The 144,179-nt window shown below is 39.4% G+C and overlaps 2 protein-coding genes across 5 annotated transcripts; one reads left to right on the top strand and one right to left on the bottom strand.

Moving 5' to 3' along the window:
• Positions 1-12,788: 12,788 nt before the first annotated feature.
• POU3F2 (POU class 3 homeobox 2) lies at positions 12,789-14,628 on the top strand. The gene has a single exon (XM_066361321.1). It carries the CDS (start codon positions 12,965-12,967, stop codon positions 14,297-14,299), a length of 1,335 nt encoding a protein of 444 aa, XP_066217418.1. The 5' UTR covers positions 12,789-12,964; the 3' UTR covers positions 14,300-14,628.
• A 38,404-nt stretch (positions 14,629-53,032) lies between these two features.
• Positions 53,033-131,810, bottom strand: FBXL4 (F-box and leucine rich repeat protein 4). Of its 4 annotated transcripts, none has more exons than XM_066358842.1 (9): positions 131,672-131,810; positions 112,682-112,789; positions 111,469-112,069; positions 101,420-101,768; positions 88,770-89,014; positions 80,193-80,406; positions 62,029-62,100; positions 58,344-58,656; positions 53,033-53,243 (listed from the first exon to the last, which is right to left on the bottom strand). In XM_066358842.1, the coding sequence occupies exons 3-9, from the start codon at positions 111,978-111,980 to the stop codon at positions 53,080-53,082; spliced, it is 1,869 nt and encodes a 622-aa protein (XP_066214939.1). In that variant the 5' UTR covers positions 111,981-112,069; positions 112,682-112,789; positions 131,672-131,810; the 3' UTR covers positions 53,033-53,079. The 4 variants fall into 4 exon arrangements, with proteins under 4 accessions (XP_066214939.1, XP_066214938.1, XP_066214941.1 ...); XM_066358841.1 differs by having other exon boundaries at positions 111,469-112,052; XM_066358844.1 differs by having other exon boundaries at positions 101,420-101,765; positions 111,469-112,052.
• Positions 131,811-144,179: the final 12,369 nt, after the last annotated feature.

Here is a 144,179-nt window from a genome sequence, read left to right as displayed (position 1 = left end):
CTTCCCTAAAATATCTTCCCCATCTGCCAACCACAGTATTAAACTTCAATTCAAGATTCATTGTTTTGCAGAGCACAGAAGTTGCCGGTTCAGTCCCCAGTCAGGGCACACACAAGAACAGCTGGATGTTCCTGTCTCTCTGTCTCTCTCTCCCTACTTCACTCTAAATAAAAAAAATAAAAATAAAAGATCCATTGTTTGGGGTCTATGATATGGACCTCCTAAGCTGTTTTGGGAAAACATGTAAATGCCTCCTAGTATTTATCACCTTCTAACACCTTGGTATTGATTGCCTTATCAGACTGATGATGACAATGAAGACAACAAAGAGGATGCCTAGAGTGAAGAGTCTAAGTGGGTTAAAATGTCACAAAGGGCAGACTGGGAACCTGTGTGGCCAGGATGATGATAGGAAAAAGTGGTCAGAAGGATGGCAGGTGATAGGACACCTGAGATAAAAACCTATCTAATTCACAATTTCTTTTGGTAACAACACTCCAACACCATTTAATTACATCTTAGAAGGGGCATCCTGTGAGAGGATGTATGGGAATCTCATTCCTTTCTGTAACAAGGCAAGTTTCATGTTGAAAGCATGGCTGTAGAAGAGCATCTGCCCTAGGTTTGCAGGGAGAGGACGGTTGTTTAAATAGAAGGTGGTCAAGCCTGACCAGAGAGTGGCGCAGTGGATAGAGCGTCGGACTGGGATGCGGAGGACCCAGGTTCAAGACGCGGACTCATCTGGTTTGAACAACAACAACCAAGTTCACCAGCTTGGACCCAAGGTCGCTGGCTCGAGCAAGGGGTTACTCGGTCTGCTGAAGGCTCATGGTCAAGGTACATATGAGAAAGCAATCAATGAACAACTAAGGTGTCGCAACGAAAAACTGATGATTGATGCTTCTCATCTCTCTCCGTTCCTGTCTATCCCTGTCAATCCCTCTCTCTGACTCTGTCCCTGTAATAAATACATAAATAAATAAATATAATAGAAGGTGGTCACCAGGAAGAATCTCAAACTCTAAGAAATTTCTTGAAATATTTCAAGCTTCTGATCATCTAATAGTTAAACAAAGATATCCCTAGGACCTTTGTCCATCTTTTAATGACATGAAAGTGCCAGTGTCTAAGTGACTTTTTTTTTTTTAGTTAATGCAGTAACAGAGATAGCTTTCAATGTCTTTTGGGACAAGACCATGACCAAATTTTGTACTCTTTTTACAAAGTTTTCTACCTCACCAGGCCTCATGAAACAAACTATAACCATGTATAACAATACATTTTTTTTTCAAAACCTTTAGTAAGTAGATGGAGGAAGAGAGAGAAAAAAGAAAGAGGATGGAAGGAAAGGGGGATTGAAAGGAGGGAAGAGAGAAGGCAGAAAGAAACTCAATTAAACTCATTAGCAGTGTTTATCTGTGGAAAGGGAATGGGATTAAGATGAAGGTTGTAAAAAAGAAAAAAAAATATTCTGTGTATTTGATCGTTGCTTGACTTTTGTTTGCAGTGATCGTGTATTCATGAACCCTTTTTGTAATTTAGAATTTAGTAAAAAATTGTACTTAATTGATTCTACAACTAAAGTGACATTTGTTCTCACTATTGGGATTAAACTTGAGGGAGACTGTGGCCTAGATAGATGCTGACCAGCACATCGATTAAAAGCATACTCTACAAATGTTGCTGCTGGCTGAATTAAGCTTTAAAAATATTGTTCAAATGACATAAAGCCAAGCTGAATAAAAATGCAAAATACTTCAATTCTCTTTACATCCACTTTTTTTCTTTTTTTCATAAAGAATGAACTGCTGTTCTTCAGAGTGTTGTAAAGATACAGGTTGGTGATGCTGCTTCCCTGCATGAGTTTCAGTTGGTAATAAATGGTTTTCTTAGAGGTTTGAGTTAAAGCTCTTATGTAAATAGAGAGAGGCTTACATAATGCTCTTTAAACTAGAACTTTGAAGACAATCTGCAGTAGGCATATGAAATCTGTCTGTGCTGCCAGTGGCATCTGAAAACTAACAAGAAACCTTCCAAGACGTGGTTTAAGAAAACAGGAAGAATACCCACGGTGCAAGCTTTTGATCATTTAAGCAAACCTCAAGCACGGCCAAACGTAAGGGGTGTGTCTTAGGCTTATAGTAATGCTACTAAAACCCAAGCAGCGCTGGAGTATCATTCAAAGTAAATTTCTCTGTAAAATTCTCTAGGGGCTGGAGCCAGGCCTTCGGCAGTTTCCCTCGCCGTAAGGTTAGTGCATCATCTCATGGAAGAAGCTAAACTAGTATTGATTTTTCAATTTCTGAAAGGAGTAACCATTTCGAGCTGAGGCACGCTGGGGGCGTGTGGGTGGGGTGTCTGTGTGAACACAAGTCAAACCGACAGCGTGGCGGGGAGCTGAGCTGGGGTGAGCTCGCGGGGGCTTCTCTGACCTAAGAGCGGGGCTGCAAACTTCTAGCCACAGCAGCTGGGACGCTGTAATTCTGCAGACCTGCCGGAAGGACGTCTCTTTGCCGAGAGAGAGCGCGTTCTGTATTTTTCTGGGAGGCGGGACCGACAGTCCCCTACCTGAGTTCATTGCACCTCACCTGTCCCCCGCGTTCTCGCGCCCACCCCTGTGAGCCCGCCCGCAGGGAGGGAGGGAGGGAGCGAGCTCCGGGTTGAAAAAGTCGCCAAACTTCCCAGAAGCCCGGGCTCCAGCCAACCGCGTGCAGGCGCCGCTCCGGGCCTGGGGCTCCGGCCCCGCCTCCGGCCCCGCGGTCCGCCCGCCGCGGGCTCCGCGCGGGGCGCAGGGACCCCGGCCCGCCCCGGACCGGGGGAGGCGGACCTTCAGGGCGGCGCTGAGAGCGCATCGCCCACGGGCTCGGAGTCCTCCCGGCGCCGGCCCAGGCCGAGCTGGCGGCGGGCAGAGCGCTGGGAGCGGCCGGCGGGACCGGCTGCGGGGCTCGGGGCCCCCGGCTGCGCCTCCCCAGCCCCGACCCTGTCCTGTCCGCCGCCGGGTCCCCGCTTCTCCTCCGCGCCGGGAAGGGGACCCCGCAGGCACAGCCCCGCCTCTGCCCGCTCCTGCTCACTTTCCACACCCCCTCCCCGCCACCAGCACGCGGTTTACGGCGGCGCAGACCCGCGCTCGCGGCCGCCTGTCCTGTCCCCCAGGAGCCTGGAAGTGGCTGAATAGAAACACTGACACGTGAAAACTCTATTCTGAGTGACTTCGAATCCGCAGCCTTGAGGTTTTAATCTTGCTGGGCTCGTACTCCCGGGGGCTCGGGCAGCTGTCCGAAAGGTCCCTGACATCCGTTATTGTCCCCGGGGAAGGTGAGGCGGAGGAAGAGGCAGGAGGAAGCGTGAGAGGTCTGGGGCCGCACAGAATGTACCAGAGAAAACTCCCAATCCCGATCCCGGGAACTGGAGTCCTCGTGCATTGCTACCAAACCGAATGTGCATGGCAGCTTTCTTTGGAAACCTGGGACCCCCTAGTTGTGTCTTAGGAACAGAGAGAACGGAGGCGCCACTGCCGACCATCTGTCCTGGGAGTTGGGGCGGGGGGGGGGGGGGTGCGGGTAACTGGGGGGGGGGGCGGTTACTGTTCGACCTAATCCTGCCCTTTCCCTGCCCCCTTTCATCAGCAACAGGTTTTCAGATATGAGACCCGGACACAGAACCACTCTCACCCTGTGGCCACACCCACCAGTGTTCAACCCAGACAGGGTCAGACAGAGGCCGGATTGGCTTCGCTGGCGTGGGAGCCTGTGGCTAGAATGGTGTGAGATTTCTAAACGTCAGGGCACTGCTGGGGATATGACAGACAAACCTCTTCACGAGGAAAATCGGTGCTCTTCTCTTAGCCTTTGGTTGTTTCTTCCTTAAGAAAACCTGTTTTCCTTTTCAAATGTAACACTGAGGATCACTTACATCCTTGCACTTCTGGTTTAGATGTTTCTACTCTAAAGGGATCTGTAGTGCTTTCAGGCTGGACTTTCCTCTCTCCCGCGTCCTTGCAGGGTTCTTCTCTCCTAGTTTTCTTGGCCTGACACATGACTGGTGGCCCAACCTTTTGGGGACAACTGCCATAGGTCCCTCTGATGCTCCAGGTTTACTTCGGGGCCGCCCACCAAGCAACCTGCTCTCCTACTATTACAGTCAGTAGGGAGGTGGAAAACAAGCTGAATTCTGTATAATCTGAGCTCCAACCTGAGGGCTCTTTCTGCTGAAGAGGCAACGGAAGAAGAAAAAGAAAGCAGTGGATATTGTGGCTAGACATTCAAACTGTGACCTCAGAAGAGGAAAACCCTCAACTACTTACTGCCTCTCCCCATCGTGCATTGTATTCCTGAAACCTGGGAATGAAAGTGGAAATTGTTTGATGTATGAGGAGATGTTATCTAATTAGGGCGTAAGAAATTTAATCTTTCCAGAACGCAGGTCATATAATTAATGTTAATTTAACGCTCAAATTCTCAGTCATTAATTTTTATTCTCTTAAATGCAGTTTGGCAGGGGCCCCTGATCCATGGCAATGGATTTTACTGGATGTGAGAGCACACTTGGTCTAAGGAATGACTCACCCTAGACCTTCCCATCCCAATAACAAGATCACATCGTGTATGCATTATTAAGCCCTGTAATTGAACGGTCCATAGTTTGCATATCAGACTATTAAAATAATGTGTTTCGCTTTTCTCTGGACACGTATTGTTCAAGCCTTTGCGAATATGTGGCGATTCTGATAATTATCCCCAAATTACTGCTAATGTTCTCTTCATTAACATGATTTCTTTCAAGCATTTTTTAAAATGTGAATATTATTATGAAATAAGGAAGTTCTTACTAAGTTATGTGAACTTTTTAAAGGGACTTGACACTGAGGAGGAAAAGATATATTTGAGTGGAGGAGGAAGAGAAATGTTTTTCAATATGCCTTTCAAATGGCTTTCTCAAGTCAAATATGTAAAAGTTTTCTCTCTAGTTTTTCTGACAACTTCTAGGCTTAAGGCAGAAAGAGAGAGAGGAAATAGGGAAGGGGAGAGAAAAAATTTTAAAGTCAAAAGGGTAAGAGAGAATTAATTTTTTAAAGTCTCTACTATACAGTCCTTTTTGGTGTAACTTGTCCCCACAAATAAAATTCTAACTTTTACTTGACCCAGAATAAACTAATATTCCCCCCCTTTAAAAATACCAACTCAAAATGTTCTAAAGCTAATAGCTCACAATTAACTAAATATTGCTCCCCCCTCCCACAATTATTCTGATCTGTACTGTTGGAGAAATTATAAGTCTTAAAGAGCCCTTATTGTAACGTTCCCTTCACACACTGTTTTCAAAGTTGAATAGCAAGACATTAAGAAAAAATACTACTGCAAAATAAGAGTCTCTTTTAAATGTGAGAAATTTGCATCTACTCTTCTTTCTAGCAAAATTTCCTTTGAGAGATGTTTAAACTCGTAACAAACAGGTCGTTCTGCCGCTGGTGTTCTCTCTTCTTCCCTATACAGAGTTCGCATCGCGGGCAGGTCGCTGTCCTCCCACTGCGCTCCCAACGCCAAAACGCTGCCATCAACCCTGGCCAAGAAGGAGTGTCACCCACCGGAAAAGTTTCACGAGTTTGAGGCTGTGTGAGATTTTCCTCTAAATAAAATATAAAATACGAAAAGTATGGGTCTGGGAGCAGGTGGAGAGAGGCAGCAAGAGAGAGAGGAGAGAGAACTGTGGAGGGTGCCCTTGGCCGCTCCAGCAGTAACCTGCCTGCCGGTCCCGTGTGGCTGGACCCCCCCACCCCTCCCTGGTGCCGGATTCTCGGGCCCCTTCCTGCAGCCAGCAGTCCGCTCGCCCAGGAGGGGTGCCAGGCCCCGGCAGGCACTTTTATTTTGGCTGAGAGGAGGGAACGCGGCTCCCAGGCCCAAGGGAGGCGAACTGAGCCCTTCTGTTTGGATTTCCCTCCTTGCTATAGCAACCAGCAGCATCAGGACAAAAATGCGCCCTCCCTGGACAATGGCCCGGCCTCCCGCTTCTCGCCCTCGCCTTCCTCCCCCGGAACGCGGCCAGGACGTGCCCAGAGGCTCCGCGGCTCCGCGGCCGGGAACGGCCCCACCCCCACCCGCTGCGGTCCCTCGCGAGGTCAGGCCGGGGCGCGGGGACGGCGCGTCCGCTGCTCCCTGCCCGGCTGATCCCCCGCGCAGGCCGAGGCCGGGACACAGACCCTCCTGTCGGAGCTCGGGGACTCCTACATTTTTTTTTTTTTTTTAATTCAGGTTGTATGAGTGGTTGGATGGCCCTGAGTGGCACAAATTCCAGATTTTATTCAGGGTTAAAAAAATTATTAGTGTAATGCACAAAGCAGACTACTCCCTCTCCGCACCGCTTCCCACCACACACACACACACACACACACACACACACACACACACACACATAAATATAAGCATCCTAAATCACGGTCTTACGCATGATCTCTGACTTTCTTTCACTCTCCCAAGGTTAATTAAGTTCCCTTCCACGAACTGAGCTCCGCGCCTATTCATTATTCTCTCCCTCTGACCTAGGGCGTTAATATGATCAGACTGTGACTCGGCCGTGTCTTGTTTTCCTATTTTGCGTTTAATTCTGGACCCAGCCGCCCTACATTACCATCGAAAACTCGCAGGCAAGGCCAGAGGAGTGAGCCGGATTCCTTGGTTCATCCTGCCTAAGGCTTTCTCTTCCTGCATCCTCTTTCGGACCACGTCAGCCTCTACATTCCCTGATCCAAATTCTGGAAACGTGTCTTTCAAAACTAGTCACCTAACTTCATTAAGTCCAGAGGTGCCTAGAATGACAGTTCTGAAACTTACACACCTAGTAGAAGGTCCCGGCCCACAGCTATTACCGCTGTGGTTAATCGCCCCCAAGAAAAATGTTGCCCCGGTGCACCACGCCTCCCCCGCTGGCTGCTGTCCCGGGGACGAAACAACACAATTGTGAAGTGCACTCGGACACTTTAGAAGAGATTTACATTCGTGCTCTGTGCAGCCGGAATAAGAAATCCGAAGTTCAACCTCGACTTAATAAATGCAGCCTTGTTTCCTCCAGCGATGGAAACCCAGCCCTAGCCCTTGGACAGCGCACCAATGAAATAGTTGAGGATGCCCTTCGCCCGCGTCTGCGCTCAGGTGCTCGCCCTGGCTCTAGCCCCTAGCCTACTGCTTCTTAGAGATTGTTCCCCCAGATAAGACAGGGAAGGGGCTGCGGCAAGAGCTTCATCTCAGTCCACATCCAAATGCTTTAGAGCTAAGGTGGTTTCTGTTGAAATCACTTGAATGTATAAAAGAGTTGTCATTTCCTCCTGGAGAATAGTCATCCACCTGCTTTAAGGGGGTGGGGAGAGTTGAGGTGGGGAGGGACACCTTCAGGTTACATTGTTAGGAAGTCATTTAACTGTTATTCCTTTGAAAACGAATTTTCAGGAAAGGAACTAGGAGCCACTAATTGCCTCGTGTTGCATTCCTGATATGTCAATATAAACAAGTTGCATTAACTCCAAGTAGAATTTATCTTGCACACTGATGTTATGTGTCCTTCATGCTTTCTCCCCCTGTAAGGCCTAACTCATAGTCACCACTTAAAATTTAACAGGCTTCCTTTGATAAATTACTCAAAGTAATAATCCCTGATACAGCTAGACTACCTGGCTGATATGGTTTTAGAAGCCTTCATGCCTTGCCAGCCTATAAAATATTCACTTTTGGACTACGAAGGGTGAGAGGGGGGGGGATCACTTTTAATGATGAGATTCAGGACTGAAATAAGAAGGGAAAGAGATTAATATCCATGAATCTAAATAATTTCATTTCAAATGCTCAGCTTAGAACATTACATCTCATTGGTTTACACAGTAGTGAAAGTAAAATAGAATCATCTGTAAGGCATGGACAAACAGAATTTGCCAAGTATATGAAGAATGAGAGTTTCAACTTTCAGAAAACTTTTCCTTCTTTAAGACCACTTATAACATGGAAACAGATGCACATTTAGAAACTTGTAAAATGTATGGATAGATAGTAACATATAAACCTATATGAGATGTTTTTAAAATTCAGGAGACAATGTGCTACTACATAGTTAAAGATGTTAATTTCTGTCCTTTTTAAAGGTAAATGTTGATTGTATTTCTCACAAGAACTAGCAACTTGGAAAAGCATTCTCCATGCTTCTTAAAAATGCATCCCAAGTCTGCATTTCTTGAACCATTAAGAAGTTTTTTGTTTTTTGTTTTTTGTTTTTTTATTGAAACAGCCAGCTGCCTCTGTGTGGGTTGGCTGTTTAAAGCTGCAGCTCTGAAGTAGGAGCCTCAGTTTTGACATTCTGTAGGCCCTTAGCAAAGAAGTTCCATTCAAATATGGGGGAGCTGTCCACCAAATCAGATAGCTTCTGGGGGCTAGCAGGGGAGAAGAAAGCACAGAAATGAATGACTAAGACAAGTCAGAAGACAGAGGAGGATGAAAAGGAGGAGGGATTCAAATAATCCTCCAAAGTGGATACATTGAAAACACACACACACACACACACACACACACACACACACACACGGAGGCAATTTTACCGGTTTAAACCAGTTGCCACCTCCTAAGGAAATCTCCTTTGTCTCTTTATTGCTATTATCATATGAATACATAGATGATAAATAAATTAAGATCTATCAGATGAATACCATCTTTCTACTATTTTAATAATCATGTTCTTTCAGTCTAATGTATGGAGTTTTCTCTTTCTGTCAAGTCCTGCTATATAGAAATAAATAAATGACATTTTACATACAGTGTGTGTTTGCTAGAGGAACGAGTTAATAAATTACAGTTTAAGTTGGAATGCATGGATTGGTCCCATTGCTGTTACTCAGGTGAAGACTTGGGGGGACATTGGGTGAAGGTGCTAAGGGCTACTGAGACAGGCTCGCCTAACTCTTTTTGAGGACTGTGACAGTGTGGGAATAAATATGGGTCTTTTTAGTTAAACTCAGATTAGCTGAGTTGTTTCCTGTCCCTACGAGCACCAGGGCAGGAGGGAGTGCTCACCACTTCTTCGAGTCAGTCCAGGTCAAGATACTGAGTAGAGAGAGCCTTTCCTCCAAACCTAAGGGAAGAAAATGGACTGGCAGGTGCCCCGAGCCTGTTCTTGAGGAAGGGGCCTAGGGGACCCCGCAGTCCGCCCCGAGGGAGCAAGGCCCGCACGACCCGTCTGCTCACCCATTGTCCTATAGAGTGATCTTGGGGAGCTATGCTGGAGTGAGGGAGACATCGAGACACCTTGTCAGTTCAAAGCATTTTCGGGTTGTTTGAAATCCTCTCCACGTCAACGGAAGCAGCCTCTGTGTTTGAACAGCTGCTTTGAACAGTGAAAGGGAATGAACTGAATCAAAACCTGGAGGTGTCTCTCTGAGACACCTTCAACGTGCCTTTATGCGCTCGGAGAGAAGCAGGCAGACGTGCGGAATCTGCCCAGGCGGGGTCACGCATAGAGAGGCGCAGGCGACGGTGGGGGGCTGGAGGGGAACGGAGAAGCCCCATCTGGAGCTAAAATCTCCGATAGCCCAGGTTTCCGGAGCCCCAGGGAGACTCCGCGCCAAGAGGCTGACAGAGAGCCGAGGTTACTCCTAACCCGGCGTTCGCGCCAACCGGGCCTCCCGCAACTGGCGGGGAGGCAGGGGTGGTTCGGGGGCGGAGGGGGGAGGTGTTATCCAGATTATCCCGAGCCTCCGTGCGCGCCTAGCCTTGCCCTCCCGGTGATTGGCTCGACTCCGGGGCCGCGGGGGTGGGATGAGAAGGCTGAGGCCCAGGGGTAGAGCGTTGCTTTGTGTACTCCCGAGGATTTATTGGGTGTGTTAATCCCGTAGAACTACCAGAGTTTACCCGGTTGGGAACGTTTGTCTCCATCTCCTGCAAGTAAAATGAGGCAGGGGTGAGGGGTGGAGACCCGAGACAACAGGATGGGCTGGATCTCGGAGCGGTAATCGCCAGTGAAGTCCCCTTGCAAACAGGAAGTTTTGATGTACACGTGCAACCTATCCTTGCCCACCCCCACTTACAGATACCAGCGCCCCGTGTCCGGAGTTGAAGGCGGGGACAGGGGGGGGGGGTAAAAAGAGTGAAGGACGGGGAAGATTTTTTAACTGACTCCAAGCCCCGCTACCTCGGTTTCCTCGGAGATATGTCTGGAAATCTTTTTCTTTGCTCGACTGTATCACCCCACGGCTGCAAAGGCACTAGTCCCTAGAGAAATGTGAAATCAAATCCAGAGAAAAGCAGACACCTGCCCCGGAAGGGGGAAGGGAGGGGAGCTGCTGAATATCCGGGCAGGACCCTTCCCTGCGGCTGGATTCTTCCATTTGTGAGAGCTCGGAGTCTAACAGCTGAGGTGGGGAGGGAGGGGGAAAGGCGAGCGGGCAGGGGGATGAGAGGGGTGCGGTGGACAAGGACACGGCGCGGCTGGCAAGCGGCCTGTGCGCTCCCAAACCCCAGAGGAGTCGCGCGCCTTGCGTTTAGGACTCGAAGCCGCTGCCAGGACGAGGCGGTCCTGCCTGCCACCTAGTCTCTGCGCTCCTAGTTGAGGAGGCGCGGGGGCTAGCCGCCGAGTCTGCGCGCTCCGAGGCTCGGACTTCTTCCTTTTTTTCGAGCTGGGCAAAGTTACGGAATTCTTAGCAGCCCCCAGGCGCACGGCCAGCGTGGCTCCGCGCTTGCGCTGGGATCATGCACAACTCTGTGTGTGTCCTCGCCTAGCCGCGCGGGTGCGCGCGTGGGGGATGCAGGTCCGGGCCGCTAACAGCCTATGGGTTCGGCCCTCCCCTAACCATTTCGCTCTCTCCCACACACACACGCTCATAAACACAGGGCACGTGGAAATTCTCAGCCAGAGCGCCTTGCCCGGCAGGTGCTCAGTGTGGTGATTTATAAACAGCTCAGCCACTCCCCAAAGAGCTCCGCTCCTCGTTAGTCATGATGAATTCTCTGGCCCGCTCTACTTTGGTGTCTAGATTGAGATGCTCAGAAGCTCCAAAATGCTCCCCTAGAGCGTTGATTTGGCTCTCTTCACAAACCCACGACTGCCAGCAGCGCCAGCGTTGTAGTTACAACGCTCAGGGCCAAAGGGTAAAAGGGGCAATTCGATCAATTTCCTTGGGGTCTTTTTGCCCTTCTGGGCAGCAACCTGTGATGCGCTTCTAAGTACGGCGCCGCCATAAACTTGGCGCTGGGTGGGAGTCCTGATACTTCAGCCTGGGTCCGCGCCCAGGCCTCTCCTAGCAGACTCGCAGGCTCCGAACTGCTTCAGGCACCTGCCCGGGGGCGGCTAGGAAATGACAGCGTCCCGCTGGCGCTGGGTGGAGCTGCGCTAGTGCACCGTCCCGCAGTCTCGCTGTGGAGTTCTTGGTTGAAGACTAAGGAGAGAGCTTCTAACCAGAAAGCGCTTGAGAACTGAGTTAGACCAACCCCACCCACTGGCGACCGGAGAAGTTACTGATTAGGCAAGTTCCCCTAGCACCAGCCCATCTTCCATCACACACTCTTCCTCCCATCGAAGCTGCTAACAGAAAAGTTGTATCGAAGAGCGCCAGGATCGCAGGGGAGCGCTCGCGCAGCCTCTGCGTCTCGGCTTCTCCAGGCAGCGGTACGTGCCTCCACCGCACCCGAAGCTGAGAACCCCTTGCTAGCGCTCCCGTAGCCTTGCACAAGGCAAAGGTCTGCGTGCACTCTCCCACTTTTCTAAACTAGAAACTGTGCGCGCGCCCCAGTGTGGGAATCTGACAAAGACTTGCGAGTTTTGTTTTGCTTTCAATCCGGCCCACTGTGCTGTCAAAGCAGGCAACTCCGCGCCTTAACAGGAATCTCTCACAAGCTGATGCGCGGGCTGAGCCTGCCTCTCGTGGGGTCCTCTCTCGGAAGGGCTGGGAGACAATTGGGCCTGGAACCTAAAAGGAAGAAAGCCTGCGCTAGCGTTGGGGTAAAGGGAAAGAGGAAGACCTTTACTGAGAGCAAAAGTGTCCGCGAACCCTGGAGCAAAAAACACATGTGCATTGAAATTCTAAACATGGGGAGAAACAGACTTCAACAGGGGGACGCTCCATGGGAGCGTCCAACGGCAGCTTGCTCTGGGTTTAAGAGACGCTGGTGTATGTGTGTCCCAAGGTGAATAAAAATCGTACGCTTCCCGGCTCGGTGCAACTCAGCCCTTTCTCTTCCTCCCTCCTTCTTTACCAATCACCCCCCCCCCCAAACACACACCGCCCCTGCCCTATACGAAAAAGGTGGACCGACGCCCCCCCCCCACACACACACACACAGACACAGACACCCACCCAAGTCTTCCAAGTGGCTGTGATCAATAGTGCGCGGGGGCCGACCCCCGCCCCTAGCCCCCACCTCTTCGCGGCTTGTAGGCTGAGGAGACAGATGGGGGCGGGCCCATCGGAGAGGGGCGGTGGAGGCTGGGGGTGGGGGAGAAGAGGAGGTGAGATCTAAGAGAATCTGAATCGCGTGGCGAGGGGGCACTAGAGGAAGGCTAGGAGGACTGGGCTGGGGGGGAAGAGGCGGGGCAGCTCTGTGCCAATCAGTGGCGCCGGCCTGGGAGGTTGCTAGTGGTATCCACGTAAATCAAAGGGCGCGGAGCCAATGGGAGGGGGCGGAGGGGGCGGGGCCCAGGCGCGTGCCGCTGCAAGCCGGCTCTGCCAAGAGAGCGGGAGAGAGCTGGAGAGAACAGGGAGAGTGAGCGAAGCAAGGAGGGAGAGGAGGAGAAAGAGAGCGAGGGCGGGCTAGAGGCGGCGGTAGCAGCAGTAATAGCAGGAGCAGTAACAGAAGGCGTCGGAGCGGGCGTCGGAGCTGCCCGCTGGGGGACAGAAAGGGGAGAGAGCGAGCGAGCCAGGAGAGGAGCCCGAGGCGAAAAAGTAACTGTCAAATGCGCGGCTCCCTTAACCGGAGCTCTCAGTCCGGCTCCGAGAGTCATGGCGACCGCAGCGTCTAACCACTACAGCCTGCTCACCTCCAGCGCCTCCATCGTGCACGCCGAGCCGCCTGGCGGCATGCAGCAGGGCGCGGGGGGCTACCGCGAAGCGCAGAGCCTGGTGCAGAGCGACTACGGCGCGCTGCAGAGCAACGGGCACCCGCTCAGCCACGCTCACCAGTGGATCACCGCGCTGTCCCACGGCGGCGGCGGCGGGGGCGGCGGAGGGGGAGGCGGCGGCGGGGGTGGCGGCGGGGGCGGCGGCGACGGCTCCCCGTGGTCCACCAGCCCCTTGGGCCAGCCGGACATCAAGCCCTCGGTGGTGGTACAGCAAGGCGGCCGCGGCGACGAGCTGCACGGGCCAGGCGCCCTACAGCAGCAGCACCAGCAGCAGCAACAACAGCAGCAACAGCAGCAGCAGCAGCAACAACAGCAGCAGCAGCAACAGCAGCGGCCACCGCATCTGGTGCACCACGCCGCCAACCACCACCCGGGGCCCGGGGCATGGCGGAGCGCGGCGGCTGCAGCGCACCTCCCGCCCTCCATGGGGGCGTCCAACGGCAGTTTGCTCTACTCACAGCCCAGCTTCACCGTGAACGGCATGCTGGGCGCCGGCGGGCAGCCGGCGGGGCTGCACCACCACGGCCTGCGGGACGCGCACGAGGAGCCGCACCACGCCGACCACCACCCTCACCCACACTCGCACCCGCACCAGCAGCCGCCGCCGCCGCCGCCCCCGCAGGGTCCTCCGGGCCACCCAGGCGCGCACCACGACCCGCACTCGGACGAGGACACGCCGACCTCGGATGACCTGGAGCAGTTCGCCAAACAATTCAAGCAGCGGCGGATCAAACTGGGATTTACCCAAGCGGACGTGGGGCTGGCGCTGGGCACCCTGTACGGCAACGTGTTCTCGCAGACCACCATCTGCAGGTTTGAGGCCCTGCAGCTGAGCTTCAAGAACATGTGCAAGCTGAAGCCTTTGTTGAACAAGTGGTTGGAGGAAGCGGACTCATCCTCGGGCAGCCCCACCAGCATAGACAAGATCGCAGCGCAGGGGCGCAAGAGGAAAAAGCGGACCTCCATCGAGGTGAGCGTCAAGGGGGCTCTGGAGAGCCATTTCCTCAAATGCCCCAAGCCCTCGGCCCAAGAGATCACTTCCCTCGCGGACAGCTTACAGCTGGAGAAGGAGGTGGTGAGAGTTTGGTTTTGTAACAGGAGACAGAAAGAGAAAAGGATGACCCCTCCCGGAGGGACTCTGCCGGGCGCCGAGGATGTGTACGGGGGTAGTAGGGACACGCCACCACACCACGGCGTGCAGACGCCCGTCCAGTGAACTCGAGCGGGGGGAGGGGCAGAGCGTGGGGCTCCCCCTCCCCTTCCGTCCACCGCCCTTTCCCCGGCCCCCTTGTTCCCTCTATAACTTCTGATTGTTCTTTTATTTTTAATTATTATTTCCCCGCTCCTGAAAAAGAAAAAAAAATAAGGAAAGCAACTAAGGCACTGGACTATCCTTTAAACGGTAGCAGGTGTAATGATGTGTTTGACCTTTACAGGCTAGTACCCAGGCAATGGAGTGGAGTGTCTGTCTCATAGAGTGGGGAGAGAGTGAAAGAGAGAGAAAAAGAGAGAGTGAGGAAGAGAGCGAGAAAGAGAGAAAGAGAACTAAAATAAATACTTTGCAAAACTAAATAAATTACCAAAAAAAAAAGATCCACCAAGCCGTGATAAACACAAAACACAGCTTCCTGATGCTTGGAGTTGGCACATGCTGCTGTGTTTATTTAGTGTGGATCCCCATCAGGAGAGAGGAAAAAATACACACGTTCTTTGATGTAGGCAAAATCTAACCACATAAATTTGCACTGCAAGAAAATTGAAGTTTACATGAACAAATCCATGAACATATTTTTCTTTCTCCCACCTTTAATTTTGAAATTGTTGCGGCTTCTGTTTTGTTTTGTTTTGTTTAGAACAGAGATGAGAAGCCAGCTCTTGGCCACTCTCCATTTCTAATGCTCCTGTGTAGCCACTTGTTCTTCTTACTGTTTGTGAACTTTGGTTACCTTCAAACCCCCTCTTCTCCCTTACATTGATGTAACTTTTATTTGTTCCTTTTACCAAAGCAAAAAAAAAAAAAACGATTGGCTCCATTCAAAATAAATAATTCTCTGCTTTCAGGAAATGTGCCTGGTCTACCCTCTTTATCCAAGGTGAGAATCCAGTTTGGAATACAAAAATGAGAGTCAAGCATTGGTTTTTGTTGCCAGCCACAAAGTAAACTTCATTTTCAGGCAGTGTTTCTGGGGAGCTTGCATAGGGGAGAAAAAGAGAAATCGATAGTGAATGACTGATTGCTTCATTTTATCAAGCGGGCCCATTGTGAAGAGCTCAGAGGATATGAGGAGGTTAATTATATTTTCAGAGTTGTCCAACAGAAAGAAAGTGGCACTTTGAAAAGAACTAGGGAAATATGTATCAGACACCTCCTGTATTGTTCTCTGTCTTTAGTTTTAATAACTTTATTTAGGAGGAATTATTTGTGCTAACAGCAGAAGTTAAACTTTGTTCCTCTAATAGCTTTTTTTAAAAAAGAAAAAACATAGAGAAAATAATCTGGGAACTTAATGGTGTATGCCTAGACTGTATTTCTTAGCACACAAATACCCACATTCATACAGAGACTATTTCCACTCTAGACTGGTTTTGTTGTCACTAGCTGATTTGTTTATCAAATTATATTTGAGGTCCCACACCTTCTTCTCCTGTAATTTATTACAGAAAATACCAGCTTGACTCGGACAGCTTTCTCCCCCTTTCACTAAGGAAGCCAAACGAAGTGGGGGGGAATGCTATTTTCAATCCTTCTTTTTCTCCCTTTGTTGATGGTTTTACGTGCTTTTTTGACCTTATCTTGACGGAAAATGGTTAACTCACAAAACAAAAGAATCTACTGGGAAGTGTAGGTGAAAAAACCTGTAACTGTGTTGAAAATGAATGCCATTAAACTGTGATCAGTTAAAATATTTTTAAATAATCAGCACAAAAGGGCGCTAAAAGGGAAAACACTTTTTATTCATCTTAAAAGATCGGGGCTTTTTTTTCTGGTTAGAAATTAGGTAAATTTTTATTTAAAAAAATTAAATCTTTATACTATAAAATTATGGTTTAGCATCAGATTAGCATTGCACTCAGTAGTTAAGGTTTTAGGATATATACTTTATATTGTCTTTTCAAACACCGGTGATTGTTTCATTTTCAATGTTTTTGCAAGATAAATGATGACTTATAATGGGCATATTTATTTGCCTGTATTTCATTTCCCCCAATGAATGTCACAAGGAGGTGGGCATGGAGCTGCTTGGGGTGCATCACACTGCTTGGTCCTGAAGTGTGGGGACTGGCCTTTAGTGAAGCAATCCAGAGCAGGGCAAATAGTCAAGGGTAAAGGGAGGAAATGAATTTTCAGATTCTTATTACCAAGTGGGTAAGGTTAGAAGCTGGAGTTCAGAGGATGTGTCTATAGCTCCTCTAACTCTCAGAGGTTTACTGAGATGAAAGTTACCACTGAACCTTACCACTATGTATATATGTTTAATATCTGTCTTTTGAAATGCAGAAATAGTTTAAATGTTTCTTTGTCTATTTTTCTTCTTTTTTTTTTTTAATGCTACCCAGGGAAATATTTTCATATCATTTTTAAGTGGCCTGCCTCAATGTATATTTATTTCTTTTAAAGCAAAAAGGTTCTGGAAACTGTTTTTTCTGTAGCTTTAAATGAGTAGGTGAGCAAAATCTATATGGGATGTAATTTTTTTGTTCGGTCTCTTTAAAAATACTTTGTTTTGGTACAGTTGGTTGTGCTTGTGGGGAAAAATAAAAACGCAGAGATCCTTATATATTTATGTTAAAGTAATATTTTATTATCTACATAAAACAGAAATGCACAATACCTTCATAGTTTGTTCTAATTATTGAAATATCTTTATTTTATTTTTAAAATAGTGCCAAGTTTTAAGGGGGAAACCTCTAGACCTTAAACTGACTGAGTTGAGTTGTATGTAAAACACTTTCCTTCCTTTACACTTCATAAAGTTTTGGAATAAATTTTATGCATATACTGCCAGGTTTTACGTTGATAACTTTCAGAGGCTTTATTATTATTATTATTATTATTATTATTAAGTGAGACTATTGTCCTGATTCACTTTTCTTTGCAAAAACAATTCTCAACCCCAAACCGTTCAGCTACTGTGCCTGTAGCATTAAATCGAAATGGTCATTGGGTTTGAGCGTCAATTTGTTTGCCATTTCAAGGCCTGACAAAGAGATGTTTGTCCTCTTTAAATATAAGCAGATATTCCTGCATCTTCTTTCCAGGTTAGCTTTAGCCTACCCACTTTCGCCATTTTTGGAAAATATCAATGGAACTAGGTGGACTTTATTCTTAACCAACATGTCCTCACATAATTTGGGATTTACATAAAAGCAAGACTTAGTTAAGGAAAGTATTCTTTTTAGTAATTTACAAATACCTTTCAACAAAGAATAACTCTGACAATATGCAATATATGTGTTTACCAAGTGTTAGTGGTGGGGTACTATATATTATTCCAGTTAGGTTTACAGAAAAAGATGGATTTTTTTTTTGCAATGGTTTATACAATATTTTCTATTTCTCATCAGGCAAACAGCCTCCAACACAAGAAAGACTGTGGTGCTAATAACAGATTGTTTCAGATGGCTATAGATGAACATTACACTTACCAAAATCAGTTTTAATGTTAATGGAAAATCCAAAAAGTGTTGGGTTAGTTTACAAGTTTGCTGATTTACTTAAAGTCCCCCTTGGAACATTAGTTTTAGTATAAATGACCATTTTGAAAGGTAGTTTCTTGGCTTATTACATCTGATCATCTTTTCTAACTCCTAGTCAATATTACAGAGGTTCCAAACAGATTCAGCCAAATGAACTTATCAATAGTCTGAATGTGAAGTGACAGAAAGAAGAAGTGTTTTGTGACCACAGACATGCTGATGGGTAAAATGTTTAAGCTGGGTATAGATTTGAGTTCTGGGTCAATATCTTCCTCCATTGTAGGAAAAAAACCAAGCAGCATCTGCCCTCTGCAGGGCATTTTAGTGGACCTTGAGAAGGCGTTTTTGTTCTTAGCCACAGGGGCTACTGACTGGAAACCATCACGTGCTAAACGGACACGCCATGGTTTTGACCCACGCTTGCCGTTCAGGTTCTAAAGCTACTCAGACAGTTTCAGTGCCATTTGGTGGAATGTATTCCATGCTAAGGTGAAAAACTCCATCACTGCCATTGGGAGAAATTTGTGGGGCAGTCACCCCTAAAACGTTGGCTAGACACAATGGCAAACCCTTTCTTTTTCCTCAAGACAATAATGCAAAAGAGGGCCATCCTAAAAGAGCTCCTGTGCTTCTTCAAAATCCATCACTTTTAAATTTTATGGTGTAAGATAAGGGGAAAGGGCTCATGCGGGAGCGTTTTGTGAAGGTCAGATGGAGGGAATGGCCACAAATGATATTATGCATGGCACTTCTAAACAGTCTCCGTTCCCACAAACTTACATCCTTTATATTCAGATGCAGCAACAAAAGCACCCCTCTCCCTGCCCTCTTGCTCCCACCAGTGGCATCCACGCACTGGTGGGCAAATATTTCTGCTGAAATGGCTTTAATAAAAGCATTCATCTTTTTACTTATTTTCTAAAAAGTGGCTAATAAAGAGATGCATCAGCAACAATGGGGGGGAAAGGCACGTGACCGCCTTGGCACCTGCACGTAGGTCTATATGGAGCATTCACGTCCTATGGAAGCAGTTCGAGAGTGCTGGGCTGCTGGGTGAGAGAAACGATCTTTTTATCACTGGTCTCTGATTTGTCTTTGTTGATTTTTCAATCAGTGTATAGAACTCTGTTCTAGATTCGATTGAATTCCTAGACAAGTTAAAGAATGAAGCAGAGAATGGAGCTTGCACCGAAGGAGACAGAAGGATGAGGAGTGAGGGTCAAAAGTAAAAGTTTTTTGGGGGAGTCTGCTTGTATATTTTGGCGAGGCAAAAGTGACAGTGTTCATTTAAAAAGAAAAAAAAAGAAAGATGCATCTTTAAGTACTAGGCATGAATCTTGACAATAAGATAAATGAGATGTACAGCTAAATTTTATTCAGACGTTTCCCCCTATTCAGGAAAGTTTACTTTTTCAATGATACATAATCTGTTAACAGGGGACAGTTGGTAGCGGGAGAAAAGCAGGGCTCCTGGTATCTGTTCCCACCGCATGATTCAGGATGGTAAATAATTCAAAAGTGACACGGGCTTGCCACTCAGCTAGCAAAACATGGAATAAACTTGCCCACCTTTGCAGAACTTGGGTCAGAGTTATTTCAATGCCCTCTTATCTAGATGTGGGTACAAGAGTACCAGAAAGTGGCTTTTTAAAATTTTCCTTAAGACTTTGCTTAGTTATGGAGATGAAGGAACAATCAGAATATTTTCACATTGTTCTTGTATTTGGTGGGAAGCTAGGAAATTTGCTTCTTTTTTTTTTTAAGAAAAAAAGTTAATTAACTCTATCATGTAGTACTTTCCCTTTACCTTAATAACAACTCTGCTTGGCTTAGCTGTTAGAGGTTTTAGAAACAATATTATACCCCACCAAACAACCCTGGCCTCTCTTATTGTTCCTAGAATTCTGGTTGTTGATAACATTAAGATGTATTTCTTTTTAAAAAAAAAAAAATGTCTAAAATGTTATTTAATACACCAGTAAAAGTGCGCCTATATCTTAAAGTTTATTCCTTCCACGTTTCTGAGTTTTTATAGCTCTTTGTCTGGGATTTGAGGGTGGGGGGACTTCCATGTGCGGCTCCTGCGCGGAGATTCTGCTGTCTGGAGTGGTCTGTGGCTGGCGGCAGGGGCCTCTGCTCTCAGGATGGGGAGCTGTCATCTCTAAAAAAGAAGGAAGTGAATGTTTCACAAAGATTCACCTGTCACTGATTTTAGAAAGACAGGGAGGCACTAGGACCCCATCTGAGCAATATGGAGTGGATTTTGACTGTTATAAATTGTGTACGACTAAGTCGCTGTGCAAAAAGATGGTCATAGAAACCCCGATGTGGAGTAAATTTGAATCTGAATCCTTTTTGATTTGGTGCATATAATATTTCTCCCACCAGGGTTTCCTCTGGGTTTGTTGTTTAAAAAGAAAATAAAATGCCACACATAAAAGAATCTGGTGAGTTTGGCAGGAGAGTAGGAAAAAGAAAAACTTTGTTGCGGGTTTGTAACACAAATTAGCCATTGTAAATCACTGGGCTTTAAGGTTAAGGCAAATCCTTGTAGAAAGTGTTGGGAGTTCTTTCCTTCCGGTTAAGAAATATCATTCTGTCAGAGGAGTTCTTATATTTTATAGTATATGATTCTGAAAAGAATGACTTGGCATTGATAACTTTTTGTTTGTTTGCTTCCCGAACAAAATATTTCTTCCAAGTTTTTAGAGTCCCTGGCCCAGGCGCGTGCGTGTGCTACGGGCCTCACCAGCTCGCCTCTAGGGTGCAAAAAAGGCCCCTCAGCCCAAGCCCCCAAGCGCCCCCACCCCAAGGCCCAGGCCGCCCCACTGGCCGCTTTAGGCAGAGGCGAGACGTGAGAGGAGCCAAGCTTCCACGCACTCCAGCCCGGAAGGCCGGGACGCTGAACAGCCCCTGAGTGTTTGCCAAAGACCCGTACGCTTGAACTCTTTAGAGGGAAGTGACAGTCCCGACGTCTTGGGCCATTCCGTCCTTTTCCCTCTCCAGAAAGACACTGGAGGTGGGAAGAGGGCGTGAGTGGTCGGTGCGTTCGTCCACTAGCCCACGCAGAGCTGAGGGTAGAGGTGGTGATTTGGAGAAGGGTAGAGACCGTGGGTATGGCTGCCGCCCCTGGGGAAGTGGGTTCTAGTTGCCGTGAGTTGACGGGGCCTTGCTGGGGGCGCGCGTAGCAGGGGCAGAGATTCGACGGGGGCGCAGAGGTGACTGAGGGGCGAGGGTCCAGGGGTGGCTGGATCTCTCAGCTTTCTGCTTGCATGGCTTTTCCGCTTGATGCTGCACATTGGGCCCAGGACATTGCTTTCTGCATGAGGCAACCGTGGGAGAAGGTGCCCCAGGAGGAGAGAGTAGAGGAGGCAACCGCAGTAAAACTGGGTAGGAAAAGGCTCAGCTGCCTGTGATTTGGCCTTTTTCTGTTGGTTGTTTGTCTGTTTGGGGGAGAGTAGGGGAGGGAGGTTGGGGAGGGTCAAGGAACGGAGCAGGGAGCCAGAGCTGGCAAGATAAGTTCTGAAGCGTGTTCCCCTTAGCGTACACCCAAGCAACTTCTGGCCGCCCTGACTGCAACTCCCTGTCTCCAGAAGAGAGGAACCCATAATCCAAGCGCTGGAGCCTGGAGGAGAACGAACCTTGAAACCCTCTGCAACCGACCACCCCCTGCTGGACCTAAAGTCGCTTTTATGTCTACACTGAAGGAAAGTCATTTCCCCAGCGAAGGGAACCTGGGCACCCCTCTGTACACCCCATCGTCCCGAGTCCGAGCTGAGGGCAGCGAGCAGGGCGGGGCCGGGCCCCGCCGCCGCCGGAGGCCCAGGGTTCTCCAGAGCCTGGGCACTCGCGCGCGGAGAGGCGTCCCCTCCCCCTTATCTAAGGCCCCTGGGAGGAGTCGCCCGGTGGGAGGAAATCAATTCTTAAAACCTTCGCTGGGAGTTCTAAGGAGGCCTTTTGCCTCCAGAGGAGGTGAGTCCTGGTGGGGGCCAGGGGCTTTGGGGGTCTGCGGTGTGCGGTGGGCCGCCGGGGCAGGGAGCTGGCTGAGGGGAGTGGGCAGGCGGCCAGGGGCAGAAGCAGGGGCCCTGCTGGGGCGCAGGTCCGGCTGGCGCGGGGCCCGGCCGCTGCCGGGGCGCCCGGCCTCCTGCTCGCTCCCGCCGCGCCGCCCGTGGCCACTCACCCGCCCGGCGGCCAGCCCGGGCGGGACGCACGCAAACAAGGATGCTTCTATTTACTCTCCTCTGCCTGTGGATTTCTAAGACATTCAGCAGGCACAATCATTAAACTAATTTGTATTTGATTGTTTGGGCGGACGGAGGGTAGTTTTATTGCGCTAAGCATTCAAGCAGGCACGCATCGCTGATTACCAGTATACATTAAATAAAGTTGTTTGTACACATTGTCTTACCACATATAGGCAGAGGCTTATTATTCTAATTACTCTAATTAGTGCATTGAAATGTTTTCTACTTGATTTGAGGAGACAGTGATTAGTTCTATTACTTCTTTTAACTCGTATTTTATGGAAAACTGTTGGTGCATGTTCAAATTACTTTATTTGCCCCCGGAATATAACGCTGACCCAAACGCAGTGAACTGCACGGCCCTGGTGGGGTCCCAACTTTGATGTGGGACCGGCTTGGAAGAGGCGCCCGTCCTCACCCCTCCCCCTCTGGCGGCGGCGTCTCCCCGCTCGCGGCCGCCGCTCCGCCCTCGCCCCAGCCCGGGAGGCGCGCCCCGCGCCAGCCGAGTCCGAGCGCACGCGGACCCAGAGCTGCTGGGACGGTGCGTCGCTGGCCTGCCGCCCCGCCAGCTCCCTGGGCGCGATTACTTTTAAAAGACGCCCTTAAGCATATTTTCTGTGAATCTGTTTCTTGAGCTTTAATGTTACTATTAATTGATAAGATCAGCTCATCAAACATACTATTTCGATAGGGAATTGTAATTAAAACCTTAATCCTGTTTGAGACTTTTTTTTCCTTTAAATTCCTTTTTCTTATGGAAGGGGTGCAAAGTTCACTATAAAAAGTATTATAACAGGGAGATTAATTCGTTATCTAAATAACAATCTTTGCTATTGATCCAACGTACTTTCCGCCACCTTTTGTGTTGGTCGGGGAGGTCCTTAAAAAGGAGAATATGACAAAGCGGAAGATTTGGACTGTGCCCCGCAGACTCCGACCGACTAGGCCAAGCGAGGGGTCCGCGGCCTCCTCCCTGAACCACAACCCGAGGAAGCGCCAAACTTGGGTCCTGGCCTGACGGCGAGGTCACCGGAGAGCGCGTCGCCAAGGCAGCAGGCCTGGGAGCCGGGCCTCCTCGGCGCTTCGCCTCTCCTGGCAAAAGGAGATCCGCTCAGTTTCTAGGTAAATATTCCATCGGTTCTGCTTTTACTATTAATATTTAAACTCGGATTATCCCGTCTCAAAACGCGCGCTCCTAACCTTTGCCGGTGGCTGGGATGTAATAAACCCTGGCGGGGCCCAGGCGTTCAGCCTCCCCGGCTGCAGCCGAAGCCTCCCGCCTCCCGCCTCCCGCCTCCCGCCCCGCCGGCCCCCGCCCCCCACCGCTCGCCGCCCGCTGCCAAAGCGGCGCGGGAATGAAATCAGCGCCTCCCGGCAGCAGAGGGCTGAGCATCCGGGGCGCTGGCAAGCAGGGAGAGGCGCCCTTTATCCCGGCTGAGGAGTCCTCTGGGGCTGCGGTTGGAACTGGGCAACTCTGCGGCGCCAGGAGGAGAAGGAGCTCGCTTCCCTAAGGCAGCGGGCCCCAAGCGGGGTGGGGGTGGGGAGGCGCGCGGGGTAGCTGGTGTGCTTGTGAGGAGCAGATCCTCTTCACGTCTCTCTCCTTTTCACATGCTCCCTTTAAAAGAAGTCATGGTGCCAGTTTGAGAAGTCCAAGAATTTCTGAAGCTAAGAGGAGCGTTTGTGTTCCTTGGTCAGCTCAGTGGTCCGAGGTTTCCTTTTCTAAGAGCTTTCCCCCACTCACACCTTCCTTTCCTTCTAACGAACTCTTCTTCCTCCACGCACAGGCTTGTTATGTAACAAAGTCTCCCAGGCGACTTTAAGTGGAGAATAAAGAACACCCCAGCCCCACCCCTCCTTTCCCGTCTCTGTTTCCTCCCCCTTCTCTTCCCTCAGTGCATCTGTTCCCCAGGACTTCTGTCCTGGCACCCAAGACGGCCGTGGGCCTAAGCCAAGTAGAACTTTGGCGCCCCACAGTGGCGTCGACTCGGAATTACTCTTGATTTTTCAGTCAATTCAGTTCAAATGTTTTGTTTCAGTTACAATTTCCAGCCCCCTCCTCTTCCTTTCTCCTCAGTGGACATTTCCCCCCTCAATTCCTCTGACCTAGACAAACATTTGTGAAACTGAGTCCACGCATATGACTCATACAAAGGTTTCTAAACCTCCAGGTCTAGGTGATTCTTGAGTTGGGATTTGAAAAACTTCTCCATACATTCTAAACCAGAAAAGCGTCCAAAGAAAGCTAAGAGGAAAGAACAGTGCCCCCAATCCTCGGTTCCAAAAGTCTCTCAGAAAAGCCTCAGCTTTTCAGGGGGCATGAAGATCAGAATAGCCGGTTAGAAACAAAGCTTCATAAAAGGTAGAATGCTTCATCAGGAAAAAGGGGAGCCCAGTGAATGGTTTATTAATTCAGCCCCGGTCCCACCTGGGACTTCTTCCTATAGAGTAAGTTTGTTCGCTTTTAGGGTTCAAAACTGAGTTTTCAGCTAGAGACCTATTCATGGAAGAACTTTCCAGACTAAGAAAAACATCCCACTCCCCCAAACATCTGCCAAAAGTATCAATTCAGCAAGTGGGGCTGAACTTGGCTTCCTTCAGAGGCTAATTTGTCCTTTCCCGACACCCTACACATTTCACAGTGAATGATCTCTTCCTCCACTTCTATCCCACCCAACGTAAGGTAATGAGGAGGGAGAAGAGAACTACCGCCTTGCCCCGCAGTAGTAATGGAACTGGAAATGGGCCTGCAATTGGAAAACCTCCATTTGTGTACCAGCTGTGTGAGCACCCTGGGGGGAGTCAGCTGACACTTTCAAATCTCAGTTTCTTCACGTGCAGATGTGCAGAATACTACTTCTTTCTTCCTAAGTAAAGCTCAAATGCGGTAATGTACAGGGAAGCACATAAAGGCCAAGTCCAATGTGAAGCGCTGTTGTGGCCAACGTCAGTGAGGCTTCTGCTGTGACTGGCCGGCAAGAAATATTTTTAACTTAAAAATAATGATGCAGCCTTATGTCTATCAGCGTAGGGAAAGAGAAATGCACGTACAGCCATCTCGATTGCATTATCCAGGAAAAGCACCACGGGTTCTGATTAGTAGCTTTAAATCGGGGCTGCCACTGCATGGGATAGTTTGCATTTAGGACGTTCAGGCCCCTGCTTGTAGCAGAAATTATCATTAGGGCCTCCTGGCGCCCACATCCTAATTGCAGCAATGGTAGCACCGCCATGATGCGAGGGTTAGCCCAGTACCCCTGGGAACCAGTCCATTCCTTCAACATCTTACAACCTTTTGACGTTTATAGCGTTCTTTTCTGGGTGTCATTTATAGCAGCCTGCATTAGCCAGAAGGGAATAATGGGATCATACACTTAAAACCATTCACACACTCATAAAGCAACAGTAACAGCAACAGCATTGACCACCATGAGTCTACCCAGGCCTCTCACCTGTAGAGAACTCCAGGGGTCCAAAGCTATATCCAGTCTCTGGGCTTAGAAATACAGTTTGGCTCCAACAGGTGCTCAGCGACACCCCGAGTCGCCCGAAGGGGAGCTGTGGCAGAAACCGGCCCCCCACTCTGGGGTACCCTCCGCCACTCAGGGAATCCTATTCCACTCAGAACGTCCTTCCAACACCCTGTGGTCCCTTTCACTGGCCTGGGGGTTCCCCCTGACACTCCAGAGAAGGAGCAGGGGCTCTGACTGGTCCCTTCCTTTGCTTGCGTCCCGAGGCCCCCTTGGGGCGCCTAGCCTGGTGCGAATAGGGGGAGAGATCCTCGGCTTGACTCCACGGTGCCGACGCTGAAGCCCCTGTGCAGATGGGGCGCAGGCGATGGGGCGGCTTCCCGAGTTCCTGCGCGGGCGCCGTGGAGGCCCGGGGGGCCCGAAGCGTCCGAAATGCAGACGGAGAAAGGGACAGCCCCGGGCCGCTCCAGGGTTGACCTTCCTCTTCTCCGGGCTGGCAACACGGGGCGGCCGGGCTGTGTTAGTTTAAGTTATACAAACACTTTGTCTCCCCAGCAGTTCTCCTAGGGAGGCGAGAGGCGGTCGGGGGCTGGAGCCGCCCACAAAGCGGAGTCCCGGGGCCCCAGCAGCGCCGCCCTCCAGGATCCGCGCGGACTACGAGGTGGCCGGCCCAGAACTTCAGCGGCCTACGCTCTGACTGCTCGGCGGCCCCAGCCTCTCTCCACCTGGATGGCTTCCTTCCGACAGCCCGGTGACCCCGGGGCTTCCCTGGCCCGACAGCCTGGTGACCCCGGGGCTTCCCTGGTCCGACAGCCCGGTGACCCCGGGGCTTCCCTGGCCCCGCAGCCGCCTGGGAGTAGGAGAAAGGGCAGCGCGCCGGGAGCGCGGGCAAGGCAGTGGGGACGACACCACGACGGCCTCCGGACTTGACTCTCTGGCAAGAGCCAAGCCCTTCCCTCTAGATTCACCTTCACCGGCGTATAGGAAAAGACAGACAAGCCACTGGCCGGAGGACAGCAGGACTTCTGCCAAATGCCTGGAGCCCCCGAACCAAGATGTGTGGGCACTGCTCCCCACAACAAAGTGACGATAATGCAGGTGTATGAACCCACACGCATTTCCAAAAGAACAGACCCAAATTTAATCCATTAGGATTCTTGGTTGGGATAATAAAAGTTGGAGGGAAAGGTAATTTGGCAATTTTTTTTAAAGGGGGGGGTGCGTTTTGGCAGAAAGAAGTGGAGTGGGCACCGAGGTAGGAGGCGTCTGCATAGTCTGAGGCAGGAAAAGGCAGAGGATGAGCAGGTTCGGTCCACTGGGCTGGAGAATACAGCCGGCACTCGGCATAAGAAGGCTGCTGAGGGAGCCTACGTACAGACTTAATTGGCAGAGGGTCTTGAAGAAGTTTTAATTAGATTCAAAAGGCAATTAGGAGTCATCGTAAAGGAGTGATCCGATGAAACCGGTGCGTCAGGAAAGGAGTTGGTGCAGTGTGTCCCGTAGGTTGGAGAAGAGGAAAAGCTGGGAGGGTAGGCAGGGGGCCGGGGGAATAGTCCTGACTCCGAGTGGTCAGAGAAGTCTGGAAAAGAGGCAGAGGATGGTGGTGGAATGGCTGTGCGGGTTAAACAGGAGATGTAAAGAATGGTGAGACCATCATTACATCCGGACAGGAATAGAGGTGAGGAAAGAACTGTAGAAAGTGTATTCAGTTCCGGATGTGCTAGTTTCACTCCTCTCTCTTTCACTCATTCAGAATATCATAAAGCCATCAGGACACCAGATTTTCAGCAATACTTATCTATATATTGAACCCAGCTGTAAGGCTGACCTTAGTAAAAATCTACTTAATTTCAATTCAGAAAATTGTTATTAACAACGTGCCATGTGCTAGGCTCTTTCCTCAGTGGTGTTTCTGTAACAGAGATAGAAAACAGAAAGGAACACATAGAAAATGAACACAAACCAGAGGCCACACTTTTTTCATGTTAAATTGGCAGCAACCCTTTCAGAAGGACCTGTAACTTCCCTAAAGGGGGCCTGCTTGAGCCATATCACTTCTCTTTTCATGGGTCTTCTACCACATATTTTAATCCAAATATTTGCTTCTAGGGCCGTTAAAGGAAGGAGTCTATTTTAAAGGAATGTAGACATACATTAAGCTTTCCTTATTTGACGTGTCAACTAAAACTATGAGGGAGTGGATTTTGTTATATGAATATTATTTTCCAATTAAAGTGCAATCCCCCATTTAATATTTCCTAGCCTTTAAGAGATTGGAGTGATATACTGGGCTACTTTGAGTTAGGAAAAAAGAAAAGCAATGTGAACAGAGGCGAATAGAATACAAGTATGTCAGTATTCTCTTGAATATAGTGTAAAGTAACTGAGACTGGCTTAAAAGACAGCACATGTACCAACTTCCATATAATTTCTTTTTTTGTAAAAAACACCTTGCGTAGGTTTTATTTTCCACTTCCCACTTAAAATGAAGCTAACCAGGGGACCTTGCTTTTTTTTTCCCTTTTCTTTTTAAAGCTTCCTACATAGTATCCAGAAAAGAACTTTTCACCTGAAAATACTTGTTAAAAATTAATAATTTGGGGATCCTGGGGAAAAATGAGAAACTATTTTCTGCAATATTTGTCAGAATGAGGTATTAGCCCTAATTAGTTAAGGGAATTAAGTTTTCTGGAGTTCTTTTGCAAGCATTTTTTTCCACATGTAGACATACTAACACCAGCCCACCCCACCCCCTGCCACATTTTACAGAATGTCCCACATAAAACTCCTTCCAGGTGCATCTAAATGGATGGGAGAGGCTGCTGGCTCTGAATCAGAAGATACATGTGAATGGTGGCGGAGCTGCTGGATGCTACCTAGCCCTGTGCTTGTCATTATCATGACTAATTTGGAAAGAAGAGAAAAAAGGATTATGAAATGGTCCTGCATGGGGGCTGAATTATTAGAATTATCTGTATAGTGAGGAAACATTTTAACAATCAATAAAATGTTATTTCTGAAAGAGTCTCAGGTATCATAGATTATAATGGCATCTTAATCAGGTAATGAATATGAAGTATAAAATTCTCTTTATAATTTTGCAGTGTTTCACCTAAAGGAAAATATAACAAGCACCTGCATTCCTACAATACCGTTTAAGAACTAAAGCATTACCACAGTTAGTCAAGCCTTCACTATGGCTCCTTGACGGCTTCTTCCTTCCCTGCCAGAAGTAGCCACCGTCCTGAAGCTAGTATTTTTCACCCAGGAATCTCTTTATAATTTTATATGTATTTTTATTCTTAAGAGTTTTTCATGTTTTAAAATCAAGCTAACCAGGGGACTTTTCATATATAAATTCTATGAAACTGTTGTATAAACCCAGGTCATAGAAAAAATGTTAACTATCTCAGCTGTAAAAGGCACTCTTCTTGGATACATTGCTACGCTTTCCAGAGTTATATAAGCAAATAACCTAAGTTGCAAGGCCTGCATGGCTCTTCCAAACCAGTTAGGTTTTCGAACACTAAAGCTGCACTGAGGAGAGTAAAAGATAGAATGGATAGTCTTTACAGTATTTATTTTTGCTTTTTTCAATAAAAGCAAAGCCTATACAGTTATCAGCTTATTTCTGTATATAAGCCAAGGAAAATAGCCTAGCATGTGTGTGTACTTACCGATAACTGTGAATCCCAACTTTGGAAATATTACCTTCCAATAAAAAGCATTACTTTTTCATTTTGAGTAATTTTTAAAGTATTAAATAGTTTAGGAAAGATTCTACTGTATGTATCAGGAGGATTTGGAAATAAAAGTCATACTAGTTTTATTTTCCAATTATAAATAAAAACAACAGTAACACAGATTGTTTCCAAAAATGGTCACAACAGGCCTACTTTCTGCAGTGAGATTTTGCCACTCCACTCATTGAGTAGTAGTTATTCCTCCTTCCCTCATCAATTCTATACAGGGTGGGCAAAATTAGGTTAATAATAATAAATAAAATAATATAAATAAATAATACAAGAATAAACTGTTTTGGGCACTCACAACAATAAATCTACTTTTGCCCTCCCCTATAAGCTAGGTTGGTCCTCACTTTGATGAAGAAAATGCAGTCATAGAAATGAGTACATGGCGTTCAAGGCTAAGCTTTAAGAGACCTTGAAACTACTATTTTTGCACTCACAGAATCGCTGACGGTAAAGGACAGATGTGCCTCAATCAACAACCTAACTGAACCTCAGCCCAGGCAACCAGCTAGCTGAATGTATCCAGGAGAACTTGGGCCAGAACAGCATTGCCCAAACAATCTGCGGAATCATGGAAAATAAAAAATCATTATTATTTTAGGCCATACATTTCTTTTGTTTTTTTAGTAAGAGGAGGGAAGATAGACAGACTCCTACATGCACCCTGACCAGGATCCACCCAGCAACCCTGTCTGGGGCTGATGCTTGAATCAACCGAGCTATCCTCAGTGCCTGAGGCAAATGCTGGGACCATCCCAAGCTATTCTCAGTGCCCAGGACCATGCTCAAACAAATCGAGCCTCTGTCTGCAAGAGGGGAAGAGGGAAAGAAGGGGAGGAGGAGGGGAGAGAAGCAGATGGTTGCTTCTTTTGTGTTCCCTGAGTGGGAATTGAACCTGGGAAGTCCATACACTGGGCCCGATGATCTATCCACTGAGCCAACTGGCTAGGGTCTAAGCCATATATTTAAAAGTGGTTACAATGTAATAAATAACTGAAAATAAAAGAATAACAGGAAATGGGTCTGTGCTATAGGTCTGGCATATGTGCACTGTCAGGTGAAGTCATAACAAAATGTTCAAAAAAGCAAGTCTTACTAGTTCTGCACCACAGTAAAATTTAGTGCCATTCTTACCTGACTCACCATCTTCCACGGTATGTCAAGTGCCAATGAAGTACTTTACACTAAATGAAAAATTCAAACAACCAATCCAAATGGCACTGTAGTTGTTTCTAAGTGTGTGGGAAACCCTGAGCTACTGTGATATCAGTATCATGTATAATTGCCACAGTTTATAACCCAAGTATACAAATACATACCACTTTCCAGCACAACAGAAGCATACAAGTATTATGTGTAAGCTGACTCAATTACAGTTCTTAGGTTGAGGAGAATTCAAAGCTGGAAAGGGTAAAACAAAAGAAAATGTTTTAGCCGTGTTTAGTACAGTGAGAAGCTGTGGTCTGGCAGGAAGAAGAGGGAGGGCACTTTCAGGGGACACTGGAAAAGACAAAGGGATTCTGCCTTTCGGAGGAAATGTGTGAGAGAATGAGTTGCTTGTGAGAATATATTTTACAAAACAGCTGTATATGACTAGCAGGACTCTTTCATCTACAAGTAACTGAAACTAAATCCAATAGGCTTAACAAACAACAACAACAAAATAAAAAAGGAATTCACTGAGTCATGCAACATAAAACTTCTGAAGTGACCTGACCCAGGGGGACAAATGGCATCCTCAGGACTGAGCTCCCTTGCTCTCCTGGGGGGTGAACTTGCTCTGGTGACCAGAACAGCTGGCTTGACATTAGGTTTGTATTCTGCCCGGTAAGGTGCCCCAGTGTGAAGAGTTCCACCTGAGGCCCAGAATTAGTCTTACTTTCCATCTTTTTTAACACTCAGGCTGTGTGTGTGTGAGCATTGCTATGCTGTGATTAATCAGTCCTGAGTTCACATGCCAACTTCTAAAACCAAGGAATCAGCTTCATCCAAACCATACGTCCTGAGAGTCTGAGAGGGGTTTTTACCCAAAGAAAGTCAAGGCTGGATAGACATAAAGTAATAAAAAAATTTTAAATAGGAAAATAAGCCATCTACTATAAGTAATGTACTTTTAATGTAGTAATGCTTATATCTTACACATCTCTAGTCTAAGAACTAAAGTAAGGGTACTTGAAGATCTCCTATTCTTTTATATCTTGACTTAGCAACTAAGAGAAATTATATCAATATTTAAGTGAGTTACAAAAGTGAAGATTGTTACAGTAGTTTCTACCTCTAGTTCCCTTATTTCTAACTATAGGGAAAATAGACTTTTATAGGAAACTACTCTTAAAAGATTAAAAGATTTCTCTAAAAAATATATTTATTTGAAGTTCCACAACATTCTTAATGAAGCAAATATTATCTGCATAATTACATTAAGTGGCTTCTGGAACACATGACCAATAATGATGCTAATAGAGTTAGTCCAGATGCAAACTATAAAAACATCCATTACCTTTTGTCCTTAAAAGAACTTCAAAAATTGCCTTTTTTCTTATGGGAAGCTCACTAATGCTATACTCTGATTTCTTGTACGTTGTTTTGTAAACTGTTCTATAGAGCCTCCACACTTGATCTTAGCCAAAAGGCCAAGGAGTGATACTACAGAGCCTTGATATTTCACAGAAGTTTCTGAAATGATTCTGAAAGTGTATCTCATAATTTTGTACTTTTTTTCTATGGCTTAATTTCATATGAAATTGATTTCATGAATATAGTAGCCAACATATTAAAATATAATTTATATTTGTCTTCCTAGCTTATGCCAATCCTACAGATATTAGGCAGCATTATACATAACAAAAACATTTTGTATTATTTTATAAGAAATAAATTAAGTTACCATATTGGTAATACATAAAGTTGAAAATTGGTTCATTGTGTATCAGGGTTATGTTAACTAATAGAATTTATAGAAATTGTTTACAGTGATAAGGTATTTAATTAAAATTTTCTGGGTCTCAAGTTCATAATAAAGCAAAAGTCCTATAAAAGTGATTTTAATTAAAAAAACAAAGCAGATGTTCATAAGGTAAGCAACAAAATATTGATAGAAAAGTCGATACACTTAAAACTCAATGAATGACTAGATCTCTTTGATAAAGTAAATGTAATGAAAACTTCTGCTAGCTTTGATAAAATGTTTTGAAGCCAGTTAATAAAATATCTTTATTTCCTTTCATTTTAATTTGTAGGTCACAAACATTTTTGGTCTTGTTGAGAAATATATTAGGGTTTTCCAGAGAAATAGAACCAATAGGATGTGTATGCATGTATGTATATGTATTTATACAATATTATAAAGAATTGGCTCACGGCATTATGGGGGTTGGCAATCCAAAATATGCCAGATAGACAGACAGGATGGAGACCCAGAAGAACCAATGTTCCAGTTACAGACCAAAAGGCAGTCTTCAATAGGACCACAATGAGCCACTTTTACAGAGAAAGTCCAAAGACTGTCTGCTAGAAAATTCTCTCTTGCTGGAGGGAGGCCAAGCATTTTTTTCTATTCAGGTCTTCAACTAATTGGATAAGTCATATCTATATTAGAGAGGGCATTATCTTTTCCTTCAAGTTCACCAATTTGAATGTTAATCTCAGCCAAACACGGCACACACCCACAATAATGTTTGACCAAAATATCTGGGCACTCTGTGGTGCCAAGCTAACTCATAAAGTTATCTATCTCAAGTGCACCCCTTGTCAACTTGGCATCTGTACATATCTCCTAAACCCATACATTATTAACCCCCAAATAATCTCTATTATTAATCTCCAAATAATAAGAACAAGGGGTCATATTCCACCTACCGTGATATACCTATTCTGTATATAAGCAAAAATGCACTAACCCTTTCCCCAGAAGAGGATGTAAAAAGTTCTTAGATGGTGTTTATTCTTCTTGATGCCCCATGACTTAAAATACTGTGATGTAAAGTTAGCAATATTTAAATAATGTGTATGGCAACACATCTGATTTATAAAAGGATATGAAAGAGGGAAGAAAAGATATTTGCCATCCAAACACACATTCATAGCAAAATAAGGTGTAAATACTCATGACAATCACAGTCCTGGTTTCTGTAACTGGTCACATGATCATAGCTGGTATTCACGACTACCTGCTTCTATTACAGAGTCCAAATTCCCTTTGCCTTTAGCAAACAGCTTTGCTAGTCCCAGTTCTTGACCTGCTGAGGTAACCCAAATCTTCATTCCTGACAGTCTACTGGCAAAAAGGGCATTTCTAGGTACCAGAACATATTGTAAGTAAATAGCAGGTAAGTCTAGTAGTCCAGGGAGGAGAAAATGTTCAAATAAGTACACTGTTCTAATGCGATTTAATCTTATTTTACTAAAAATGTTGCAAACATTGCAACAGCTATTTTACCTTTAGTTTTTAAAGCGCTTTGGACATATTGTCTAAATAACCTCAGCTTTGTTCCAGGCAGGCCTATTTTTATGGCATAAAAGCCTTACCAGTATATATGTTGGTGTTACAGTACACGTATCAGACGATGTTGAAGAATAAATTATCCTTTAGCTTGGTTTGTTTTTTTAATCAAGATTTCTAGTTTTCAGAAGAAATCTTGAAAGCTATTACTTATGCTTGTCCCTAACCCATATATGTATCATGTGAAGGTAAGTACTCCACTTTATGGGAATGTAAATCTGGTTCCTTTCACCGACACTGAGTTTATAGCTGGAGTTTCATATTTCAATTAAGTAATTAAAACTTGTTGAAATAAAACAGCAACTTAAAGTTGCCATAATTCAGAACAAAGTATCACACATAATTTAAAAATAGACTAGAAAAAGATGAGTTTGCAAAAGAGATGATAAATCTGAAGGTAATAAATCAAAATGACTTTCAAAATAGATGAGAAATTAAGAGAAAATAAAACTTCCTTTAAAAACATTACTTGTTGGAGATTCCAAGATGGTGATGGAGTAGGTGTAAGTTCCGACTGCCACCTCCCAGCACCACACTGGAGTTATAACTAAATTTAAGAACAATCATTCTGAAAAACCAACTTTGGATTAAATGAAGAGGAGTCTATAACCAAGGATCACACAAGAAGTCACACTGAGACTGGTAGGAAGGGCGGAGATGTGGAAAGGGCTGCCCCGCTTCCAGGAGCGAGCAAACAGTGGCGGAGAATCCGGAGGGACTCTCACTGTGGGGAGGGTCACCCTGAGAGGGGAGGGTCCTAAGCCCCAGGCTGAGCACCCTAGCTTAGAGCCTCAGAGCCTAGAAGAGGTGCTCACACAGCATTTGGCAGTGAGAAGAAGCAAGGTTTCTGTCTGTGAGAAAGAGACAGGAGGTCTCAGAGATGAAGGCTCTGTCTTAAAGGGCTGACGCAGAAAATCTTACTCACAGACACTTATCTGGGGCTCCAGCAGGGGGAGGGCTGGGAGGACTGGAGCTGTGTGAGGAGAGTGTGAAGCTGATGGCCCAGTGAGAGACACTGTGGGGGACAGCTGCTAGAACCCCTGTGCTGAGTCACTCTCCAATACTGCAGTCACCATCTTTCTTGGGTGGATCAGTCCCCTTCCTATGGCATCAGCCTGGGGTGAAATCAACATCCAACCTTTGAGAATCTCTCCTGCTTCAACCAATGGAGACTGGGACATTCTGACAAGCCAGGAAGCAGGGGGTGTGTCAGTGACTTAGTGTCTGGCTTTGAGGCCACAGTTTTCCCCTGTACTCTTTTGAGAATATGACTGGTGCTTCCACCGCATGGGAGACTCAGTAGACACCATCCCGTCTGCAGGCAGACCCTATCTCTGGGTTTCAGAGGCCACACCTACCGGATTTCTAGGGCTACACCCTACAGTCTGTGAAAAAGTCAGGACAGACTGCTACCTGGGACCATGGGGTGGGAGCCACACCCACCACCCTTCTTAATCGTTGAATTGCTCTAGGCTCTAGATTCTACCAGAGGTTTGCTCGGTGGCCAAGCCCAATAAGCAGCCAGCAGACAGAGGCGGCAAGAGGCAGATCTCAGGGAACCTTGATCTTTTGTTTACTTGCTTCCAGGCCTAGGCTGGGTAAAAGCAAGCCTAGGCATGTAGCTTGGTCCTTCTATGTACACCTAAGACTCGCAGAGGCAGCCACAAATTCTGGTTTGCTTATAGCTCCAAAAAGGTTGCTGAGGACCAGTCACAGCAGTGTCCTGCACTGGTCTGCATCAGGTTCCCTCCTAAGAGGCCCCAAACCTTAACATCCAGTGGCCATCTACAGACTACATCAGAGCAGAACCAACCAGCTTTTCTAGCAGCACATCCAAAGGGAGAGTGTGTCAAGCACCAAATCCAGCTGAGGGAAACTTTGCTTTCTGTGGTCAACACCTGCACAGCAGCTTGTATGCATTAAATGAGGTAGAGCTTCATGGTCAGCTGGTCCAAGCCCTGGCTAACCTGCCTCACTGGGCTAAGTTCCACAGGGTGAAGGTTGAGAGGCTTAGAGCACAGACATTCAGAGTGTGAGTTTCTTGGAGCCTATTGTTGGGACTGGTTGAGGGACTGATCCACCTCTGGGGAAGGGGGGCACAATCAGCCTCAGAGGAAAATTTTCTCTATTTTTCTACCTGATGATACCAGGGGCTCCCCAGCTGAAAGAACTTCTGCAGAGGGGACTGTCAAGACCACCTAGTCTAAAACTACTGCTCACCCTGCTCGGGAAAAACAGAATTGAAATATCTAGCAGTGGCTGAGGGATTAGGCTCTGGATTAGGGGCCACTTTCCCTGTACTGAGCTCCTGACCAAGAGACCCTGAAGTAGGGGGTCCCATTAACATAGACTTCAGCTGCCCTAGCCCAATAAGCTTGCAACCTGTAGAGGAGTTGGTGGGGTGAGGCTAGTCTGAGCACACACTACAGTCTTTCTACAGAAGGCTCTTTGGGAAGATCAGAGAGCTGCAAATGAAGCTGGAACAGATGAAAAGTGGAGGCAAATCTTAAGGAACTTGGGCCCTTTTATGGAGCTGTTGTCAGCTCAAGGCAGGAGAAAGCTGATTCTTATACACAAACTGGCTCCTCTCACACATACCCAGGCACAGAAAATGCAGATACAAACAGCAAACAGAGTGGTAGCTCCAAACAGATAGCATATGGTGGGTTACAAACAATGTCTGACATCAACCCATACCTGAACCCAGCCCAAGAGGAACCAGAATCAACACAATTAGTAGTGGGAGCAGACCACACCAATGCTAGACTCAGTTGGCTACACAAGTGGCACTCCCAAAGGAGGATTCCAGCAGGCACTAGATCCTACTGAGAATAACTACACCTCATAGGACAGACACTGCACAGTGTGTAATACACATGATCAAGGTTGATCCTTAGAGCCAGCCAGCCTGAAGGGATAATTCCACCTACAAAAGGGTCAACAGCATTTAAAACTCACATACAACAGGAGGGTAAATGCAATTCTCAAGAAACATTCCCAGAGCAAGGAGCTCAGGTGGTTTGGAGGTTAGTACCAATGAGCCCATCTTCCTCATAAAGATACCATGAAAAATTTGGGATTAAGAGCAGAGCTACCTAATACACAAACAAAATGTGCAGACAAAGAAATATGACCCAAATGAATCAACAAGAAACCCCCCCAAAATGAATTAAATAAAATGGAAGCAACCAAACTATCAGATGCAGAGTTTAAAATAATGGTTATTAGGATGCTCAATGATTTTAGAGTAAGAATGAATAATCAGGGCGAGAACATAGTAAGCATTAAAAAGGACATTGAAATCATAAAAAAAAAAAAACCCCAACAATCAGATGTCAAATACAATATCTGATATAAAGATTGCACTAAAAGGAATCAACAGCAATCTAGATGAAGTGAAGTATTAAATCAGCAATTTAGAGGACAAGATAAATATAAGCACAGAAGCAGAGAAGCAAAAAGAAAAACAGCTCAAAAAGGCTTAGGAAACTCTAAGAGACCTCTGTGACAACACGAACAGAAATAACATCCACATCATAGGGGTTCCTGAAGAAGAAGAAAATGAACAAGGGATGAAGAACCTGTTTGAATAAATCATAGCTGAAAACTTTCCTGAATTGATGAAGAAAAAAGTCACACAAGTTCAAGAAGCACAGAGAGTCCCATTAAAGAAGAACCCAGAGGCCCACACCAAGACACATCATAACTAAAATGTCAATTTAAGAGACAAAGAAAGAATGCTAAAGGCTGCAAGAGAAAGGAAATTAATTACCTATAAAACAGCCCCCAAAAGGCTGACATCTGACACCTCAAGAGAAACACTTCAGACCAGAAAGGATTGGCAAGAAATATTCAAAGTGATGCAAAACAGACAATATTCCAAAACTGAATTTGGAAGAATCAGAAAACCTGAGCAGACCAACTACAACAAATGAAATTGAAACAGTTATCAAAAAACTCACAGCAGACAAAAGTCCTGGGCCAGATGTTTTCACAGGTGAATTTCATCAAACATTTAAAGAACTAACACTTACACTGCTCAAGCTATTCCAAAATATTCAAGAGGAGGGAACACTTCAAATGTCAATTTATGAGGCAAGTATTATCCTAATTCCAAAGCAAAACCAGGTAAATACACTGCAAAGAAAGAAAACTATATGCCAATATCCCTGATGAACATAGATGCTAAAATTCTCAACAAAGCATTAGCAAACTAGATCCAGCAATATGTTAAGATTATACATCATCATTAACTGGGATTTAATCCAGGAGGCAAGGCTAGTACAATATTTGTAAATCAATAAATGTGATTCATCACGTAAAAAAATGAAGGTTAAAAATCACACGATCATATCATTAGATGCAGAAAATGCATTCAATAAATTCCAGCACCCCTTTATGATCAAAACTTGCAGCCAAGTGGAAATACAGAACATACCTCAACATAATAAAGGCCATGTATTACTAACCAACAGCTAACATCATACTGAATGGGCAAAAATTAAAAGCAGTCCCCTTAAGATCAGGAACAAGGCAGGGTGCCCCCTTTCATCACTCTTATTCTACATAGTTCTGGAAGTCTTAGCAATCAGACAAGAAGAAGAAATAAAAGGCATCTAAACTGGAAAAGAAGTAAAACTGTCATTAGTTACTGACAACATGATATGATACATAAAAAACCCTAAAGTCTCAGCCAAAACAATGCTGGACCTGATAAATGAATTTGGCAGTGTGGCAGGATAGAAAATTAATTTTCAGAAATCAGTGACACTTTTATACAAGAATAATAGTCAGAAAGAAAAATTAAGAAAACTATTCCCTTCACTGTTGCAAAAATATTTATATATACAAAGTACCTAGAAATAAATTTAGCCAAGGAGGTAAAAGACTTGTACTCGGATAATTATAACACATTGAAAAGGGAAAATGAGGAAGATACAAACACGTGGAAGCATATACCATGTTCATGGACAGAAAGAATTAACATCATTAAAATGCCCATACTACCAAAAGAAGTCTATAGAGTCAATGAAAATTCTATTAAAATACCAATGGCATACTTCACAGATCTAGACAAATATTCCAAAAATATATATGAAAACAAAAAAGAATCTGAATAGCCTCAGCAATCTTGAGAATAAAGAACAAAGCGGGAGGTATCACACTTCCCAATATCAAGCTCTTCTATAAGGTCACGGTAATTAAAACAGCTTGGTATTGGCATAAGAAGAGGTATGAAGAACAATGGAACAGAGCAGAGAATACAGAAATAAACTCATGCCTTTATGGTAAATTAATATTTGACAGAGGAGGCAAGAGTATATACAATGAGTAAAGCCAGTTTCTTTGATAAATGGTGTTGGAAAAATTGGACAGGAACATGCACAAAAATGAAACTAGGCCACCAATTTATACCATTCACAAAAAAACTCAAAATGGATAAAAGACTTAAATGTAAATCACAAAACCACAAAATCTTGGAAGAAAACACAGGCAGTAGACTCTTAGACATTTCTCATAGCATTTTTGCAGACAAGTGAAATAAAGGACAAATTAAGCAAATAGGATCATATCAAACTAAAACTTTTACACAGCAAAAGACACCATTAACAAAATAAAAATAGAACCCTCTCAGTGAGAGAATATATATTGAATATATTTACTGATACATCTGATAAAGGTTAATAACCAAAATTTATCAAGAACTGATAAAACTGAACATCAGAAAGGTAAACAATCCAATTTTTAAAAATGGGCAAAGGACTTGAATAGATACTTCTCTAAAGAGGACATACAGAAGGCCAACAGTCATATGAGAAAAGGCTCAACGTCACTAATCATTAGAGAAATGCAGATTAAAACCACAATGAGATAGGACCCCATACTTGCCAGAATGGCTTTCATTAACAAACCAACAAAAATAAAAGTGCTGGCGAGGGTATGGAGAAGAGGGAACCCTCCTGCATTGCTGGTGGGAATGCAGTCTTGTGCAGTCACTGTGGAAAACAGTAAGGTGTTTCTTCAAAATATTAAAAATAAAACTGACTTATGACCCAGCTATCCCACTTCTTGGAATATATCCTAAAAATCCCAAAGCACTATTTCAAAAGAAGATATGCACCCCCATGTTCATTATAGTACTGTTTTCAATAACCAAGTCCTGGAAACAGCCCAAGTGTACGTCAGTGGACCAGTGGATAAAAAAACTGTGGTACATTTACACAGTGGAATACTACACAGTCATGAAAAAGAAGGAAATCTTACCTTTTGCAATGGCATGGATGGACCTGGAGATCATTATGCTAAGTGAAACAAGCCAGGCAGAGGTGAAATCTAATGAACACAGTAAACTAAGGGAAAAATTAGAAACAGAGGCAGGGTCACAGGAAACAGATGGACAGTTGTCAGAGGGAAGGGGGAAGAAAGATGGGATCAGAGAAGGAGAAGGGATTAGCCAAATAATATACATATAACGCACAGATACAGACAACAGGGTAGCAATTCCCAGAGGGAAAGGGGTGATGGCAGTAGGAGGGGGGGGCAGAAGAGGTGAAATTGGAATGGAGAGAGACTTTTCATGGGGTATGGGGGGCGCAATGCAGGGGGAAGAGGGTGTTACATGGAGCGGGACACTTAAAACCATGTTAACACATAAATTTAAAATAATAATTAAAAAAAATAGAAAGCCTCTGGCTAACCTTTTCCCCACTGTTCCTCTCCTTCCCTTTTACCTTATTTTGCTGTTTGTAGAAAGCATGATTATTCTGGGGATATACAACTCTGTAACTAATTGGTCTTTAAAAATAACCTATCAAGGAAAAAGAATAAAATAAATAAAAAAAAATTACTTATTTTGTGGATTATCTCCAAAAAATATTCAACAAGTGTTTACTGATTACCTACAATGTGCCGGGTATTATTCTAAGCTCTGGAGACATAGCAGTGAACAAAACAAAGTCCTTCTGCTTATAGAACTAAAAATTATAAAGGTGTAGATATAAATCAATACATAATATACCAGCTAGGCATAAGTGCTATAAACAAAAATAGAGTACAAAGGCTAGTAAGGGCGTCTCTGCATAGGCAATATTTTTTTTCTTCCTTTCCAAGTGAGAGGAGGAAAGATAGAGAGACAGACTCCTGTATGCACCCCAAGTGGGATTCATCTGGCAACCCCTGTTTTGGGCCAGTGCTCTGCGCATCTGGGGCCATGCTGCAAGTGAGCTATTTTTAGCACTTGAGGCCGAAGCTCCACAGAGCCATCCTCAGTGCCCTGGCCAAAGTGCTTGAACCAATCGAGCCATGGCTGCAGGAGAAGGGGGCGGTAGGGAGGGGTGGAGAAGCAAACGGTAGCATGTGCCCTGACCAGAATAGAACCTAGCATATCCACATGCAGGACTGATGCTCTCCCACCTAGCCAACTGGCCAGGTCCTGCACAGGCAATATTGCAGCAGAGACGTGAAGAAGTGAGAGCGGGTATGGTGAAGATGTGAGAACATCTCAGCAAGGAGCAAAGTGCAGAGAGATAGGAGCAGAGGTGAGAGGTGTAGGGGGGAGTTAGGGAGGTAAGATCTTACAGGTAGCCAGGATAAGGGCTTTCGTTTTATTTTGGAGAGTTTCAAGCAGAAAAAAATGACATAAGAGTATGTTTTAGAAGGCGTACTAAGCAAAATTAGGCAACTGGACCTTAATTTTTATAATATATGATGTATAATTTGGGCTAACAGTTAGTATTCAGCTGTTTTGTATGGCTATCATGGAGGTATGGAGTAATATTTTGCTTTCCTAAATAAGAATACCTCTTCTTAAGGGTAAAGAATCTTGACATAGTAAAAATAAATAAATAAATAAAAAATTTAAAAAAAAAGGTATACTAAGGCTGTGGAGCTTAGGCGGTAAAGAAACAAGCAAAGAAGTAGGAAGACAGCATAATAATACAACAGTAGTTCTAATTTTGTAGTATTTCATTCTGAGATAAACCCACCCAGTATGCATTTGGAGAATGTTAATCTAATCAAAGTGCTTTCACTTTAAAGGAATATTAAGATATTTTAGTTTCTACATTTCTAAAATATATATATGAATGCAATCCCATCACTTTATACAGGTCCAATATACTAAATGGGGTAACAAAAAAAGTTAAGTTCATGAAGACAAAATACAAACTCCAAATAAAGAATGTATAATTGAGAAACATGGTATTAACAACTAATGAAATGATCATACTAAGAACAGAGTATCCCAATATGTGGTGTTTTATTATTATTATTATTATTGTTGTTATTATTATTACCAAAATAATGTATAGGGTTTGTATTGCTTAAACTAGTTTAGACACCTGGGGCGCTTGTTAAAAATGTAGTTTCTCGGTTCTATCCAGTCTCAAAATCTCCAGGGGTTTTGTTGACTGAAAATTTACAGTTAAAACAATCTTCCAGATGATTCTAACATATAATGATGTTTAAAACAGCAAATCTCGCCTGACCAGGCAGTGGCGCAGTGGATAGAGCGTCGGACTGGGATGCAGAGGACCCAGGTTCGAGACCCTGAGGTCACCAGCTTGAGCGCGGGCTCATCTGGTTTGAGCAAAAGCCCACCAGCTTGAACCCAAGGTCGCTGGCTCGAGCAAGGGGTTACTTGGTCTGCTGAAGGCCCGTAGTCAAGGCATATATGAGAAAGCAATCAATGAACAACTAAAGTGTTGCAACACACAATGAAAAACTAATGATTGATGCTTCTCATCTCTCTTCGTTCTTGTCTGTCTATCCCTGTCTATCCCTCTCTGACTCACTCTCTGTCTCTGTAAAAAATAAATAAATAAATAAAATTAAAAAACAGCAAATCTCAGAGTAATTGAAAAGTATTAGTTTGAATATCAAGATTAAAAACAAGAACTGTAATCTATTACTTTATCTCAAATCCATTTTTTAATAGGGTGGAGATGAATAAGGGAGAATTAAAATTCCATTGCTCTGTCATAATTCTAAGAAAAACAGTGAGTTAAAGTATAATAAAAACTGCAGAAGAATATCTTTTGTTACTTAGATGGCAATAAAAAGGCGTTAGAATTAACGCTTGTAGAATTAAGGCTTGTAGTAAGACTGACCTTAGCTGGAGACACAACTTTCTTATTTTACAAATGAGTAAATTGAGACTCAGAAAAACTAAGTAACATCCAAAAAGAATCCTAGTCCTGACTGTGGGCTCCACATGATTTCTGTCTCCCCTCTATTGTTTCCATTACTACACCATCAATTATCTAAAAACATTTCTATTAGTTTATCATATTTTTTATTTCCCACAGATAATAGTGATATTTGAGAAAAATCTCTTTATTTTCCAATAAGCAAAATATAAAGAGTGACAATCTTTCGAAAAATTCTGAACCAAACAATTAAGTAGGTTTATATTCTAAAACCTGTTATGTATTAAACATTAACCAAGGCTAATATTTTTCTTTTGAAAAAATTAAGGTATCTCCTTTCCTATTATTTTGACAGACTTTGACTCTCCAAGGTGAGCTCAAATATTTGTGATCCCTGCAGTATTATTGTTCAGAATTATTTTTTCCAACACCTTTGGCTATGACTTACAATGGCTCCCTGTATGAAGAGTAGCATTGTCGCTCAATCATGGCTTGGCCACATGACTTGCTTAATGTGAACAGACTAGATGAACTGTATATCCACTTAAACACTTTCAGATTCATTACACATTGCTACCAATTCTATCTACTTGTGCCACTATAAAAGCATAACCTGGGCAGGGCTTTCTCTTTCAACCTGGGCCCTAGACAGAGCAGACCTGAACCTGAGCCACAGTCTGGAGGACAGTCACAGCAACCCACCTACAGTGGCCAACATGCCACATAGGGGGAGACATGCTACTGAAACCCACTAAAATGTGGGAGTTTATTCATTGTAGCCTGAAAAAAGCTAATACATATATGTTCTCAAATCTGGACCAAAAATTTGGTACCTGAGTTAAAAAGATCAAAAGTAAAAACTTTGAGGTACCTAAGCCAAAAATCTTTGTTATAAAGTTGTGTTAAGTATCTTATCAATGTGCCATATAATATCACCGGTGATGGAATGTTTTTATGCAGTTTCTAGAGTTTGGTATATGGCAGGTATGTATTTGAGTTATGGTCATTTGTGCTTGGAAAACGGGTATAATGAATCTACATGACAATTTTATAATGTAAAGTTGCACCAACAGGCAGAAAGGAAATGTCACAATTTGTCTGGGGATGTAATTTCAAAGACCATGGAAATATACGGGAATTGTGTTTTCAAATTACAATCCCACAAAGATATAATGCTCTATCAATTTATATGACCAATATCAGATTTACATCAGCAAATAATTTGCTTATCATTAGTTTTTTCAAAGTTTTCCTTCTTACTATTCTTCAATTTCCTATTAATAACTAGAGATATTTGTTTAGGAAAATTTATTTTAATTTTATTCTTTTAATCCATTCAGTGGTGAGAAAGAATTTCTCATAGAATTTGACTATAGACAACACGAACTCTGGGGGAAATTTAGCTCTAGATTATTATGCCTATTTTTCAGAAATTATGAGGTTAATGTTTAATAATTTTATCTGATAGTGGTGAGCTAGAGTCAGTTCATATCAACTCAGAAGAGCAAAGTATGTCCATCTCATGCCAACTCAATATTGTAGCTTGAAATCATTCGTGGTGGGAGAATTTACATGACAAAAATTGGAAGGCTCTACAAAGGGCTTTTTCCTTCACCAGAGTTGGTGGTTAAACATTTCTCCATGTACCACTAGGCTTCTTTAAAATTTGGTACTTTAATTTTCAAAGCATTAAAAAATAGCATAATTTGATTTATGAGGGAGGGTTGAAGTTTACAGACATAAAACTATGGCTAGTGGTTTCTTACAGAGGCTTAGAAGAACTGAAGGCACTGAGGAATGAAGCCTGAAGATACTCCAGGAACACCTCTCTGCTCAGACACTAGGCCCCGGCAAAACTGATGCATCTACAGTAGGAAATGAGACCCTTGACTTAGGCAAGAGTGAACATAGATGGGGAAGCAAGATATTTTGAAATACAGAAGCAGAGCAGTCATCATGATTGAATAGTGTTTCTTTTCTGGGTAGTTATAATGATCAGACACATTGCTGACAAACTGACGGATAACATATGATAGTCCACTCATTTTAAGGTCTGTCAATTTTTCTCATATAAGGACTTATGAATAGTTTCCATTTTAATGGGTAGACTTATTTTTAGGACTTTTAAACAAAGTAAACAGGGCTCCAACACTATTAGTTCTTTATTTGGGGTATCTTATTTTTTTCTCTAAATAACTATGTTAACACAATGCAATTTTAATAAATTATTTTAAAAATATGGAAATTATTTTAAAATAATACTGTCCACTTTTTAAAAATTTTATTTAGAAAATTAATTTTAACAGGGTGAAATTGATCGATAAGAGTATATAGGTTTCAAGTGAACATTTATATAGCATTTGAACTGTTCTTATGTTCTATACCCATCACCTAAAGTCAAATCACTGTCACCTTATATTTGTCCCTCTTTACACCCTTCCCCCCATTCCTTCTGCCCTCCCCATTCACTCAAGTCACCTTCCCCCTCCTCCACATTCCCTCCCCCCCCCCGTAACCACTTCACTTTTATCTATGTCCATGAGTCTTAGTTTTATATCTCACCTATGTGTGAAATCATACAGTTCTTAGCTTTCTCTGATTTACTTATTTCATTCAATATAATGTTCTTAAGGTCCATCCATGTTGTCATAAATGTCAATATGTCATCATTTCTTATGGCTGAGTATCTATCAGCAAAAACATCTCAGGTAAGAATAATGGTATGCCAGTATTTGTCCATATTAACAATTCTCTAGCCTTTGTTGTAATCTTAGCAATTTATAAATATTCTATAGAATATATTGCAGAGATGTAATTTCCCCCTAGAAAAAGTGTAACCAAATAAATTAAACATACATTTACTTGAGAGACTGAAAAAAATATATGCATATGTATATATTTGACTACACATTTAATAGGGTTCACATAAAAGTATCCACTTATGAAGAAATGATCCTCATAATAAATTACCACCTTCCTGCATTCAAACTTAAGAAAAACAAAAGCTAGTAGTAAGCTGTTGTTACCTATTTTTTAAATATTTATTTTATTGATTTTAGCGATAGGAAAGAAGAGAATAAGAGAGAGACAGTAACATAGATCTGTTCCTATATGTGCCCTGATTGGGGATCAAACTGGCAACCTCTGTGCTTCAGAACAATGCTCCAACCAACTGAGCTATCTGGCCAGGGCACTATACCTATTTTTTTTAAAATTACATATTGAACAAATTTAAAACAGTCACTGATCAGATGTTAATTTAAATGTTCTACTTTTTAAGATTAATACACAATTAATTTATTAGAACAATTTATGAACTGGCACAACATATAAATATTAAATAAAGCAACTTAAGAATGGAATCCTACATACAAATATTAAAAATCATCAGATAGTAGAGCAGTTACATAGGCATTCCCAATGACTAGAATATGGTTCATATTTCACAGAAAAGTATACATAAATTCTAAAAATATAATATATGAATAAAAATTGAGCTAGAAATTATGGGCCAAAATGAAAAGTTGTCATGCTAAGAAATGTTTTTTTAAGTCACATCACCAAATATTTGTCAACTTCCTAATAGTCTTCTTAAATAACAAATTAGAAATCTTTATTTGAAACAAATCACAATGTTTTTTTAAAAAGCAGTTTAAAAGTTACTGTAGTGAATACTTTCATAATATATCATATAATATTCCTTAGCATCATTTTCCAAACTGCACTCTGAGGAGCTAGTTTTAAAAAAACCTTGACAAGCATTCCACCAAAACCTAGGAAACACTACAGACCTTAACCCATCCTACCTTCATGGTGTCCATTAGATGTTAATGTTTCTGAAGTTCAGTGGGAAAGAAACCTGCCTAATTTTGTTGAGTACATTGTATCTCATGCTTATTTCACCATGGAATTTTTTGACACAACAATTTTTGAAAATTGGACTTGGGTGATTTTTTAAAGTTCTTATTTACTGAATTTTAGAGAGAGAAGAAGAAAGAGACACCGAGAGAGAACAACCTTGATTTGTTGTTCCACTTATTCATGCTGTCATTGGTGATTCTTGCATGTGCCCTGACCAGGGATCAAACCCACAACCTTGGCACATTGGGATGACATTCTAACCAACTGAGCTACCCAGTTAGGACTGCTCTGTGGTTATTGATATGCATTCTGTACCTCCTCCTCCCAATCTGTGCCTAGCATGCAAATGTCAATACATATTTGTTGTCAATATATATACTGTGGACTAAATGGATGGATGAATGCATCGTATCTGTTGTCATTTCTTCCATTCTAGCTCACCAAAAGTGGTTTGGCCATGACTAAGAATATGGGACAACTTAGGAGCTAATTAGTAGGGAATTGGCTTCTACAAAAAGCAAGTGAGTATCACAGTACATGGTATCTTACAAGTAAAAATGGGAAAACTCTGTATCAAACTTTGTTTTGTTTTATGTAAAAACCAAACTTGAAGTAAATAAATCCCATTTGGTGGAACTATAGAGAAAGTAGAAATAAGCAAATAACAGTATGAAGTTAATTTACAGTGTAGTTGCAGACTTATGTGATTTGAGAGTTTACAGTGCACCTGAGCTGGTGTCATTTCATAGCAGGGGATGGGCTGATAGGCTGTTAGTTAGTGTTCAGCACAGAGATTATGGCTCATCTTCCAGGCATATCCTCGTCTGACTTCATAGAGGCTGCGACACAAACCTATTTACCCAAAGCTTCCCTTACACACAGCAGTGTCCTGACATGATCCATTGTGAAAGTGAGCTAATGAGATACTCAAGCTTATCTTATTATTCTAAAGTATAGAATAATACAAGCAATAAAAACCACTAAATATTGAACAGCATTTTTATACAAATAAAATGTAAAACATCTCAGCTGTCTGTACAGATTCTCATTTGTAACAGAAAAAACTATCCACTCAATTTACCTGATCATGTGACTACTTTGCTTTAAAATTTTTCTTTAAGTATTTTATAGCTAAGACTGTACTAATTTACTTTGCTAAATACATAGATAATAATCTTCATTCTTCTTAAAATGTCAATTTTAACATAATTGCATTTTTCCTTTCAAACCATTAACAGTATTTACATGTACTGAAATTTAAGCCAAAAATTCATTTACAGGCAAAAACGGTATTATTTCTGCTGTGCCAAAAGAAAAATGTTGGCCTCTGTTCATTTTTATAAAAAACATATAATAAATCATTACCTCTGAATAAAGTAATTTATCTTTTACTTTTGTCTTGTAGCTATTGCTGCCAATCATCATCTCATTTGTTTATTGACATTAATGTACTGCTAGGGAACCAGTCTCCAAGTGTAAAATCATAGCTGCCAAAATAGTGTTTTGGCGATAGCTAATATTCTGTTAAGGGTCATTTGACAAAATTTTCGTAGTGACTAAAAAGAATAGCTCTTCTGAAGTACCAATATTAAATGTGTTAATGGGGGAAAACTCGATGCAACACTAATAAAGTTGTGATAAACAGCTTTGAAAATAAGAATTACTGTCATTAATAGCATCTTTTTAAATATGTTAAAGTATGAAAAGCCAAACAGCCATTATTAATACGTATAGTAACCAAATGCAATTTTATTGAGTTTTTGGTCTTTAGTTAATTCTTGGGAAGCACCAAAAAATAAAAATACTTCTTCAAAGAAATCAGGTTTTCTTTGCTACAGACCGGCTCAAGGCTAATCACTCCAAAGGAAAGAATATTAACTGTCCACATGTTTTCTGCTACATATTGTGCATTTTTAGGGTCTGATTTCAAGTAATTTAATTCAGAGGACCCTGTAAAGTATGTTCACAGAGTCAGAGACATATCTTTATCTATACTAGCCACTGGGAAGTAATTTATATTATCAAAATGCTAAGTTAAATAATTATTAAAAAATTTAAGTCAGTTGACAATGTTAATAACAATAGGTCATTTGGCTTCAAATTATAATGGATAGTCTGTACATTCTCTCTTGTTAAGGAAACCCTGGCACAATGTTAGTAGCAATGTAAATTGGTACAACCATTACAAAAAAACATTATGGAGGCTCCCCAAAAAATTAAAACTAAAAATACCATATGATCCAGCAATTCTACTTCTGGGTATACATAAATAAATAAAAAATCAGGATCTCAAAAAGATATCTGCACTCCCACAATCATTTTAGTATTATCTTCAATAGCCAAGACATGTAAACAACATAATGACTGTTAACAGATGACTAAGAAATGGCGTCGTGTGTCTGTGTGTATAAGGGTGTGTGGAGCATTATATATACCATTATACTGAATTGTTATTATTCAGCGTTAAAAAGAAGGAAATACTGACATTTGCCACAATATGAAAGAACCTAAAGAACATTGCGCTAAGCAAAATAAACCAGCCACAGAAATCCAAAGTGTGACCTCATTTATAAGCAAAGTATAATGGTGGTTAGCAGGAACTGGGGGAGGGGGCGATAGGGAGATGTTGGTCAAAAGGTACAAAGTTTCAATTATGCAAGATAAGTAAATTGTGGAATTCTAATGTGTAACAATGTGGCTATATTTAACAATACTTTATTGTATACTTAAAATTTGCTAAGAGGGTAGATCCTAAATGTCACTACCAAAAAAAAAGTGACAACTATCTGAAGATACATTTTAATTAGCTTGAAGGCGGTGGTTATTTCATAATGTAAATGTATATCAAATCATCAAATTGTTTACCTTAATATATCATTATATATTTTTTTGTTTTGTTTTGTTTTGTTAGTGAGAGGGAGAGAGAAAGAGAAGGACAGACAGACAGGAAGGAAGAGAGATGAGAAGCATCAACTCATAGTTGTGGCACCTTAGTTGTTCACTGGTTGCTTTCTCAGATGTGTGTTGACTGGGGGGCTCTAGACCAGCCAATGACCCCTTGCTCAAGCCAGCAACCTTGGGCTCAAGCTAGCAACCATGGTGTCATGTATATGATGCTACGCTCAAGCCAGAGACCCTGCACTCAAGCTGATGAGCCTGTGCCCAAGCCAGCGACCCCAGGGTTTCGAACCTGGGTCCTCAGCATCCCAGGCCGACACTCTTTCCACTGCACCACTGCCTGGTCAGACTATACAATTCCTACAATAAATGTATACAATATATATGATTGTCAAATATACCCCAATAAAAAAGAAAAAACTCAAAACTCTCTTTTATGGTAACAAGTTTGCTTTTCTCTAAGCCAATAAAATACTCTATGGTAAAATGATAAAGATAAAGGCTGAGAATAGGTTTAAATGTGGTTTATAAAATTAGAATGGGCAAACCTGCGTTTACTTATTGATTGAAAATATCCTAGAACAGGAGTTACAAATTCGGTCTACAACTCAAAATCCAGACTGCCCCTTAAGTTTTTTTGTTTTTTTTACATTTTCTAATGGCTATAAAAAAGTCAAATCAAAGGAAGAATATTTTATGACATATGAAAGAATATTTTATGACATATGGAAGAATATTTTGATATATGAAAATGATATGAAATTCCACTTTTAGCGTCCATAGGTAAATAGACTTTTACTGGAACATGTACTGTCTATGTTTGCTCCCACACTACGATGGCAGGGTTGAGTAATTGCAACAGAGATCTATGTGGTGTTCTCATTGTTTTGCATTGGTGCTTAGCACATTACAAATGACAGTGATGCAGTTATAACTACCAGCATTTTTAATGCCACATAGATTATCATACCATAATACTTTTGAGTTTTTTATCACCAGTGCATATCCATACTGTCAGAATGAGAGAGAGAACATCAAATGTCATGTATTTAAGTCACAGTGAAGTATGAATTATTTCGTTATTGAATGAGATGGCAAAGCATTGTGTTTAATATTCAGTGACACTGTAGCTGTTCTCAAAGAATACTATATATACTGTAAATACCAAACTAAGTACTCTTTTTAGACATTTATTTGAGAGAAGGAAAGAGAGAGAAGGAAAGAGAGAAAGAGAAACATCAATTAGTTGTTCCACTTATTTCTGAATTCATTAGTTTATTCTTGTATGTAACCTGAACCAAAGTTGAACCTGCAACCTTGGGCATACTGGGATGACACTCTAACAAACTGAGCTAACTGGCCAGGCCCAAACTAAGTACCCTTTACAATATTCTTAATTTGTAGAATGCAGTGACCAGAGAAATTAGAAAATTTAAAATAAGGTATCTCATTGCAGCAAAATTTCTTTACAAAAATAAATGAAAATAAAGCTGTAAAGCAAGTTTCTGGGTGGTTCATTTGTTAACCAAGCAAAGGAAGTCTTTTTATTAATGGATGAGTTAATGAAATTGTTTTTGATTTATCTGCTGAAGAGATGTGTTCAAAGTAAACTTGTTTAAGATCATTAGCCTTTTGATAAGAACAGTTGCTTGAAAGAATTGAGAACATTGGGAACATGAATAGTCAAACAAACAAACAAACACACAAACAATCCAAGGAAAAGAATGCTGAGTGGTTTTCCATGGCTCTTGAAGGGTCAACAGATGTTACTGATACTGCCTAGGGATTGTTGTTTATTTGATAAGTCAATGCCAAGGTCAAAGCATCTGAAGAATTAGTTTCTATAAATAGCACATGTGGACCAATTACAAGAGAGAATATTTTCTAAGACATTAAGAAAACATGATTTCAGTACAACCCAAAGTAGAATATGCTAAGATGTGTTTGAACTGCTGATGGTAAAAATCTGTAGAGCAAAAAGAAGGCTTAGTTGGTCAAATTTACAATGCTTGTAAAAATGTGAAATGTTAAAACCTATGGTTATTTACTGTGTTATCATCAGCAGGTACTTTGTGAGATATATTTGACTCAATCTTGTGAACCAGTAGTGTCAGTTAGCAGTTTGCTGGCTTAGCAGGAGTAGTTCTATTGTTTTTGAGCTCAGAGCTGATATTGAAATTTTTCTGAATGAGAGGAAATACCCTCTACCACTATAGGGGGTCCTTGGGTAATGACAGTCTCACAATAGTCTCAACATATGACATTTTGAGTTTACAATGCTCACTCATAAAAACTCAAACTGAGACATGACTGTTTTAGCTTATGCAGTTAGTCTCGTACTTATGGACTATGTGGGCAAACTAGTTTGGTTGCATACGGCGAAAGAATGTTCTTTTTCTGTGGCTTAGTTGTGTTCTATGTTCTAGATTATGATTTTACAATTGTGTTAGGATAGGTAAGTGACTTAGGCAAGGGTATGTTATGACTTACACCAAAATTCGGGTTCTGTAAACCGAGGAACCTCCCCCCCTTTGTATTATAAAACACTGAAGGGCTTTGGGATTCAGTTTTTGTTGCAGACTTGATAATGCTTTGTAATGAATTCAACCAAAAATTGAAACAGTGCAAAATAAGTAGTAGGTATTCCCACGGTATATGAGAATCACTGAAATTTGAAAAAGCCTCCAGACCCAAGGACTGACCCAAGGACAGTTCTAGAGCAGTGATTTTTAAAGGGTGGCTCTTGGAGCAGCAGCAGCAGCAGCACTGACTGACTATTTATTAGCAATGCAAATTCTACTGAATCAGAAACTCCGGAGGAGGAAAAAAGAGTGTTTATATATGAAACATGCTTATGTAATTTTGATGACAACTAACATTGTTTGAATTATGGAGTAATATCAAGCTGCTTTATATATACATCTTGTGCTATCAAAAGGTAAGAAATAAGCAAGATCTCCATTTTCATATACATCTGCAAGAGATTTTCTGAGCTCTGAGATCAAACTACAGGTCCAACAGCTATTTTTTGGACCCCTAAGCAAGTATAAACAAAACTTCCATTTTCCAAAATTTATTCAGTTGTGCAATCAAGGAAACTCCACTTAATTTTCCATTGGAAGTGATTAATCAGCAATGTAATAACATGCTAAAAGGATATTATCAAGAGAAGAAGGACTCTAATAGGATTCTATCAATGCCTTCCAAGTGATAAATATGCTCAATGAAACTCATATTCTTCTCATGGATTAACATGTATTTGGCAATACCTATTTGTATTTCATACATTCATGGATCTTTAAAATCTACAAGTGTTTCAGTGGGTTAAGGTATTTCCACCATTATAAAAACTATGCACAAAAAAGCAAAACCAACTCTAAAATAAAACCCTACAAAAGCACATTAATTTTATTATAGAATATATTTAAGTCACTGAGTAAAGCTCTTTTTTATGAACACTTTTGGAAAGCTCACATTGAATTCCAGCACAGCTCTATTATCAATCTGAGAACAGAAAGATACATCAAGTAGGGCAAGGTCTTTACAGGATTCCAGGAGTTTTCTTAAGGATGCTGGACTTACCATTCTTGTTCCTGTTTAAGAAAAAAAACCAAAAGCACATCAAACACTTTAAATATTATTTATATATATATGTATATATAATGTTCTGATGAACAGCCCCTTTATTTTTTATTGTTTTAAATATATGTACTTAAAATAAACTGCCATTTAAAAATTAAAAACATTTGTTAAAAGACTTCATATTAAAACAGCCCTGTAAACAAATAAAAACTGACTTTTCCCAGACAGTTTGGCATTTTCTGTCAATACTCTCTCCACTCTCTTCATTCCTACCTCCTGCCCTTTCCAATCAGCTCCTCCAGACTTTACTAGTTCTGTCATCCCAGCTCAAAACTATTTAAATCTCCTTTTCCTTCATCCACGGGTCAAATGAGGCAGCAACGCTTACCGTGATTCAACCTCTAATTCTACGCAATGGAATTAATGAGCAGCTACCCAGTAGAAACCTCTGTTTCAAGCACTGGAGGTGCAAGGAACTCAGTGACCAGAGTGGAAAGCAGATAACTACCACACAGCTTGCGAGGCTGTACAGCCAGTGGTGGGTATAAAATGGCAGTACTGGAAGACAGGCAGTGGATGATGAGTACTATTTCATCCATGTTAAATCTGAAGTGATTATGGGGTATTCAGATGGAAGCCAAATTATTATTCAGCTCTGATGTCATCTACTGTAACAGAACTTTCTTTAGCTACAGCTTTACTGGGGGAAACCACAACTGGATTCCATGTATATCTGCTGGGATGGGGATTAGTTTCTGCAACGTTAACTCACGCCTTTTCTCTGAGAACTCCTTTCTACTCCCTACCTAACACGGGCTCTGGAAGCTGTAAGCACCCTGCCACCAACGCTGTGTTTGGCCCTCACCAAACCAATCCGGATTCTCCTGAAGATCCATAATTAGAATTTAGTAAAGCCTCAGTGTCCATAGGTCCCCTGAACTGAAGACACAGAAAACTGGGTTGGGTTTGTTATGTCTGGCCACGTGTATCTGGAGAAGCAGAGGTGACAAGCACGACAAAAGAGCAAGGCAAACCAAAGAGAGCAGCAGATGTAAAAGTCTTTCTGAGCAAATAAACTGCAGAGGGTGGGAAGGGGGCAGGATAGAGACAGGAAGAAAAACAGAAAATAGCTTCCTGCCTTGTGATGGTTTCCCAGTCCCTCCTGAGGTCTGACCATATAGCTAGCGCCTACCGATAGGACTGAGGGAGATACCTGTATCTTCACAATAACCTTCTTTTTCTTACGGTTAAGTAATCTTGAGGGGATTTCTGTTACAGGAGACCAGAGAACCACAACTAAGACACTTGGCTATGTGCTGCCTTTTACCTAGGATTGCAGTTACTTTCTATTTTCTATTTTCCAGTCTTGGTCATTACAACCTGAGTTTCCTAATAAATCAGGAGTCCCTAGAGAATGCCAGGAAAGGAAGTCGAGATTGAAGACTTAACGAGGCTAGGTCCCCCGTCTTAGGCTTCCAGAGCATTCTGTGCTTTGCTTTGTTATTCACTGTGACACAATTATGTTTTCAGTCAGTCTGCTCTTTCAGGGCAGGGGCCATATCCATCCTGTTCACTGACATATTTCCTCGGTTTAAAACAATGCCTGCCATGGTATTTGATCAATAAGGGTGGAATAAATGAAGAAATAAAGTGATGGTGGTTAATTTCCCAATGCCATGACCTTGGTTTGGACTCTTATTAGATGGATTATTGCAGCTAATCTCTCTGATTTTGATCTCTTCTTTCTCCAGTTCACCTACTAGTTTCCAGATTAATATTCCTAAAACACAGCTCTAAATATATCACTCTCAGCCCTAATTAAAAACCTGAAAATAGTTCCCCCTTCTGTGCAGATTCTTCACCTGGTATTCAAAACTCTCCATCAAATTAGATGAACTAACCTCTGAAGATATTCTGTATTTTTTAACTCCTATGCTTTTGCTTCATTCTATTTATTCTTCCTAAAATGCCCTTTGATCCCTGTTTCCTATTCACTTTTCAAGGACAGCTTTCAAATACATATTAACCTTTTAAATTATACTCTCTTTTCTTTGAGCCCCATCAAAATGGACTTGCTTCTAGTTTGTATTATGTTTATATTCTGGGGTGCACAAAAGTAGGTTACAGTTATAATACAGATAAATAATATAATAAGAAATAATAACACAAGAATAAACTGTGCTTCATGTACTCACAACTATAAATCCACTTTGGCCCACCAGTACATACTTGTTTTACTACTCCTTGCTAGGTTGTAAACCTGAAGGCAGGTACCGTGTCTTACTCAGCTTTGTACTGATCAATGTTTTCAGTAGGAAAAAGGTATACCACTTAACCTTCATACGTGCTAATCACAAAATGACAAGTAAAGTAATTGGCTATCTGCTTGGTTTAACTAAGAATCCTTAAAAAAATAAAAAAATTAAGGATGAAAAGAAACCAAAACAATAAAAATGATGAAAATGCAGCCCAGTGTTCAGGAGCACAGACTGATTCAAATCCAGATTCCCTTTTGGCCATGAGACCCTGGGCAAGTCACTTAATCTACTTCAACCTCTTTATTTATTTTTTATTTTTTGTATTTTTCTGAAGCTGGAAACGGGGAGAGACAGTCAGACAGACTCCCGCAAGCGCCCGACCGGGATCCACCCGGCACGCCCACCAGGGGCGATGCGCTGCCCACCAGGGGCTGATGCTCTGCCCCTCCGGGGCGTCGCTCTGTTGTGTCCAGAGCCACTCTAGCGCCTGGGGCAGAGGCCAAGGAGCCATCCCCAGCGCCCGGGCCATCTTTGCTCCAATGGAGTCTCGGCTGCGGGAGGGGAAGAGAGAGACAGAGAGGAAAGAGAGGGGGAGGGGTGGAGAAGCAGATGGGCGCTTCTCCTGTGTGCCCTGGCCGGCAATCGAACCCGGGACTTCTGCACGCCAGGCCGATGCTCTACCACTGAGCCAACCGGCCAGGTATTTCAACCTCTTTAATCATGTGTAGCTAACACTAATGACTACCTTGTAAGGTGGCTGTGAGGATTAAGTCAGTTAAAATATGCTCAGAACAGTATAATGCATACAGTAAATTGCTGCTTACATTATTAATTACCACTGATATTTTTTTACTGTGTTTTTTATATTTGAAATACAATTTTCCAATATATTTGTGCGATGGCTGTCCTCCATTTGTAATTAGTTTTGGCATAATAGATAATGACACTTCCTTGCTCTTATGATCATGAAAGTTACAAATGTTTTCAAAATGTCACTGTGCTTCTTACCTAATTCTCTTTTCTGTCTCTATCAAGCAATTTATACACTTAAACGCCAAAGTTAGGCCAGCTGACAACCACGCCCACTGCCCATCACAGCTGTGCTGTGGGGTCAGGGGGACCCGACGTCTCTGGTGCTGCAGCACCTCCTCCAGACCGGATCCTCTTCCTTTCCAGCGCAGGAGGATTTTCTCTTTTCCTTTGTTTTGGATGGAGAGCAGTAAAATAGATTCTAACCAATGACAGCACTATCCTCTGAAGTGAAGCCTGATGCAATGAATAATGCACTTTAAAAGGTCCTGGTCATCCTTCATTTTCCCTGTGAATTTATTACTTTTTCTTGAGTTTTCCAAAATATTTCTCTTATAAATACATCTTTAGGCTAATTCATGGGGGAACTGGGGTAGGAAGAAAAAGAAACAAGCAAGGTAGGTAGGTGTGGTGTTACCAAAAAATGGTACTGACTGTGAGGCCAAAACCCAGGAATCTGAACTCCTGCAATGCCACATATAAAAAGGCAATGACGTCCAACTCCCTGAGCTAGGAAAATTAAGGAAAATATAACCTAGATGAGTATGTAGCCCAACGCGTGCATTTCATAGGCAAGAATTTCTCCTTAAATTTTTCGGTAAGAATTAATTTCTGCCTAGAAGTAGCCTGAATAAGTAACAGGCAATGATATAAGAAACCTCTACAAATGCGTCATAAACCTGGACTGTGAAGAGATTTTAACTAAAACCACAAACACAGGTGTTAAAAATCTTCAGGTTTTCTTTTTGTTGAATGTTTAGTAAACACAAAAAATATAATTACAACTTCCTGGTTTAATCTCTTAGCACTAAAGGATTACCACAGAACACAGTGCAAGGGCTATGTAGCTTCACAAAGTAACAACTGTGTAGGCAGTTTGAACTGTGGCATTGCTAGGACTTCTGGCTAATGTAAGAAGTAACGAAAACTCACAGAGTCCCAGGCTGAGAAACTGCAATAAGGACACAAAAATTCCAGAACTGAAAACGATTTTCATGATCTCTGCCTTGGGGTATTCCTAAAAACTAGAATTATTAGGGATGGAGATTTTATAATATATTTTTTTGTATTTTTCTGAAGCTGGAAACGGGGAAAGACAGTCAGACAGACTCCCGCATACGCCCGACCGGGATCCACCTGGCACGTCCACCAGAGGCGATGCTCTGCCCACCAGGGGGCGATGCTCTGCCCCTCCGGGGCGTCGCTCTGCTGCCACCGGAGCCACTCCAGCGCCTGGGGCAGAGGCCAAGGAGCCATCCCCAGCGCCCGGGCCATCTTTGCTCCAATGGAGTCTTGGCTGTGGGAGGGGAAGAGAGAGACAGAGGGGAAGGAGGGGGGGGGGGTGGAGAAGCAAATGGGCGCTTCTCCTATGTGCCCTGGCCGGGAATCGAACCCGGGTCCCCCACACGCCAGGCCGACGCTCTACCGCTGAGCCAACCGGCCAGGGCCTATAATATTTCTTAATCAAGCTTTTACTATATACATATATATCTTAAATTCTTTATACAAATAGATTAATTTCTTAAATGTCCTTAATAAAAATGGAGAACACAGCTCATATAAATTCTCACTCTTTTTACTAGACTAAGAATTAATGCTTATTTAGAGCTTTCTGATGGGTTCAACCATAAAATACTGTTATTATCCTCACTCTTTACTCAACTACAGATATACAATTAACCTACTTTGTCCTTCCTATCAAAGCAAACAGTCTTATCAGGAAAAATTTTTATTGTACCCAAGAACATTTTTTTTTCTTGTAAAAAATCTGAAATTAGCTTTTATGTTAAGGCTTTAAAACAAAGTGATATTTTATATCCTTACCTAATATGTCCAGTTGCCGTAATCTGGTACAATTACAGGCCAGTTCTTCGATGTCTGTGTCACACACAGACCTATTGGCCGTGAGAAAGAGTTTTTGCAAGTTTGGGAGCTGGCGTGCCAGTCTGGCGAAGCAGCCGGTGCTACTCTGCAGAGTGGGGCACCAGCCGAGGTCGAGCTCCTCCAGGAGCGGACACCCTGAAGCCAGTTCTGCTATCCCATTCTCAGTGATGTTCTTACACCTCCACAGATCCAGGGTGCGCAGCTTTTTACACTTGGCTCCTACCATGCTAGCTATCACATCATAGTCTTCAATCTGGAAATCAAATAATTCCAAATTTTTAGGTATTACACTCAGAAATATAAACTGTTTCAAGCGAGTTAAAACATTCTTAATCATGTCCTACTGTTTGCTTCCACGTAAACATACCCACATTCTCATTAATTCAGATCTGCCCACTCATCCCACAGACTTGCCGTTTCATAAAACAGCAAGTGTAATCACTTACTTAAAAATCTATTTAACAGAACTCTAGAGAGAGGATGTTAATGAATGAAATCGTCATTAATGAATGAAATCCAAAAGTAGTCCAAAGTCTGAAATCTCTCACACAGAATCTGAGGAGTCCATGTCGGCTCGGTATGCCTGCCACCTTGACCTTGCTGTTGCTACTTGCTGGCAAAGCCTCGCTTCTTCTGTTTTAAATAAAATTAACCAACTTTGGTAGAAACACAAGATCTCCCTGAAAAAGGCGTACACTTCACTAGGGTCTAAAATAGTATATGAATATGCCGATAGTACTAAGGAGGATATTAGTTCTGTGTTAAACGTGGCATTTGGGGATTGAATATACAATACAAAAATAATTTTCGATTACAAGTTAATTATTGTCAGTTATAGCAGGTATCCAATGATTTTACTTCAAGATCACAGAATAAGCCTTTATCAAGATTAAACATTTAAGTTAATAGGCTTTATATGCTTTAATAACATTTCTTTAAACAGGTTCTTAAATTTTAAGACGTTCATTTGATTTTGTTATAACCAAGGACCAAAATTATCACCAGAAGTCAAAAAGAAATAAAATAGCCAACAAATCCAATTTTTTTTCTTTTGTTTATTTGTTTAACCATATTCTCAACTACTATGTACCAGCATCACTTCAGATGCTAGGAACAACAGTGAACCAGCAAAGATTTTGTTTGCATTTTTGGAAAAGACATAAGACAAAAAAATGAGTAAATCCAGAGAGTGGTAAGGGCTGTGAAAATAATAAAACAGGATGATGTGAGAACAGTAGGAATGTCAGAAGCTGAGGGAGGAAGTGGCTGTGTTGGGATCTCCAGGATGAGCTCAGTGCCCTCAAAGAACAGAAATTAAGATCAGCACAGGTCTGGGTACTGAGGGAGCGGGCTGGCTGTGAGCATGGAGTTTCACTCAGGCTAGGCCACTAGGCCATGAAAGAGTTTTTATTTTAAGTGGCAGGGAAATCACTGGAGGGTTAGAAACAAATATGATTTATATGAGAACAAATAAAACCCCCTCCTAATTCGATCTGAAAGATGGCCTACAGTGGGTGAGAATGGGATGGCGGCCCAGTGAAGAAGCCTACTAGCTTAGAGGAGAGATGACAGGGGGTTGGATTAAGGAAGTAGCAGTGGAACTGGAGAAATGGACAGACTCGGGGCTGTATTTTGAGTCAATAACAAAGGCTTATGGACTAGATAACAGTGGTGATGGTTTCTACTGTTTTGGTCTTTAGCAACTGAGTAGATTGACATGATGCAGAAGCCACGAGCAATAGACTAGGAGGATATGACTCTTCACTCAGTGAGTGTGCCTGCGTAACACAAAACTGCAGCTCTGACAATTAGTGCAGCAATTTGCTTCTTTGGGAGGAAACAATCAAAAAATTTCTCAAAACTTATAATTCTGATTGCAATTATTTTGGTAGTCAAAAATACAATAGCTAATTGACCTTTCAGTCAGTTGACAGAAAAGAAACTGAGAGAACACAGTATAAGAGTATCAACTAAGAGCTGTCTATGCTGCTGTCCTGGCAACCTCTGGACCTTCTGTAAAGTAAAAATGGTATTTCTATGACAAGTATGAAATGTTTCAATCATGATAGTAGTAGTAATATCAGCGATACTAGCACTACTTCTGAACTTTAAGGTCAAGTCCTTAGTATTTTATTTCCTGACAACAAATATCAATGGTCACAATATTTAACTAGTAACTACATAGTTTAATTTTAAAATAGCTTATTTTTATAAAGCAGTATTTACCATGGTATATTACATATGAATAAATGTAATACAGAAAAATAGGTAAAGTTGGAAAACACTGGTTTAAGCAAAGGAAAAACACTTATTACCAGAGAAACTGCCAGTCGCATGGACCCATTCAGAGAGCCTGTAGCCTGTAGAGGGATCCAGCAGAAGCTCATGACATAACTCACTAAGGTAAGAATTGGGTCAGAAGTAAAGAAAACCTAATGCTGAATTAGTGGGATCTCAACATGTTTTCAGAGACCAGGATGGGCCTGAGCCTACAGTTGGAGATTAATTAGGCCTAACCTCCAGAATTTAACACTAGAGGGATGTGGAGACAAATAGGTCACTATAATTGGTCTCTTCAGCCTACCCTGCCAAACCTTGGGGCACCTCTGAAGTCATTATTGAGGTCTAAAAGGTGTTTAGATGGGATCTATTTTAGGTCTGTGACTGTACCTGTTGATTCCAAGTCTAGGACACCAGGAGAAAATGTCGAGAATCTTGCAACCATCCTGCTTATTCTGGTCTTCCTAATAAATGAATCAAAACTGGAATGGTTGGGGACCTCCTAAATCTGCCTTGAGGAGGAATGGATTGCTCACAATTATATTGGGAGATGCATTACCTGTGAGTGTGCACACATGCCTGTGAGTGTGCATACATACCTGTGAGTGTACATACATGCCTGTGAGTGTGCATACATGCAAGCGCGTGCATACACTTGAACACGCAAACACAAAGAGAGCTAAGTCCCTTGAGTGTCAGAATTACTTATAAGTCATACAATTTAGATGAAAAAGATTTAACTCATCCCATGAGCCCCTTCAATGGCATATAAATCATAATTTAAAGTTGGAAATGACTTTATAGAATATCTAGTCAAACAGTCTTGGCTTTTGGATTTAATGAACCAGTAAAATTGAAAAAAAATAAAAGGAGTTCCAACATAGACTACCCATCTTTTTATCTCACCCACTAAGGCCAATGAAACAAAAGCAAACAAACCTATCGACTACCATCAACATTTCCAGAAATAATCTCAGAACTTAAAAACTAAATTTAGCTTTGTGAAAACCTTACTGAACAACTGGCATTTGGGTGCGATTGATAACTTACTTTATAAAGAAACACAGAAAGGTAAATAACTGGTCTGAGATAACGTCTGACCTGAAGCAGAACCACACTCTTTCTACCACACTACACTCCTCTCCTTGCTCTCTCGGCTAAGTAACATCAGTGTTTCAAGGACACACTCTCAATTTAAGAACAATGTGTGAAAGTGGGGTCCAATAGTTGACCATAAGTCAGAAAAGCTGTGGTGGGTTTGGTGTGGGATGAGTCAGGATAAAATTCACCCATGGGAAGAAAAAGGGAATGAGCAATTGAGTTTAAAGAATTTTTAAATACTTACCATTACACAACTACCCAAACTGAGGTGTTGAAGCTCTGAACAGAAGTTCAAAATGCTGAGCAGTGCTGTTTGCTGCCATCAGGGACCATATCAGAGGCAAACAGGGAAAGTGAAAGAAAGTGAAACAAAGAGAAGAGGTCAATTAGACATTAAAGGCTGTCACTACTTCTCCTGAAACAGAGCTCAAAACCTAGGTTACAGACACCACAAATGCCATTTAATGAGTCCCCAGGTACTCCTCCCATATTGATTGGCTTGGAGTCAAGGTAATTATTACTAGTCTCCATGTAAGTCGTCAGTCTGTACATGGTTTTGCATGCCCTAAAGATTCCTATATTCCCTGTGCCCTCTAATTTCACTTCCCAAAAGTAAGCAATTTGAAAGTCTCATTAAGACTGAACAACAAGACAAGCTAAACAACCCCTCCCTCCAAAAACCATGGCAGAAAACCCCAGAGTGGGCTAGTGACACTCTGAAGAACCGCAGCAGCTCTGACATTCGCTGATCAGCTGCAGCCTGATGGAACTGCCAATAGAGTCACCCGAAATCAGGACTGGGCTGGTGACTTTAATGTCAAAGGATTCTCTTTGCTGACAAGGATCCCAACCACCATTGAGCACCTGTCACTAGCAACATGCTGACTGAAACATATATAACATGCACTTTCAAGTCATGTTCCTGCCATTTCAGCCCATCTATCCTGATCAATGCAATGGAAACAGTCTTATCATTAAATAAACCCAAAGAAACGCTAGGCTGCAACATAATCCTGGTATCTAAAATATCTCATAATAGTCATAACTTCATTTCCATGACATCTGCCATGAAAACTTGTGGAAAACAATGCAAAACATTTAAATTTCTCATTTTTTATTTTATAAATTAATAAAAAAACTACTTCAACTTATGCAGCCAAATTTCTTTCAAAACAATTGAACTAAATCATATCTAACAAAATTAAGATGATATACAACCCATGTTTAATCTGTTTCAAGAGTTCAGAAACTGAAAAATACCAGGTGGGGAGGGAATGACAAATATGTCAATGACAATACATAACATCCTGTTCAAACCCAGATAAGAGTCTCATTAAGAAAATAAAGTAATAAAGTTTTTCAGATAAAATAAACTTAAGGCAAAAATAAAATAACAACAGTTATAATAAGCCCTAGTGAGATAGTAAACAAGTGAAATATCACTGTTGGGCATTTGTTTAAACTTAGGAAAAAAGGTTTATATTGATTTTATGCTTAAGTTTTAACACAACTTATAACATACACAAGGCGATTCCATGTAGCTCTCAGAATGTTGACATTATTAGAGATATATAAAGATAAGTTAATTTTCATATTCTCCATAATACTTAGCTATTTTAACTTAATAACAGATGGGGCAATGACATGAGGTTTGTTTTTTATTAGAGTACCAGATTCTTACAACAAGGTTGTTTTGTAATACTTTCCCATTAGCAATATCCAGAACACATTAGATAATTTTTAGAGAGGATCCCATATAGTCTTGTGGATAAGAAATTTTAAATTAACATACACATAGACACTCAAACACACACACACACACACACACACACTTCATCATGGACCTTGTTTGGTAATTTATTTTTAAATTACTTACAATGAAGAATATAATATAGAGATAAGTATACAGTTCAGTATACAATCCAATTTGCTTCCTTTGCTTATCTTTCTCTGTTTATATATCCGTCCACCCATTCACATATTTTCTCAGAGTTAACCTTTATACTGACTCAGAGTTTAAAAACATGCCTGAAGATTATGTAAGTTTATTATACATTATGTGTCTATAAATGGCATATAATATTGTTCTCCATGGTTTTTATATAAGTAGTATTATATTGTGCATATACTTCTGCATCTTCCTTAACAGTGTTTGAGAGGGATGTGTCCACAATGATACTCACAGCTTTAGTTCACTGACTTTTTAAGTGCTATATACTATTCCATGCAAATATACTACAGCATACACTTTCACTGGACAAATATTTAGTTTGCTTACAAATTTTACCATAACAAAGATGATTAGAGTAAAAATTCTTAGTGTTTCCTGTGCATTTATAAAAAAGTACATACTAATTGAAGAATTTCCAGGTGTTTATGTATGCTCTGATTTTATTAGATTTTCCATAACAGCACTCCTGAGTGATTGTATCAATTGATACTCCACCAGTTATAAAAGAATGTGGGGTCCCTGCAATTTGCCAACATATAGTCTTCTCAACCTTTTTATCATCTGCCTATCTGATGAGTATGGAATGGTATAAATTGCATTAGTATAATTCCTAGTGAGGTTGAAAATCTTGTGTTTATGGGCCACTTATACTACCTGTTCTGTATATTGCTTAATCATATTTTTTTACTGATTTTTCAATTAGGTTGTTTCTTCCTTCTTCACTTGCAGGAATTCTTTTCTTTTTACGTTGAATACCAATCTCTGTCAGTTACATTCATTACAAATATCTTTCCTAAACCTAAGACTTGTCTTTTAGCTTTTTTTATAGAATCTTCTGAGACATGAAATTTTAAATTTTAACACAGTCACATCAATCTTGATGTGTGTATCGTTGTCTTTTCTAAATGTTCCCTCTTTACCCAAGGAAGAATATTCTTCTATTATTATTTTTTAAAGGTTTTCTTTTTAGCACTTAGGTTTTGACCAACTGAAAGTGATTTTTATACACACTAAGATATCAAATTTCAAGATTTTCTTAGGAATAACCATTTGTCCCCGTTCAATTTGTTGAAGATTCTACCATATCCACTGATTTGTGATACTTTTTGTCATATGTCAAATTCCCTCATATGTGTAAGTCTACTTCTGGGTCATTTGTTTTACTGGTCTATTTGCCTTTCCCTGCACTAAAACTTCAGTCTTAATTATTATAGTTTGTAGTAAAAGTCTATAAATATAGGAAGGAAAATACCCTTTCTTCAGTCTTTAAAACTCTAATATTTTTGGCCTCTTCCTCTTTCACAGGTTAGAATCACCTGAAAAATTCAGTTTACCTTTTTAAAAACACTGCTAAAGATTAGCTTTTCTTTCTACTCCTATTATCATTTTTTAATTTACTAGAACTTTATCAATTTCTGTGTCATAATTGTTTACTATATCTGAAACCCTCTTCTGAAATTTTCTTATTGAAAAATATTTTTAATAGTTCTTTTAGTGAGTATTCACGAGTGGTAAAATCTTAACAAAAACATTTATTGAGTAGTTATCAACATGTCAGAAATGCTGTAAATTATATGTAGTAATCCTCACAATAACCTATTTATTCATTTAATAAATATTTGCTGAGGCCTTGGCTCAGTGGTAGAGCGTCAGCCTGGCGTGTGGAAGTCTCAGGTTTGATTCCTGGCCAGGGCACACAGGAGAAGCGCCCATCTGCTTCTCCACCACCCTTCCCCTTTTCCTTTCTCTCTACCTCTCTTTTCCCCTCCCATAGCCAAGGCTCTTTGGAGCAAAGTTGGCCCAGGCACTAAGGATGGTACCATGGCCTCTGCCTCAGGTGCTAGAATGGCTCCAGTTGCAATGGAGCAAAGTTCAGGTGGGCAAAGCATCGCCCCCTGGTGGGATTGCCTGGTGGATCCTGATTGAGCACATATGGGAGTCTGTCTCTCTGCCTCCCTGCTTCTAACTTCAGAAAAAATTAAAAAATTAAAATTAAAAAAATTATATATATATGTATATATATATCATATATTTGTTGAATACCTATTATGTGTTAGGCACTGCTTAGGTACTTGAAATATATCAGTAAATATGGCAGAAAATAACCTATAAGGTAAATATCATTATTCCCACTTATAGATAAGGATCTGAGTCTCAGAAAGTTAAATAACATATTTAGCCTTTATATATCTCCTCAATCTTTCATGAAAATTTAGCCAAGCTTAATATTTTAGGATTACAGCTATCTTCCTTCTTTATTTTGAAAGTATTACTCCATTACCTATTATTTTGATGTCTGCTGTCAGTCTAATTGTCTTCCTCTGGAAGTAATATGTCTTTTTTCTCTGATAGCTTGTCACTTTAGCATTTATATCTGCAATTTCATCACAACAGATCTAGATAAAAAATTATTTTCAGGTCCTGGCCGGTTGGCTCAGTGGTAGAGCATCGGCCTGGCGTGCAGGAGTCCTGGGTTCGATTCCCGGCCAGGGCACACAGGAGAAGCGCCCATCTGCTTCTCCACCCCCCCCTTCCTCTCTGTTACTCTCTTCCCCTCCCGCAGCCGAGTCTCCATTGGAGCAAAAAGATGGCCCGGGCGCTAGGGATGGCTCCTTGGCCTCTGCCCCAGGCGCTAGAGTGGCTCTGGTCGCGACAGAGCGACGCCCCGGATGGGCAGAGCATCGCCCCCTGGTGGGCGTGCCAGGTGGATCCCAGTCGGGCACATGCGGGAGTCTGTCTGACTGCCTCCCCGTTTCCAGCTTCAGAAAAATTAAAAAAAAAAAAATTATTTTCATTTATTCTGTTTGGTATCCTGAGTAAACATTTACTTGAACAGCCATATCTTTTTTTCATGAACAATCAAGATTCTTAACAATTCTCTCTTCAAATATTGCTTTTCTATCATTTCTTCTATTTCTTCCTTCTGAATCTCCTATTAAATGAATATTGGAGGCCCTGGCCGGTTGGCTCAGTGGTAGAGCATCAGCCTGGTGTGTGGAGGTCCCGGGTTTGATTCCCGGCCAGGGCACACAGGAGGGGCGCCCATCTGCTCCTCCACCCCTCCCCCTCTCCTTCCTCTCTGTCTCTCTCGTCCCCTCCCGCAGCCGAGGTTCCATTGGAGCAAAGATGGCCCGGGTGCTGGGGATGGCTCCATGGCCTCTGCCTCAGGCGCTAGAATGGCCCTGGTTGCAACAGAGCAATGCCCCAGATGGGCAGAGCATTGCCCCCTGGTGGGCGTGCCGGGTGGATCCCGGTCGGGCACATGCGGGAGTCTGTCTGACTGCCTCCCTGTTTCCAGCTTCAGAAAAATACAAAAAAAAAAAGAATATTGGAGTCTCCCAAGTACCAGAACCTACAGTAGTTTAAAAAATATGTCCACAAATTATTCTATCTTCCTACCTCCCAGAAGTGGAACTTAATTCTTCCCCCTTTGAGTGTGGGCTGGACATAGTGACTTACTTTTAACAAATAGAACATAGCAGAAGTGATGATATATTAGGTTATTGTGATAGTTAATACTGAGTAGGCCACAGGGTGCCCAGATATTTGGTCCAACACTATTTTGGATGTCTCTGTGAGAGTGTTTTTGAATGAGATTAATATTTAATAAGCATACTAAGTACAGCATATTATTCTCTAATGTGGGTGGGCCTCATCCAATCAGTCAAAGACATGAATAAAACAAAAGACTGACTCTCCCCCAAGTAAGAAAGAATTCTTCCTGCCTGATGACCTTTGAACTGGGACATCCACTTATTCCTGATTTCAGACTCAAACTGAAACATCATCTCTTCCTGGGTCCCAAGGCTGTACGCAGGCCTCGACATTGGAACTACACCACTGGCTCCCCAGAGTCTCCAGCATTCTGACTCACTGGGTAGGACATGGGACTTGCCAACCTCCATAACCACACAAACCAATTCCTTATAATAAAGCTGTACACACATACTCTCTCTCTTTATTTCTCTTTTCCTGGAAAACTCTAACAAATACAGTTATAAAAGGGCTGTGGCTCCTTTTGGGTTCTTCCCTCCCCCATTGCTCATTTAAGAAAAGCCAGCTGTCATGTCATGCGAACACTCAGGCAGGAGAGGTCCATGAAGAGAGAAACTGAGGCCTCTGACCACCAGCTAAAGAGGTCCTCTGCCGACAGCCACCCGTGAGCCTGGATGCTAATCCTCCAGGTGCAGTCAAGCCCTCAGGCGACGGCAGCCTCCCCAACAACTTGGCTGCAACCTTGTTGAAAACTCTGAGCCAAAACTACCCAGCCAAACTAGTCTCAGCTTCCTGACCTACAGAAACTGCATGATATCATGGACATGGGCTTTTTAAGCCATTAAGTTTGGGGGCAAAGGGTAGACAGCAATAGATAAATAAATAATATATAAACTACTTACAGCAGTGCTTAACATTCAAGGCTTTTACAACTTTAAGTATATTCCTTAGACTCTTCCAATTTAGTTCTTTGTGTCTAATTTAGAATTTATCAAACTACTCTTTTTTATTACAATTAGCTATTTTTCAATACCTATTCTTGCTGTTTTAGCCTATGTATGGTCCATAATTTTATTTTTAAAAAATATTGTTTCCTTGTTCTATTTAAAAGCATGTGTTTATTTACCTTTTGAACTCTAATCCTCTGCCCTCAGTCTTTATTCTTCCCTAAAGGGTTTGCAGATTGCCCCATCCAAATCAGGACCTGTGTGGAAAGCGCAGAGTCCTGGCTCAGTTCCGACCTGGAGGCGCGGCCAATGCCAGGTCACTGTGTGGTTTTGAGTATATCTGCCCAAGCCCCCATACCCTCCTATCTCTAAGATTTCCATGCAACCCCTGGAGAGTCTAGACAGCCCTCTATCTAAATCAGGGGTCCCCAAACTACGGCCCGCGGGCCACATGCGGCCCCCTGAGGCCATTTATCTGGCCACCGCCACACTTCCGGAAGGGGCATCTCTTTCATTGGTGGTCAGTGAGAGGGGCATAGTTCCCATTGAAATACTAGTCAGTTTGTTGATTTAAACTTATTTGTTCTTTATTTTAAATATTGTATTTGTTCCCATTTTGTTTTTTTACTTTAAAATAAGATATGTGCAGTGTGCATAGGGATTTGTTCATAGTTTTTTTTTTATAGTCTAGCCTCCAACAGTCTGAGGGACAGTGAACTGGCCCCCTGTGTAAAAAGTTTGGGGACCCCTGATCTAAATAGTTACCTAGCTCTAACTGACTGCCCGCATGCTGGAACAAGATTCTTTGGATATACTTTGAAATTAGTTCCCTGTTGAATTGGTTCCTTTAATTAAAAATTAGAATAAGACAAAAAATACTTATTGTCAAGAATATCATGTTGACTTTGAACTGTTCCTTAGAGAAGCTATATCTATTGCTTACTGTCTATCTTAAAGATTATAATTTTAAGGCAAAAACAACTCATTGTTGAATTAAGATTCTAATAATTATATATCTAGAAAACACCTTGTGGAAAGGTAGCTGCATTTTGGAGGAATTTCAGGTCACAGAGGAGGAATACATGGCATAATATTCAGGCAAATATTTTATAATAACTTAAAACAGTCCACATTAAATGGGGAATTTAAAAGTTCATTTAATAGCAGAGAGAAGTATAATTTTTTCATTTGTACCTTAAAAAAGAATATGGAACAAAAGAGATTTATATTGAATGATATCACATATCTTTGCTAAATAAGACATGTGAAATCAAATGTTGAGACCGAGTTATGAGGGGACAGAGGTGACGGCTGAAGGAAGAAACAAGGTCGGCCTTGGAAGAGATGCTGTGAGGTATGTAACAAGGAGTCAAGTAGAGAGAGATCAAAGGGCTGACAGGCAGCACTAACGTGAGCAAGCACAAGTGAAAAGTCTCATGACTTTGCCCAGCAGAGCTCATGATAAGCGAGAGACTGTGGGAATGAATACCCAGGTTTAAAAAACACATCTAGAGATCAATATGCAACCTCTCCAAATTCAGTTAGCCTTTTTCTTCCTGGAATATCTCTAGGATATTTTTCACCATGCTGTTAATATTCAGAATTGAAGTAGTGCTATTCATGCTAAAGCAAACAGGAGAAACTAGGTCCTCATTTCCAGATATAAAAGTGCTTGATTTTGGAGAGCAGGTTTAAAGCAGGAGCTGGCAAACGACTGCCCACAGGCCAGATCCGGCCACTCACTGTTTTGTAAATACACTTTGATTGGAACACAGTCACACACATCCATTTATTTATTGTCCACGGCTATTTTCACAGGGCAACAGTGGGGCTGAGTGGTTGTAACAGACATCGCACGGCCTACAGAGCCTAAAATACTTATTTTTTGGGCCCTCACAGAAAAAGTCTGCCAACTCCTATTAAAGAGAATAATTCTACTGTAATGAGTACTTGCAGCACTTCTAGAACACACAAATGGATGGATTAAAACTATATTAGTGTACTGTAAAAAGGCATTCAAATATAAAATGAGAAAATTTTTATGAATCTCTTTTTTAAGACTTAAGATATCTTTTAGGTCCCCAAGTCCACAAATTCTGCTGTGGTTAGTTCTCTAAAATTCATTCAAGAGAAACATAAGACTAGCTCTATAAAGTTAAAATACAATTTAAAGAGTTAGTAACTCTTATAATGCAAGGCAGCATTCATTTTCAAATGAGTGTGTTATTTTTAGTCCAAGGTCAACCTTATTTAAATCACTGTGGAAAGAAATTCACTAAGAGATGACTGATCATGTACATTTCTTCTACAGAATTATCAAAGCATACCCGAGATGAACGCTGGCATCTGGTAGTAAAATACATGTTCATAAAAAAAGAATCCTTTTGCTTTCCACCTAAAATCTACCTACTAACCCAGTTCAGCAGGTCTAAAAACCAATAACTAACCATAAACTAAAGAGACTTATTATCAATGCCTCTACTTGTTACAAGGAAAGTTATTAAAAGGTAAAAGAAGGCAGGAATTTGAATATCATTGACAGCCTTTTAAAAAATGCTGTCCATAAACTTCATAACCTCCCATCCTCCAAAGTCTGAAGTGCTAAGCAAAAATACCTAATAAAATAATATAATGTTGTTTATTATAACACTCACATATAATTTTTACATAGTCCAGATTTATGGTTTAGTAGAGTTGTATTAATGTATTTTATGTAAATACTATAATATAGTGAGACATTATAAAATCAATATATGCGGTACTATGTTAACTATTCAACATTTATACTTGTCATAACTAGTTTATAACTTTTAAAACTCAGTTAAAACCTTTTGCTTATCTTAAATAAAGAATGCAACCCTTAATTATAACATTCTTAGGTAGGATTCCAAATCCATATTCTCTACTCTAACACATGACTTCTAGAAAGCATATTGAAGGAACATATAACAAGTTTTATATATTATAAACATACAGTAGCTAAAGTATAGAGACTAATGACCTCACCTGATCACAAACAAATGTACTTGCACTGATCATGATACATTTCAAACACATTAGAACAAAATCTACATATAATGAGATGGGATTTTATAAAAGCATATTCACTAAATAAAAATTCACAAATTTGTATAATGAATACCACTAAGGAAGTCCTAATAACACAATCACTCAATTATTGAAAATTAAAACACACATTTATGTGTGAATCTTTCTCTCATATTTTTCCCTCAGTATTCCAATCTCAAGAAATTTGGGCCTGACCAGACAGTGGTTCAGTGGATAGAGCGTTGGACTGGGATGCTGAGGACCCAGGTTTGAAACCCTGAGGTCACCATCTTCTGTGCAACTAAGGTGCCGCAACTATGAGTTGGTGCTTCTCATCTCTCTCCCATCCTGTCTGTCTGTCCCCCCCATTAGTTAAAAAAAAGAAAGAAATTTGGGTAAAAAAATATAGAGTAAAAGTTGAAGTATTTTGAGAACTATTTAAAGTTAACTATGCTCTATGCTGTATGTAGAAATAAACTTCATCATTCCAGAATATTTTAATTCAATTATTTTACATAGATTTGCTATAAACCATCCACCACAAATTGTTCCCTTTTAAACAATTTACATACACAATGTAGTATAGATTATTTACCAATACATGATTACAACTTGAAAATAATATTGTTTTTTACAGGTTAATTTTTTTTTTTTTTTTAGAGAGAGAGAGAGAAAGGAACAGACAGACAGGAAGGGAGAGGGATGAGAAGTATCAACTCATAGTTGTGGCACTTTAGTTGTTCACTGATTGCTTTCTCATATGTGCCTTGACTTGGGGACTCCAGCTGAGCCAGTGGAGTCCTTTGCTCAAGCCAGTGACTTTTGGGCTCAAGCCAGTGACAATGGGGTCATGTATATGATTCAAAGATCAAGCTGGCAACCTCAGGGTTTAGTAAAGATTAACATTGTAGTGGAAACATTAGACTTCTGATTCATCTCCAAAAGAAAAGGTTAAAGACCATATATGACATAATAAAGCTCTTACACATGCCTTTGAGGTACAAAAGGAAAGTTCTTTAAACCTAACTCTAGATGGTTAAAGCTACACTAGACCGCAAACTCAGAAATTTGGTTCTAGCATAGAAGATTTGGTAAAAGGTTCACATTATTTGTTGAACTGCAGAAATGCATGTGTGTGATAGACAAAATCTAAGATTTAATACATACATCTGCCTGACCCTATTTTTACCACTGTTGTGGATTTCTCCTATAATAATATAGTTGAATATATCTTTCCTCACAGATAACTAATTTCCATATCAATCCATAATAAATGATGGCAGAGATATGCTGTCAAAATATCATGGCAGTTTGCACATCAGCAGGACTTGACAGTAACCTTATTTTTATAAGAAAGAATGTTTCAATCAAAGGGGTAAGGGTTAGACTATCAAGGAAACAGGTAAGAGGAGTCTGAGGCATATATCTGTTGTCACTGTCCAGCTAAAAGAATACACTGGTTCAAAAAATTTATCTATCTTCTTTCAAAAGTATTTTCTTCCTGTTAAGATGGTGCCAGCATTTGTCACATAATTCTCAGTGTTCTCATTCTAAACTCACCAAATGAGTCTTATAACTATAATTTGGTTTCTCATGTGACATGCCAATGGTGTGAAAATGTGATAATCTTCTATCTCTGTTGTTTCCAAGAAGATTCCTTATACCTGGTTTACTGGTCACTGTCATGAATGTGGTGGCTAATGATTCTGACCTCCAAGAGCCCCCATTACCCTGACAAGTCAGATTTCTTGACCCTGACAGAACCGTAGCTCATTCCTTAGATCATATTCACCCAACCCCACCAAAAGCCTCATATTCCCATTGGAACTTCTCCAAAGCCAATCAAGATAGAGAGAAGTATAGGAATAGTCTTGCCTGGAGATATATATCAAAAACTTATCAAACATTTTTTTAGTTTTAGTATATGACAATAAGTTAAATATATATTAATAAAATCTTAATTTGATTCTGTTTAAGAACAAAAAGTTAATACCCTTTTGTTTTATGTTATCTAGCTAAATTAATCTGTTTGAAATATACTGCATTTTAGATGACAGTTAGCTAATGACAGCCTCTATCAGTCATTTTAGGTGACCAAAGTAGGTTCTTTCCATTTCAGTTTCTCCTCATGGTCTTGGTTAGTTATGAGCACCGGCTCTGCTGAGTGAAAGACCATCACTTTCATTTGCCATACAGTTTGATCTTACAGTGAGTTTGTTAGTGGCACTGGCTCTATTAAAAGAAAGGCCATCCCTGTTTCTATCTACCAACATACAGTAATATGTCCTTAGATCAAATAAGAATGCACTTAAGGAGACCACTGTGTCTATGTGGCAGAAAGCAAATTCAAGGCACTATGTCAAATCCTACATTTTCCAAAAGACAGTTTATGTATCTTTTGTAGGAAAGCCCAGGTGCTTTTCATCAACAGATAGGGTGGAATGCATTTTTACTTATGTATCTATTCTGCCAAATAAACTGGCATTGAAGAAAGAAAAATAGGAGAAGAGTGTTGATATCCAACAGAAGTAAAGATCATCGACTTTTGTTGTGTTCTGGTTCATGATGATGAAGGCAGCGGGGTCCTTGAAACTGTTGTCCCAGCCCAGTAGGCCAGGTAAACAGCTGCTGAACCACACTTACGGATTACTGTCATATACTAGTCCCCCACAATACCTATAATCAGTTTTTTCACTCCTTCAGATTCTTTCAATTTATGCTCTATCATTCTTGAAGTGAGGCAATCAAACTAGATGCAGGTGTTCCATTTATACCTCAATGTTTAAAAAACACTCTTGGTTTTCTTGTCTGCTGCTAAGCAACAGAGTGACATTCTTACTGAGCTATCTGTCATGACCTATATCACCCTAATCCAGATTTTTTTTTCCAAAAGAAAGAAAAGTAAATAAGCTCAAACTTCTAACATGAATCCAAATTGTTTTAGAAAATCATAGAGCTTCACCTAAAGATATGTTTTATGCAATATGTTAAAAAGTGGTTCTTATGCCATCCTTTAAAAGTTGTATTAGTTTGCCACGGCTGCTAGAACAAAATACCACAGGCTAGGTAGCCTAAACAACATAAATGAATTTTTTCATAATTCTGGAGGCTAGAAGTCTTAGATCAAGGTGTCTGCAGGGTTAGTTTTTTCTAAGGTCTCACTTCTTGGCTTGAAACTGGCCATGTTCTTCTGGTGACATCACATATATCTATGACCTAATCTCTAGTTCTTTTAAAGACAACAGTCATATTGGATTAGGGCCTACCCTGATGACCTCACTTAATCTTAATTACTTCTTTAAAGACTCCATTTCCAATACATTATGAGGGACAAGGAGGAGTTAAAACTTCAACCTATGAATTTTGGGGTGATACAATTCAGCTCATAACACAAGCATTTAAGAGTATGCTGCTAATATTTGCCCCTATAGGGTTAAAGGATAATTATATCTGTCATTTATTTTCAAATGGTTCAGCAAAAATAAATATGTGTGTATGCATATTGTAGAGGAAACTGCTTTTTATGCAATGTTTTGCATAAAACTTTTTAAGTCAAATTATTTCAAAATAAAAAATTTTCCCTTTAAGTACTTAAAAGTCTATTTAATGAATTAAACTTTTATAGTACTTATCACATGCAAATACATTATCATGTTGGCTAAAGAAGTGCTTGCAATCAATGCTTATCATACATAACAAGAATCTTGTGACTAAAGAAGAAAAGGACCAACAGAATTGAAACAAAGTCCTTCCAATCATTCTACATCTAACTCTACTACAATTACTTGTTTGTCACAGATAGTAGAAGAATCTAAGTACAACTAAAGTTTCTTTCCTGTCTCCTTCTAAGTTCTCATCTTTTGTCTAAAGTGTTGCCTATGCAACCCTAAAAAATCCCTCAAATCCAGTAAAAAAGGAAGCTACCCTATTTAATCATCCATTTCACTAATTATACTGGGATCACACAGTATACAGGGCCTAAATATCAGTTCTAGAATCATCTCTTCTAAAAAGATTCCCCAACTCAGACCATTCTCCAACTAAACCTCTGACATTGTTAAAGCATGCACTGGGCTTCTTGTAAAGACAGTCCACTCTGTCTTTCTTTAATGTAGTAGTACCTTGTTCTTCACCAACCACATATTTACTGCTCTGCAACTACTGAAATTCTACAAATGTATACCACTAACTCTACACATGGCTTATTTAGCTTGTTTTAAGGTTGCTCTCATTTTACCTTACTACCAAAGCAGCACTCAGGCAGCACAAAGGATATGCATGGGATACATCCCCAGTTCTGACATTTTATTTTAGATGATGTTATAAGAACACATTTATTACTTCTCTGATAAAGCTATTTTTCATTGCAATCCTTGAATACTTGGTGCAAGTGGGGATAACTGTGTAGGAATATACTGAGTAAATCTAGGCTATCATTTTCACATCTAAAGATAGAAAAAGATCTCATGAAGTAAATAAATTAACAAAACAAATTGAACTATTTCATGATCTTTTAGGGTTAAAAATTCTGAACAAATACAGTTCAAATATTTTCTTACAATTTTTTCAAGTTGTTGGCCCACCCACCCATGTTCTTAGTAAATCACGTTATTCGGTAGGAAGATGAACTTATCTCATGCTGACTAACTTATCTAATAATGAAAAAATAAATTTATAAAATATAGCTATTATTCATTCAACATAAGTTTACTAAGACACTGTTCTATGTACTAATTGTAAAGAAGTAAAGAGTCAAACATGGTTCCTCCCATTATAAGTTTACAATTTAGGAATAAACATTCTTTTTTAAAGAAACAAATTGTAACGATGAAAGAAATAACGCAGCCTAACTCTCTCTTAGCACAAGATAGAAAAGATGATCCTATTTAGGAAGCTCTATAAGAATACTTGGTGCAAGTAGGGATAACTGTGAAGGAATATACTAAGTCTAGGCTATCATTTTCACATCTACACAAATCCATTTAATTTATAAAGTGTATTTTTTTCTACATTTATGACCTAATTTGGTCTTCTCAATAGCCTATGTAATAGGACAAGGTTTTTGGGGGTTTTTTCCTAAATAGATGAAAAAACTTTTAGCTTAGTATAAATGACTTATCCAACACATAAATCTTTCCTGTGGGAAAGCCAAGATATGAACAGTTTTATTACTTGGTACTTTTATACAGACTAAATAACAAATATATTCCCAGTTTTTAAATTATCAAATAATGTATGAATCAAAGACCCAAATCTTACTGCTAACCAGTTTTAATAATAACCAAAGTCTCAACAAAATCCTATTGCTCCTTCCTCTCACTGGAAAGTGCTACCAGAGTATTAGCCAAAGCAGTGGAGCTGGGAGAGAAATCTTAATCACCTAGGCCACACCATAAAACGTTGAGGTCAAAATTGGTGACAGTGACACCTGGGACTTGTTTTAAGGTTGCTCTCACTTTATTTTACTACCAAAGCAGCAATCAAGCAGACAAAGATATGCTCTGGGATACATCCCCAGTTCCTGACAAGGTTATACATGAGGCTAAGTAGTCAACGCAGCAGTCACGTTGGTAAAATGCATCAGGTAGAGAGAGGCCCAGCCCCCTGAGCCCACTGCCTGTTTCACTATTGGCTCATAAACAAGCCACATCAGCATGCCAGGTCCTACCTACCAGCATATAAGGAAATTCTGACCCTACTGCTATAGGTTCATTAATATTGGGTAACTAGACCTGCAACATGCGTAGCCTGCCTAACCACTTAAAACACAGCACCTATGCATCAGCAATACGTTATTTTACAGACCTGTAAATGCATGGGCTAACACTATCTTTACACTAGCTTTCAGGGACAGCGTTCTTCTCATTTTACAAATAAATAATCTAGAAATTTGAGACAACTTCACCTAGATCACTAAACTTGTTACTGATAGGGTCATAATTAGAATCAGTCTTCTTTCCACCATAACAGTTCACCTGTTAAACTGAAGGTAAACATTTTGCCCAAAATCAGGAATTCTGCATTATACAGAAGCTCTTATACTCACATACTTCCAGGCTTCCATAGATAAGAAAAAAGGCTATGTCTAGAAAAAGGTATCTACTCTGATTTACTAATAAAAAAAGCTATACACCCAGATGGTTTTATAGGTAAATTTTATCGAACAGATAATTCCCATTTGTTCAAGTTATTCCAGATCAGAGAGAAAAATGGGGATCTCCCAAATCATTCTCCTATGCTATCACAATCCTAGCCCACATCTAGTAAGATAGTATGAAAAGGAAAACCACAATTCAATCTCACTTAGGAATGCAGATGCAAAAGTATTTATAAGTGTAAACCTTTAAAGAATATTTACTATGAACCAAGCACTGTTATAGACAATTTATGTATATTAAATTATTTAATCCTCACAATAACTCTTTGAGATGCACACTATTATTATTTCCTCAATATAGACAGGAAAGCATAAGCACAGGGGGTTAAGAAACCTCCGCAAGATAACATAATTAGTAAGTGATAAAACTAGAATCTAAGCGCAAGCAGTTTTGCTCTAAAATGTTAGGAAATTAACCTAGCTATGTATTTTTTTTTTTTTTGACACAGAGAGAGAGAAAGTCACAGAGAAGGACAGGCAGACAGGAAGAAAGAGAGATGAGATGCATTAGTTCTTCATTGTGGCACCTTAGTTGTTCAATGATTGTTTTCTCCTATGTGTCTTGACTGGGAGGCTACAGCAAAGCGAGTGACCAACTCAAGCTGGTGAACCTGTGCTCAAGCTGGATGAGCTCGCACTCAAGCTGGCGACCTCGGGGTTTCAAACCCGGGTCCTCCGCGTCCTAGTCCAACACTCTATCCACTGTGCCACTGCCTAGGCAGGCTAACCTAGCTATGTATTAAATTAAAAATATGTACAGATTATTCCAGGAAAGTAAGGGCTGTTCAACATAAGCCATTATATTAATAAACAAAAAAAGATAAATGTGGTAACAGAGGCTTTAATAACTTAAAATATACATTTTTGATAAAATATTCTTAATCAAACAAGAATGATAAAGACTACTTATCACATAACAGCATCAAACAACAAATAAAATAAGTAAACTGCATGAGGAGTTGTCTTCAATAGGCACTACTGAAGTCCTAGTGCCTAGTAGTGTCTGGCACATAATATATGTACTAAATACTTTTTGTATAAATATAAAAAACATAAAACATTGAAGATATCCCATTATATTTAAAATAAGAATGGTATACCTGTTGTGACTCTATTAGTCTACATTATTTATTAAGTTCTATCTAACTTAGTAATGGCCCTGGCCGGTTGGCTCAGTGGTAGAGCCTTGGCCTGGCGTGCAGGAGTCCCGAGTTCTATTCCCGGCCAGGGCACACAGGAGAGGCGCCCATCTGCTTCTCCACCCCTCCCCCTCTCTTTCCTCTCTGTCTCTCTCTTCCCTTCCCGCAGCCAAGGCTCCATTGGAGCAAGGTTGGCCCGGGCGCTGAGGATGGCTCTATGGCCTCTGCCTCAGGCGCTAGAATGGCTCTGGTTGCGATGATATTATCACTACTACTACTACGGTTTTTAGCAGCTAATACTTATTGAACTTACTATGTTCTAGGCACCCAAACATTCTATAGAACTGCGATGATATTATCACTACTACTACTACTGTTTCTAGCAGCTAATACTTACTGAACACTTACTATGTTCTAGGTACCCTCTAAGCTCTTTATGTACAATTTTCACAATGACAATATGAGCTCTATATTCTTATTATCTCCATCTTAGAGATGAGGAAACTGAAATACTAAGAGGTTGAAGCTTCGATCAAGGTAAATAAATATTTATTAAAAGGCCAATCTTTACCAAGTATATTCTAGATGCTGGAAACATAGTAATGAAGAAAAAGAACATATAAGGCTCTTAACCTTCATGAAACTTATCTCCCAGTGTAAGGAGACAGACAGATAATAGCAAGAAAACAAAGAATTTCAGAGTGATAAAGATGCTAAGATGCAAACTAGAAACGGGAGGGCAGGTTCCTTTTAGCAATGTCTAAGAGGTCATCTCTGAATAAAAATTTTAAGTTGAACATCAAGCTAAGAAGAAGGCATCCATTCAATTAGCTGGAAGAGTATTACAGACAGGCTGGAGAGCAAGGCCTTGAGCTGGGACCACAATGTTCAAGGACTAGAAAGAAGGCCAACATGACAGGAGTAGAGGGAACAGTACAGAACAGAAAGCAGTTTACTTCAGGGGCCCAGGCACATATTCTGACCCAGCAATAACACTTACAGGACTCTATCCTACAGCAATAATAACATGTATATGTAAAATTTTGTGATAGATAGTCTGTAAAAGAAAAATTACTGGAAAACCCTCAGTGTTGATCATTTGGGAAATGGCTGAATAGATTACTGAATAACATACATGACAGTTAATGAAGAGAGTCAGGGGGTATATGTAATGACCTGGAAAGATGTCATAGAGGTATTATGTGTGAAAAGCCAGTAGATTAATATATATGACATAACTCCATTTTTCTTTAAAGAGACTTGTAAGCTATAATATCAGGAATTTTAATTCCTAAGTCTGGTCTGGAAAAATTCCACTTTGCTTCTTTCTGCTCCAAGCAAATGTCTTCCTGCATACCATGCTCCTGCTCCATTCTCCAGTTCACTCCCTGCCAGCATTCCAGCTCACCTAACCTATTGCTTGTTTCTTTACGTGGAAACATAAACAGCTTTAAAAACTTGTAAGAGCACAGAGAATATTTTTTATAAATAATAAAAACAATACAAAACACTAAATAGTTTTGAAATGACTGAATCAGTTCAAATGACTTCTGAATAGCCAGGTGACACCATAAACTCAATCTGTTTAGGATCCAGAAATCACATTATTATAAGCGACTAAATATTCAGTTGGCTATTACATTAGCAAAGATGTAAATGAGTTACTCTTACCTCTACTTTTGTTCGGTAGAGAACAAGTCGTTTAAGGCCACATAACTTGGCAATGTGGTTGAATGCTTGAGGTGGTAGTTTATCACAGGATGAGAGATTTAACTCCTGTAGATTGGGGCACATCTCAGAAATAATCTCCAAGCAAGTTTCATTTAGGAAGTGGCTGCAAGATAATTCGAGGCGCACTAGTTCAGATCCACAAACCTTCAGAAACCTGTAGAAATAATGCTCCATGTGAATTTCATAAAACTAAAACTAAAAGTATTTTTGCAAGTACTTTGGAATCATATCAACTCTAAACAGACAACTTCAGAAAAATGGGAAAACGTAAAACTTATTTCACTTAAATCCTCATTTACTATATACTGAGACAGGCATGTTTAGGCTAAAATAAATCAACCTGAGAAGATAAAATGGACTCACATCACAAAAAATGGCAGCTAATGCTAAGTGGAAAATTAAGAAAGCAGAGCGTGTGTTTCTCCAACATACACGAAATTCACAATTAAGTTAGTAGAGCCAAAAAACAAAACATAACAAAACTCTAAACTCTTGGAAGACATTTTCTCCTAAATAGTACCCATTCAATACTGGATAATTTATTTTTCACATGGTATGCAATGTGATAGCTTTAATTAAATGATCTCAAAACAAATCACACTAGCCTCCTCTCAACTCAGTAAATTCCTGGGTTGGCTTAACTGTACCGTTGTGATATGTTCCTTGTAACTGTTATTATTTAGCGGTTAGATGGTGTTGAAATTACTACAAGATATTCAATTGCAGCTTCACATAAAATACACAGAAATAATTAAATGTGGAAGACAAAATAATTCCTTCTCAGAATAGAAATAACTATTTATCTTAGTTACATAACAGATGGGAAAAATAGTCCTGTCCATAATCATCATCTGAAAATAATCTAAAAGTAATTGTGAGTCTAGGAGTATTTGAATCCATGAAACTATCAACTAAGCAAACTGAACCCTTAAGAGTACCAATCATCCCTGTCCAGGTCTCTTGACATTCTCTTGGCCTATGTCAGTGTCACATCAGTAATATACTGTTAGTTTATTTATGCCACATCTTTTTTCCTAATGGTTTAATAAGCTTACAAATACATATAAAAATAAAATTGACTAAATCAATCACTTAAGTAAAGAAAGTTAACAGTGAACTTCTAAGTCAAAAGTCAGATTTTTTACCCGGTTCCACTATTTCCTAGCATGTAACTTTGGAAGAAGCACATACCCAAGTCTCAGCATTTCCTCAGCTGTAAAAGGCAGACCAGAATTACATAACAGCACTGACCATACTATCTCATGATTTTGAACATCAAATAATATGTGAAAGAAGCTTGAAAAGGTCAAAGCACCCCACAAATACTAAAATAAAAGCTAAATTTTGGCAAACTTACAACCAAACAACAATCAAAAATGAGTTGCTACAAATTTATTTTAAAAACTGAAAATAACTCTGTAGCCTACACATTTTATTTACACTTGAACACCCGCTATTCTTAATCCATTGCAAAATGTGTCTGCTCTCCCTAAATCTAGCCTTTCCTTTTAAAGGGCAAATCTGATAGCCTTTCTTTTCCGTCTTTGTATCACTTGACTTACTGTGGCATTTTACACAACTACCCACCCCTTCCTTAAAATTCTCTGGCACATCTCAAGCTATTCCCTCTCCTGGATTTCCTCCTATCCACCTGACTACTGTTACCTCACTAGTTATGGAAACTAAATTGCAGTTTGCATCAAGCACATTCATTCATTAATTTATTCATTCAACAAATATCTATTGAGTTACTACTCTGACCCAGGTATTACTCTAGACACTGGGGAGCTGGGAGTAGACAAAACAAAGTCTCTGCTGTCATGGAACTTATTCACATTTTGGCAGGGAAGGTAGACTATAATAAAATAAATGAGTGAAATAAAAAGAGAGTGAAAAGTGCCAAGGAGGAAAGAAAAGCAGGGAAGAGCAATAGGAAATATTGCCAAGGTAAATAGGATGGTCAGAGAAGCCTCACTGAGAAGGTGACTGACAGATATCTGGCAAAGGGAGGGGCAGGCACAAAGTGAGGGGGGGGGGGATGAGAAGCACATCAGGGGGGTAAGGGACAGTTCATATAATCCGTATCTTATAAAGACTTGGGCTTTTATTTTAAGAGACGGGATTCTCAATCATAGGAGAGATTTGAGCAGAGGAGTGACAAAACCTGCGTGCATTTTAATGTGATCACTGCTTTCTGTGGGGATAAAAGACTGAAGGAAATAGGGCAGAGCTGGGATTCAAATAATTTAACAACTGGTTCTCTGCTCTAATGACTGTTTTAAATATAAAAAAAGATATACTGAAAGGTAGTTTATTATTTCATGCATTTAATAAATAAGAACAACAAAAGAGGTACACATAACTAGATTATGTTAGAGTTTTAAAATATTAATGAAAAAATATTAAATAATAAATACCTGACAAAAAACAATACAAGCTGTCACCCCCTGGTTGTTTGGCACGTATTCTCTTTATGTTATATGTTTGTTTACTGAAGTAACAAATGCAAGGAAATTAAAATGTAGTATTTCATCAAAGGTATAATGAGTTTTATGAAATGAATAAATAAATACTACAAGCATAGTTTCATCACATTTTTTTCACCTATGGACAGAATGAACATTACTGCAGTCACTTAGAATACACTATTGTGCAGATGAACATTAAAAAAAACTAAAGAGGCCCTGGTTAGATGGCTTAGTGGTAGAGCCTCCGCCCGGCATGTGGAAGTCCCGGGTTCAATTCCCTGTCAGGGCACACAGGAGAAGCGTCCGTCTGCTTCTCCAGCCTTCCCCTTCTCTTTCCTCTCTATCTCTCTCTTCCCCTCCTGCAGCCAATGCTTCATTGGAGCAAAGTTGGCCTGGCTGCTGAGAACAGCTCCATGGCCTCTGCCTCAGGCACTAGGACAATGGAGCAATGACCCAGATGGGCCGAGCATCGCCCTCTGGTAGGCATGCCAGGTGGATCCCAGTTGGGTGCATGCGGGAGTCTGACTGCCTCCCTGCTTCTAACTTCAGAAAAATACAAATAAACAAAAACTAAGGAATGTAAATTTGTGATTTCCACATTGGATGGCTGCTCAGGCACCGACCTTAGAGAGAACCCTGATTACAAGTGCCATTTTCACAACCAGTTCGCTAAACAACAAAAAATTAGGTATCAGTTCTGCCACACTGGTGCAAACCAGCTGAATCCCACCACTGAAATAGGGGTATAAAAGGGAAACCATCAGGCCACCATGACAGTATTCAGAGAAGAGAGGATGGTGCACCAGGTGAATATGGTACTCAGTATTGAGATTCTGCATCTATTTCAAAGGTAGGCAATCTATAGTAAACTAGGATATACCTTCTCTGTATAAACGGAGTTAAACTCTGGCTCATCTATTTTTCAACCACTATTTTTTTCTTAATTTCCATAATTTCCTTACTGACTAATTTCTTTATAATGAGTTTTATAAGCTGCCTAAATCCTTTGACAATTTAAACAGATTCTTGGTGTACCCAGTACTTAGCACAATATGAGGCATGTAAAACACATTTGATGAGAGCTTGATTTAATAAATCTTGCAATTATGAAAATTCACTTGAAGAATTTAAGTTCTCTGTATTTTAGAATAAAGTTCTATGAACTCAGGGTCCTTTTTTCCTTAACAGGGTCAAATTATTCCCAAGACATATGACAAAATAAACATTTTTTACCTTACTCTGAACATACAGAGTAGTTATGGGTTGTACTTCATTATTTATAAGCTAGCAATCTAGAAGTAAATGGACATAAATTTTCAGAGAATTAAAGATATCCTATTTTGATTTCTTACTTCTGAAATTAACTGCAGATCACGGAAGTTAAGTGAGTATATTAACTCTTAAAATTAAAATGTTTAAGCATCTCTTGAAGGTCTTCATTACTTGAGCAAGCACTTTGTTCTACAATTCTCTTTCAGATTGGACTTGGGATATTTAACATCCTTTTTTTCCTTGCTCTCATTATTGAACTTTTCCCGTCTAAAGAATTTACAGTGTGATACCAAGCCAATCACCAGAAAACCAACTGTTAAGAGACTAGAAAACTTGCCAAGTTGATTTAATGAATGACAGACTTGGAAAGTCCAATAAAGATAATGATCATGCCGATACTACCTTTCTGTCACTCTTTTTCTATTTTTTTACTCTAAGCAGATTATTTGGTCAGTATCCCTATATTCTCTCTTCCTAAACTTACAAGATCTACATTACCTACTTTTTTCACAGCATGTCCATTCCAAGAAGGCAGAAGTAGCAACAGACCCAATTAATTAGCCAAATACAACTCTTACTTCCTTCTTTAATGCTGCTCATGTAAGTTTTATTTAATACATAATTATAGCATGTTTTTGTCTTGATTATGTATTTATTCATCTCAATTGTGATACTGGTCACCTTAAAGGAAAACTATTTCTTTATTTCCTACAACCTTTATTCCATGTCATAAATTCCCATAAGTATTTCTTGATATTGAAGGTATTATGAAAAGATCTAAGTTCAGATAAATAATCCCAAACTAGGTTTCCTGCTATGAACAAAAGGACTCTCTGGAGAGAGAAACAAATTGCTTATCCTTATGAAGTGAATTAATTTGTCCAGAGTAATGTAAGTACATAAGAAGTAATATACTAAATGGTACCATTTACTAAATGGTAACTATTTTGCAACCTAAAATAATTAACACCACATGAATGAATGATTTGAGTTTACTCATCACAAAATTGAAGACACTAATCTTTACAATCCACCTGATATATAAAGGTAAAAGGAAAATTAGATATAAATATCCATTGCTTCTGATATTTAATCTTACGTTTTGTTAGCTGACCTTCCTTGAGTTTTATAAAATAGCATATTTAAGGTAATTTTTAATTCAAAATAACTTGGAACATTATTTTTTACATCTGTTCAAAAATAAAGCCATTAAAAATAAAACTTCTGCTTAACTGTGTATGGTACTATCCAGCAATAGTAGAAGTTAGTCTGTAAATTGTCTCTAATTTCCAGGTACTGACGATCTAAAAAGAGACAACTATAAGACGTACAGGCAAGCAACTGAATAAACTAATATGTGAACAGGTAATAAGCTCTTTAGCCCATGAAACTACAGCTCTGTGTCAAAACATCTAATAAAGTTCTTGAATCTATAAAACATGCAAAAATGTTTTCTGAAGAAAAACAGTGGAGGGTTTAGGGGTAAAAATATATAACTGAGGTGGAGATCAAGATGATTATTTTGAGTAATTATCTGAAGAAAAATGGTAGTGGAAAAATGAACCTAAGGTTTTTTGAACACAAGAATGACATGATTAAAGAACAGCCAAGACTTTAGGAAACTGTTTTTTAAAAGTAGAATTATGGCCCTGGCTGGTTAGCTCAGTGGTAGAGTATCAGCCAGGCGTGTGGATGTCTGGGGTTCGATCTCCTGTCAGGGCACACAGGAGAAACAGCCATCTGCTTCTCCCCCCACCCTCTTGCTTCTCTTTCGCTTCTCTCTCTCTCCCTCTGCTCCCATCCTGCGGCATGGCTTGATTAGAGCAAGTAGGCTCTGGGCACTGAGGATGGCTCCATGGCCTCAGTCAGATTCAGATGCTAAGAAATGGCTTCAGTTGCAATAGAGCAAGAGCCCCAATGGGCAGAGTATCGTCCCCTACTGTGCTTGCCAGGAGAATCCTGGTTGGGGCACATGTGGAAGTCTCTATCTGCCTCCATTCTCATTAAAAATAAATAAATAAATAAATATATAAATAATAAAAGTGAATTATGATAGATGTGATTTTAATCAGTAATAATATACATGAGCAGTACTTGAAGTAGCAAATCACAAAACTGTAGATAGGATTTTAATAACTGATTAAAATTTTAAAATTCTTGTTATTCTAATTTGACCTATTTCCCTGCTATTTTAAATAATATAAATTCCTTTAAAAATTCTCTAAAATCCAGTTAAATAGTTTCACCTTGTGAAGATACAGTTTTTAGGCAACAAAAATAAACTGTATCAAACTTTTCCCAAAGACTTGCTCAAAAAGCTTCTCATCATCATTGGTCTCTACTTTAAAAATGTACTTTTTTCCTTTAAATTATTATAAATAAATCTTCACAGCAATGAGCACAAATAGATCATACTTATTCATAGATTATTCATTAATAATCAAGTCATGAATATTTATTGTTTATTCTGGGAATGCTGCCTACACGCCATAATGACTATCAATTCAGTAGTCAAATCATGGGGCCAACAGCAATCAGGAGGCAAAACTCCGGTATCTCCCACCCCCAAAAAGATTCTTTCCCTGTTTTTTAAACTTTTTCTTTTCTTAATGGGAACAATGGCTATGCTTAAGGGACTGTTATCAAGACTGGCTAAAAACTATAGTAAAATATGGAAAATTCAAATTTATGTATGTATACTTTTGTGCTTATTCAAACTGCCCCACAGCAACTAACATGGCTGAAACAGAAATTACTGGTAAGGAAATAGACCGAAGCAATACAAGATCTTTAGTCAATAAGAGTCTAAAATTTTAAAAATAGTATTGCTCCATTTTCTTCTCACAACTTAGTTTCTGCTCATGCACCAAAATGAGTTAGATGAAGAAAGTTTTGAAAAATTGATTTAATATTACACATTTGCATTTTCTCATTATATCATTATTATAGGCAACATTTTGCAAAAGAAGCTGGACTTTAGCCATTCACTACCAACATTTCCTTTAATGTCTATATTCATTAATTGCCACCCTGTTGTTTTATTTATAAAAATGTAGGAAAGATATATTTACATGTTTATCTTTATGTCTTTATCTTTTCTGTAGCCTAAAGGCAGGAACTGTATTATATGTCTCTTTACATGACCAACAACACTCCCTATAATGCCTTTACACATAGAAGGTTGAAAATGAACAATAAATTCCCAACAGTGGGAAACAGAAAAGATCCATGAGAATAAATAAAATACTGGGAAGGCCCTCATAATGTAACATAATGCTACTGACATCAATCGTTCTGTCTGCTCTCAGTTTGTCTCAGTGTATAATCCATGGTGTATGCTCTACATACCCACAGTCTTCATTAGCTTTAGTTCTTCTTGATCCTATTATCAGAGAGGAAAATTAAGTGTGTTTTGGGCAAGAGGAAGTAGAAAGGACTAAACTGTGTTCTACCACATAGTTGTCAAATGTCCAGCAATTCTTTAAAATTCACCAAAATCACACTGCTAAAAAAAAGAAAACAAAAAATCACCTTATTTTTCTACTATAGATATCTCCTCTTAACCAAACTCATATAATGAAAAAGGATTTTGTATATATAGCATGTTCTAAAATCTTTAGACTCTCTGACCCACAATACCATGATGTTTTATGGAAGTATTCCTTCCCTCGCTTTATTTTTGGCAGGAAAGGAAGGCAGTCAGTGCATCCATGGTTTTGACGCATGCTATAAAGCCTGCTGGTGTAATTTTTTACTTTATTGCATAAACTATCAATATTAGCATTTTGAACACATTTTTATCATTTCAATCCTTATTATTTCATCTTAACCTAATGGTATCAAATATTTATTTTATCTCCTGGAACTGCATGTTTATTATGTAAGTCAATGGGAAACAAGGCTCAGTACACAAATTTCTAATTCATAAGCCATTGTTCAAAATGTAGTCACTAGGAATGTGTGTTGGAGGAGCTGAAGTTCACTTTTAATTCCTAAAAACAGGACAGAAGATTATTCATTAATCAAAAATAATAATTTCCCAGTTTCTACTCTTTCATTATTTAACTTAATGAAATAATGGAGTTAGATTGTAACATATATTGAGAATAAACATCATCAAAGTTAAGAGAAAAACATCTGTGTCATAAGAAAAATTACTCTGGCATTACTAGATGAATATGCACTTGTGCAAGCTTTTGCATCTTTAACAGGTGACATTTAATAGTAAGGAAACTAAATGCTTAAATAGAAAGGAGCAGAAACACCTGGGCAGGTCTGCAAGTGTGGTCGCCTGTTTAGCATGCAATTGCATTTTCAACATAATTAGTTTAAATGTGCTTCTAAATTTGGATGATATATTGCACATGTAATTAAGATTTAATTAAAAATGCTCTATAATAAATTGTTTTCCATTTCTGACAAATCACATTAGAGAGGTAGATTCTGATTTGGAAATAGTTTTTTAAATATGTTAATCATCTGTGCTGAAAATATGAGAAAGAAAAAAAAGGAACTCTGTTGAAAGTTACTTGGGATTTAAAAATATGATGTAAAGGGCATAGTTTCCCTTCATATTATCATGAAGTTTAGCTGAAGAGGATGGTGAAACTCATTCACTGTTACAAGCAGAACTATTCTGGATAGGATGATGTACAAAACATATTTCTTTTTTATTTCCGTAAAGTACCTGGTACATGATTTCAAACTTTATTATGGAAACGACTATATAATAAGTACAGCCTGCTGGTGAAATAACCTCAAGAAGCTTGGCACTAACCTGCTAAATCCTGCAACGGAGATGAAGCCCCTGTTGCCAGTCCAAGATAAATTAAGCCACTGGACCAGAGTGCAGCGAGCCTGCAGAAACTCCAGAGAGGTGTCGTCTAGTTTTGCCCAGTAAGGTTGCAGATTGAGGTGGATGTACTGGAGAGGATCGTAGCAGTGCTGGTTCAGCAGTTTGCAAGTCTGTGCTAATCTACACAGGTCTGGTATTGTAAGATGATTCAGAATCAGTTGAATGAGCTACGTGAAACAAAGAAACCAAGATAATCAAGACTGAAAAACAGAACAACAGTATCATATATTTTATAACACTATTTTCACATACTAAAACATTCAACACTCAACTGAAATATCCAAAGCAGAAGAAACCATACCTACTTTTAAGATTCTAAAACATTTCAAAATTGTTCAAAATATACTCAGCTCATGTTGACTAATTTATTAACTCAGATTTTAAAAAATTTTAATTTTTATTTATTAATTTTAGAGAGAGGGTAAGGGAGAGAGAAACAAAAACATTGATCTGTTCCTGTCTGTGCCTTGACCAGGGATGGAACCTGCAAGCTCTGCATTTTGGGGGGACATTCACCAATTGAGCGATCTGGCCAGGAAGACTAATTGTTTTTATAGTGCAAAGAAATATTTTGGTAACCTGTTGAATAATATAATTTCTCATACATTCAATATTTACTAAACATCTACTACACATCAAACACTGGTGACAGAAAAGAATTCCCACTTTCAAAGTGGGGACTGGTAAGTACAATGACATGTTTTAATAGCTTTGATAGAGAGAAGCACAGACTGCTATTAGAGCAACAGGCTCAGCTTAAAAGGGAGAGAGGCAAACGGGGTGAAAAGAAAGACAGGTGACAAAAAGCTTCACAGTGCAGCTGATACTGATTCGAAAGCAATGAGGAGTCTGGAAGGGATTTCAACTGCAGAGTGACACAGTCAGATCTGGGTCCTCCTAGAGGTGGGGAGGCAGGAAGGTGAAAGCAGACAGGGGGCTATGGCAGAATTCCAGAAAAGAGGAAACGGGCGCCAGCTTCAGGCGGCTCACAGTGATGATGGAGTAGTGGGCAGATACCAAAAAGTATTAAAGAGGAGAAATCAAGGATTTTTTTATCTTTAATTAAAATAGCTTTCCTGAGCTAGCCCCAAATTTTCTTTTTTCTTAATGGTGAATAGTTGGGGGGGGGGTTAAAACTAATATTCAAAAGGGACTGCTAACTAACCTATTCTGAACCAAGCAACATTTAAAAAAATCAAATATATATTTGCTAAATGGTAAAAATCATGAGAGGGAGAAGGTTGAGTTATTTTACTTAATGCAGTGTATTTATCTAGCTAGACTTTTTTTTTGCAAACATGCCCTTTAACATAAATGCTCTCTTTTAATTTACTTGACTATGTAGGCCCAATATTAACTTCAGGTCAGAATTTCACTGTTTCAGACCAAAAGAGTGACAACATGATATTTAAAATAAGTTTAAAGAGTATATATAAAACATGAGTATTGCCAATGAATTATTTATTGAGTGTGATAAGGTTTAGGGTGTTTTTGATACCCCTAAAGCCTATATAATTTTATTAAATAATGTCACCCCAATAAAGTCAATAAAATTTACTAATAATAATAACATTAAAGTTGCATGTGTGTTAATTATAAAAACAGGGAAACATAAGGAGATTAAAAGTCTTTAAATCTCATCGTCCAAATAACAGATAAACTGTTGACATGTAAAATATTACATGAAACAACAAAAGAAAATTCAGGTAAAAATTAGAAAACCCAAATATTGAAGACAGGTAGAAAATGAGAAGTTTCTAACAATGTGCCTCCCCAATGGTGAGCACTAATACTGTTTCTGATCTCTCCAGATATATATGAAATTCTATTTTTGGATTTGCACTAAAGAATACAATATACACTCTTCTGTACCTTGTTTTCTAATTTAATGATATATAGCCTGTAGATATTTCTGTATCTTCACATACCAATCCACCCCACTACATTTTTTATATGTGACATACTAATTTAACTCATTTCTCATTGATGTAGTTCCTGTGTTCCCCCTTATTGCAAATAATACTGTGATATCATTGTGTATAAGTGTATCTTGGCAAAACTTACAAATATATCTTAGGGTAAATTTCATGCATTTAAACATTTGATATAAGTACAAGATTGTCCTTCGGAATGTTTGCATCAAGTTACCACAGTTTATCAAAGTAACCATTCACATATCCTAGACAACAGTGGTACCAATACTTTTATAACTTTTGTCATTCTAAAAAGCAGAAAAGGAGGGAAAAAGGACAAAAATAGGATGATACGTTTTGTTTGCTTGTTTTATGTACTGGTTCTTTAAAAAACTACAGAAATCTAACCCTTTGACAGTGCTTCCTTCTTTCCCGTTGGTCTGTCCCTTGCCTCTTTTCTGCTCCATTTACTTATTCATTATTTCTCCCATAGCAAGAGCTCGCTGAGTCAAAGTTTTGTTCTAAGCTTTTAAAAATTTATGTTTTGGAATGCATTGGATTGTTTGGTTGCAAATGAGAATTGATATTTATTGTTGACCCACAAATATCAGTACTAGAGCTTCATAATATGCTTTATTATCTGGTGGGAACATTGCCCCCTCCATCACTTTTCCAGCATTTTCCTGAGTATTTTCATGGTTTTGAAGGTAAACTTCTCAATTAAAAATCAAATAAAAAGTTTTGTATTTTAACTGGGACTTCACTGAATACACTCTTTAAGGAAAATTGATACCTTTATTATGTCTTTTTACTCAAAAGCATTGGGTAGTTTATCATTTAATTATTTTTATGTCCCCAGAGTTCTTAGTCTATTGATTTTTAACCTGCCAATGTACTTATTGTTCCTTATAGTGTTTGGTCTAGTCTACCGAGTATTCTAATATATGTCTACGAATATATGTCTTTCCAAAAATTATGGCTTTTTTAAAAAAAATTATTTTTTAGTTTTTTACAGAGACAGAGTGAGAGTCAGAGAGAGGGATAGATAGGGACAGACAGAGAATGCAGAGAGATGAGAAGCATCAATCATCAGTTTTTCATTGTGGCACTTTAGTTGTTCATTGATTGCATTCCCATATGTGCCCTGACCATGGGCCTTCAGCAGACCGAGTAACCCCTTGCTCGAGCCAGCGACCTTGGGTCCAAGCTGGTGAGCTTTGCTCAAATCAGATGAGCCCGTGCTCAAGCTGGCGACCTCGGGGGTCTCGAACCTGAGTCCTCCACATCCCAGTCCAACACTCCATCCACTGCGCCACCGCCTGATCAGGCTAATAACTATATATTTTAAAGTAAAAAACTATAGTTAATAACACAGTATTGTACACTGAAAAGTTGCTGAGAGTAGATCTTAAGCATTCTCACCTATACACACAAAGAAAGAGCTAACATTTGAGGTAATTATCTCAATGCTAGTAATCATTCCACAATGTATATACTGTATATCATCATATACATTTTAAATATATACTATTATATTTGTCAGTTATTCCTCAAAAAAATTTAAAAAGTAAATTAAAATATATGGTATTCATTTTAATGTATTTTATTTAATGAGCTATATTAAAATTATCATTTTAACATGTAATCAATATAAAATTACTGAGGTATTTTCTTTTTTTTATTAAGCCTCTAAAATCCTATGTGTATTTTACCCTTTCAATACATCTCAACTCAGACTAGCCATGTTTTATGCGCTCAATAATACATGTGACTAGTGGCTACCATATTAAATAATGTACTTCTAGTGGTTGATTAATTAAATATGATGCTAGCTTTTGATTAATAATATTTGGTAGTAGACTATTAGTAAATAGCTTAATAAGGTATTTACTTTTTAAAAGACATGGATAAAAATGGTATCTATCCAGCTGTCAGTTCTCAACCAGTTTTGCACATTTACTGAGATGATCATAGGAGTTTTCTCTTTTTGACCTAGTACTATGGTATTATATATATTCTCTAATACCAAAACATTTTTGAATTGCAGCAATACATCATGAATGATTTTGTTGAATTATCTTTCAAAATAATTCTATTTACTATATTTATTTATTTGAAAAAGTAAAATTACTATTGGCTAGCCCTCTGTTTCTACAACTTCTGCAACCACAGAGTCAACTAACCTGAGATCAAAAATATATTTTAATGTTACATTGTTTCTAACATGTACTAAATAGTTGTGCCTATGATGGTTGTGCCTATAAGGAACAAGCACAGACTTTTTGTTCTGTTAATATTCCCTAACCAATACAGTATAACACTGATTTGCATAGCACTTACATTGCATTAGGCATCAGAAGTAATCTAGATTTATTGCTGATAGCCAGTCTGACAGGTATGAGCTGGTATCTCATTATGCTTTTAACCTGCATCTCTCTAATGGTTAGTAACAAGGATGTGGAGAAAAGGGAACCCTTGTGCATGTTGGCAGGGATGTAGATTGGCACAACTACTATGGAAAACAGTGTGGAGGTTTCTCAAAAAATCAAAATGCAATTGCGTTCTTACCAGTGATTCCACTTCTGGGCATATATTCAAAGAAACCTAATACACTCATTCAAGAGAATATATGAATCCCTATGTTCATTGCAGAGCTATTTACAATAGCCAAGATATGGAAGCAACCTAAGTGCCCATCAATAAACAAGTGGATAAAAAAGTGGTGGTACAATAATGACAAAAGGATCAATCCAACAAAAGGATATGATCCTTGTAAATATTTATGCACCCAACATAGCACCTAAATATACAAAGCAGATCATGATGGACATAAAGGAAGACATCGACAGTAATATAGTCATAGTAGGAGATTTTAACACCCACTGACATCCATAGATAGATCTTCCAGACAGAATACAAACAAGGCAATGCATCCTTAAATGATATACTAGATCAGACGGACTTAATTAATATCTTCAGAGAATTTCATCCAAGGCAGCAGAATATACATTCTTTTCAAGTGCACATGGATCATTTTTGGGGATAGACATGTTAGGATATAAAACAAGCCTCAATAAATTTGAAAAAACTGAAATCATATCAAGTGTCTTCTCTGACCATAATGGTATGAAACTAGAAGTCAGTCACAAGAAAAAAATGAAAAACACACAAACACATGGAAGCTAAATAACACACTACTGAACAATAAGTGGGTTAACAATGAGGTTAAAAAAGAAATTTAAAGATACCTTGAAATAAATAAAAATGAAAAAACAATAACCCCAAATCTATGAGACACAGTGAAAGGAGTTCTAAGAGGGCAATTCATCTCATTCAGGCCTACCTCAAGAGACAAAAAAACCCAAATCTCAAATAAGCTTACACTTCAAGGAAGTAGAAAGAGGACAACTAAGCCCAAAATGAGTACAAAAAAGGAAATAATAAAGATAATAATAAAGATCAGCCCAGTCAGAGAAAGACAAGTATATAATTCCACTTATATGTGGAATCTAATGAACAAAATAAACTAAGAAACAAAACAGAAACAGAATTACAGAGAACAGACTGACAGCAGAGGGAAGGTTATCGAGGGCTGGGTAAAAAAGGTAAAGGGAGAGGGGTGGGGATACAGAAGAGGGTAAAGAGGGGATACATAGTCATGGAAGGAGGCTTGACTTGGGGTTGTGAAAGCGCAGTGCAGTGTACAGATGATGTATCATGGAATGGTACACCTGAAAACTATGTCATTTTAATTTTAATTTTTTTTTTTTGTATTTTTCTGAAGCTGGAAACGGGGAGGCAGTCAGACAGACTCCCGCATGCGCCTGACCGGGATCCACCCAGCACGCCCACCAGGGGGCAATGCTCTGCCCATTCGGGGCGTCACTCTGTTGTGACCAGAGCCACTCTAGCGCCTGGGGCAGAGGCCAAGGACCCATCCCCAGTGCCCGGGCCATCTTTAGCTCCAATGGAGCCTCAGCTGCGGGAGGGGAAGAGAGAGACAGAGAGGAAGGAGAGGGGGAGGGGTGAAGAAGCAGATGGGCGCTTCTCCTATGTGCCCTGGCCGGAAATCGAACCCGGGACTCCTGCACGCCAGGCCGACGCTCTACCACTGAGCCAACCGGCCAGGGCTTATGTCATTTTATTAATTAATGTCATCCTAATAAATTCAATAAAAAACTTTTAAAACACACATACACAAAAATCAAAACCAAAAGCAAGTGATAACAAGATTGTAGGTGTCTCTCGTTTTTAGACAACAATAACAAAAAATAGTCCAAAAGAAAAAGAAAAATCAATGAAACCAAGTTCTTGGTTGAAAAGATGTTCCAACAACTGAAGTTTAAATTTTTTCTTCATGATCTATCATCAAATTTACTTATCAATTAAAAAGTAACTGTTATTTGAGATTGTCTTGATCTTTAATATTCATATTCATTTCAACCACATCAATCTTTTTATGTAATTTATATTGTGCATTCATTACTGTTAAGGAGGGCCAAACCCTCAGCTATTTATGAGTATAAGTACAAGGTTGAAAAGGACATTTTACAGCACTTTGGGACAATGATAATATAAGAATATTGATCATCTGAATATCTAAATTAGATCTCTTTAAATTTAGCTGACAAGAATGCAAGCTATTTACAAAGGGACAAGATAAGAAATGGTAGAAGGCCCCTCACTGGTCAAGCAAAATTTTATTCTCTATCAGAACCATACAAAGAGACATCCTTTACTCTCTACTTTCTTGATGTCAACCTCCTCACATCCTACAGCCAGGCTTATCAGTTATATCTTTCCTTTACATCTTCCATCTTCCTTGTAACAATCCATTCAGTCCACAGAAATGTTGACTGGTGAAGCCACTGTAAAAACAGCATTGAGGTTTCTCAAAAATTAAAAATACTGCCATATGACTCAAGTGATTCCACTTCTGGGTATATACCCAAAGAAATCCAAAACACTACTTTGAAAGAATATATGGACCTCATGTTCACTGCAGCATTATTTACAATAGCCAAACTGTGGATGCAGCCCAAGTGCCCATCAATAAATGAGTGGATAAAAAAGTGGTGGTACATGTATACAATGAAATATTACTTTTAAAAAACCCCATTAAAAAAAACCCCAAATCTGACCATTTGCAACACAATGGATGGACCTAGAGGGTATTACGCTAAGTGAAATAAATTAGGAACAGACAAGTACCATATGATTTCATTCATATGTAGAATCTAAAGAACAACATAAACAAACAAATCAGAAACAGACTCATAGATACAGAAAGCAAACTGATAGTTGCCAGATAGTAGGGGAGGTTGGAGGACTGAGTAAAAAATGTGAAAGGATTAAGAAGTACAGACTGGTAGTTACAAAATAGTCATGAAGATATAAAGTACAGATAGGAAATATAGTCAATAATATTGTAATAACTATGTATGGTGCCAGATGGATACTTGAAATATCAGGGGAATCACTTTGTAAGGTATATGATTGTATAACCACTATGCTGTACACTTGAACTAATATAAAATAATATTGAATGTAAGCTGTAATTGAAAAAAAAGTCAGAATGGAAAGTAATCTAGAGATAAAGTATATGGAAGGGTGTGCTTAGGTTATATAAAAATACTATGCCATTTTATATAAGGGATTTGAGCATATAAGGATTTTGGCAGGGGTCCCCAAACTTTTTACACAGGGGGCAGTTCACTGTCCCTCAGACCGTTGGAGGGCTGCCACATACAGTGCTCCTCTCACTGACCACCAATAAAAGAGGTGCCCCTTCCAGAAGTGTAGTGGGGGGCCAGATAAATGGCCTCAGGGGGCTGCATGCTGCCCACAGCCCCATAGTTTGGGGACGCCTGCCCTAGAGGATATAGAGGGATGACTGTAGTCTGTATCTTTTTTGTTATGTGCCATAGTGTTAAACTGGCTCATTAAAAACATTAACAACTTTTATTTTTTTATGCTATAAAAGAGTTGAAATAATATAGATTTATCTGTTTCTCAAATGTTTAAAAGAATCTATGAGCTATCTGAGCTCAGCAACAGTAGGACCTTAAATATTTGTAAAATGAATTAAAAATTTGTTGTTTTAACTACAGTATTAAAATTATTTAAGAAGAATTTTTAAGCAGTTAGTGCAAAGAAGCATTAAAAGTTAAATATATCCCTGTATCAGAGGATAAATAATTTACTTTTTCCAGATGATTTGTAATTCAAATAACTCCCAGCAATTTCTGGCATCATTCCAAACAAAAGTCACCAATATTAAAAGATGTATACTATGTGAAAACACTCTATGATAATTAATATTACATTTTAAGCAAATATGAGAATAGAAAAAGAATAATAAGAAGTCACTGAGTCCATGACATTGACATGTGATGTGTGAAAAAAACACGTTTGGATTTTTATTAAATAAAAGATAACAGGTGTCAGGCCTACAAGACAACATCTATTAATCATTATTCATCTAGTATCTAGTGTCTGTCAAAATGTGCTTTTATACTGGAGTATGCTAGCATAAAGTACTATTCGATACCACAGTGAATGTAATACATAATGTGTTGGGAAGAACTCCCAAAACACAACTTATCTTCCCTCAAACCCACTTTATTCATAATACAATTATTTTCAACTATAAAAATATACATCACTTGAGATATTTAAATATGTTTTTTTCCATTGAAATAATTTGCATTACCTTTAAATAATCTAGGTCACTTTTCTTTTTTAAGAGTTTTTCTTTTTACTTATGGTGAGATCATTCCCTCTTTATGCATCGTACTCTGCTTTCACCACGGCTAATTAACGGCCTTTAGGACTACTGATTCTATCTCTGGGTTTCTTCCACGTAAATTTGTTGTATTGATTAAACTCCTTGCATATTTTGGAAGCTTTCCCTCTTTACTGGCTCCTTCCCTTCAGCACTGAAACTTGGTGATATCTCTTCCAATCTGCATCACAACCGGAGGCTTTCCCACTCTGCTGCATCCTCCACCACACCCTGCACTTGTCTTTTGTTCCTTTAAAAGGTAAGTTAGAAGAGATACACCTATAATAACTTCATACATTCCCTCATTTTGTTATGCCCATTTTTGAGTGCCATACATAGGGGCAGAGTGTTAGTCAGCATTATTCATTACTGGTGGACAACAGTCTTACCCATGTTTAGCCCATAATCAGAGTATATTAACAGAATTCTTCTGCTAATACTCAGACAGCAAGAACTTTTTGTCTCTGCATCTTCCCCCCTCCTTGATGCCTTAACCAAATATAGTAATGTTTTCTTATCTGTCACTCCACAGTCATGACTCCATTGAAATGATAATGGTAAAGGACTATCAAAGACTTCTCAACCACCAAAACCACCGGGCACCTGTAACTTATACTCTGCAGCAGCGTGGCTGACTCTATCCTTTTTATGTTTCTTATACTTTTACTTTCTAACTTTTTTTTCCCACAGAGACAGAGAGAGAGAGTCAGAGAGAGGTGGATAGACAGGGACAGACAGACATGAACGGAGAGATGAGAAGCATCAATCATCAGTTTTTCGTTGCAACACCTTCCTTTAGTTGTTCATTGATTGCTTTCTCATATGTGCCTTGACCACGGGCCTTCAGCAGACCGAGTAACCCCTTGCTCAAGCCAGCGACCTTGGGTCCAAGCTGGTGAGCTTTACTCAAACCAGATGAGCCCTTGTTCAAGCTGGCGACCTCAGGGTCTCAAACCTGGGTCCTCCGCATCCCAGTCTGACACTCTATCCACTGCACCACTGCCTGGTCAGGCTCATTTTGTTTTTAAGACTATGTCATATTTTCCCAAAGTGCCTTATCTAATTTGTTTTCTTCTATGCAATCCCTTGATGTTAATATTACCATAATTCCATTCTTGGCCCTTTTTTCACACTTTATAGTTTCACTAGTCAGTTTCACCTACCATGGTACCCCTTCCCTCACTTGAGCAGACTCACTCAAATGTAAAATCAGATCTTCCTCCTGAGTCTCAAACTCAGATAGCAACTGCCTACTGTCCTCAACCAGACAAGTCTGCTTTGATGAATCACAGGCACCTCAAAATATGCCCTTCCTCCCTTCAGCCACTGTTGTTTTAGGATTAATGGCATCCACTGAGTCATTTCAGCCAGAAACCTGAAGTCCTGATGGTCTATTTCATCTCCATGTTCACTAGTTACCTTTGATTTCTACCTTCTGCATCTCTGGAGCACTTCTTTCCATTCATCATTTCTTGCTCAAATTACTGCAGCTGTTTCCTAACTTGTGTCCCTATCTCCTCTCCTTTTGGTCTGTTCATTTATCAACAGAACAATCCAAGACAGAAATCTTAGTTGTTCCTCCTTTTAAAATAACACTGTCAGTGTTTTCCTACTGACTACAGAAAAGAGTCACAATCTTTTTTATACCATGACACATGATGACATGGGAGATGGGAGAAAGACAAAGTTCACATGATGCCAAACACCTGGGAAGTTATTCTAATTGTGTGCCAAAGCATGTGCAAAGATGCCTGCGTATTATATCATTCTTGGAAGGTTAGCTATTATTCGATATTTTCTCTCCCACTAAAAAAAAAAAGCCTATAAAAAGTACAAAAGAACACAATAAAGTCAGTGTAATATTGTTACAGATATAATCTTCAATCTGCTCTAATTTCTTTCTTTCTTTTTTTTTTTTACCAAAAGTCAATTATTTATAAAGTCCAGAGTATGTGTCACTCCCTCCGAAGTGATTTTGCTGTGTGCTGGAGAAACACAGCGTCCCGAGGACCACTGGCTGAAGGGATAAAATGCAAACCCCTTGGTAAAACCCACAGAGCCCTCTGTGATACAGCAGAGTAGGCTGTGCACGGCCATGGCTAGGATGTCCCAATCACTGTCATCTCTGTGAAGGGGGGCCTGTGGAGCTCTGCACAGAGGCAGCCTGAGCCTCCATCCAATTTCATCTCTTCTGCTACCAAATCCTGTTCCAGCCAAGCTGAAAGGCTGGAGTTCCCAAATGGGTCACTTCACTTCACTCTTCACATTTCACTCTTCCCCCTCCCAGAACTTCCTCTCAGTTACTCATTTAAATGCTATGTGTCAAGCATTGTGTCAGATCTGGATAAAAGTCAATAAAATGTTTAAAATATATTTGCTGAATTTAAACTTCTATGTTGTAGTTTTAGGAAATGAGTAAGATTCAAAGAAGTGATTTAGTTTCCTCCAGCTGGACTGCTCCCACTGCGGCCAGGACAAATCCTCCCAGGAGCCCTGGGAACAACACTATCCCTATCCCACATGCTTATCTTTCCCCAACTCAACTGGTCCTTCATCTCCCCTCGCTCCTCCTGCTAAGGGCTAGAGGGTCTTGTCCAATCTGTGAAGCTTCCTTTCCACAGAACTTGACCAGGTCCCAAGGCTTAGTGACTGAATTATCTTGGATCCCTTAGCTCACCTTTATGTGGCAACCTGAGCTACTTCACAGGATGTACCACAGAATTTTAACTGTAAAATGTTGTACAGGCATTATAGTTACTGACAGGCATTCGAGAGGCTATCTTATTGCTCCACGCAAATTAAGCTACTTGTTTTATTATAATGAAACCTAAAATACCCACCAATTTGAAAGGGAGATTGTCTGAATTGGTTAAAACTTGAGGTTATAAATTTTTCTTTAAAATTTATATTATATTTTATAATTTATATAATATATATAGAAAAATATATTTATATAGAAAAATATATATTTACATATATATAAAATATATTTATATATATTTACATATATACATACATGTTTATTAACTATAATATAAATATATTACTTATAAATATATTGCTTATTAACATATTAATATATTAAAGATATAAATAGTATATTAAATATATAAACATAAATATATTTATATAAATATGTATGTAAATATATAATATATATTTATTTAATATATAGTATATATATTTATATATAGTAAATATATTTATTTAATATATAATATATTATATTAAATAATTATATTATTTTAACCGCACACAGCCGTTCTCAGCAGGGGACAGAACGTCAGGCCCAAGCCCACCCCCAGAGGGTGTGCTACTAGCATTTGATGCGGGGAGCCAGGGATACTAACTATACTGCAGAAACAACCCTGTAGAGACACACTGACAACAAGATTTCAGGTAAAGGCACTCTGTACCTGCCTAGACCAGAAACTTAGCTAGTTAAAAAAATACAGAATAAAGTTGGTATAGAAAAATAAATGCTACTTACAGAAACTGTAAACTATTATATAGAATAAGCATTCCTCTTGCAACCTTATTAACTCTCTTATTTTTAATAGCAAATCATCTTTAAGCACATATGGCCCATATTTACATGTTATTGGGTTATATATTTCATTTATTGTTAATAATATAATAACATTTATTTAATATATAGTTTATCCAAAATTATTAAAGTCAATCTAAAACAAAAGTGGTAAAATCAATCAACAAAATTTTGTCTAGTTTTTCCAAAGTCAAAAAATACACTACATCAGGTTAGGTACACCTTAGCAATGCTTCTATTTCTCTGATATCTAGCAAAATATTAATATCTAAACTTTTAAAAATTATAGTGTTATATCCAATATTGTTACTAAATAAATTTGGCTTACCTCATAAGGTAGTTTGTCAAAATATCCATTATTTGGCCCTTCCCTGAGGGCAGCGCTGCTAAGCTTTTTGTTAAGATTGTCCATTCCGCAACCATCCTTTTCTTCATAATCCTCTTCTTCTAGATCATTCATGTCAATAAGTGAAGTCTTGAGAAAAAGCACTGGCTTGTCCTTCATACCATGTAATACAACTGCATCTAATTCAGTGTAATAATCCAGAAGAGAACTATTTACTTCCAGCCGTATAAGATTTGTGGGAAAATTTATCTGCTTAATACAAGGTTTAAACTGGCGAGCCTGGGAAGCATTCACCTTCGTGGGTCTCTCTGACCAAAGAATCTCCCATCTGCTAAAGAAAGAAACTTCCCTATAATACAGTTTAGAATGAGATTTACTGTTACCTTAAGGTTATGGTCCCGTCCTAAATATGTTACAGTGTGAAGCAAAGGCATTCAATAAGGTGAAGAAATCAAACACAAGTATTGTTCCAGGATATGAAAAAAACTTAACTAAATTCCAGAGACCTTATTACTTAAATATTTTTACTAATTAAATTACTTTTACAATTCCCAGAAAGTCCTTTTTTAGGGGGCAAGTTTCACATTAAAAACTGGCACAGGTAGTTAGAGGTACATGAAGAACAACATTCAGTTTTATAGAAAAAGCAAACCCAAAGTAAGAATAAAGCACACAGGATAAAGCTCTCCTATGTGCATGTCTTCAATCAACCTTGAAAACTAAACTGCTCATCTTGCCTCACAAAGGCCTCCTTTTCCAGTTTTTCCATTTCCGTTCCTGATGTCATACAAAATCAAAACTTTCATTATCTTTGATTGTTTTATCCACTCATTGTTTTTTCAAAGTTTTCATAAAATTGTCTCATATATGCCCTTCTTCTAAATTTCCATTATAGTTATCTTTTAGTGATTCTTGTACCCTTAATTTCTAGCAAGTATCTAACACATAACAGGTGAATAACATTTTCTCCTATTCCTCCAAAATAAACTCTTCCTTTGCAGCCAGATTAATCATTACTTTCCAGAAAATAAACTTATTTCCACCTTTGTGTCTTTATTCATGTTGTCTGCCCCCAATGAAATGCCCAACCTACCGATTATCCGAGACTTCAAGGCCCAATTCATATTCCATCTCTTCATATAAAGTTTCTTATAAAACAATTTTCCAAAATTAGTTAAAGATTCCTCATAACATAGCATCATTAGATATATATATATAATATTTTCCATATATGTCATAAATAACCATTTCTCTACTATTGTTTTCTAATACACCAGAGAAAATTAGAAATATAGAACAAAATACTTCAACAAACATCTGTCTTCTATGTCTAATTCACTTTTAGGTAGCAGAATTTCTTAACAAGGATATTTATGTCAAAGACTAAGAATTTTTTAAGTCTCTCAACATACAACAAATTGTTTTCAAAAAAGTATATGTAATAGTATATAAAAATAACCACTGAAATAATTTATTTTAAAAAATAATCTCTAATTTTATAGTGAGCCATATTTCTATATGACCTAATATATAATTCACTGATTACTAATAACACTTAAAATGTTTTATACACTTATTAATCATATGAGGATTTTTCCCTCTGATATATTGCCAGTTCATTTCCTTGGCCCAATGTCCTACTGAGATCTAAGTAAAAGCTGATTATGGCAAGGCATTCAGAAAACTGAAATAGACAAAAGAGTGTGAAACTCAAGGGGGAATTCTGAGCCAAAACTATAAAAGTCACCAACATACAGATATCCTGATGGTCTTTAGGCCAAGATGGGGGCACATAGGCTAATCTTGGGAGAATGGAAAAAGGAAGTATGATAATTTCTACCTTTAGGAATAAAAGCATAAGGCAGAAGCTTAATGGGGATTTTAGTCAACATATCACTAACCATAAAAGTAGGAACTTTTGTATTTTCTAGAACCTTTATAATCACCCTATATTTGCTAGTTCTGTTGATTTTCCACTGAAAATGAAGAATAAAACCAATCAAACATAAAGAGCCTGTGAATATTTGTATTCGGAGACAACATGGAAGTAGGAATAGAGATCGATCCCACTCTATATCCAATCTTGGGAGGCAGGGGAAGGATTCTATGAGCAGAACTAAAGCAGGCTGTGGCAGTATTAAAGAGGAGAGGAATGCAGGTTGGGCACCATCTTCTTCCTGTGACAAGGTGACTATCCAGACCAAACAAGTGTCCTTAGAGCTTACTGGCAAATATCTTGAGGGTTCTTAGCAATGGAATTGATTTGAACATTCTAATGTAAATCTATGCAGTTAGATAGAGCTAGTCATAAAGATACAATGGAACAGAAGTATTAAACATTTAAAAACATGTTGGTGGTAAAACGCATTCCTAATTCTGGACAGTATATTTCCAAGAATCATGAGGTAAATGATGGAATGTATGAAAATATTTAAACTTTGGTTTTACTTCTCCTTTTGTTGCTATTGCAAAGTGACATCAAATGATGCTGGAGGAACAACTCATGTCCAAGAAACAAGGAACACTCAGGACTGAAATAACTGCCTGTGCTGGTTGACAGTACATATACACTAAGCTGTCCTGTATTATTTTAGTTTCAGTGAGTTTTTATGAGGCTTAACAAAAACATTAAAAATGTAATATAGAAATCACCTCTGCCACGTATAGCTTGATTTATAACATAATGTAAACTATATTATAAAATCACAAATATGAGTTTAAAGAAAAGCATTCATTATAGTAAAAATATGCTATTTAAAATTTTTTTAAGACTTTGTTCATTTTAGTGAGAAGACAGAGAGAGAGAGAGAGAGAAAGAGAAAGAAAATGGGGGGGAGGAGCAGGAAGCATCAACTCCCATAAGTGCCTTGACCAGGCAAGCCCAGGGTTTTGAACCGGCGACCTCAGCATTTCAGGTCGACGCTCTATCCACTGAGCCACCACAGAGAAGGCCAAAATATGTGATTTTAATAATGCATTAATCAAAACAGTTATGGTATTGTAAAGTACACCATAGGGGTTGTAATCAATAATATTGTAATAACTATGTATGGTGCCAAGTGAGTATTAAAAATACCAGGGGAATAATTTATAAAGTACGTGATTGCCTAACCACTATGCTATATACCTGAAACTAATACAAAATTATATTGAATGTAAACTGTAATCAAAAAATAAAATTTAAATTAAAAAATAATGTATTAGCCTTCTCTATCTACCTTGCACAATAGTCAAGGTTAAAATGATGCTTTATATTTATTTTTTAACATTTAAAAGTCATTTTTAAATTTTTACTTTTCTATTACAGTTCACTTTCAATATTATTTTGTATTGGTTTTGAGTGCATGCACAACATAGTAGTTACACAATCATATACTTTACAAAGTAGTCCCCTTGATATTTGTAGCACCCAACTGGCACCATACATAGTTGCTGCCATCTTGACTATATTTCTTATACTGTACAGGAGAAAGAGGTGAAGGGGTTAAAAAGTACAAATTGGTAGTTACAAAATAGTCACAGAGATATAAAGATAATATTTTATATTGACTTCCTTAACATTTTTAGTATGTCAGAGATAATGCTATTTCTGGACCATTCTTGCTTCTGACATATATAGTATGAACATTATATACATATTTAGTTATACATATATCTTAAGTTATAAATATGATGACATACTTAAAGTAGAGCAATATAAATATCAGTTTTTAGAAACATTTAAAATTATATATAAATATAAAAAAAACTTCCAGGTATCATTACTTTATATGTTTTGATTTTCTTGATAACCTACAAAGTCAAGAAAAATAATTAAAAGATGTAAAAATTATTTTATAGGCTTGTGGCCATTTGAATTAAATTAACATGAACTATGAGACTAATATAAATTGATTTGGGGGTATCTGAATTAAAGTGAATTTTTGTTTAAAATTTAAATAGAACTAGAATATATTATTTCAAAATTAGAAAGAGAAAAGTGTCCCCAGAGATCCCTATTCTGAGAATTTATCCTAAGAATCCAGAAACACTAATTCCAAAGAATGTATGAACCTTTATGTTCACTGCAGCATTACTTACAACAGCCAAGCTCTAGAAACAGCATAACTGCTCATCAGTACATGAGTGGATAAAAAATGCTGTGGTACATTTATACAGTGGAATACTACAAGGCTGATAAAATGAAGGAAATTTTACCTTTTGCAAAAGCATGAATGGACCTGGAAGATTATTATGATAAGTGAAATGAGCCAGTCAGAGAAAGGCAAATACCATATGGTTTCACTTATATGTGGAATCTAATGAACAAAATAAACTGATGAACAAAATAGAAACAGAGGCATGGACACATGGAACAGACTGACAACTGTCAGAGGGGAGGGAGGATGAGGGGGCTAGATGAAAATCGGTGAAGGGATTAGCTTAAAAGCATCCAATCATAACACATAGTCACAGACAACAGTGTGGAAATTGTCAGAGGGAAAGGAGGTGGGGGCTATGTGGAGGTGGGCAAAGTGGGGGGAGGGGACAGAAAGAGACTTTGCTTGGGGCGGAGGGTGCACAATAGTGTGCAGATGGTATTTTATTGAGTTGTACACTTGAAATCTGGTGGTTTTCCAAACCAACGTCAGCCCAATAAATTTAATTAATAAAAAGAGAGGAAAGGTATCTATTTTAGCAAAGAAGAATATAATATCTTTTTATTCTGTAAAACTAAATCCAGAATCTTAAGGAGTAGTGAGAACAAGCAAATGTAAACAAATGTGCATATATGCACACACAGATAAACATGTACACTTTTCTATGAGAAAGCACCAACTTTTTTTAATCCTCTAGACCAGTGGTAGTCAACCTAATCCCTACCGCCCACTAGTGGGCATTCCAGCGTTCATGGTGGGCGGTAGCGGAGCAACCAAAGTATAAATAAAAAGATAGATTTAACTATAGTAAGTTGTTTTATAAGATTTATTCTGCCAAACTTAGTGAAAATCCAACATAAAGTACTTGGTAAGTAATTATTATTATATGCTTTAACTTGCTGTAACTCTACTTTATAAATTTTATAAAGTAAAATTACTTCCCTACTTTATAAATCACCATTACTGTGGAACCGGTGGGCAGTTAGAAAATTTTACTACTAACAGAGATACAAAAGTGGGTGGTAGGTATAAAAAGGTTGACTAACCCTGCTCTAGACCCAAGGCAGTGTTGATGGGATTAAATTGCTTTAAGTCATGGACTTTATAGCCTGTATATTCGTGTTTACTATATATGCTCACACACTGTGTTTATCTACTAGACAAATCTTCCCAACTCTGAAGTTCTATGTAAGTATTTTAAATCTACAGTATCACTCATGCAAAATTCAGCTTGGAGTTCCTCTCAGACTCTGCTTCAGTCTGCACTGGCGCACATAATTCTGGGATGGCAACCAACAGCACTCTCCTCCAGCACACTTTATTCCTCCTTCCGCTGGGTATACCAGATGCCTACTACGTGTCTAGCGGTTAGAAACAAAGAAACAAACCACTCTGTGTGACTGCAGACCTGCCCCACTGAGAAAGTCTCTCTAGGGATCACTGGAAGCCACAGGTAGATAAGAGGCAGAGAGGTATTGATCAATGGAAACCCAAGAAAGTAAGTTTTTTAACGTATTCAGGTTGGAAGCCAGGAATATAAATGCAGAAAGCTTTCCATAACTAGAATTTCTCCTGGTTAGTAAGCATATCCAGCAGCCAGCTCAAAGAAAGTTGTCTCGCCAACACTCTTCTATTTCATCAAGTGAAAGTGAAGGGATAGAACAGGAAAGCAACAAAAATAAAGGAAAAGTATTCTCATGGGTGCACCAATTCACTCCCTGCCTCCCAGCCCATCTCTACATGGAACAAACCAGCATCTGCTTTAAAAAGAATCAACCAGTAGAGTCTAGTCAATTCTGACTTAAATGGCAAAATCATGCTTGTTGGCCCACAAAGTCAAGGGGACCACAGCATAACCAATTAATGAAATCCTTGCTTAATTAAGCAACTCCTCTGGCAGCAAATTCTTTCTATGACATCCACTTTCTTTCTCCTTGCTTTCTTATCTTCAATATTATATGGTTAAAATGTTTTTAACACTCAAAACAACACAGAAGATATCCATACCGCTAAATTTTATCCCCAAATAACTTATTCCAATCAGCTTCTTTAATGACTTCAATTTGACATTTTCTTCCTCCTCTGTATCTCTTCCAGTGTGTAACTCTGTACTAGCCTATTTTCTGCCTCTTACCCAAGCACCCACTGAGAAACGAGACACTACCCTCAGGACCAGGGCACACTATACTACCTTATCTTCTTTCCCCTGAATAGGGCACTAGGCAAGAAATGAGAAGAGTTTGAGATCTTATAAAACTGCCTGTAACTTTTCTACTTCACTCTTTGAACAAAAAAATGCAACCAGACAAAATGGGGAAAGGCTGCTTTTAAATTCTGAATGTTCTGGGACTACAAGTCCATTGTCCGCAAATTCCTGAGCTACTCCAATACACACTCTCATCTGCTAACTCCTAAGGTGGGCATAAAATTGTGTGCTCAATTAATAATAGGTAGCATGTTCCAGTGGCTCCCACACACAATAGTATGTGATGAAGGTTTGCATGGCTAAATGTAAAACATAAGGGATATATTGATATTTATAAAAGTATGCACATATCTACATATAAAATTGCCAACCATTCTTTTATCAAGATTCTAATCATGCTACTTTCTCAGTATAAATTAAGGTTTTAATATGAGATGATGGTGATAATAAATGATGTTCGTATTTCATTTTCTTGCCTTTTTAATGTGTGTTTACTTAGCAAAATAAATAACCTGACAACCCTGTATCAGCTATTTTTTATTATTATTACTATTTTATTACAGCTGACTTTTCCTACCTGTGCTCCACTCAGACCTACTGGTTGGTGCTTTGAGCCAATCCTTCAGCTCTGCTTGCTTCACGAAAGGCTTCCACCTGCAGCCTTCTTCAGAGAACTACCTGGGGGAGCTCCTTCATCCAGAATGTAGCATGTGCCTGAAAGACCTCCATTCCCTTAGCCCATAGCTAAAGACAGGCGAGTGTGGAAGTGTAAGAGCCCACCCATCTCTCTAGCAACTTTGCCTCCAGGCAGGTTGGAACTGCACACGGGAAACAGCATCCTTGTCTGACTTCTTCCCTTCCCCAAACTGCTTTCCCCACTCCTATACTGGTCTTTCAGGAGGAGCACTTGCATAACAAATTATTTGCATAGAAATAGTCTTCTTAAGGTCTGCTTCTGGGAAACTGGAAATAAGAGCTCTGTGAAATCCCAAAGTCTGGAAACCAGTACTCCAGATCTCAAGAAGGTACTCCGTGCTTGTGACCCTTCAATAATTGGTTTTCTACACTCTGGGACTTTCACTTCTTCAAATACCAGGATACCAGCTCATGATTTCACCTTTGCATGTTCTGTTCTCTCTCCACCTTTCCTATCCAAAACCTCCCTCAGCTCTCACATCTCAAAGTAACTTCCTCAAGGTCTGAGCCTCATTAATTAGGTTCTTGCCTCATTCACTATAATCTCTTGGTCCTCTTCCAGGCTAGCCTGTAAACTCAAAGAACACAAGCCATGTTTGCCTGGCCCTGTGTTTTGTTCCCAGTGTGAACTGGCAGAACAATCAATGCTTCTGACTGTCCAGAGAAATTCATCAAACTGTTAAGTTACTGAATTTGGGCAGAAGAATTGTATAGCATTTTTTCCCTGCATATTTTCTTTTTAGTATTCTCTAACAATCTTTTTAAACAATGAAACATCCATTGATTTCATAATCAGTAAAATTAAAAAGACCTTTTTTTATTCTGTAACAATAAATGTTGGTTAGAGCCTTTCCTAAAATTTAATGGTGTTTTTTGTAGAATAAATCCAAAAATCAGTTAAGCACATTTAGAGATCACTGTAAAGTTGTCAGGTTAGTCACAATTATACAACAGAGTTCTCAGTTAGGAACCCAAGAACATAACTTATACTCAAAGTAAGCTGTGCAGACATTAAGTTTTAGGTCAGGGGGAAAACATTACATGTTTCATAGATTTCATCACAAATTTGTCCAGCATTTTAAGAAAAAAGTGGATAATTTTGTAGAAAAAAGGGAAAGAATGACAGAATCCAATACACAAATAAATTCTCACACAAGAAAAGATCTTGCCCAAAGTACATTTTATCTCTCAGAAAAAAGAAATCTATATATTTAAAGATGCTGGTTTTCTGTGTTTAAAATAATTTGATTCATTAATATTGTTCGCAATGAATTATTGTTCACAAGGAAGTTCTGAGAAGAACAAAAAAGATTTATACCAGCAGTCTGCAGCGTGAGTTGAGTTATACTCTGCATTTGTTTTCTGGTAGCCTGGGCAGCTGAGGGGACAGAGACTTCAAAGAAGCAGTATGTCAGATGGCAGCTGATCCCTGCCCCCACTACTCCTCCACGGGCAGCTGGGGTCCCACAGTTTAACAGGTGCCAACAAGCCGCTCTGGGGCTAGAATAAACTCCCAAGGGCAGGGCCTTTTGTTTGTTTTGTTCATTGTTGTAGCCCCAATACCTAGCACAATGCTGAGCACATGGCAAACACACAAATACTTAATGAATAAATTAATAAAGTGATATAAAGATCTAAAAAGTGATAATATCAATAAACAATTGAAAAATGGGCAAATAATATGATCAGATTCCTCAAGGAGAAGGAAATATCAATGGCTTCTAAAAATGAAAGATATTCAACTTCAGATATAATAAAATAATTTTAAATTAAAATAAACATGGGATAACATTTTTTACTGACCAAATTGACAAAAATATTAAAATGTATTAACACAGTGTGGGTGGTGCTTTGGCAAAACATGTATGCACATACATTGCTATTTAAAATATAAATAGCTAGGACCTCTTTAGAGGAAAGAGTTGACACTATATATTAAAATTACAAATGTATAGACCCTTGGCCCAGCAACCCTGAGAATTTATTGTATGTGTGCGCACATGAGAAGTGACTCGGGACAAGGTTATTCACTGTTTTAAAGTTTTTAACAGCAAAAGTATGGAAAAACCTAAGTATTCATCAGTAGGGGAGTGGTTAATAAATTGGGGTGCCTACACTCTGTCTATTATATGCAACTGAGAAAAGAATGAATAAGCACTCTTTGAACCTACGTGAAGAGATCCAATATATTCTACTAAAGGAAACAAAGTGAAGAACAACATGAATAGGGTGCTTATTTTTGTGTATAAAGAAAATAAAAATGTATTTGTATTTGCTTATATTTGTATAAACAAACTCTGGAAAAATACAAAGGAAGTGAATAAAAGTGGTTTTATTTTGTTAGTTTGTTTGTTTTCAGGGCAGGTAGAGTAGTTTTAGGCACATGGAGAACAATGTACATGCAAGACTGCATTACGTACCTTTCAGATTATTGAAACACATGAATATACTAGGCAAATAATTATATTTTTAAAAATCAGCAGGCTGAACTAAAAGAAGAGAGAGAGAGAGAGGCACTGCTATGCAAATTAATAGTGTAAATAAATAGGCTTTAAGGGAGAATGCATTAATTACTTAAAGGAACATTTATTTTTAAATGAATACACTTGTTACAAAAACATTCACCTAACATTAAAGCTAATTCTCTAAGGACCTCCTCCAAGTATTTAAAAGCAGTAACATGATGCCTGTTTGAAAATGTTAGAAGTTCTATTTCCTCCTAACTTCTCAGATTTGCCCATGTCTCAGTTAGTTCAAATCATACTTTTCATTTATAGTAACTTCTGTGACACACAGTTATAGGTATGAATAATGTATTGAATATCCATAGGTCTGATCCTTTTTTTCCCTATAAGAAAACTAAGGAAAATTTAAAAATTGTATTTGTTTAAATTGTGTAAGAGAATGCTTCCAGTAAAAAAAAGCTCTGCAATATTAAAACAACTAAAATTTTCAGCTATATGACATGCTCATTAAAAAGTGAGTCTTACCTTACTTCAGCTGGTGGACTTGGAGAATAGGGATTTGCAGAACAAGCTAGAATTCTAATGACTGCTCCAGGATGATAGGTTTCCAGAACATGAACAGCTGTGGGATACACCTGTTGTTCAAAAGTAAGTTCCACATAGTCTTGGCTCTGAAAATTAGGCGGCGTCCTCTTGAATGGCAAGGAAGCACTAGGACATTGATCCCACCATGTTCCATAAGTTCGAAACACAGCTGTCTGAGTGAAGTCACCAGAACTTGGGAATACATTTGGTACACCGGCCAAATTCCACATGGTATAGGACATACTATTCTCACTTCCATAATGGGAACTAAAATCCACTACTTCTTTGGCATACTGGACCACCTCTGCATTCAGAGAGGAAGTCCGGCTGCTTGATTCTATAGCTCTATGGTTGTTCATCATTTCTCCTCTTGTAGCTGTCCTGGCTCGGCGCCGAAGGCATAGATAATAAAACATGGTCAGAACTGTTAACATGGGGAAGACTGGTGACATCTAGATGTGAATTATGAAGCTTCAAAAGGTCAGGTATCCTCCGTAAGACGCATGAACTCTTTGAAGGATGTTCTAAAAAAATTGAATGGCTTGATAAAATAAAATAATTTAAATAAGCAGAAAAATGCATGAAAATAGAGTAATAAACAAGCTTTGTACCCAATGTAATTTCCCCAAATGAAACTGAAAAATAAAATTCACTGTAAACGTGAATCTCTGGTATAATCTATCTAACGTATTTTTAAGAAATCTAAATATTGAAAATGTATACAATTTTATGCTATATGAGAAGCAAAACTAATATTATAAAGATATGGAATACATAGGGCCCCAAAACCCCTATTTTATACAAAATTATAAATATCCTTCAAGAAATATTAAGTCCTTGAACTTTTAAAATGAAAATTATTTAAAACATAGGCTGAACCACTAAAATAATGCTGTAAATCGAAAAGAATCTTAGGCATTTTATAATTTCACTTTTTAACAAACAATTCCCTATTCTAAGTACAGATTTCATATTATAGGAATATAGAGTTTTCTGAAGCTGACAATTAATCCAGACTAACTAAATGAAATGCCTTACACATCACAGATCACCAGGCAGTGTTTAGTTTATAACTCTTAGCCTTATTTGTTAGGGCAGGTCACGGCTGGCTGGCATCTGGTTTGTTCCCAGTCACTCTTTAGAAATCACTCACCCCCAGATAGAAAGGTCAAAGGACATGCATAAATTGGCACTCATCCATGTGGCCTGAAAACTGCATGCTGATTTCAGATTCAAATGTTGATATATGACATTCTTTTACCTGTAAGATAAGAATTTTAGAAAATATTTAATTTCCAACTTAGGAAAACAACTATCCCAAAAGTTTTATCATAGATAAATGGCTATTTATCAGACAACAGAACTAACAGCAGAACTTTCTAACTGAATAGGTCATACCTCTCTGAATTAGTGAACTATTTATGAATAACTGATTTACTTTATTAATTTTATGAAAGAATGTATAAAAATATAATAATGAACCTTTTCTATATAGAGGTTGTAAAACCAGAGCTAATGCATCAGACTATCCCAACAGACTTTTTATTGGGACAAAACAGTGTGTGTTTTTTTTAATTTGGACTAGCTTGAAACATTTAACAATCCAGAGGATCCCAGTTAGAAGAGAACTGAGCTCTCTGGGTAGCTGCCATTGTTCCTGGCCAGCTCCACCCATTTACAATGCAGGCCTGACCCATGTCCACATCGAGAAGTTAACGTCTTGTGCCTGACCAGGTGGTGGCACAATGGATAAAGCGTCGGACTAGGATGCAGAGGACCCAGGTTCGAAACCCCGAGGTAGCAGGCTTGAGCACAGGCTCATCTGGTTTGAGCACAGCTCACCAGCTTGAACCTAAGAACGCAAGGTCGCTGGCTTGATTGAGCAAGGGGTTACTGGATCTGCTGTAGTGCTCTCCCACTCGGTCAAGGCACATATTAGAAAGCAATCAATGAACAACTAAGGTGCCACAACAAAGAATTGATGCTTCTCATCTCTCTCCCTTTGTGTCTGTCCCTCTCTCTGTCTCTCTCTGTCTCTGTCACACACACACACACACAAAAAAAAAAAGATAAAGAAGTTAACTACTTGTCTACACAAAGAGGTCAAATATACTTATTTTTGTACCTGCAAAGTCTCAAGCTTAAGTTCTGCTAAGTAAAAGAAGGGGAATGTTCCAATTTTTCTGTAGTAGAGCAATGTGCTAGCCTTTCAATACTTTAGCATCAGATTATAAAACATGATAATTTATAAAACACATAAGTAGGCGTATTTTCTGGTACCTGCTGGGACCATCTCTTTATCAGATATATAGCCTAGCTCCACGGGGTCTACATAGGACTAAGTTTCTGGAAGGAGGGAATCTATATTCTCAAAGTACTCAGCACATAGTAAGCACAAACTATTTGGCATGGTGACAGAAAGTTGATAAGCAAACAAATACATTTATATAAATCTAAAAAATTTTAAAGTGAGCTAACAGCATCTCTCTGTCTCTTAATCCCAGCCAGACCCAAATATACTGATGCTTGACAAATGTGACAGGAAAAACAGTAAACAGCTGGGCTTGAAACAAATAAGAAAAATCCACAGTGAGGGAACAGAGGAAGTCAAAGAGCAGAGAGCAGGAGCTGAAGCTAATATGACTCATGAACCCATTACAGGCCTTAATGGTTCTAAGGAGACTTTCTAACACCCATGAAGAAATGTTAATTTAAGCTGCAGGTCACATTTGGAAGTACCTTCACTAAAGCCAAAACTCAGGAAATATCACCCTATCCAGGAAACCAGGAATACAGTATAAAAATTTAACTCACTGGCCAGGAAGCCATGACATCCACTTAGGCAATAGGAGAGTCACCAGAGTGAAATGAGAACCCTATTAGGCAAATACCATGCACTGACTGTGAGCCTAAATTCATACTACCTTCATGGTTTAGAATCCATACTCCATCCTCAAGTCAAAATATTTAAAAAGAAGTAGTCCTGCCTAACCAGGCAGTGGCGCAGTGGATAGAGCGTCGGACTGGGATGCGGAAGACCCAGGTTCGAGACCCCGAAGTCGCCAGCTTGAGCAAGGGCTCATCTGGTTTGAGCAAAAGCTCACCAGCTTGAGCCTAAGGTTGCTGGCTCGAGCAAGGGGTTACTCAGTCTGCTGAAGGCCTGCGGACAAGGCACCTATGAGAAGGCAATCAATGAACAATTAAGGTGTTGGAATGTGCAACGAAAAACTAATGATTGATGCTTCTCATCTCTCCATTCCTGTCTGTCTGTCCCTGTCTATCCCTCTCTTTGACTCTCTCTCTGTCTCTGTAAAAAAAAAAAAAAAGAAGAAGAAGAAGAAATAGTCCTGAACCAGTAAAACTTTAGGACTTGTTAGGGGCAGATTTGAAACCTCTTTGCAAGGATGCTTCCACAACACAGGATAGAGATTAAACGCTTTCTAAAGATGCATCACAATAAGAACTTACAAAGCACAAGAGAAAATGAACCATGATGAGGACATTCAGTATGTAGACTCACTAAATGGAAGAACTTGTACCCAAAGAACAAGAAATAACAGAAAAATCTGAACAAGATTTTTTCTGAAGTAACAAAGGATTTATTAAAATAAATAAGGTGTTTCTACAGCACATGTTCCTGGTGCTGATGCATCATGAATCAACAAATCAGATATATCTTAGGACATATAACATCAAGAGCTGAAGTACAGATCATGTTATAAATGTGGGGAAAATTATCTAACATATGACTTACTTAGGCAAACATTTTACCTACTGCAAGTATAAATCTGTCAAGTAAAAAAAAAGTTTACAACTGCACAAACCTCAAATCGTCCACACCAAAATTTGAAATGATGCAGCTCTTTCTTTCACCAGCTATATTTTATTTCAAAATTGGCCCCCAGGTGAATTGAGAGGGATAATTACAAAAAAAAAAAAAAAAAAAAAAAAGTCACGTGGCCTCTCTTAAAAGAATTAGTAAAATAAATTTAAACTATAAAAATGAAATTTAGGAAATAAACAATAATGTATAAGTATCCAACTCAGCTAACTGATCAGCTAATTTCAAAGACTGTGGATGTTTTATTCCTGGAAATCTTCAGAAGAACAGAATACCATCTGCCAGGATGGATGGATGAATTTGTATAATCTTCGGACATTACTTTTCACTCCTTCATCTATAAATTGCTTTAACCAAACTCCTTTCATTCTTTTTGTGAAGCTGCATTTATTAGAAAGTAAAAGTTTTAGAAAACCAAAGAAACACCTACAAAATATCATTTACCTGAACATTCATCTTCCTGGCATAAAAGATTGAGACAGATTGTAACAGTTAAATTCTATCAGACATACAAACCACAAACTTGGTAACTGTTTCCCAGCTAGCTTGGGATAATTGATTATGGGATAATATCAAAAGCAGCAAGTGTCATATGGACAATATCATTTTTAGGCTGTGTCAAAGTCAAATAAAATTTTGCACCAAGGCAACATATATAAAAGTGAGTTATAAACTGTAAATATATGTATTATATTTTCAAGTATCTTCAGTGTACAAGAGAAATGTAAATGGATGCTTTATTTTTTCCAACTATGAATAATAATCTTTAATTTTTTGTGAGATAAAGCTAAATCTAACAAAAAATTATGAGGCAAATATATTTATTCTTTTAACAGCAACAGTATGCCAAAAAAATCTAATAAAGTTAAAACTCTGCTTTTGAAAATAAATAAGGCATAGAAAATTTTAAAAATTTGCAAACCCAAGATTATTAACATCCTTTACTGATACTAAACTCCTCACCAATCAACTAAGATGACATGTCAGCGTGTTTTAGGGGTGGGGAAGAAATATGGAAGAGAAAGGATAGTTTCTTCTATTTTTCTCTGAGAAATGAAGCTGAAAAAGGGGAATAGAGCCATAGTCTCAGGATTCACAGCAACAACCAATGCGTGTACTGTCTGGACTTTTGACAAAGTGTAGAGATGATTTGTGATAACCAATGAATATCCTAATGGGCCATAAACAATGCAGAAAATACAATAACTATTTTGTGAGAAGATTCAAAAATAAAATTATTTTTCCCACCTGTTACAAATAGGTAAATATTAGTCTGGTACACTGAATTTCTCCCAAAGTATGATTATAAAAATATACCTTTTGGGAGACATTTTCTTTTCCAGTTCATTGAAAATGCTTTTTTAAAGACTCTTGCAACATATAAAATATTATTTTCAATTTAACAAAAAGTCATAGACTAATAAAAGTTGATTTTTATTTTATTTTTTAACTTTTGCTGATTTTTTTTAAGAGAGAGAGGAAGGGAGAGAGAGAGACAGACAAAAACATTGATTTCTTCCTGTATGTGCCCTGACTGGGGATTGAACCCACAACCTTAGTGTGTCAGGAGGATGTTCTAACCAATTGATCTATCCTATCAGGGCAAGGTGACCTTTATTTTATTAGCTGTTTACTCCAATCACTTATGTGCAATGATTATGAGGTGAAACATTCTTAACAACACAGTGAACGTTTATACTAGTATAATCAAGGAATACAAAACAACAGCCATTTTAACTTGTATCATGAGACTTTCATAGTCCTGGGGAAACAACCTGCTCTATAGGACATGATTCTTATTATAATACAACTTTATTTTCAACTATGTCTTTCATATTATAAAATGATTAACAAAGTTAAATAATGCAATTACAGAGAAAGCAGTAACAGTGAAAAAGAGAAATTAAGAGGTACAGACAGGGAGAACATGTTTACTACTGAGACTGGAAGTGAGACGGGAGTCGAGGCGGAGAGAAGCAGGATGGCAGGAACTGCGGAGAATATGGCTTGTGCTTCCGCAGAGAAGGGAGGAAGGAAAAGGACTTCTCACGAAATAAACAAAAGGAGACAATGGGAATGAACTTGAGCCAGGACCACGCAAAGGCTAGGTTCACAGTGTCATGTAGGAACCTGGAAAACAAGTTTAAAACTCAAAAGGTTCTCAACTCAAAGTGAAAAGGCACAGAAAAAGATGAAATGGAGAGGCAATAAGGCAGTGTCATCTGCTAGAGGCAGTCATAATATACTTGCAAAATATCCCACAGAGACATGTCAGTGAAGTGAAAGAAAAAAAGACCATTTAGGCAGCTTTGCAGCACAATATCACAAGGTAAGAGTGCATAATGTGGTACAAAATCAAGAAGAAAGGCCGTCCCTTAAATGCTATTTCTGCATCCTGCTGAAACTGCTCGAGAGACACTATTTTGAGGAAAGGACTTTTCTGGTTGATTCTAGACATAAAGATCTGGGAGAACGAAGGAAATGATCAATCAAGAAAAGTGAAATTACGGTTCAATTTGATACAGAGCTGACACTCATATACAGCCTTCTTTCTAGCTCCCCCCTTCCAAGTTTCTATGGCACCGTGTACTCTCATATCTCCTTCCACCTCTCAAATAATTGCTTCTTAGTTTCCTCTTGGGTCGTCTGCTGCTTCCTTCTCAAATGTATAGAAGTATCATGAAAGGAAGGCTGTTTTTCTGATAAAATGATACACCAGGACATTCCACCCACCTGGGCACCAGTATTCTGCCTCTCCCTGCTACTTCCACATACCCACCACACCTGCTGTCCACCCACCAGAACTGCCCCTGTGCTTTTCCACTGAGGCTGGCTCCCCTGGAATGCCCTTGCTCTTCCTCAGCGTGGCACACCCTTAACCATCCTTTAAGGTCAGATTCAGACCTTATCCACCACTTGCTTTATCTTTGCTCTTACAGGTGGTGTGTCATTTGCTATATGTGGAGATAATGTTCTACCCTAACAATGAATCCCTCAAGTTCAGAGAATGTGTCAATTATAGCTACACACTTAGGTCCTAGTACAGCGGTTCTCAACCTGTGGGTCGCGACCCCAGCAGGGTTCCAACGACCAAAACACAGGGGTCGCCTAAAGTCATCGGAAAATACATATTTCTGATGGCTTTAGCCGCTGAGAAGCCGCGCTACCGTCTGTAGCAGCGCTATTCAGCTTGAATGGGGTATGGACGTGCGTTCCAAACTGAATGCCTGCGGTCATGTGCAGACGTGATTGCATCATCCGTCCGGAACTAAGGGGCGGGGGAAGTGGGGGAACGCTGCACAGTCCATACAGCGTGGCTGCTCATCCATAGCAGTGCATTACGTGTGTCCGGTGTTTGCTGACGTCATCAGTGCGCCGGTGCAGCAAGCGCCGGAGGACAGAAGCCTAGGAGGCGGAGAGGCAAGAGGTGGAGAGCCAAGAGAGCCTGCGAGACAGCCTGCTGGTGTAAAAAAGGTTAATAATGTAAAAACAGTACACACACCATACACACAATACTGTGTAAGTGTAAGGTGCTTTGTGTGTAATCATTACACAGTACACAAAGCAGCTTACACTTACACAAAGCACCATACATTTACACAGTGTGAACTACATCGGTCTTATACTATAAGAGACCACTTTAAGATGTAGTTCACACTGTTCCCCAATGTATAATTATCTCCCATATTTCCCACTATTTTCCCATATTCTGAATGAGGAAACTGCTGAAATCAGCGGTTTCCGGCATTGAATCCACCTCCTATTGATTTCATTGGGAGTGCAGCGGATTTTGTGGAAGAGAGCTCCTGAGAATCTCAGGTTACCACACAATCCACCGCAGCCTCCTTTTGATTTCAATAAGAGGCAGAGAAATGACAGTTTCCGACACATTTCTTCCTGTCCTATTCAAGTCAATGGGAGGCCACAGCAGATTCCGCTCAAATATAGAGCATGTTGCTTAATTTTTTCCACTAGAACTTTTTCTAGAGCAGAAAAATTCCAAAGGTGGAATCTGCCACCCCCATTTTCTGCTCTAGAAAAAGTTCTAGTGTGGAAAAAATTAAGCAACATGCTCTATATTTGAGCGGAATCTGCTGCGGCCTCCCATTGACTTGAATAGGAGAGGAAGAAATGTGTCGGAACAGCATTTCTGCCTTACAGGGGATCTCTCTTCTGCGGAATCCACGGGTCTCCCATTGAAGTAAATGAGATGTGGATTCCACTGCAGAAACCATTGCTTTATAGTGTGAAAGAGCCCTGAAAGATACCATGCTGTGCAGAAACTGCAGTGTATCCTATGATGTAGTTCACACTGTTCTATATAGAAAACTTGCCACTAATCTGGTAAAAACAGATCCATTAGTTAAGCAGCTATTTACGGAATGGTAGCCCCAATACACTAGTAAGGAGGTCCATTAGTAATAAATATTTCTCAATATGTAATTAAATATTGTTTTTGTGATTAATCACTATGTTTAAATTGTTTGATTTGTAGCAATGAGAATACATAATGCATATCAGGTATTTACATTGCGAATCATAATTGTAGCAAAATTACAGTTATGAAGTAGCCACCAAAATTATTTTTTGGTTTGGGGTCACCGCAACATGAGGAACTGTATTGCAGGGTCACGGCATTAGAAAGGTTGAGAACCACTGTCCTAGTACATGCCAATATACACTCAATCAACATTTGTTTTGTTTTTTGAAGACTGGCAGAGTAGTTGGCAGCAGATAGTAAAACAAACACAGAAATTAAACTAGTGACTCCTCAAGATAAGGTACAGGCTGATCAAAAAAAGAAGCAAAAGAAATTCCATACTTGATATAGAGAAAAAGAGGGAAAAATGGATAATAAAAATGAAACGCAACAGGTGAGAATCAAACAGATGACCTCCTTTGAAGCCATCCAATAAGGAATAGTATACATATTGAAATCTTACTGCTCAAAGAGACGGCCAAAAAATGTAGTAACTTCTCTTAGTATAAAAGCAGGCCCTGAATACATAAAAGACTTGATCTTGGCCACAAAGAAACTCTGATGGAAATTAAAGAAAAATTCATAAAAGAGATGATTGGAGAGGTAAAAGAAAGCTATTTTCTCAAATACAATGATTTTTTTAATAGTCTGAATCTGTGTTAAGACCATAGGGTGATTATTGGGAACTGGAAAAACTATGGATGAAAAAGAAATTCTTAAAAGAGGGGATAACCTAAGAACAAGAAAGAAAAGATGGTACAAAAAGGGCAATAATATAAGAATAAAGGTAAAAAGACAGGTTGATATTGTTATCAGGAAAAGTAGCCTTTTTCTTTATCATAATTATTTACATTCCAATGTACTGTATTGAAAAAACTATAACATTGGCAGTAAAGAGACCTCTGGGGTGGACTATTGACTTCATAGGCCTCTCTTCCTCTAACCAAATTCCCCTCCAGTTAAGACATTATTATTATTATTATTATAGATTTTAAACAAAAATTCCCCAATATAGAATAAATAGAGTGCTTAACCAAACTAGGTGATGAACAGGGAGAATACCGCCTCCTATCCATCTTTAAAACTTCCTGGAAATCCAGGCAAGTAAAGCTGAAGGCGGCAGGGCACAAGACAGAAGCAAATGGAAAGGCCTTGGGAAAAAGCTTGAAAACCAGAGGCAAATAATACCTCTCTCTCTTCCAGGAAAATACAAAAAGTACTGGGACACAATGGGCACAAGACTTCTGCTGAGGTAATGAACAAATGGCGAGGACTTATCAAGAAGTGCTAAGGCAGCCCTGGCCGGTTGGCTCAGTGGTAGAGTGTCAGCCTGGTGTGCAGGAGTCCCAGGTTCGATTCCTGGCCAGGGCACACAGGAGAAGCGCCTATCTGCTTCTCCACCCCTCCCCCTCTCCTTCCTCTCTGTCGCTCTCTTCCCCTCCCGCAGCCAAGGCTCCATTAGAGCAAGGATGGCCCGGGCGCTGAGGATGGCTCTGTGGCCTCTGCCTCAGGTGCTAGAATGGCTCTGATTGTGGCAAAACGATGCCCCAAGATGGGCAGAGCATCGCCCCCTGGTGGGCGTGCCGGGTGGATCCCGGTCGGGCACATGCGGGAGTCTGTCTGACTGTCTCCCCGTCTCCAACTTCAGAAAAAGAAGAAAAAAAAAAGAGAAGTGCTAAGGCGTGACCGGCTGTAACACAGTTAACAGAGTGTCAATCTGGGATGCAGAGGTCGCAGGTTTGAAACCCCAAAGTCACCAGCTTGAGCACGGACTCACCTGGCTTGAGCATGGGGTCGCTGGCTTGAACCCCAGTCAAGGAACACATGAGAAACAATCAATGAACAACTAAAGTGCCGCAACTATGAGTGGATGCTTCTCATCTCCCTTCCTGTCTTGCTTGTTTGTGCATGGGTGCAAAAAAAATAAATAAAAAAGGAAGGAAGGGAGGGAGGGAGGGAGGGAGGAAGGAGAGAGAGAGAGAGAGAGAGAGAGAGAGAGAGAGAGAGAGAGAGAGAGAAAGAAAGAGAAAGAAAGAAAGAAAGAAAGAAAGAAAGAAAGAAAGAAAGAAAGAAAGAAAGAAAGAAAGAAAGAAAGAAAGAAAAGGCTAAGAGGTCAAACTAGGAATGCACTTGACAGAAACAAGAGATAAGATTTAGAATTAATTTAAACTAATAATTAATAATTATTAATTCTGCAGAATTTCTCTTTACTCTTTCTTTCTTAGGCTTTCTTTAACAAGCATATCTAAATTTATAAAATACTGCAGGGACATTTTCAGAGCTGGCAGGGACATTAATATTCTTCAGTAGCAAGAAAAAGAATTAGAGTCATTAAAAAAAAAGCAGAGCTCTAAGATATGTGAATTGTGAGTTTCTGATACAATGGGTCTGGAAACCCTCTTTTTGTCCAAGATACTCTATCACTAAGTGACAAGGAAGGACATGTTTCTAATTACACAGTTATAATAATATAAAATACCTTAGATAGAAACGTTACTATGCTACATTAGCGAGTTACCTTTTTCTTCATTGTTTAATGATGAGTACAAATAAACCATCTGAATGGAAAGAACTATACAATTAGAATAACCCTGATTTTTGGCAGATATACAAGTTACACTTAATTAAAATCTGGAATATTAAAAATTAGAAATGTCTTGTTTAGGATAATTTTAATGGACTCACTGAAAAGAAAGAAACATATCTCTGTTAAAATTATAAAGTAAATATAAATTTACTTTAGCCAAATACTAGCTATACATCTCTGTACATTAAAATAAAGAGCATTTTACATACTAAAAATATACTGAATTTAGTTAGCTTTCCTAACAAAAGTCCAAGCACAAGATCATAGGAATGTCACTGCTAGCCATTCAACCTAAAAGAGCAATCAATTAACTAAAATAGCATAATACTATTAACTCTGGGATATAATTTATTTACATTCCAAAAAATGTACTCCTGTATAAGTGACAGTTCAATGAGTTTTGACAACGGCACATACCAATGTAGCCACCATGAGAACCAAGATTTCTATTCACCCAGCTCCCTGGTGTCCTCTTTCAGTTACCCATCCACTCTGCACCTAGTGAAAATTGATCTCGTTCCTGACACTATAGACCAGATCATCCTCTATGCTAGAGTTAGGTCTTGTGAAACAGGTGTCTTGTTTATTTTGCTCAGTATACCTTTGAGCCTTATCTCTGTTATATGTATCTGCCATTTGTTCCTTTTTATTGCTGAATCATATATCCATTATATGGACATATCCATTCACCTGCTATTAGACATTTTGGTTGTTACTAGTGCCAAGATGCTTCTAAAATGGCTGTAGCATTTCACATTTCTACCAGCAATATATGAGAGTTCTAGATACTCCACAACCTCACAGACAGTTAATATTGTCGGTCTGTAGCCATTTCAGTGGGTGGGTGCTGATATCTTGTGGTTTTAATTTGCAGGTATCAATTGACCAGTGATGATGTGGAGTCTCTTTTCATTCCTTATTTACCATTTATTTCTTTAACCAAATTTCTATTTTGTTCATTTTTCCAATCACTTTTTTCTTATTATTATGGTCATAAGTTCTTTACATATTTTAAATACTCTTTATCAGATATGTTTTACAAATATATCCTTATAGTCTGTGCTTGCCTTTTCATTTATTTGATATTTTTTAAAGAGTTTTCAATTTTTATTGAGCCCAATTTATCTTTTCTTTTTCTTTTATAGCATATTTTTTATGTCCTAGTAAACATTTTTGAGTAGGTAGTATCAAGTATAGTTTCAAAAGTGACAGACAGTATTTAATATCTTATATTTGGGAACAGTTATTTACAGATTAATAAAATTTTAAGATGGTATCAAATTGGATGCTGCAAATACTTCCAGTGTGAATGCAAAATGATAAAGCCACTCTGGAAAAGTATGGCAGTCTATCACCAAACCCCACACACTTAACAAACTATCTAGTGATTCCACTCCTACATACTTATCCAAGTATATCAAAATCCTACATTCAAACAAAAATCTGTATACAAATGTTTATAGCAGATTTATTCATAATCACTCAAATCTGGAAACATCCAAGATGTATTTCAGGCAAATGGATAAACAGTGGTACAACCATACAATGAGATACTTATCAGTAATAACGCCTGAACATTTTGAGCCAGGCAACTGTATAAATCTTAAAATGTATTTTGTAAGGGAAACAAGCCAGACCCAAAGGCTACATATTGTTCAATTTCATTTATATGATACTCTGGAAACGGCAAGGCTACAGGAAGGCAAACAGAGCAGTGGTTGCCAGGTAGTCAGGGGAAAAGACAGGGTTGACAACAATAACTAAAAAGGGGACGGGGTGCGCACAGAGAAATTCTTAGGGCGATGGAATAGTACTTTTTGATTTTGTTGTCTGCCTTTGTTTTGGACCAAAACTAGTCAAATTGGAGACGTTCTTGTTTATGGGTGTCCTAGCTTATTAGTCTGTTCTTCACCAGTACGCTCTAAAAGGTATATACTAGTTGCCATGTTCTGCCCATTCATTATAGCCAGGGCAAAGCCTGATTACAGAGCCCCAACCACTTACCTGGCCTTAGGAGACTAAATGTCTGAAAAAGAGAACAGTGACCTTTATGACTTCAGAAAGACTCCCCAACCAGGGGAACACAGATATGCATTCATAGATATAAGTAGAAATTAGCCATCTTGAAGACAGGTGGAAACAAGCTGAGCAATTAGAGCAAATGGTCTCTAATAAAAGTTAATGGAAAAAAATAGAAGAATAGTTTTAAAATAATAACAATTATCTTTAGCATAAATTAACAGGGTAAAGGATACATAAATAAGAGCAAGCTCATTTAAAAACAATTTAAAAGTCCTTAGAAATTAAAGACATGATGCCAAATAAATTGAAAATTAAAATTTAAGAAAAGTAAATGACCTAGAACACAGAAGCAAGAAACCTAAAATCTATTGAAAAAATAATTCAAGAAGAGACTGAAGCTGACAAAAATTCAAGAAAATGCTAGCTAGACTATCATGTAATACTATAGAAATTCTAAAGGAAAAGAAACTAACACTTATTCACATAGAAAACAAAGAAAAACAAAATAAAAATATTTCTGGACATAAAGGTATAATTTGCATAACTTTTTTTCAAGTGAGAGAAGGGAAATAGACAGACTCCTACATGTGCCCTGACCAGAATCCACCCAGCAACCCTCATCTAGGGCTAATGCTCGAATCAACTGAGCTTTCCTCAGTGTCTGAGGCAGACTCTCCGACGAGCTATCCTCAGTGCCCAGGGGCGACACTAGAACCAATCTAGCTACTGGCCAAGAGAGGCAAAAGGAGAGAGAAGAGGGAGAGAGAAGAGGGAGAGGAAGGGGGAGAGAAGCAGATGGTAGCTTCTCTTGTGTGCCTTGACTGGGGATCTAACCAAAGTCATCTGCATGCTGGGCCGGTGCTCTATTCTTTGTGCAAATTGGCCATAGATTCCAAAATTCTTTTAAAAATATTATGCAAAAATGTATTCCAGGCAACAAAGAAATTAAAATAATTTTAATAAGGGGAAAACAATACCAAAAGGAACCAATGACCTTAGAATTAAATCTAAATCACTCCAGATAGAGTGCTGATAAAGTTGAAAGGAACAGTTAAGAGTAAAACAGAAGTAATGTAAAAAGAAAATAAAATCAATAGAACCAAGAATACAGGGACAGCAAGAAGTCAAGGTTTCTCCTTTTAAACGGAGATATGAGCATAACAGAAAGTCAATTGTATGTGGTTCGAGAATTTGCAAACTTGCAGGGGAGAAAAAAAGTAAATATGAATAAGTTAAATATTCGTATTAAAAGATAAATGCTTTTGCACAAGGGATCCTTGTGATAGAATGATTCTGTGTTTTAGTGATGCTTGTGGTCACAAGATTGCATAAAATTACAGAGAAACTAAATGCACACACATGCATAAAAAACTAATGAAATCTGAGTATGGTGTGAATATTGTATCAATGTTAATTTCCTAGGTATAATATGCTATAGTTACACAAGATGTTACCATAGGAGGAAACTGGATAAAGTGTATACAGGATCTCTCTGTATCATTTCTTATAATTGCACATACATCTATAATTATCCTTTTAAAAATAGATTTTTTACAATTCAAAAAAATAAAGACAAATTTTCAAACTGAGAGGAGTTAAGACTGAAAAGAGAATGAAAGTCCAGCTGTATGATGTTTGATGTGTAAGAGCGGCAAATAAAGCAACATGATGTAGAAAGACTGAAAATCAACATTTCGGCAATAAAGATCTATCTGGTATACACAAAACTGACAGAGATGACGATAGTAATACAGACAATGCAGACTCCAAGGCAAAAATCATTAAACAGGGCAAAAAAAACTTTTATATTTATAAGAGTAAAATTCATTAAGAATAAACAAATGCATATAGTAATCAATAAGGATAAATAACCAAATTCAAAGTCACTGTAGGAGACAAACATATATATTTTCCTTACTAATTTTTCAGTTCTGAGAAAACAAGAAATTAAGAATATAGCATGTTATAATAGATGTGTCAAATCAAAACAATAAAGGACAGCTTATCAAAAATGCTTTTTTAAAAAATGCCTAAATACTTAGAAAAGTTATCATAGTGACCATTTTTTAATCTAAATATATAATACAAAATATCCAGTAAGAGAATATTTAGAAAGAATATTTTAATAACCTTGGGGTAGAAATTCAGAGACCATAAAGGATGAGAATAACAGAACTGACAATATACATATTAAAGATTTCCATATAGCAAAAGCTCCTAGAAACAGAATTAAAAGAATAAACTATATAAAAAAAATTCTAGCAAATGGACTGAGCAGGCAGCAGCACAGTAGATAGAGCATCGGCCTGGGATGCTGAAAACCCAGGTTCAAAGCCCCGAGGTTGCCGGCTTGAGTGTGGGTCACTGGTTTGAACATGGGATCATAGACACGGCCCCATGGTCGCTCGCTTAAGCAAGGGGTCACTGGCTCGGCTGGAACCCCTGTCACATATGAGAAAGCAATCAATGAACAATTAAGGTGCTGCAACGACGGGTTGATACTTTTCATCTCTCTCCCTCCCTCCCTCCCTGTCTGTCCCTCTCTTCTCTCCTCTCTTTCTCGTGCATGCGTGTTAAAAAAAAGAAAAAAAAATACTAGCAAATGATATACCGACTCATTAATAGCCAAATGGAAAGAGCTACAGACCCTGACCAGTGGCTCAGTGGAGAGAGTATCACCCCAGCATATGGACGTCCCAGGTTCCTGGTCAGGGGAGAGGAGAAGCGACCATCTGCTTCTTTCTCCTCCTCCCCATTCTCTGTCTCTTCCCCTCCCACAGCCAGTGCCTCGATTGGTTCAAGCGTTGGCCCTGGGCACTGCGGATAGTTTTCAGTTGGTGGGAGTACATCAACCTCAGATGTTAAAAATAGCTGAGTACTCAAGCATGGGCCCCAGACAGGGTTGCTAGGTGGCTCCTGCTAGGGACACATGGAGGAGTTTGCCTCACTAACTCCCCTCTTCTCACCTAAAAGAAAAAAAAAAAAGCTACTACAAATCAGTAAGAAAAGGAGGAACACTTCAATAGAAAACTAAGTGAAAAATATTAAACAGGTAAGTAACAAAAGGATATAAATGCCTAATAAACATTTACAGATATTCAAATACATCAATAAGCAAAGAAATACACAATTAAAGCAGTAATAAAAGTTATTTCTCAGCCATAAAATTAAAAAAATGTAAAATATGATTGTGCCATCTTTAACAACAACGGTTTTGAGACAATTCTTCACAGGTCTCTCACATTTCTGTAGTATGTCTTATAAGCTCAGGCACTGAGAGCCTTTTTCCAGACTGTTTTTTCAAGAGTGCTTCTATAGCAAACATCTTTGATAGAGAAAGTTCCCACTCTGGAGGAAAGGACAGATTTGTTTACTATCTAGCATAATAAAGATAATGTCTCTATCTAGGGCAGAGGTTAGGCAGGTTTACTTGTAGCGTATTATGAAAGATTCAGGTTCCCTAAGCTCAGGGTTCCTCTCCTGTAAAGCAATCTACTGCATGTGCTGGAATCATCTGGCCCTCATCACATCACTTTGTGTAAATTAGGGTTCAAGGAAACAGCACAAAATATTGATGACTCCCTGGCTACTTTTACTGCTATTCTTTGTCTCTGACCCAGGAGTCTCACGTCTTCTGCCACCATCCATGACACTGTTAGGCTTGCAAGTTGGGTAAAATCTCACCTTGACAATTTTGGGCAACAATATGGCAGCAGCAGCATTCTCATACATTGTATAAATTTGCTCTTGCAACATTTTGAAGAGCAATGTGAAATAGTCTATTTAAATTTAAGACATAGCCTTTGACCCATAGCTTAGTCTTTGCTAAATATTTACACTAAGGAGATAAACAAATGGGCAAATATAAACATACAAAAAATGATCCCTGTAGTTTTGTTTGTAATAGTAATAAATTTGGAATTGGCTAAATATCAACAGGAAATTGGTTGTATATTAAAATTTTGGGTTATTCCTACAATAAAATACCAAAAAGTTTTAAAAGATAATTTTATATGCACTGACATAAATTGTTATCAATTATTACTAACTGGAAGTTCTAGATCATTATATGCAGTACGCCAACATTTATGAAATGAATGTAGACTTATACACATTTATTTCTAATGTTTGTAAGGAGAGAGAATAAATGATAAAACAGTGATAATCTCAAGGGAATGGGATTACTGGATAGGTGGGCACACAATATATTTGCTTTCTCCTTGACTACTTCTGTTCATATTATTTGACCTTTTTTTTTAAAAAAAAAGAATGTATACATTTATTTTATGATCTTACAAAGTTTCTAAGTATCTATTATAGCAATGCTTAAAAATTGATTATATTTAAGACGTCCAGTTGAGATGGTAAAATACAAATGGACATGGAGCTAGCTGTTCCAGGGATCACTCTATAAGCTTTTATCCCTTGGAGCTGATGAAACCAGGTACATAACATCCTGAGTTAAAGCTGATGAGAAACACCAGTTAAAACACACAGTGCAAATCAAAGCCACACAGAATTTGAATCCAGCTGCTTCTCTATGTATCACTCTGAGGAGCAACTCTACCTGGAGAGGTCTGTATTACCAAGAGAAAGGATTTAACAATGAGTAATGATTCAACTGACCATGAGAGAAGCAAGCTAAAAAATTATTTCAAGGATAGGCAAGAAACTTCAAAGGAATGGAGGGTTAAAAAAGGAAATCGACTTACCCCACTAAATGTGTTCAGCCTAAAAATATTTAATGATGTCTACTATATGCCACACATTGTTTAAATCCCTAGACATTAAAACACATTATAGAGTTAGAGTGCTAAGAGTGGCATGGTATCAGCAAAGGAAGCCAGGGATCACTAAACAACTTCACAAGATCCAAGGATAAACAAGAATTAAGGCCTAAGAGAAATACAGTATTTGCTATTAGATGGGGAAAATTGAATTCAACAAATTATAATGGGGTCACTGGCTAACAATTTGGGGGGGAAAGTTAGAGCCTTACTTTCTTTCTTATTCTAAATATTGTTGAGGTAGGTTAAGATTTAAATACTAAGAATAAGACCATTAAAAAATGCTAGAAGAAAACAGTGGTGGATACATACAATTTATGTAACAAAAGGTCTAAGATACCAGAGTTAGCACCATGAAGTTAAAATGAACTATGTAAGAGGATGAGGTAATGCCACTAACATAGTAAAAAAAGAAGGCATAGCTTTTATGAAATGAGTATATTTCTAAGTAAAAGATAAACAGTTAGCAACACTTTAAGATGCCATTATACAGAGGGCTATAATCGCATTACTGGATCATGGCATTAGTAAAAAGAAATTAACCATCTTACATTTGAGCTGACCTGATTTTCAAGTCCCCAATAAAATGGAAAAGCATAAAAATACAGGTTCAGAAAAGCCAAAATTTGACACAGCAGTTAAAAATATTTTAAAAATTTGTACTTAGAAGAGGTGTTGAAAGAAGAGTCTGGGCCCTGGCCGGTTGGCTCAGCGGTAGAGCGTCGGCCTAGCGTGCGGAGGACCCGGGTTCGATTCCCGGCCAGGGCACACAGGAGAAGCGCCCATTTGCTTCTCCACCCCTCCGCCGCGCTTTCCCTCTCTGTCTCTCTCTTCCCCTCCCGCAGCCAAGGCTCCATTGGAGCAAAGATGGCCCGGGCGCTGGGGATGGCTCTGTGGCCTCTGCCCCAGGCGCTAGAGTGGCTCTGGTCGCAACATGGCGACGCCCAGGATGGGCAGAGCATCGCCCCCTGGTGGGCAGAGCGTCGCCCCTGGTGGGCGTGCCGGGTGGATCCCGGTCGGGCGCATGCGGGAGTCTGTCTGACTGTCTCTCCCTGTTTCTAGCTTCAGAAAAATGAAAAAAAAAAAAATAATAAAATAAAAATAAAAAAATAAAAAATAAAAAAAAAAGAAAGAAAGAAGAGTCTGATTCAATGAACAATTGAAGAGTGCCTACTATTGGGTGATGCACATTGCCACTGGAAATGTAACTACTGCCCCTTTCTCCCAAGAACTTAATGTCTATAGGAGCGTTAATGTATTAGGAAAATCTTCCACTACTCCAGTGGTCCCCAACCTTTTTTGGGCCATGGACTGGTTTAATATAAGAAAATATTTTCACAACAGGCCTTTAGGGTGGGATGGATAAATGTATCACGTGACCGAGACAAGCGTCAAGAGTGAGTCTTAGACGGATGTAACAGAGGGAATCTAGTCATTTTTTAAAAATAAAACATCGTTCAGACTTAAATATAAATAAAAAGAATAAATAATGTAAGTTATTTATTCTTTCTCTGTGGACTGGTACCAAATGGCCCACGGACCGGGGGTTAGGGACCACTGCTCTACTTGACCAACAGGTACAATATATATGTAATACGAACAACAGAAATGTGTAGTGAGCTTTAAGGCGGGGAAAGGTGCCTATATTTTAACTTTAAAAACCGAGAAGTACACACCAGGGAGCAAAAACTGCAGCTTGTGTCCTGGAACAACCAGAACAAGCAAGAACCCGCACCTACAGTCTTAGTGAGTTCTCCAGGGCTTAAAGCCAGACACGGTATCCTGCCCACGGAACTACCTGACCACAGATTTGTATTGCCCTGATTTTCTAATTACTTGTATATTTCAATTAGTGAGTGCATCCCTGAGACTGTGGTGATGAGTTCTTAGGAAATCCAAAACCATTCCCCTTGCTAACATGTTGACAGGTGGGCAAAGTAGATGTTCATCATCACAGTGCACTCTAAGGTCAGCCGTAAACAGAAACAAGACTGCTGCCGGCTATCTCGTGCTCTTTCCTCCATGGGCCTGGTCAAGGCAAAAACCATCGGACGCCAGAGGAAAACCAAAGCAGCACAACACAGGAGCAACAAGTACAGGCGTGCAGGTGGCTGATGCGGGGCTGCAGGGCCACCAGGGCCCGCAGACACCGCGGTGTAAACAACCCTGCCCGCTCGCACGCCGAGGCAACGCCTCGCGCCCGGCGGACGGACTGCGGAGGGAAGCAGCGCCCGAAGGCCGTAAGCAGTTTTCAGGGTCCCCAACAAGCTCCGCAAGCGCGGCGTGGGCGGCGGGGGAGGGGCGACGACGGGGACCTCTGCAGCGCGCCCAGACTCGCGGAGCGCGGCGCTCCGGCCCGGCCGGGCCCAGCCCCAAAGGCAGAACATGAAGACCTGCAGGAGGGAGAAGTAAAGGAAGGGCCGTACCCTGCAGGGTCCGGGAGAGCGCGCGCCGGGGCTTCCAGCGATCAGGGAGCGCGGGGAGACCCGGGCACGAGGGCAGCCCCCACACTCCCGCGCCGCTGCGCGACCGGACCGCAGCGAGCCGGGCCCAGTGCGACCCGGAAGGAAGACGTAGAGGCCGCGAGGAGAGGCGGGGCCGGGGGCGGGGCGAGGCCGGAGGGGAGGCGGGGCGCCGCTCCCGCTGGAGGCCTTCCCCGTCGGGACCGCCCTCTACTAGGCGGAAGCTTCCTGGTCCGGGACACGCCCTATAAGCTTTCCGGTTACTCCCGGCGGGTAGTGCTTGCAGGTCCGCTGCAGCAATAGCCTTTCCCGGCACCACCCTCCAGTCCGTAGTGTAGTCCCGCTGGGGCCACTTCCGTCCAGAGTTGGTGGGTCAGGTGATGCACAGGGATTGCAGGTGGTAAGGTCCTCAGAGGAAAAGTAAAACAAAGTTTTGTCTTCTAAAGGCATAATTCACCAAGTTTGAAAACCACCTTCTGCCCCAGATACAAATCCTTCCTGCAGGCTCTGTTTCCTCCCAGCATTCAGAAGCACGTGATCATTACCTCTGATGAAGGAGACACTCTCACGGCCCCCCCTTAACTCAGTTGTTTTTTTTTTTTTCCTTCAGTATATATAATACTACCTTTTTAAAAGTTTGCATCACATTGAACTTATTATAAGGTTTTCATTAAGATAGAAAAATATTTAATAATGATGAGATGTTGAACGACACATGCTTTCTATCTGTTCTTAAAGGGGCAAAATAATAAGGATTTTTACTTATAAATTATATATGTGAACTGAGCTGATATATAATGTGCAGTATAAATTGTATTAAAAGCGGGAAATTTTAAAAAGGAACTGAAGCTTAATCCTCAACTTCCCTTGAGGGCGTGCGGGCAGCACTGAGTGACTTGCTTCCAAAGAATATGAAGGAGTGGAAAGTAGCTTTATTGTTGAGAAACATGGTAAACGCTGCATTGGCCGTATTACAGTTAACAGCATTAGTGGTAAACAGTATTACAGTTAATAGCATGCAGCGAGATATAGTATGATGATAAGGGCATTTCATCCCTGTGATATTCTTCCTCAAAACCCTTAAACCCAGTCTTACCTGAGATAACATCAGAATATCCAGATATCCTTAAAAAAATGCCTGAACAAACTGTCAAGTTAACGGGGGAGAGGGGACTGAGAAATTATTAGACCAGAGGAGGATTTAGGAGACAGGAACAGTAAATGTAATACGGTATTTTGAATGGGATCCTGGAACACAAAAAGGCCATTAGTGGAAAAACTAGTGAAATTGAAATAAAGGGTGGAATTTAGCTAATAGTAACATATGTACCAATGTTGGTTTCTTATTGTAATAAAAAAGTACTATTATAATAGGAATAAGGGGGAAATGGATGAGTGGTATGAACCCTCTGTATACTCACTGCAACTTTCCTGTAAATTTCAGTCTATTCTAACATCAAAAGTGGATTACAAATAATAACTGAATTTATTAATAAGTAAATATAACTGACCCTTTTATGATTGTAGATAAGAATTAAGTTAATGTCTTCAAGGCACTCAGACCCAGGTTCTCATTTCTAACATTAACTTTTCATTGAAGAATAAAATATATTCAGAAAATGACACAAAATTTGAGTGTAGAGTTTGATGTATTCACCACTCACATTAAAAAAAAAGATAAATCCTAGCACTCAGAAGCCCCCTATCACATACTCTCCTAAATGTCTACCCTTTACTCCTCCCCAAAGGTAGTCATTGTCCTGATTTTTTTATTTTTTTGTGACAGAGAGAGAGAGACAGATAGGGACAGAGAGATAGGAAAGGAGAGAGATTAGAAGCATTAGTTCTTCGTTGTACCACCTTAGTTGTTCATTGATTGCTTTTTCATATGTGCATTGAATGAGGGGCTACAGCAGAACAAGTGATCCCTTACTCAAGCCAATGACCTTGGGTTCAAGTTGGTGAGCTGTGCTCAAACCAGATGAGTCTGCATTCAAGCTGGCGACCTCGGGGTTTCAAACCTGGGTCCTCTGTGTCCCAGTCCAATGCTCTATCCACCGTGTCCCTGCCTGGTCAGGCTGTCTTGATTTTTAATACCAGAAATTAATTTTACTAAGTTTTTCCTTTACATAGATGAAGTCACACTCTTGAGTCTGGCTTTTTTCTCTCAACATTAGGTTTATAAGAGTTATTCATGTTGGTGAGTATTGTGGTAGCTTCTTGAGTTTCTGTTGTATAAATATACCATAATTTATTTATCTATTTTACTCCTTATGGGCACTGAGATGTTTTCAATTTTGATTATTACAAACAATGCTGCTATGAACATTCTTATGTGTATCTCTTGGTGCATGACCCTATATACATTTTCATTTCCATGGTGTTTAAGAGATGTAGTAGTTGGTGCTGTTATTTTATTTAGTCTTTGTTTAGTTTTGTTTTCAAAGGCACTTAAGTGCTACTTGGAAAGTATGCAAGTTTATACTTAAGGAAAGAAAAAGATCAGGGCAAAGTTCCATTTCTTTGACGAGATAGAGTTTTGGTCATTATTGCTCTATTTACCCTCCTTCCAATCTTCTCATCTCAAGAGCCATGCCATTGCCAAGCTTTGTTTGCTGGGCAGAAGAGTCAAGTGAGGCCAAGGAAAGGAAAAGGGCAATACTTATTGGGGAGTGATGGTGCTGATTTAATGGGTGAACTAATGCCTAGTTATTAAATGGAATGTTGTTTGCAGCTGAATAGCATCCCACGCCATAACAGCACTATTACAAATAAAGAAAGTCCCAACAAAGCTTAATTGTGCATAAAGTTACCAGCTCAGCAAGCTGGTTATGATCCATTCTATGTTAGCTTCAAAAGTTACAATGTTCTCTACACAGACAGGGAGGCGGGCAAGAAAGAACAGGTTCAAAACTCTTCTTTGTTTCTAATCTTAAAACACTCCTCATAACCCTTCACTATTTTCAATTGATTTTTATTTTAAAATGAAATGTCTACCAATTATAAACTTTCAGGGTGAGGAGTATGCATGACAATAAGATATTCTATCAGAGAAGAAGATAGAGAGGTCATTGAGCACAATGAAGAAAGGGCCAAAAATGTCTTCACAATGCATCTCCTTCGGTTTTCTATCATTGGTTCACAAGTAAGTTTTTCTATTAAGTCAAGACCTCTCAGAAGATGCAACTCCATGAATTATCTACATAACTCGGCCAAAATAATTTACATTTCTTTGAAATCTTAAGTTAACCAGTTTTTTGGAAAGTGGTGTGTGGTGTTCAGTCAATAATGTTAGTTCAAGATTTTTAATGAGCTGGTGGCCAAAAAGCATGAATAATAGCCAGTGGGAGTGATCTCTTAATATACTTTTTTAAACTTCTTACAGTCAATAAAAAGTTTCATTTTAATATTACTCTATCATAATATTAATCTAGAAACAGTTACAGTCATGAAGAAGAAAATAAAAATTTTAAGCAAGAAATAACCCCCAAAGTCTTATAGTCCAAACCCCTTTTTCCCAGGTGAGGAAAATGAGGCTCAGAGAGGTTAAGTGATTTCCCCAAGTCATACTGTCAGAACTGTCCATGAAACTCTGACTTTAAATCCAGTGGGTTTTTTAAAATGACACCACATTACTTTATGATTTAACAAAAACTTCTAATTATGCTCCCATGTTACCATAACCTTGAAGTAGCTGAATACAGTAGAAAGAAAATTGAACTTGGGAGTAGGTAGACCTGTCTATCCAGCTCTGCCATGTATGTAACTCTGTGATCTTGGATTAGTTACAACTTCTCTGAGCTTGTTCTCACTTCTATGAACTGCACCCAGCTCGCAGGCACTGGAGAGATTTAAAAGAGATCATATATGTGAAAGCACTTTGAGAGCTATAAAGTAGTATGCAAATGTATGAATGTTATTAATATTTATTAAAACACGTTGAAGATCAGAAATTGAGCCATTCCAGCACATATTATCAGGATACAACTTTCAAGTTTATTCCAGGCTAATCCTTTCAATTGCTACCAGAGGAGAGGAAAGCCTAGAAAGACGGGATAATTTACCCAAAGATTTATGGCAAATCGCTGGCAAAGCCAAGAAGACTCAATTGTAGGTCTCTTAAGTTGTGCCTTCCAATGAACAACTTCTAATATATTTGATAAGTGAATACTAACTGGAAACCAGTAATATGGTTTAAAATAATCGGATAAAACTTTAGACTGAATTTGCAAAGGCCTAGAAGGGATATCTTGAAAAATGTTTAAGCAATATTTTTAAAATGATAATGTATCTGCCCTGGCTGGTTGGCTCAGCAGTAGAGCGTCAGCCCAGCATGTGGAAGCCCTGGTTCTATTCCCTCCCAGGGCACACAGGAGAAGCGCCCATCTGCTTCTCCACCCCTCCCCATCTCCTTCCTCTCTGTCTCTCTCTTCCCCTTCTGCAGCCAAGGCTCCATTGGAGCAAAGTTGGCCTGGGTACTGAGGATGGTTCCATGGCCTCTGCCTCAGGTGCTAGAATGTCTCCTGATCCAATGGAGCAACACCCCAGATGGGCAGAGCATTGCCCCTGGTGTGCATGCTGGATGGATCCCGGTTGGGTACATGTGGGAGTCTGTCTAACTGCCTCCCCACTTCTAACTTTGAAAACACATACACAAAAAAATGTATCTAACTTAAACTGTGCTGTTTCTACCTGTGGCTATTTTTTTTAATGTAGCTTAGATCATTTAATTTAAAACAGAATTAATGAGAAATTGTCAGTGTTCAAGAATAATGGAGGATAATTGCCACCTGGAAATAGTAGAAACTGTAGACCTCTTCATGAGCAGTAACTTCATGCCTATGGTTCTTTGATGGATGGAACACACAGCCATGAAAATGAAGCTTGTACCATTGTCCCAGGTAATTTCTCTTCTTCCTACTTTTACTTTTGTAAGTGAACTTTTGAAAGAGTTCCTGTGTACCTGTATTAGGCAAATCCCTTTGGTCTAATCACAGAGTGACATGATAATCAATAGAAAAAAAAGCAAAGATTTTCTGTCTGCAAGGTAAAGCATAAGTGATACATGATTAATATTAATATTCCATGTAATTCAAAGTCTTCAATCTCACACAATTATTTTGTCCTCAGTGGAAGATTTTTTTTTAATTGAAGTGTGAAGATAGAGACAGACTCCCATATGTGCCCTGACTAGGATCCACCCAGTAACCCCAGTCTGGGGCCAGTGCTCGAATCAACCGACCTGTCCTCTTAGGCCAATGCTTGGACCATATCCTCAGTGGCTGGGGCCGATGTTGGAACAAATTCAGCCATGGCTGTGAGAGAAGAAAAGAGAAAGAAGGGCGAGAGAGAGGGGAAGTATCAACTTATCATGTGAGCCCAGACCAGGGATTGAACCTGGGACATCCACACACCAGGCCAGTACTCTCTCCACTGAGCCAACCGGCTAGGGCCCTCCGTGGAAAATTTGAGAGGACTAGATTATCCAGACAAACAAGCATTATTCACCCATGTATTGTTCCCTTGCACAACTTTGAGTGTCCCTTCCCCATTGCAACATAATCTGTGTATTTAAAACAAAAATTTGGTAATAGGATTTTCTGGGTTACCTATGTCCTTTGGAATATAAAAAAGTGTATCTAAACAAGACCCTTACACATGCCATCTACAAGAGTCTCACTTCAGATTGAAAGATACACATAGACTGAAAGTAAAGGGATGCAAAAAGATATTTCATGAAAATGAAAACAAATAAACAACAAAGGCAATACTTATACCAGACAAAACAGACTTTAAAACAAAGGCTATATAAAACAAGAGACAAAGAAAGACACAGAAATTTCACTTCTGGATATTTTCTCAAAGAAACCCAAAACACTAAATCAAAAAGACATATACATCTATATGTTTATTGCAGCATTATTTACAATAGCCAAGATATGGAAGCAATCTAACTGTCTATCAATAAATTGATGGATTAAGAGGTAGTACTGCCTGACCTGTGGTGACACAGTGGGTGAAGCGTTGACCTGGAACACTGAGGTTGCCAATTCAAAACCCCAGGCTTGCCTGGTCAAGGCACATATGGGAGTTGATGCTTCTCTCTCTCTCTCTTTCTCCCTCTCTCCTCTCTTTCTAAAAATAAATAAAACAAAAAAAGAAGTAGTACATATGTGTAATGGAATATGACTCAGCCATAAAAAAGAATGAAATCTTGCCATCTGTAACAACATGGATGGACCTAGAGAGTATTGTGCTGAGTGAAATAAGTCAGATAGAAGAAAGAAATGCCATATGATTTCACTTATATGTGGAATCTAAAAATCAAAATAAACAAGCAGAACAGAAACAGACTTATAGAGGCAGAGAACATTTTGATAATTGCCAGATAGGAGGGGGTTAGCCGGATAGGTGAAAAGTGAAGGAATTAAGAAGTACAAATTAGTAGTTACAAAATAGTCACAGAGATGGAAAGTACAGTATGGGGAATACAGTCAATAGTATTCTAATAACCGTGTATGGTGCAAGATGGGTACTAGATTTATCAGGGTGATCATTTAGTAAGTCATTTAATGTTCAATCACTGGGTTGTACACCTAAAACTAATATAATATTGTATGTCAACTGTAATGAAAAATAAAGAAATTATTTACAGTCCAAAAAAGAAGTGTATCCTATTTTTTGAGCTATAAATAAATATTTTCCCATCTAGTTACTATACGTAATAAAACATGTAGTATATAAAAATGACTCAAGTAATTTTTTAAGTTTCATTTAAAATGAAATCATTATAATGATTGATGACTTTTTATTATAAAGCTTCTGCCAAACCCATGGCCTCTTGTTGCATTTCCTTCATTCAGCAGTCTGTGTCTCTCATGGACGGGGTGTGAAAGGGCAAACACAGTGTGGCAGAAGCTCCCTACAAGTGCATCTTAAAAGGTTATTCTTTGTGATACTATAACTGTTTGGGTTTTGTGTTGTTGTTCTTAGATTCCTCAGCATCTTATTTGGAAACATTCCTCTGTTTCATAGTCATTTAAAAAGAAACATAGAAAACCAATTTAAAACAAGACTTGCTTTTTTTTCTCCCCAGTTATAAACTGATAGAAGGCTTTTTCCGAATTTTGAGGAGAAATGGATTTTACTCTCTAACAGTTTCTCAAAATGTTACCAAAGGTAAAGCTCCCTATTTTATACAATTCTCTTGCTATTTTTTCTCACTTATCATTTCAACCTTTAATGTTGAGATATTTGATTGCTTTAGAGGAGGAAGTCTTTTACTCCAAATCAAATGACTCACAATGAAAGTCACTGAGAGAAGAGGGTGAGAAGCCAGGATGGGCTGCTGGCAGCGTGCCCCCTTCCGCCGGCCCCCTGGCCCCCTGGCCCCTGAGGACGCCGGAGGCTGCCAGGACAGCACAAACAACTTGGAGGTGGGCCAGACAAGATTTAACAGTGGTCAGTCGGGATTGATCTGTTATGGAACCGGGCACTTTATTTACTATTTACTGAATAGATTGCTATTCATATGGTGTTGTACGATTTTATAGGATGGGAGGTCTTGAGCCAATTTCATATTTGTGTGTTTTATTTCCCTAATAATGAATATTTTCCTGAGGTCCTTAGTGCAGCTAGAAAGAAAGCTTAATGCAATCACTCAGAAGTATCTCTTTAGGGAACCAACATAAGTATTTGAAATTCAGAAGAGTGGCTGTTTGAACTCCTTTCTTTGAAGGCCATATTTTGAGGATGACAGGGGCACTTTCTTTGTAAGGACAGTGTCAGTATTTTATTCTTCCACTAATAAGAATTTATGTTCATTTAGACCACAAGTTGGACCTTATATACAAATTGTGTTCGGTGGTTTTTTTCTTTTCCAATTTTGTCTTTGCCTCTAACTACAGATGGGAATCTAAGCAGGTATTCTTTTATGTTGGATGCCTGACAAATACTACTTACAGTAAAAATAAAGGTCCTATTGGCCAATACTTCTCAAACTTTAATGTACAAGGAAATATTATTCAGCCATGAGGAAGAGAGAAATCCTCCCATATGTGACAACCTGGATAGACTTTGAGCACATTATGCTTAGTGAGAAAAGTCAGACAAGTGCTATATATCACTTATATGTGCAATCTAAAAATGTCGCATCTGTAAAAAATAGAGAGTAAAATGGTAGTTACCAGGGGATGGGAGAGAGGGGACACAAATGATGGTGTTTAAGGGTACAAACATGTAACGAGTAGTAAATAATCCATAGAGACCTAATGCACAGTATAATGAATATAGACAATGATACTGTACTATAATAATTTAATCCAATAAATATCACTACATGTTATGCAACCATATTACAATATATAAATATATCCAAGTAATATGTTATATACCTTAAACTTATACAATGTTCCCTGTCAAATTTATTCAATTGAAAAAAAAAAACAAGTTTAATGTGCATATGCATCTCCTAGAAATTATGTTAAAATACAGATTCTGATTTTCAGTTGGAACCTGAGTTCTGAACTCATAACAAGGTCCCAGATAATCTGAATGCTATTGATTCATGTACTATACTTTCAGTAGAAAGATTTAGGCCATTTTAATTGCAGAATAGTATTATCTGAACTATGCAGATTTACCATGAACATGTACTAATGTTACAAAACAATACTTCAACTTTAACTGGAGACTTGAATAAAGTAAATGGGTAGAGTTATATTAAACATTTGTGTTGCCTCCTTTAAATAATTATAGATTTTTGTGGAAATAGAGGGAGGTAATCTGTTTAGTTTTACTGAGAAGGCAGGTGCAAGAGAAAAAAATCTATGTTGCAATGGCACACATGAGCCTCCCGTTAGTCCCAGAAGACTATGGCTGGCCGATCTTTCAAGAGACGCCGGTAGTCAATATTAGAAGAGTTTGGGGATAGAATTCTAAGAATCTCCCAAGACTACATGACCAATTTACCTTACTATACGTCAAAGTTCTCAACCAAGAGTCAGGTCTCCAGCAGCTGTTCTGCTCTAGCCTGCCTTTGTTTTCACCAAGCGCAGTGCTGAAATGAGGGCATAAGAAAAACACCAGCTTTGTTATTCACAGCAACAGCTCCAAGCCCAGACAGCTCCCGAGTAAATCCGAGCAAGGTCTTGCTGTGACTTTGTGACCAAAGACTTAATGTTCTCATACCATTAGTGGGCTCTGGCACTTTATCAAACCTGTGATATTGACTAACTACCAGTAATTGCTGATTTATGGGCAGAATTTTCTCAGCCTTGTTTTCTTCAGGACTCTAATATAACTTCATCTTCTGGAAATGTGTTGAATCAGTCTGTTCACGTGCTCTGTGAGCTTTGCTGATGACATATCTAAATAGAGGACATCTTGCTCTTTTACCTGTTGCTGTTAAAATGACCTTGTGGTACTTTACTTGCCTTGTTATTTCTTGGAAAAAAAAAAAACACTTCTCTTTTCAGGGAGGGCAAGTAACAGGATATAGCATGTGGGAAATAAATTTTGTTCTATAATATTCAAAAGCTCTTTGCTTAAGCAGGTTAAGATAATGATATAACTGAAAGAATTTTTAAACAGCATCTAGTCCAGAATGACAAAAGGGTGTCATTTCCATTGTCCTCTGACAGAGGAATGAGGGCAGACATGCCTTTAATTTTCTAATCCAGATTTAATATCAACACTAACTTCTCATCCATGCTTTCTTTCTCTTGTTTTTTTTTTTGTTGTTGTTTGTTTTTTCATTATCTGACATTGTCTTTGTAAATACAAGTACCAACCAGGCTTCAAAATTACATCTGAGGAAGGATTAGGGTTGTATAATAGCCTAGGATAACTCTACCAATTTCACCTGGCCTTCAAACTTCTCCTTCCCATCCATATTCCATAATTAACCGGAACCCCCAGAACCACACAGGCGCCAACCTTTGCCCTCAAGCATTTTAAAGGGGCCAGTGTTACTACTGGGTGCTTTGTGCACGGTCACAGTCATGTTGCACCAACCCTTGAAACCACACTACAGAATGCTTATGAATAAGCCACAGTTCAAAATAGTTGGACACATAGATGCGTCACCAGTTTCCATTTACAGAATCAAGACCTCCAAACTCCTGTCAGGTGCCTCCTCCACTTCTTCTTGTATTTCCTTGTTCATTGCACACAGCATTGCGAGGGAGACAGAGGTTGACGACAGCACCATTTGAGATCATATAATATCTTGGAAGTGTCCAAGAATAGAAATATATTTTGTCCTGTTTATTTCAGGATTCAGGAGAGTACTAATTGCAGCCAAAACGTCTAGAGCTGATTTAGATTTCTGGCAGTGTGACCTTGGCTGAACTACTTTACCTTCTTTTTTTTTTTTTTTTTTAATTTTTTTTTTTTAATTTATTCATTTTTAGAGAGGAGAGAGAGAGAGACCGAGAGAGAGGAGAGAAAGACAGAGAGAGAGAAGGGGGGGAGGAGCCGGAAGCATCAACTCCCATATGTGCCTTGACCAGGCAAGCCCAGGGTTTTGAACCAGCGACCTCAGCATTTACAGGTCGATGCTTTATCCACTGCGCCACCACAGGTCAGGCCTGCTTTACCTTCTTGATATTTTGTGGATAATGGCATCTGCTTTTAAATGGGGTTAATCAAAGAAGAAAGACAAAAGAACTTTTCTCTTTCCATATGAAAGATTCTCGTCTACATAAACACAAAGAATTATTAAGAGACTGATATTTTCAATGTGAGTTATGTGTGATTGAATTTTACACCATTAAATGGGCACGTTCAGTGATTTTGTTATTGGTTGGCTGATTCTTGGTATGTTAATGAAGACCTCTGTACAGTTTTCTTGATTAACTCAAGGTTCAGGACCTGAGTACTTCAAGCACCAAACAAGATTCAGTTTTTTGTTTTTTGTTTTTTTTAGGATTCAGTTTTTTGAGGCACTGCACCCAATATCTCAGTTGGTTATCTTAGAATTAGTGTAAAATTAACACAGATCCCTGGTCACGTGGAAATAGATGGGTATGTTCATTGGAATGCTGTAGCTGGAAGAAAAACCTGCATAATGAAAGGATTGATATTAATATCTTTGAATGGAAGATGTATATCATATTGTTATAAAGGAATAATTCATTCATATGTCCTTGTTCTAAACAATTATGTATTTTATCTCAATTCCAAAGCAGAAACTATTCAATATACCTAGCAAGTATTTTGAAACAGAAATATGATAGCACACTTTTTAACTTAAAGCTATATTAAAACATTGAAATTTCTTTCTTGCTCCTTCTTACCATATTTTCTATCACTTCCCATGTTCAAATTTTCACATTCAGTTGCTATAAGAGTTTATTAATTCTTAATCAGAACTGAATAATTAGGGCACACTTCCACTAACCGTTCAGATTAAACACTAGGTTCGTGATAACTTGCATTCACAAAGTTCCTTGGTTATCCCATGTAGGTCCTCTGAGCCTTTTCTGACTTTATACACAAAGCTAATCCTGAAGGGTGGGAACAATGATTTATTGAAAGTTGAAGGAAGTGAGATACCACATCACATGTAAACATACATATATACATGCATACACACAAATACACACACACACGCACACATTCTAAACTCAAGTTGAGCCCTCTAACCAGTTTCAAATTTCTGAAGCTTATTATAATATAACATAAATTATAGAAACCTTATTATAATATTACATCCTTTTAAGTAATATTTCACCACAGTACTTTATGTTAATTTTATTTCCTTTTCATCAATGCTGTGGAAATATTGTTTTTGAATACAAATTGATATGGAAAGAAGTTCTAAAGCAGAAAGTGATTTTCTGTAAAGAACATATACCATAATCTCATTGCTTCAGATTGCCCAAGACTATGGAGGATGGCATTCCCTAGCATTTAAACACTCACCAGAGTACTCAAAGGAAAAACGAATCCTGGTAACACAGTGTTGGCAACCATCTGACGGGCCCAGTGCAGAGTGAACATGTCTGACAAGGCATAAGAGGCCCCTGGGGTGAAGGTCCTCAGCTGAGACCGCAAGTTCAGGCACCACGTATCATTTCCCAAAGAGAAGGGGATTGGGAGTTTGGGGTAAAAACATTGAGCAAGTAAGTAATCCTAAAATGAAGGGGCTTCTACAAACATTTCTGACTCAAAATTATGGGACAAGGACCCCTAAACATGCATTTTATCTAGTTTTTTGTCCAAAGGGCCTGAGCCACTTACTATGACTGCATAACAAATTACTCCAAAACTTGGAGAAGAAAAACAATAATGTATTATGCTCAGATCCTGTGCATCAGGTTTTTGCCTCTGCTCTAATACAGTGGTCCCCTTTTTTGGGCCACGGACCGGTTTAATGTCAGAAAATATTTTCACGGACCAGCCTTTAGGGTGGGACAGATAAATGTATCACGTGACCGAGACAAGCGACAAGAGTGAGTCTTAGACAAAT

This window comes from Saccopteryx leptura, chromosome 1 (genome assembly GCF_036850995.1).
Source record: "Saccopteryx leptura isolate mSacLep1 chromosome 1, mSacLep1_pri_phased_curated, whole genome shotgun sequence".
Classification (NCBI taxonomy): Eukaryota; Metazoa; Chordata; class Mammalia; order Chiroptera; family Emballonuridae; genus Saccopteryx; species Saccopteryx leptura.
Note: the sequence above shows the minus strand (reverse complement) of the source record. Positions and strands in the feature narration are given on the sequence as shown.

What these genes read in the sequence shown, in the direction of transcription:
- POU3F2 (XM_066361321.1), top strand. Translation starts at nt 12,965, where the DNA reads ATGGCGACCGCAGCGTCTAACCACTACAGCCTGCTCACCTCCAGCGCC.
- FBXL4 (XM_066358842.1), bottom strand. Translation starts at nt 111,980, where the DNA reads ATGTCACCAGTCTTCCCCATGTTAACAGTTCTGACCATGTTTTATTAT. An exon ending in TTGACAAACTACCTTATGAG is followed by an intron (nt 89,015 to 101,419) that starts GTAAGCCAAATT and finishes TGTTTCACGTAG; the next exon opens with CTCATTCAACTGATTCTGAA. An exon ending in TCTACCGAACAAAAGTAGAG is followed by an intron (nt 62,101 to 80,192) that starts GTAAGAGTAACT and finishes CCCTGATGGCAG; the next exon opens with CAAACAGCACTGCTCAGCAT.